The 143,149-nt window shown below is 45.1% G+C and overlaps 26 non-coding genes across 26 annotated transcripts; all 26 read right to left on the bottom strand.

The window, feature by feature from the left end:
• Nucleotides 1-1,362: 1,362 nt before the first annotated feature.
• On the bottom strand, nucleotides 1,363-1,444 carry TRNAS-AGA (transfer RNA serine (anticodon AGA)). Its single transcript has one exon. It is a non-coding gene; the product is annotated as a tRNA-Ser (tRNA).
• A 2,846-nt stretch (nucleotides 1,445-4,290) lies between these two features.
• On the bottom strand, nucleotides 4,291-4,372 carry TRNAS-AGA (transfer RNA serine (anticodon AGA)). The gene has a single exon. It is a non-coding gene; the product is annotated as a tRNA-Ser (tRNA).
• Nucleotides 4,373-14,057: 9,685 nt separating this feature from the next.
• Nucleotides 14,058-14,139, bottom strand: TRNAS-AGA (transfer RNA serine (anticodon AGA)). Its single transcript has one exon. It is a non-coding gene; the product is annotated as a tRNA-Ser (tRNA).
• A 1,432-nt stretch (nucleotides 14,140-15,571) lies between these two features.
• TRNAH-GUG (transfer RNA histidin (anticodon GUG)) lies at nucleotides 15,572-15,643 on the bottom strand. Its single transcript has one exon. It is a non-coding gene; the product is annotated as a tRNA-His (tRNA).
• A 15,124-nt stretch (nucleotides 15,644-30,767) lies between these two features.
• TRNAS-AGA (transfer RNA serine (anticodon AGA)) lies at nucleotides 30,768-30,848 on the bottom strand. The gene has a single exon. It is a non-coding gene; the product is annotated as a tRNA-Ser (tRNA).
• Nucleotides 30,849-32,500: 1,652 nt separating this feature from the next.
• Nucleotides 32,501-32,581, bottom strand: TRNAS-AGA (transfer RNA serine (anticodon AGA)). Its single transcript has one exon. It is a non-coding gene; the product is annotated as a tRNA-Ser (tRNA).
• Nucleotides 32,582-34,233: 1,652 nt separating this feature from the next.
• Nucleotides 34,234-34,315, bottom strand: TRNAS-AGA (transfer RNA serine (anticodon AGA)). Its single transcript has one exon. It is a non-coding gene; the product is annotated as a tRNA-Ser (tRNA).
• A 13,918-nt stretch (nucleotides 34,316-48,233) lies between these two features.
• On the bottom strand, nucleotides 48,234-48,315 carry TRNAS-AGA (transfer RNA serine (anticodon AGA)). The gene has a single exon. It is a non-coding gene; the product is annotated as a tRNA-Ser (tRNA).
• Nucleotides 48,316-49,804: 1,489 nt separating this feature from the next.
• Nucleotides 49,805-49,876, bottom strand: TRNAH-GUG (transfer RNA histidin (anticodon GUG)). Its single transcript has one exon. It is a non-coding gene; the product is annotated as a tRNA-His (tRNA).
• A 3,946-nt stretch (nucleotides 49,877-53,822) lies between these two features.
• Nucleotides 53,823-53,894, bottom strand: TRNAH-GUG (transfer RNA histidin (anticodon GUG)). The gene has a single exon. It is a non-coding gene; the product is annotated as a tRNA-His (tRNA).
• Nucleotides 53,895-64,953: 11,059 nt separating this feature from the next.
• On the bottom strand, nucleotides 64,954-65,035 carry TRNAS-AGA (transfer RNA serine (anticodon AGA)). Its single transcript has one exon. It is a non-coding gene; the product is annotated as a tRNA-Ser (tRNA).
• A 1,653-nt stretch (nucleotides 65,036-66,688) lies between these two features.
• On the bottom strand, nucleotides 66,689-66,770 carry TRNAS-AGA (transfer RNA serine (anticodon AGA)). Its single transcript has one exon. It is a non-coding gene; the product is annotated as a tRNA-Ser (tRNA).
• Nucleotides 66,771-69,628: 2,858 nt separating this feature from the next.
• Nucleotides 69,629-69,710, bottom strand: TRNAS-AGA (transfer RNA serine (anticodon AGA)). Its single transcript has one exon. It is a non-coding gene; the product is annotated as a tRNA-Ser (tRNA).
• Nucleotides 69,711-70,005: 295 nt separating this feature from the next.
• On the bottom strand, nucleotides 70,006-70,077 carry TRNAH-GUG (transfer RNA histidin (anticodon GUG)). Its single transcript has one exon. It is a non-coding gene; the product is annotated as a tRNA-His (tRNA).
• A 1,286-nt stretch (nucleotides 70,078-71,363) lies between these two features.
• TRNAS-AGA (transfer RNA serine (anticodon AGA)) lies at nucleotides 71,364-71,445 on the bottom strand. Its single transcript has one exon. It is a non-coding gene; the product is annotated as a tRNA-Ser (tRNA).
• Nucleotides 71,446-74,300: 2,855 nt separating this feature from the next.
• TRNAS-AGA (transfer RNA serine (anticodon AGA)) lies at nucleotides 74,301-74,382 on the bottom strand. Its single transcript has one exon. It is a non-coding gene; the product is annotated as a tRNA-Ser (tRNA).
• Nucleotides 74,383-77,238: 2,856 nt separating this feature from the next.
• On the bottom strand, nucleotides 77,239-77,320 carry TRNAS-AGA (transfer RNA serine (anticodon AGA)). The gene has a single exon. It is a non-coding gene; the product is annotated as a tRNA-Ser (tRNA).
• Nucleotides 77,321-78,817: 1,497 nt separating this feature from the next.
• On the bottom strand, nucleotides 78,818-78,889 carry TRNAH-GUG (transfer RNA histidin (anticodon GUG)). The gene has a single exon. It is a non-coding gene; the product is annotated as a tRNA-His (tRNA).
• A 1,286-nt stretch (nucleotides 78,890-80,175) lies between these two features.
• TRNAS-AGA (transfer RNA serine (anticodon AGA)) lies at nucleotides 80,176-80,257 on the bottom strand. Its single transcript has one exon. It is a non-coding gene; the product is annotated as a tRNA-Ser (tRNA).
• Nucleotides 80,258-92,835: 12,578 nt separating this feature from the next.
• Nucleotides 92,836-92,917, bottom strand: TRNAS-AGA (transfer RNA serine (anticodon AGA)). Its single transcript has one exon. It is a non-coding gene; the product is annotated as a tRNA-Ser (tRNA).
• A 1,498-nt stretch (nucleotides 92,918-94,415) lies between these two features.
• On the bottom strand, nucleotides 94,416-94,487 carry TRNAH-GUG (transfer RNA histidin (anticodon GUG)). The gene has a single exon. It is a non-coding gene; the product is annotated as a tRNA-His (tRNA).
• A 1,282-nt stretch (nucleotides 94,488-95,769) lies between these two features.
• Nucleotides 95,770-95,851, bottom strand: TRNAS-AGA (transfer RNA serine (anticodon AGA)). The gene has a single exon. It is a non-coding gene; the product is annotated as a tRNA-Ser (tRNA).
• Nucleotides 95,852-97,504: 1,653 nt separating this feature from the next.
• Nucleotides 97,505-97,586, bottom strand: TRNAS-AGA (transfer RNA serine (anticodon AGA)). The gene has a single exon. It is a non-coding gene; the product is annotated as a tRNA-Ser (tRNA).
• Nucleotides 97,587-124,724: 27,138 nt separating this feature from the next.
• Nucleotides 124,725-124,796, bottom strand: TRNAH-GUG (transfer RNA histidin (anticodon GUG)). The gene has a single exon. It is a non-coding gene; the product is annotated as a tRNA-His (tRNA).
• A 4,223-nt stretch (nucleotides 124,797-129,019) lies between these two features.
• On the bottom strand, nucleotides 129,020-129,101 carry TRNAS-AGA (transfer RNA serine (anticodon AGA)). Its single transcript has one exon. It is a non-coding gene; the product is annotated as a tRNA-Ser (tRNA).
• A 13,129-nt stretch (nucleotides 129,102-142,230) lies between these two features.
• On the bottom strand, nucleotides 142,231-142,312 carry TRNAS-AGA (transfer RNA serine (anticodon AGA)). Its single transcript has one exon. It is a non-coding gene; the product is annotated as a tRNA-Ser (tRNA).
• Nucleotides 142,313-143,149: the final 837 nt, after the last annotated feature.

Here is a 143,149-nt window from a genome sequence, read left to right as displayed (position 1 = left end):
ACAATGCCGTGACTCGGATTGGAACCGAGGTTGCTGCGGCCACAACGCAGAGTACTAACCACTATACGATCACGGCGAGCTACTTGGGCTCAATATCATACAGTGACATGGAGAGTTTATAATTCTGAACACTCAGGGAACTCCTGTGATAGGCTGAATGTGTTCATTGCTTCCTCATTCCTTATATAAAGGCTTTGTCTATTCAGTGGTTGATAGGCTGAAACCGTTTCCTGGCCTCCTGCTTGTGAACTGCCAGGAGTCAAAGATCACACATACACTTGTGGGCCTGTGATGGGACACCAATGCAGAGAAACACACCTGGCGCAGATCTTCTATTCTGTCTATTAGACCTGCATCTCCCCTGTACCTCCTCAAGCCATCTGTATGTGAAGCAAGAAAGAGTTAAGGAGCGCTCCATCTACACTTTTATAGGGAGGATGCTGCCGTGAGCTCCTCCCAGCTAATCACACAAACAGCAGTAAAGCAAGATAACTACACAGTTAGGGGGGACTGCATGGTTAGGTTTTTGAGGAATTATTGAAACTGACCTCAGTGACCCATGATCAGAGCTGTGGCTAATGACTGCGTCCCTAATTATGATGAAGCAAGCACCATGCCTCGTTGGGGCCCCACAACACGCTTTTCTTAGCTCATTGAATTAAAGTATAAACCTCTGCCATGTATGAGTGGTAAAGGCTTGTTAATTTGGTTGCTTTTCCAATTCACGTCTGACAACAAGATGAAGGAACATTGGGGCATCAGAGGCTTTGGAAAGTAGCCACCAACCTCAGAGAAAGAGAGAAAGAAGGAAAAGGCAGTATGAGGTGTGGAGAAAACAGCAGCAGGTACAAGGAGCTCAAATGAGATTAATGGCGCCTAAATAGAGCACGTAAAGGAACAGTCACAAATCTAAGAAAAGGGAAAGAAAGACTAGGAAAAAAACACGGAAAGAGCCTGTAGATAAAATTCTCTTCCTGGGACAGCAGGCTAAGAGAAATTACACAGGGAGCAGTTAAGCTTGTAACACGGGGAGAATAGAAAAGAAAATGCAGTTTTATGAAGTGTGTTTGCCTAATCCAGCAAGCACTTTTGTTTTATTTTTCTATTTGCTTCTTTTATTGGTAAAGTAAGTTTCAAGTGCATGAATGGTATGACTGAGAGAGCCAGGGTATAATAATTTGAAGTGTTTGCACCAGCGCTAATGTAGGACGAGAGTTATAGCAAAGATATGAAAGGGGTAGCGATAATAAATATGTGAAAGGGCAATAGTGACACCAAAATAAGCCACCTATTTATAAAACTGACATGGAAGAAATTCTAAAGGTTAACTTCTGAAATTGTAGCCGATGTTAAAAAGTTTCTCATTGTTGGCAGGATTCGAACCTGCGCGGGGAGACCCCGATGGATTTCTAGTCCATCGCCTTAACCACTCGGCCACAACAACTGACTGTAAGTTTGGTGCAAATAATCTGTATGAAAGTTTTCAAGGAGTCCCACAGCAAATTCCTGGTATTCTGAAATGCACTTTTTAAAAATAATGTTTTTTTCAGCAGGCACATTCTCTCCTAAACACAAAAATTGTATGAGTATATCTCTAGTTTGGAAAAGGATAGGCTTTCATGCATACTCTCATGTGGCACTCAAGTTTTTGGGACCCTATTGCACTCTGTTTTCGTGCTGCTTTTAGTCTATGGCCCATATTACAGAAGTCTACCATCTTTGAGTATTTGAGGCTCCTTTGTAAGTGCTTTATCTTTTTTACTTGAAGAGCTATATAATAAAGTGGTCAGGGAAAGATTGCATTTATGGAAGATAAAAGAAGGCGCACTTGTCTCACCAAATGCCGTAGAGAAACCTGATGTTTTACTCATGTTATTCTTAGTTTGTTTTTGTTAGACCTTGCATTCTTAAGGTGGCCTCAACCCTACCTTATTGCTTTTCACCTACGCATTTTGCTGTATCTTTTTGTTGGCCTTAGGTCTCTGATCACTTTATCGCTACTAATCAGTGCTGAAGTGCACGTGCTTCTTCCCTAATCATGTGTGTAATTGGAGTATACCTGACTGACAGATTTAATTGACTTGAAAGCCCCTTGTAAAGTTGTATACCATATACCCAGGGACTGATTGTGCCGCCCAAAGAAGTAGCATTTCAAACCTGTCTCAAGCCTGCTACTGCAGTGCCTGTGCTGCAGTGTACTGCCACTTCGACTTGCCATTTAAAACTACTTGCCAAGCCTTAAACTCCAATTTTATTACATATAATTAACCCCTAAGGTAGGCCCTAGGTAGTCCTAGGGGCATCATGCTATGTAAGTAAAAGGTAAGACATGTACTGTGGTAGTTTGCATGTCCTGGTAGTACCAAACAGTCTATTACATTTTTCACTACAGTGAGGTCTGCCCCTCTCACAGGTTAGCATTGGGTATTCCCTTATACTTTTTGAGGGGTAATTCCATATCAGAGAGGACAAGCTTTATTTATTTATTGATAAATCCTATTTACTGGTGAGGTTGGATTTACCTTTACTGTTTTATAGATGCCATTTTTAGAGAGTGAGCATTTCTCTGCACTTACTGCTCTATTTGCCTGAAAACCTATCTCCAATTGACGTCTGGATTGGGCTGCGAGACAGCTACATTTGTGCATTCCCTCTAGACAGCCACAACACAGGTCACTCAACTGCAACTGCATTCTGATTGGCATGGGGGAGAGCTCCATTCCACCCACCGCAAATAGGTTCAAGAACGATAATTTATGTCAGTAGGTACAATATAGCTACATCTTATAATCATGTGTGTTTAAATAATTTGTCGTTAGATCGTTTAAATATTTTAAAGGATCTGTTTTAATAGACATTTTACAAAAACAACTGGTACATTTGGTAATTCTGTAAAAGAAAAACCCAACTGCCGTGACATTGCCAACCACAATGCCGTGACTCGGATTCGAACCGAGGTTGCTGCGGCCACAACGCAGAGTACCAACCACTATACGATCACGGCGAGCTACTTGGGCTCAATAACATACAGTGACATGGAGAATTTATAATTCGGAACACTCAGGGAACTCCTGTGATAGGCTGAATGTGTTCATTGCTTCCTCATTTCTTATACAAAGGCTTTGTCTCCTCAGTGGCTGATAGGCTGAAACTGTTTCCTGGCCGCCTGCTTGTGAACTGCCAGGAGTCAAAGATCACACATACAATTGTGGGCCTGTGATGGGACACCAATGCAGAGAAACACACCTGGCGCAGATCTTCTATTCTGTCTAGTAGACCTGCATCTCCCCTGTACCTCCTCAAGCCATCTGTATGTGAAGCAAGAAAGAGTTAAGGAGCGGTCCATCTACACTTTTATAGGGAGGATTCTGCCGTGAGCTCCTCCCAGCTAATCACACAAACAGCAGTAAAGCAAGATAACTACACAGTTAGGGGGGACTGCATGGTTAGGTTTTTGAGGAATTATTGAAACTGACCTCAGTGACCCATGATCAGAGCTGTGGCTAATGACTGCGTGCCCAATTATGATGAAGCAAGCACTATGGCTCGTAGGGGCCCCACAACACGCTTTTCTTAGCTCATTGAATTAAAGTATAAACCTCTGCCATGTATGAGTGGTAAAGGCTTGTTAATTTGGTTGCTTTTCCAATTCACGTCTGACAACAAGATGAAGGAACATTGGGGCATCAGAAGCTTTGGAAAGTAGCCACCAACCTCAGAGAAAGAGAGAAAGAGGGAAAAGGCAGTATGAGGTGTGGAGAAAACAGCAGCAGGTACAAGGATCTCAAATGAGATTAATGGCGCCTAAATAGAGCACATAAAGGAACAGTTACAAATCTAAGAAAAGGGAAAGAAAGACTAGGAAAAAAACACGGAAAGAGCCTGTAGATAAAATTCTCTTCCTGGGACAGCAGGCTAAGATAAATTACACAGGGAGCAGTTACGCTTGTAACACGGGGAGAATAGAAAAGAAAATGCAGTTTTATGAAGTGTGTTAGCCTAATCCAGCAAGCACTTTTGTTTTATTTTTCTATTTGCTTCTTTTATTGGTAAAGTAAGTTTCAAGTGCATGAATGGTATGACTGAGAGAGCCAGGGTATAATAATTTGAAGTGTTTGCACCAGCGCTAATGTAGGACGAGAGTTATAGCAAAGATATGAAAGGGGTAGCGATAATAAATATGTGAAAGGGCAATAGTGACACCAAAATAAGCCATCTATTTATAAAACTGACATGGAAGAAATTCTAAAGGTAAACTTCTGAAATTGTAGCCGATGTTAAAAAGTTTCTCGTTGTTGGCAGTATTCGAACATGCGCGGGGAGACCCCGATGGATTTCTAGTCCATCGCCTTAACCACTCGGCCACAACAACTGACTGTACGATTTGTGCAAATAATCTGTATGAAAGTTTTCAAGGTGTCCCACAGCAAATTCCTGGTATTCTGCAATGCACTTTTTAAAAATAATGTTTTTTTCAGCAGGCACATTCTCTCCTAAAAACAAAAATTGCATGAGTATATCTCTAGTTTGGAAAAGGATAGGCTTTCATGCATACTCTCATGTGGCACTCAAGTTTTTGGGACCCTATTGCACTCTGTTTTCGTGCTGCTTTTAGTCTATGGCCCATATTACAGAAGTCTACCATCTTTGAGTATTTGAGGCTCCTTTGTAAGTGCTTTATCTTTTTTACTTGAAGAGCTATATAATAAAGGGGTCAGGGAAAGATTGCATTTATGGAAGATAAAAAGAAGGCACACTTGTCTCACCAAATGCCGTAGAGAAACCTGATGTTTTACTCATGTTATTCTTAGTTTGTTTTTGTTAGACCTTGCATTCTTAAGGTGGCCTCAACCCTACCTTATTGCTTTTCACCTACGCATTTTGCTGTATCTTTTTGTTGGCCTTAGGACTCTGATCACTTTATCGCTACTAATCAGTGCTGAAGTGCACGTGCTTCTTCCCTAATCATGTGTGTAATTGGAGTATACCTGACTGACAGATTTAATTGATTTGAAAGCCCCTTGTAAAGTGGTATACCATATACCCAGGGACTGATTGTGCCGCCCAAAGAAGTAGCATTTCAAACCTGTCTCAAGCCTGCTACTGCAGTGCCTGTGCTGCCGTGTACTGCCACTTCGACTTGCCATTTAAAACTACTTGCCAAGCCTTAAACTCCAAATCTATTACATATAGTTAACCCCTAAGGTAGGCCCTAGGTAGTCCTAGGGGCATCATGCTATGTAAGTAAAAGGTAAGACATTTACTGTGGTAGTTTGCATGTCCTGGTAGTACCAAACAGTCTATTACATGTTTCACTACAGTGAGGTCTACTCCTCTCATAGGTTAGCATTGGGTATTCCCTTATACTTTTTGGGGGGTAATTCCATATCAGAGAGGAGAAGCTTATTTATTGATTGATAAATCCTATTTACTGGTGAGCTTGGATTTAACTTTACTATTTTATACATGCCATTTTTAGAGAGTGAGCATTTCTCTGCACTTACTGCTCTATTTGCCTGAAAACCTGTCTCCAATTGACGTCTGGATTGGGCTGCGAGACAGCTACATTTGTGCATTCCCTCTAGACAGCCACAACACAGGTCACTCAACTGCAACTGCATTCTGATTGGCATGGGGGAGAGCTCCATTCCCCCCACCGCGAATAGGTTCAAGAACGTTAATTTATGTCAGTAGGTACAATATAGCTACATCTTATAATCATGTGTGTTTAAATAATTTGTCGTTAGATCGTTTAAATATTTTAAAGGATCTGTTTTTAATAGACATTTCACAAAAACAACTGGTACATTTGGTAATTCTGTAAAAGAAAAACCCAACTGCCGTGACATTGCCAACCACAATGCCGTGACTCGGATTCGAACCGAGGTTGCTGCGGCCACAACGCAGAGTACTAACCACTATACGATCACTGCGAGCTACTTGGGCTCAATAACATACAGTGACATGGAGAATTTATAATTCGGAACACTCAGGGAACTCCTGTGATAGGCTGAATGTGTTCATTGCTTCCTCATTCCTTATACAAAGGCTTTGTCTCCTCAGTGGTTGATAGGCTGAAACCGTTTCCTGGCCGCCTGCTTGTGAACTGCCAGGAGTCAAAAATCACACATACACTTGTGGGCCTGTGATGGGACACCAATGCAGAGAAACACACCTGGCGCAGATCTTCTATTCTGTCTAGTAGACCTGCATCTCCCCTGTACCTCCTCAAGCCATCTGTATGTGAAGCAAGAAAGAGTTAAGGAGCGGTCCATCTACACTTTTATAGGGAGGATGCTGCCGTGAGCTCCTCCCAGCTAATCACACAAACAGCAGTAAAGCAAGATAACTACACAGTTAGGGGGGACTGCATGGTTAGGTTTTTGAGGAATTATTGAAACTGACCTCAGTGACCCATGATCAGAGCTGTGGCTAATGACTGCGTGCCTAATTATGATGAAGCAAGCACCATGGCTCGTAGGGGCCCCACAACACGCTTTTCTTAGCTCATTGAATTAAAGTATAAACCTCTGCCATGTATGAGTGGTAAAGGCTTGTTAATTTGGTTGCTTTTCCAATTCACGTCTGACAACAAGATGAAGGAACATTGGAGCATCAGAAGCTTTGGAAAGTAGCCACCAACCTCAGAGAAAGAGAGAAAGAGGGAAAAGGCAGTATGAGGTGTGGAGAAAACAGCAGCAGGTACAAGGAGCTCAAATGAGATTAATGGCGCCTAAATAGAGCACATAAAGGAACAGTTACAAATCTAAGAAAAGGAAAAGAAAGACTAGGAAAAAAACACGGAAAGAGCCTGTAGATAAAATTCTCTTCCTGGGACAGCAGGCTAAGAGAAATTACACAGGGAGCAGTTAAGCTTGTAACACAGGGAGAATAGAAAAGAAAATGCAGTTTTATGAAGTGTGTTTGCCTAATCCAGCAAGCACTTTTGTTTTATTTTTCTATTTGCTTCTTTTAGTAATAAATGTTTTTTATTGAAGAAATCAACACAATACAGGTATCAACACACACGGGTGCTTGTCAATCAGGTCAGTAGAGCTAGGGTGCGAGTGCCTCATAGGGTAGGGTATGCAGTATATAGAAATTGTAGTTATACACAGCAAGCAGCCTACAACCCAACCGGGCCGGCCGCGTTTAAAAAAAAAAATGCAACGATAATGAGGGCATCTCCAACTCCTGTCTTCAGCCCGCACCCTCTGATGGTGACCTAAAATATGGCTTATGCCCATCGCACAACTGTGCCATTGGTCAACACACTATAAAACTATCATCCCCCGTCCCTAGACCCCCTCTACCCGTCCCATCCCGTAACCAGTCCCCCCCTGGCCCAGAAACTCCAACCCCAACAAACCCAAACCCCAACCCCACTGCTCCCCCCTCCAACCCCCCCCACCCCCGGTGATCCATGGTCTCGTTCCGGCTAGTCATACTTCATCCCGTTCCCGATTTGAGGGCAGGCATGGCGTTCCCCTCCGTTGGGGCAATCTCAGTCAACCTTAGCAATCGAAGATACCTCGGACAGGTGACTTCCACAAACTCCGAGGACAGAAGAGCTAGAAACGGCTGTCAGAGTTCCGCGTACCTCGCTCCTTCCCCAGCTTTATACAGAGAAAGTCTTTCCATACCCAGGACCAGCCACAGGCGGTGGAGCCACCCTTGATATGTGGGGACGTGTGTTGTGCGCCAGTGGGTTACAATGTTCTGTAGCGCCGAGCCCAGAGCAATGGCTATCAAGCGCCCCCTTCGTGAGTGTAGGGGGTTGGTCAGTGCATTTGGGAGCCCTAGAATGACGTAGGATGGGAAACGCGGGATTTCAGTGTCAAAGTGTTTGTCCACATCATCCAGAACCTGACGCCAGTACTCCTGCAATAGGCTGCAGTCCCAAAGAATGTGCGTGAGGGTGACTAGCTGTCCGCAGCCTCGCCAACACAGGGGGTCTTTGGTACTATCCATTTCATATAGGCGTTCTGGGATGTAGTACCAGTAGGTCACCACCTTCGTTAGAGTGTCCGTGAGCCCCATATGGTATGCCGAATGTCGAGCCCTGTAGTATATACCCTCCCACTCTTTATGAGTAAATGTCCTCCCCATCTCCCTCTCTCACCGTGCTCTACTCGCGCTGTATGTGTGCTGGTGTTTGAGTGTGAGCAGTTTATATAAGTCAGAGATTAGCTGCTTGTCCGACTTGCGGGTGATCAACCAATATTCGAAATTCGTCAGTCTCCGATCTGCGTCTGGTTTTACCGTCTTACCGAGGGCCCAATGCCTAACTTGAAAGTAATGGAGTCGTTCGGTCTCCGGGAGGCCAAAGTCCTGGCGTAGTTGCGGAAATGGAATTATCCCTTCTGGACCGTATATCTGGCAAAGGGAGCGACAGCCGGCCGACTTCCATCGTTCGAAGGCCTTTCCGTCCAGCCCCGGTTGAAAGTCAGGGTTATCAAGAATGGGGGTGAGGGGAGAGGGGGCGGTTGTGAGACCGAGGTCCACTCCCACCCGATCCCAGATCTCCAGCGGGACTCGCGTAATGTGGGAGGCGTACAAGTTGCGGGGCCCATGTATTTTGCGCATAAACGGGATCTCTTGTAATGTGCGCCCCGCTACTGCCTGGTCTTGAAATAACCAGTGTTTCCCGGACTCCCATTGGACCCACTCCGCCAAGAAGCGTAGTTGTGCCGCCTGGAAGTAAGCGGCCAAGTTTGGAATCCCGATCCCCCCTTGTTCTGGCGCAAGCATCGCTATTTGGGCTTTTAGGCGCGGTTTCCTTCTGTTCCAAACAAATTGGGAAAGATCAGACTGCACCAGCTTAATCCATCCTGTTGGGGGGGTGAGAGGTATAGTGCGAAAAACATACAGAATCTGGGGTAGGACCGTCATCTTGATCGCCGCAACCCTGCCCAACCAGGACAACGGGTAGTGTTTCCACTGCCCCAGCTCCTGCCGAACCTTCTGCCGGAGGCGGGTGTAGTTAACGTCCACTGTGGTCTGAAGGGAGGCCGCCAGGTTGATCCCCAGATAGGGAACCATCTCCGTGGCCCATCGCAGAGGGAACCGGGCCTGCAGCGTGGCGCGTGTGTCTGCGGCAAGGGTTAGGTCAAGGGCCACCGATTTCGCCCAGTTGACCTTGAAGCCCGACACGCCTCCGAACCTGTCTAGGGCGGTCATGCAGGCAGGGAGAGAGCCCCGGGGGTCCGCAAGTGACAACAAGACGTCGTCAGCATATAGATTGATGACGTGGACGTCTGCCCCGAATTTGATGCCTCTAATTTCCGGGTCAGTACGGATGAGCTGTGCCAGCGGCTCCATATAGAGGGCGAACAGGAGAGGAGACAGCGGGCACCCCTGCCTGGTGCCTCTCTCAATCTGGAAACGCGGGGAGGACAAGCCATTGACTCTAACGGAGGCCGAGGGAAATTTGTAGCAATTAAGTACTCTGGCCCGGAATTTGGGACCCATTCCCGCTTTTAGAAGGACCTTCTCGAGATATGGCCAATGGACCCTATCAAAGGCCTTCTCTGCGTCGATGGCTAGCATCATATATTCGCCCTGCGTACGGGACGCCTTCTCAATGAGATGGAGGGCCCGCTTGGTGTTGTCAGAAGTCTGGCGCTCGGGGATGAAGCCAGACTGATCCGGCTGAATAAGGCCTCCCATGTAGGGGCCCAACCTAGAAGCGAGGACGCTTGTGTATAATTTGAGATCGACGTTTAAAAGGGAAATGGGCCGGTAAGCCCCACAGTCAGTCGGATCTTTGTCTGGCTTGGGTATGACCGCGATGGCTGCTTCGAGCAAGTCCCGGGAGATCGCCCCGTCCTCTGCGAATGATGTAAAGAGTCTGGCCAAGAACGGTGCGAGTTGAATACAAAAGGTCTTGTAGAAGCACGCCGGGAAGCCATCCGGCCCCGGCGCCTTCCCGAGTTTGAGCCGAGAGATTGCCGAGATAACATCCTCCGGGCGGATGTCTCTCTCCAAATTATCCACCTGTTCCTGGGTCAGGGCTGGCAACGGTACCTCCTAGAGAAAGGCCAATTCTGCCTCTGGGTTAGGCGGATCCGCCTCATAGAGAGTGGCATAGAAGTCACTGAAAGCCTCCGCGATTGCACGGTCACCGGTGACTCTGGTGCCATCGGGCCCCTTCAGTTCCTTAACCTCACGTTTCTGGGCTACCGTACGTAATTTGTGTGCCAGGAGGCGCCCACATCTATCCCCTCCAGTGTAGTAGGCATGTTTCAGCCGTAAAGCTGCGTATTCTGCCCTGTCAATGTCAAGTGCAGCCAGTTGTTGACGGGCAGTCCGTAATTGTCTCCAAATTCTCGGAGCTCCCGTCCTTCTGTGAATTTGCTCAAGCTCTCTGGTCTTTTGGGTGAGTTCGTCCCGTTTGACCTGGCGCTCCTTATTTTCCGCGGAGGAAAGCAAGATAAATTCACCTCTCAGCACAGCCTTGAGAGCAGCCCACTGCGTTGTAAGCGTCGTATCCTCGTTATTGTTGTGGGACAGATAGTCCTTTATGGCGGCCTGGACTCTAGTAACCACGTCTTTCCTATAAAGCAAGGAGTCCCGGAGTCTCCACACCCTGCCTAAACGTGGCTCTCGTGGCCCTGTCAGGGTGACCGTGACCGGCACGTGATCAGATAGCGACGCTGTTCCGATTTCTGCATTGGTGACAAGTGGGCGAGCCGCAGTGGAGACAAGCAGGTAATCTAGACACGCATAGGTCCTACGCGCTGCTGAGAAGTGCGTGTAGTCTGTTTCGCCAGGATGAAGCTCGCGCCATGCATCCACAAGCCCAAGATCCCTCAAGCGAGCCAAACCTGACGGAGACAAGGCGCCCACCTGGCTAACGCGCTGACAGGAGCGATCTAGCAAGTTGTCTAGGACCAAGTTCAAATCACCCCCCAGCAAAATGTGATGGTCTACCGTGTCAGTCGCCTCTGTAAGCGCGGAGTGTATGAACTTTTCTTGGCCTTCATTTGGACCGTAAATCGAACCAATCGTGTAGTTTAGGTTTCCTAACGCAAACCTGTAAACCAGCAACCGGCCTTTAATTTCTGCCATCTTACCCAAAACCATACCCCTGAATGTGCGTGCCACCAGGATTGCTGCTCCGGCCTTTTTCTCTGTGCAGGAGGAGAAAAATTGCAGTGGAAATTTGTTAGAATGGAGGCGGTGGCAGTCCCTAGCTAGGAGGTGTGTCTCTTGCAATAGGCAGATGTCAGCCTTGGAACGCTCTAGAAGCAAGAGTAGCGCCTTACGTTTCACTGGATTGTTCAAACCTCTCACATTGAGAGTGAGTACAACCAAGTCACCCATTGTTGTTCAACGAAGTAGTAACTAGTAGCATATCATCAGTCCGGCGCCCCAAACCCACACTCGCAGACCCACCCACCTCCCAGCATTGCCGCCCTTTCCACCCCTGCTGCCTCATCTCTTCATTCAGCCCGTCGACCATGAACCACGAGTCCCCCCCTCCCCTCCGCCCAACCCCAAAGAACTCACCCAACCCCCAAGGATCCCCCCCCCCTCCCCCCCAACTGCCAACTATCATGGAGTGTCCAAAAGAAAGTCACAGTCTCTCATCCAGGGATGAAAAGTAGTAAAAGGAAATAAAGTAAGGTAGTCTTACTGGATTGTCCGGGAGCCTCTCTCCCGCCAACGGCCAGAAGGCCAGAGCGGACAAGTGAATCAGACGATGTCCTGAGACGGTCATCCCGTGGGGCCCGAACTACCATCTGTGGCCACTGCGTCCACCGCGGCACGCTGACCCGCTGCAATTTCCGTCGCCGGAGGTTTCTTGACTCGTCTCCTGCGTCGCTGTTGGCTCCATTGTGGCCTCCTCCCCTCGGTCTGCGGCATGGGCCCCTGGGCCTCCGTATCCTCTGTCGGTGTCTCGATGCCAAGCAGAGAGCAAGCTTCAGCCACCGATCAGGGTTGTATTGCTTATTGTCCAGTCTGAAGATTAGACGGAAGGGGTGGCCCCAACTGTACAGAATACCCTTCTGCTGTAGGAAGGAGGTAACCGGCTTGAAGAGCCGGCGTTTGTGCAGCGTAAGCGCCGCCAAGTCCTGAAACAGCAATGGCGACGTGCCCTGAAATGCTATCGGATGTGACTGGCGCGCTTTGTGAAGAATTTCCTCCTTAGTGCGGTAATCCTGGACACACACCAGGATGTCGGGCAGTGGGGCCGTTGCGGCGCAGGGCGGGCCAGTCCTGTGGGCCCTGTCAAGCTGCAGGGGTGAGTCTAATGGCCTCCCCAGCCCGTGGTTGAAGAGTTCCTTGGCATAGCGAAATACATCTTGAGTAGCGTCAGATGTGGCCACATTGCGAATGCGTATGTTATGCCGCCTAGAGCGGTTTTCCAGGTCTTCCAGGTGAAGCTGCAGATCCACCTGTTGATCGTGTAGGCGAATGATCTCCTGTTGCTGAGTTGAGAGTTCCGTTTCCCGCTCGTCGCCCTTGGTCTCCAAATCCGCCACCCGTTCGCCTATGCCGTCCATTTCGCGTCGCACCTCTCGAATCTCACTGGAGAACTCAGTCTTAAGGGTTTGGATGTCGTCTCTCAGGGTGGCGAAGAGGGACTCCAGGAAGGCCTTCGTAATGGGTTCCGCACCCTCCTCCAGGGCCTGTTCCGCCTTCTTCGGTGCGAGGGCCGTGGCGTCCTTCAGCTGAGGGGAGTGCGATTTAGCAAACATCTCCTTCACTGTCTTGCCTTGGGGCGGCCTACTCGTGGACATTCCTCCGTTGCGGGAGCCCAGGCGCCCCTTCCCCCACGGCCCCCTGTCTGGTCGGTGTTCACTAGTCGCGGCGAGCTTGCCACCAACCGTTGGGCCCCCCGTGGGCTATTCTCTCTCAAAGACCCCTCCTCAAATCGTGGCGCAGGATCGTGGCACGTCTTTCCCGTCTCCCGCTCGGCTCCCAGCGGCAAGCCAGACGTAGAGCCCAAGCTGTGGGATCAGGACCCTCGAGGAGGAAGAAAGTTCGGGCCGCCTGGGAAGCTGGGTGCCACTTTTATCCGCCGAGGGTCAGGGGCCGCTGGTTCCAGGACATGTGCCCCCCCGGCGGTGCCTAGGGCCAAACAGCTCCAGGTGAGGGCCCCTGACGCGCTCAACAGGCTTCCCCAATGAAGATCCTCGGGAGGCTCCGCTCGGTGCACAGCGAGGGAGGGGATGACCCGGGACTGGGGCCCTCACGGGGGCCCAAACAGTTCAATATAGGCAGGGCCCAGCAGACCCCGGGCCGAAATGCCCGCCGGGTGGCTCGCTGCCCCACACACCCCCACAATGCTCCAGGGCCACCTCGGCGCCCCCCGCCTGTCGTGCGCAGGGGCCGCGCTCACCTCCGTGGTCCTTGTGTGCTGCCGCCGCCGTCCTCCGCTGTCTGCAGGGCTGACGCACTCGTCCTGTCGCCAGGGCAGTTTCTCCCCCTCGTCCGTTCCCCCGGCAGCACCCGCAGGAGGCTCCGCACCTGGAACAGTAGCTTGCGGATGGGCCCCGTCTCAGGCTCGGCTGGGTACCTCCGCTCGGCTGCGCCTTCCGTTGTACTTCGGCCTCGCTTTCAGGACGGAGGGGGGGATGGGCTCTCCACTCCTCCGGGCCGTTGTTCCGTGGCGCTTCCGTCCACGGCGCCCCACGAAGCTGCTTGCTGGTCCGCTCCGGTGCTAGAACGGCTCCGGCAGCCCAGACCAGTGAGTTCGGTCAGAAAAGGTGCCGGAACCGGTGCCTAATTCAGGCCGTTGGCAGGAGCTGTAGCGAGACGCGTCCGCTCACTCCGCCATCTTGGCCACGCCTATTTGCTTCTTTTATTGGTAAAGTAAGTTTCAAGTGCATGAATGGTATGACTGAGAGAGCCAGGGTATAATAATTTGAAGTGTTTGCACCAGCGCTAATGTAGGACGAGAGTTATAGCAAAGATATGAAAGGGGTAGCGATAATAAATATGTGAAAGGGCAATAGTGACACCAAAATAAGCCACCTATTTATAAAACTGACATGGAAGAAATTCTAAAGGTTAACTTCTGAAATTGTAGCCGATGTTAAAATGTTTCTCGTTGTTGGCAGGATTCGAACCTGCGCGGTGAGACCTCAATGGATTTCTAGTCCATCGCCTTAACGACTCGGCCACAACAACTGACTGTAAGTTTTGTGCAAATAATCTGTATGAAAGTTTTCAAGGTGTCCCATAGCAAATTCCTGGTATTCTGCAATGCACTTTTCAAAAATAATGTTTTTTTCAGCAGGCACATTCTCTCCTAAAAACAAAAATTGCATGAGTATATCTCTAGTTTGGAAAAGGATAGGCTTTCATGCATACTCTCATGTGGCACTCGTGCTGCTTTTAGTCTATGGCCCATATTACAGAAGTCTACCATCTTTGAGTATTTGAGGCTCCTTTGTAAGTGCTTTATCTTTTTTACTTGAAGAGCTATATAATAAAGGGGTCAGGGAAAGATTGCATTTATGGAAGATAAAAGAAGGCACACTTGTCTCACCAAATGCCGTGGAGAAACCTGATGTTTTACTCATGTTATCCTTAGTTTGTTTTTGTTAGACCTTGCATTCTTAAGGTGGCCTCAACCCTACCTTATTGCTTTTCACCTACTCATTTTGCTGTATCTTTTTGTTGGCCTTAGGACTCTGATCACTTTATCGCTACTAATTAGTGCTGAAGTGCATGTGCTTCTTCCCTAATCATGTGTGTAATTGGAGTATACCTGACTGACATATTTAATTGACTTGAAAGCCCCTTGTAAAGTGGTATACCATATACCCAGGGACTGATTGTGCCGCCCAAAGAAGTAGCATTTCAAACCTGTCTCAAGCCTGCTACTGCAGTGCCTGTGCTGCAGTGTACTGCCACTTCGACTTGCCATTTAAAACTACTTGCCAAGCCTTAAACTCCGATTTTATTACATATAAGTAACCCCTAAGGTAGGCCCTAGGTAGTCCTAGGGGCATCATGCTATGTAAGTAAAAGGTAAGACATGTACTGTGGTAGTTTGCATGTCCTGGTAGTACCAAACAGTCTATTACATTTTTCACTACAGTGAGGTCTACCCCTCTCATAGGTTAGCATTGGGTATTCCATATCAGAGAGGAGAAGCTTTATTTATTTATTGATAAATCCAATTTACTGGTGAGGTTGGATTTAACTTTACTATTTTATATATGCCATTTTTAGTGAGTGGGCATTTCTCTGCACTTACTGCTCTATTTGCCTGAAAACCTGTCTCCAATTGACGTCTGGATTGGGCTGCGAGACAGCTACATTTGTGCATTCCCTCTAGACAGCCACAACACAGGTCACTCAACTGCAACTGCATTCTGATTGGCATTGGGGAGAGCTCCATTCCCCCCACCGCAAATAGGTTCAAGAACGATAATTTATGTCAGTAGGTACAATATAGCTACATCTTATAATCATGTGTGTTTCAATAATTTGTCGTTAGATCGTTTAAATATTTTAAAGGATCTGTTTTTAATAGACATTTTACAAAAACAACTGGTACATTTGGTAATTCTGTAAAAGAAAAACCCAACTGCCGTGACATTGCCAACCACAATGCCGTGACTCGGATTCGAACCGAGGTTGCTGCGGCCACAACGCAGAGTACTAACCACTATACGATCACAGCGAGCTACTTGGGCTCAATAACATACAGTGACATGGAGAATTTATAATTCGGAACACTCAGGGAACTCCTGTGATAGGCTGAATGTGTTCATTGCTTCCTCATTCCTTATACAAAGGCTTTGTCTCCTCAGTGGTTGATAGGCTGAAACCGTTTTCTGGCCGCCTGCTTGTGAACTGCCAGGAGTCAAAGATCACACATACACTTGTGGGCCTGTGATGGGACACCAATGCAGAGAAACACACCTGGCGCAGATCTTCTATTCTGTCTAGTAGACCTGCATCTCCCCTGTGCCTCCTCAAGCCATCTGTATGTGAAGCAAGAAAGAGTTAAGGAGCGGTCCATCTACACTTTTATAGGGAGGATGCTGCCGTGAGCTCCTCCCAGCTAATCACACAAACAGCAGTAAAGCAAGATAACTACACAGTTAGGGGGGGCTGCATGGTTAGGTTTTTGAGGAATTATTGAAACTGACCTCAGTGACTCATGATCAGAGCTGCGGCTAATGACTGCGTGCCTAATTATGATGAAGCAAGCACCATGGCTCGTAGGGGCCCCACAACACGCTTTTCTTAGCTCATTGAATTAAAGTATAAACCTCTGCCATGTATGAGTGGTAAAGGCTTGTTAATTTGGTTGCTTTTCCAATTCACGTCTGACAACAAGATGAAGGAACATTGGGGCATCAGAAGCTTTGGAAAGTAGCCACCAACCTCAGAGAAAGAGGGAAAAGGCAGTATGAGGTGTGGAGAAAACAGCAGCAGGTACAAGGAACTCAAATGAGATTAATGGCGCCTAAATAGAGCACATAAAGGAACAGTTACAAATCTAAGAAAAGGAAAAGAAAGACTAGGAAAAAAACACGGAAAGAGCCTGTAGATAAAATTCTCTTCCTGGGACAGCAGGCTAAGAGAAATTACACAGGGAGCAGTTAAGCTTGTAACACAGGGAGAATAGAAAAGAAAATGCAGTTTTATGAAGTGTGTTTGCCTAATCCAGCAAGCACTTTTGTTTTCATTTTTCTATTTGCTTCTTTTAGTAATAAATGTTTTTTATTGAAGAAATCAACACGATACAGGTATCAACACACACGGGTGCTTGTCAATCAGGTCAGTAGAGCTAGGGTGCGAGTGCCTCAGAGGGTAGGGTATGCAGTATATAGAAATTGTAGTTATACACAGCAAGCCGCCTACAACCCAACCGGGCCGCCGCGTTTCAAAAAAAAAATGCAACGATAATGAGGGCAGCTCCAACTCCTGTCTTCAGCCCGCACCCTCTGATGGTGACCTAAAATATGGCTTATGCCCATCGCACAACCGTGCCATTGGTCAACACACTATAAAACTATCATCCCCCGTCCCTAGACCCCCCCAACCTGTCCCATCCCGTAACCAGTCCCCCCCTCGCCCAGAAACTCCAACCCCAACAAACCCAAACCCCAACCCCACTGCTCCCCCCTCCAAACCCCCTCCCCCCCGGTGATCCATGGTCTCGTTCCGGCTAGTCATACTTCATCCCGTTCCCGATTTGAGGGCAGGCAAGGCGTTCCCCTCCGTTGGGGCAATCTCAGTCAACCTTAGCAATCGAAGATACCTCGGACAGGTGACTTCCACAAACTCCGAGGACAGAAGAGCTAGAAACGGCTGCCAGAGTTCCGCGTACCTCGCCCCTTCCCCAGCTTTATACAGAGAAAGTCTTTCCATACCCAGGACTAGCCACAGGCGGTGGAGCCACCCTTGATATGTGGGGCCGTGGGTCGTGCGCCAGTGGGTTACAATGTTCTGTAGGGCCGAGCCCAGAGCAATGGCTATCAAGCCCCCCCTTCGTGAGCGTAGGGGGTAGGTCAGTGCATTTGGGAGCCTTAGAATGACGTAGGATGGGAAACGCGGGATTTCAGTGTCAAAGTGTTTGTCCACATCATCCAGAACCTGACGCCAGTACCTCTGCAATAGGCTGCAGTCCCAAAGAATGTGCATGAGGGTGCCTAGCTGTCCGCAGCCTCGCCAACACAGGGGGTCTTTGGTACTATCCATTTCATATAGGCGTTCTGGGGTGTAGTACCAGTAGGTCACCACCTTCGTTAGAGTGTCCGTGAGCCCCATATGGTATGCCGAATGTCGAGCCCTGTAGTATATACCCTCCCACTCTTTATGAGTAAATGTCCTCCCCATCTCCCTCTCCCACCATGCTCTACTCGCGCTGTATGTGTGCTGGTGTTTGAGTGTGAGCATTTTATATAAGTCAGAGATTAGCTGCTTGTCCGACTTGCGGGTGATCAACCAATATTCGAAATTCGTCAGTCTCCGATCTGCGTCTGGTCTTACCGTCTTACCGAGGGCCCAATGCCTAACTTGAAAGTAATGGAGTCGTTCGGTCTCCGGGAGGCCAAAGTCCTGGCGTAGTTGCGGAAATGGAATTATCCCTTCCGGACCGTATATCTGGCAAAGGGAGCGACAGCCGGCCGACTTCCATCGTTCGACGGCCTTTCCGTCCAGCCCTGGTTGAAAGTCAGGGTTATCAAGAATGAGGGTGAGGGGAGAGGGGGCGGTTGTGAGACCGAGGTCCACTCCCACCCGATCCCAGATCTCCAGCGGGACTCGCGTAATGTGGGAGGCGTACAAGTTACGGGGCCTATGTATTTTGCGCATAAACGGGATCTCTTGTAATGTGCGCCCCGCTACTTCCTGGTCTTGAAATAACCAGTGTTTCCCGGACTCCCATTGGACCCACTCCGCCAAGAAGCGTAGTTGTGCCGCCTGGAAGTAAGCGGCAAAGTTCGGAATCCCGATCCCCCCTTGTTCTGGCGCGAGCATCGCTATTTGGGCTTTTAGGCGCGGTTTCCTTCCGTTCCAAACAAATTGGGAAAGATCAGACTGCACCAGCTTAATCCATCCTGTTGGGGGGCGAGAGGTATAGTGCGAAAAACATACAGAATCTGGGGTAGGACCATCATCTTGATCGCCGCAACCCTGCCCAACCAGGACAACGGGTAGTGTTTCCACTGCCCCAGCTCCTGCCGAACCTTCTGCCGGAGGCGGGTGTAGTTAACGTCCACTGTGGTCTGAAGGGAGGCCGCCAGGTTGATCCCCAGATAGGGAACCGTCTCCATGGCCCATCGCAGAGGGAACCGGGCCTGCAGCGTGGCGCGTGTGTCTGCGGCAAGGGTTAGGTCAAGGGCCACCGATTTCGTCCAGTTGACCTTGAAGCCCGACACGCCTCCGAACCTGTCTAGGGCGGTCATGCAGGCAGGGAGAGAGCCCCGGGGGTCCGCAAGTGACAACAAGACGTCGTCAGCGTATAGATTGATGACGTGGACGTCTGCCCCGAATTTGATGCCTTTAATTTCCGGGTCAGTTCGGATGAGCTGTGCCAGCGGCTCCATATAGAGGGCGAACAGGAGAGGAGACAGCGTGCACCCCTGCCTGGTGCCTCTCTCAATCTGGAAACGCGGGGAGGACAAGCCATTGACTCTAACGGAGGCCGAGGGAAATTTGTAGCAATTAAGTACTATGGCCCGGAATTTGGGATCCATTCCCGCTTTTAGAAGGACCTTCTCGAGATATGGCCAATGGACCCTATCAAAGGCCTTCTCTGCGTCGATGGCTAGCATCATATATTCGCCCTGCGTACGGGACGCCTTCTCAATGAGATGGAGGGCCCGCTTGGTGTTGTCAGAAGTCTGGCGCTCGGGGATGAAGCCAGACTGATCCGGCTGAATAAGGCCTCCCATGTAGGGGCACAACCTAGAAGCGAGGACGCTTGTGTATAATTTGAGATCGACGTTTAAAAGGGAAATGGGCCGGTAAGCCCCACAGTCAGTCGGATCTTTGTCTGGCTTGGGTATGACCGCGATGGCTGCTTCGAGCAAGTCCCGGGAGATCGCCCCGTCCTCTGCGAATGATGTAAAGAGTCTGGCCAAGAGGGGTGCGAGTTGAATACAAAAGGTCTTGTAGAAGCACGCCGGGAAGCCATCCGGCCCTGGCGCCTTCCCGAGTTTGAGCCGAGAGATTGCCGAGATAACATCCTCCGGGCGGATGTCTCTCTCCAAATTATCCACCTGTTCCTGGGTCAGGGCTGGCAACGGTACCTCCTCGAGAAAGGCCAATTCTGCCTCTGGGTTAGGCGGATCCGCCTCATAGAGAGTGGCATAGAAGTCACTGAAAGCCTCCGCGATTGCACGGTCACCGGTGACTCTGGTGCCATCGGGCCCCTTCAGTTCCTTAACCTCACATTTCTGGGCTACCGTACGTAATTTGTGTGCCAGGAGACACCCACATCTATCCCCTCCAGTGTAGTAGGCATGTTTCAGCCGTAAAGCTGCGTACTCCGCCCTGTCATTGTCAAGTGCAGCCAGTTGTTGACGGGCAGTCCGTAATTGTCTCCAAATTCTCGAAGCTCCTGTCCTTCTGTGAATTTGCTCAATCTCTCTGGTCTTTTGGGTGAGTTCGTCCCGTTTGACCTGGCGCTCCTTATTTTCCGCCGAGGAAAGCGAGATAAATTCACCTCTCAGCACAGCCTTGAGAGCAGCCCACTGCGTTGTAAGCGTCGTATCCTCGTTATTGTTGTGGGACAGATAGTCCTTTATGGCGGCCTGGATTCTAGTAACTACGTCTTTCCTATAAAGCAAGGAGTCCCGGAGTCTCCACACCCTGCCTAAACGTGGCTCTCGTGGCCCTGTCAGGGTGACCGTGACCGGCGCGTGATCAGATAGCAACGCTGTTCCGATTTCTGCATTAGTGACAAGTGGGCGAGCCGCAGTGGAGACAAGCAGGTAATCTAGACGCGCATAGGTCCTACGCGCTGCTGAGAAGTGCGTGAAGTCTGTTTCGCCAGGATGAAGCTCGCGCCATGCATCCACAAGCCCAAGATCCCTCAAGCGAGCCAAACCTGACGGAGACAAGGCGCCCACCTGGCTAACGCGCTGACAGGAGCGATCTAGCAAGTTGTCTAGGGCCAAGTTCAAATCACCCCCCAGCAAAATGTGACGGTCTACCATGTCAGTCGCCTCTGTAAGCGCGGAGTGTATGAACTTTTCTTGGCCTTCATTTGGACCGTAAATCGAACCAATCGTGTAGTTTAGGTTTCCTAACGCAAACCTGTAAACCACCAACCGGCCTTTAATTTCTGCCATCTTACCCAAAAACGTACCCCTAAATGTGCGTGCCACCAGGATTGCTACTCCGGCCTTTTTCTCTGTGCAGGAGGAGAAAAATTGCAGTGGAAATTTGTTAGAATGGAGGCGGTGGCAGTCCCTAGATAGGAGGTGTGTCTCTTGCAATAGGCAGATGTCAGCCTTGGAACGCTCTAGAAGCAAGAGTACCGCCTTACCTTTCACTGGATTGTTCAAACCTCTCACATTGAGAGTGAGTACAACCAAGTCACCCATTGTTGTTCAACGAAGTAGTGACTAGTAGCATATCATCAGTCCGGCGCCCCAAACCCGCACTCGCAGATCCACCCACCTCCCAGCATTGCCGCCCTTTCCACCCCTGCTGCCTCATCTCTTCATTCAGCCCGTCGACCATGAACCACGAGTCCCCCCCTCCCCTTCGCCCAACCCCAAAGAACTCACCCAACCCCCAAGGATCCACCCCCCTCCCCCCCAACTGCCAACTATCATGGAGTGTCCAAAAGAAAGTCATAGTCTCTCATCCAGGGATGAAAAGTAGTAAAAGGAAATAAAGTAAGGTAGTCTTACTGGATTGTTCGGGAGCCTCTCTCCCGCCAACGGCCAGAAGGCCAGAGCGGACAAGTGAATCAGACGATGTCCTGAGGCGGTCATCCCGTGGGGCCCGAACTACCATCTGTGGCCACTGCGTCCACCGCGGCACGCTGACCCGCTGCAATTTCCGTCGCCGGAGGTTTCTTGACTCGTCTCCTGCGTCGCTGTTGGCTCCATTGTGGCCTCATCCCCATGGTCTCCGGCATGGGCCCCTGGGCCTCCGTATTCTCTGTCCGTGTCTCGATGCCAAGCAGAGAGCAAGCTTCAGCCACCGATCAGAGTTGGTATTGCTTATTGTCCAGTCTGAAGATTAGACGGAAGGGGTGGCCCCAACTGTACAGAATACCCTTCTGCTGTAGGAAGGAGGTAACCGGCTTGAAGAGCCGGCGTTTGTGCAGCGTAAGCGCCGCCAAGTCCTGAAACAGCAATGGCGACGTGCCCTGAAATGCTATCGGATGTGACTGGCGCGCTTTGTGAAGAATTTCCTCCTTAGTGCGGTAATCCTGGACACACACCAGGATGTCGGGCGGTGGGGCCATTGCCGCATGGGGCGGGCCAGTCCTGTGGGACCTGTCAAGCTGCAGGGGTGAGTCTAATGGCCTCCCCAGCACGTGGTTGAAGAGTTCCTTGGCATAGCGAAATACATCTTAATTAGCGTCAGATGTGGCCACATTGCGAATGCGTATGTTATGCCGCCTAGAGCGGTTTTCCAGGTCTTCCAGGTGAAGCTGCAGATCCACCTGTTGATCGTGTAGGCGAATGATCTCCTGTTGCTGAGTTGAGAATTCCGTTTCCCGCTCGTCGCCCTTGGTCTCCAAATCCGCCACCCGTTCGCCTATGCCGTCCATTTCGCGTCGCACCTCTCGAATCTCACTGGAGAACTCAGTCTTAAGGGTTTGGATGTCGTCTCTCAGGGTGGCGAAGAGGGACTCCAGGAAGGCCTTCGTAATGGGTTCCGCACCCTCCTCCAGGGCCTGTTCCGCCTTCTTCGGTGCGAGGGCCGTGGCGTCCTTCAGCTGATGGGAGTGCGATTTAGAAAACATCTCCTTCACTGTCTTGCCTCGGGGCGGCCTACTCGTGGACATTCCTCCGTTGCGGGGGCCCAGGCGCCCCATCCTCCGCGGCCCCCTGTCTGGTCGCTGTTCACTAGTCGCGGCGAGCTTGCCACCAACCGTTGGGCCCCCCGCGGGCTATTCTCTCTCAAAGACCCCTCCTCAAATCGTGGCGCAGGATCGTGGCACGTCTTTCCCGTCTCCCGCTCGGCTCCCAGCGGCAAGCCAGACGTAGATCCTAAGCTGTGGGATCAGGACCCTCGAAGAAGAAGAAAGTTCGGGCCGCCTGGGAAGCTGGGTGCCGCTTTTATCCGCCGAGGGTCAGGGGCCGCTGGTTCAATGACATGTGCCCCCCGGGCGGTGCCTAGGGCCAAACAGCTCCAGGTGAGGGCCCCTGACGTGCTCAACAGGCTTCCCCAATGAAGATCCTCGGGAGGCTCCGCTCGGTGCACAGGGAGGCAGGGGATGCCCCGGGACTGGGGCCCTCACGGGGGCCCAAACAGTTCAATATAGGCAGGGCCCAGCAGACCCCGGGCCGAAATGCCCGCGGGGAGGCTCGCTGCCCCACACACCCCCACACTGCTCCAGGGCCGCCTCGGCACCCCCCGCCTGTCGTGCGCAGGGGCCGCGCTCACCTCCGTGGTCCTTGCGTGCTGCCGCTGCCGTCCTCCGCTGTCTGCAGGGCTGTCGCACTCGTCCTGTCGCCAGGGCAGTTTCTCCCCCTCATCAGTTCCCCCGGCAGCACCCGCAGGAGGCTCCGCACCTGGAACAGTAGCTTGCGGATGGGCCCAGTCTCAGGCCCGGCTGGGTACCTCCGCTCGGCTGCGCCTTCCGTTGTACTTCGGCCTCGCTTTCAGGACGGAGGGGGGGATGGGCTCTCCACTCCTCCGGGCCGTTGTTCCGTGGCGCTTCCGTCCACGGCGCCCCACGAAGCTGCTTGCTGCTCCGCTCCGGTGCTAGAACGGCTCCGGCAGCCCATACCAGTGAGTTCGGTCAGAAAAGGTGCCGGAACCGGTGCCTAATTCAGGCCGTTGGCAGGAGCTGTAGCGAGACGCGTCCGCTCACTCCGCCATCTTGGCCACGCCTATTTGCTTCTTTTATTGGTAAAGTAAGTTTCAAGTGCATGAATGGTATGACTGAGAGAGCCAGGGTATAATAATTTGAAGTGTTTGCACCAGCGCTAACGTAGGACGAGAGTTATAGCAAAGATATGAAAGGGGGAGCGATAATAAATATGTGAAAGGGCAATAGTGACACCAAAATAAGCCACCTATTTATAAAACTGACATGGAAGAAATTCTAAAGGTTAACTTCTGAAATTGTAGCCGATGTTAAAATGCTTCTCGTTTTTGGCAGGATTTGAGCCTGCGCAGGGAAACACCAATGGATTTCTACTCCATCGCCTTAACCACTCAGCCACAACAACTGACTGTAAGTTTTGTGCAAATAATCTGTATGAAAGTTTTTAAGGTGTCCCACAGCAAATTCCTGGTATTCTGCAATGCACTTTTTAAAAATAATGTTTTTTTCAGCAGGCACATTCTCTCCTAAAAACAGAAATTGCATGAGTATATCTCTAGTTTGGAAAAGGATAGGCTTTCATGCATACTCTCATGTGGCACTCAAGTTTTTGGGACCCTATTGCACTCTGTTTTCGTGCTGCTTTTAGTCTATGGCCCATATTACAGAAGTCTACCATCTTTGAGTATTTGAGGCTCCTTTGTAAGTGCTTTATCTTTTTTACTTGAAGAGCTATATAATAAAGGGGTCAGGGAAAGATTGCATTTATGGAAGATAAAAGAAGGCACACTTGTCTCACCAAATGCCGTAGAGAAACCTGATGTTTTACTCATGTTATCCTTAGTTTGTTTTTGTTAGACCTTGCATTCTTAAGGTGGCCTCAACCCTACCTTATTGCTTTTCACCTACGCATTTTGCTGTATCTTTTTGTTGGCCTTAGGACTCTGATCACTTTATCGCTACAAATCAGTGCTGAAGTGCACGTGCTTCTTCCCTAATCATGTGTGTAATTGGAGTATACCTGACTGACAGATTTAATTTACTTGAAAGCCCCTTGTAAAGTGGTATACCATATACCCAGGGACTGATTGTGCCGCCCAAAGAAGTAGCATTTCAAACCTGTCTCAAGCCTGCTACTGCAGTGCCTGTGCTGCAGTGTACTGCCACTTCGACTTGCCATTTAAAACTACTTGCCAAGCCTTAAACTCCAATTTTATTACATATAATTAACCCCTAAGGTAGGCCCTAGGTAGTCCTAGGGGCATCATGCTATGTAAGTAAAAGGTAAGACATGTACTGTAGTAGTTTGCATGTCCTGGTAGTACCAAACAGTCTATTACATTTTTCACTGCAGTGAGGTCTGCCCCTCTCATAGGTTAGCATTGGGTATTCCCTTATACTTTTTGGGGGGTAATTCCATATCAGAGAGGAGAAGCTTTATTTATTTATTGATAAATCCTATTTACTGGTGAGGTTGGATTTAACTTTACTATTTTATAAATGCCATTTTTAGAGAGTGAGCATTTCTCTGCACTTACTGCTCTATTTGCCTGAAAACCTGTCTCCAATTGACGTCTGGATTGGGCTGCGAGACAGCTACATTTGTGCATTCCCTCTAGACAGCCACAACACAGGTCACTCAACTGCAACTGCATTCATCTGCATTCTGATTGGCATGGGGAGAGCTCCATTCCCCCCACCACAAATAGGTTCAAGAACGATAATTTATGTCATTAGGTACAATATAGCTACATCTTATAATCATGTGTGTTTAAATAATTTGTCGTTAGATCGTTTAAATATTTTAAAGGATCTATTTTTAATAGACATTTTACAAAAACAACTGGTACATTTGGTAATTCTGTAAAAGAAAAACCCAACTGTCGTGACATTGCCAACCACAATGCCTTGACTCGGATTCGTACCGAGGTTGCTGCGGCCACAACGCAGAGTACTAACCACTTTACGATCATGGCAAGCTACTTGGGTTCAATAACATACATTGACATGGAGAATTTATCATTCGGAACACTCAGGGAAGGATGTATGACGTTACAACGCATACTTTTACCACGCCTACCTTTACCACGCAATTTTTACAACGCAGGATCCATTACAACGAAGTACCATTACAACGCATGTATTTACAACGCAGATACCTTTACAACGCATACCATTACAACGTAAGTATTAGTAAGTATATAATATTTTTTGAAATGTAAATTAATTAAAATTAATTTAATTTAATTTAATTTAATTAATTTAATTTAATGTAATTTAATTTAATTAATTTAATTTATTGTAATTTAATTTAATTAATGTAATTTAATTTATTTTAATTTAATTAATTTAATTTAATTTAATTTGATTAATTTAATTTAATTTAATTTTATTTAATTTAATGTAATTTAATATAATCAATTTATTTTAATTGCATTTAATTAATTTAATGTAATTTAATTTAATTAATTTAATTTATTGTAATTTAATTTAATTAATGTAATTTACTTTATTTTAATTTAATTAATTTAATTTAATTTAATTTAATTTAATTAATTTAATTTAATTTAATTAATTTTTATTTAATTTAATTTAATTATTTAATTTAATTTAATTAAATTAATTTAATTAATTCATTTTTATTTAATTTAATTTAATTCTTTAATTTAATTTAATTTATCCTGTACCCCTTTACCCCAAAAACCAAAAACTGACCCTGAACCCTAAAAATACCCCTTTACCCAAAAACTGAAAACTGACCCTGAACCCTAAAAATACCCCTTTACCCAAAAACTGAAAACTGACCCTGAACCCTAAAAATACCCCTTTACCCCAAAAACTGTAAACTGACCCTGAACCCTAAAAATACCCCTTTACCCAAAAACCCAAAACTGACCCTGAACCCTAAAAATACCCCTTTACCCAAAAACCCAAAACTGACCCTAAACCCTAAAAATACCCCTTTACCCAAAAACCCAAACTTATAATTTTTTTGATAAAATTATATACTTACCAATACTTACGTTGTACTGGTATGCGTGGTAAAAGTATCTGCGTTGTAAATACATGCGTTGTAATGGTACTTCGTTGTAATGGATCCTGCGTTGTAAAAATTGTGTGGTAAAGGTAGGTCGTGGTAAAAGTTGCGTGGTAAAGGTTGTATACCCTCAGGGAACTCCTGTGATAGGCTGAATGTGTTCATTGCTTCCTCATTCCTTATACAAAGGCTTTGTCTCCTTAGTGGTTAATAGGCTGAAACCATTTCCTGGCCGCCTGCTTGTGAACTGCCAGGAGTCAAAGATCACATATACACTTGTGGGCCTGTGATGGGACACCAATGCAGAGAAACACACCTGGCGCAGATCTTCTATTCTGTCTAGTAGACCTGCATCTCCCCTGTACCTCCTCAAGCCATCTGTATGTGAAGCAAGAAAGAGTTAAGGAGCGGTCCATCTACACTTTTATAGGGAGGATGCTGCCGTGAGCTCCTCCCAGGTAATCACACAAACAGCAGTAAAGCAAGATAACTACACAGTTAGGGGGGACTGCATGGTTAGGTTTTTGAGGAATTATTGAAACTGACCTCAGTGACCCATGATCAGAGCTGTGGCTAATGACTGCGTGCCTAATTATGATGAAGCAAGCACCATGGCTCGTAGGGGCCCCATAACACGCTTTTCTTAGCTCATTGAATTAAAGTATAAACCTCTGCCATGTATGAGTGGTAAAGGCTTGTTAATTTGGTTTCTTTTCCAATTCACGTCTGACAACAAGATGAAGGAACATTGGGGCATCAGAAGCTTTGCAAAGTAGCGACCAACCTCAGAGAAAAAGAGAAAGAGGGAAAAGGCTGTATGAGGTGTGGAGAAAACAGCAGCAGGTACAAGGAGCTCAAATGAGATTAATGGCGCCTAAATAGAGCACATAAAGGAACAGTTACAAATCTAAGAAAAGGGAAAGAAAGACTAGGAAAAAAACACAGAAAGAGCCTGTAGATAAAATTCTCTTCCTGGGACAGCAGGCTAAGAGAAATTACACAGGGAGCAGTTAAGCTTGTAACACGGGGAGAATAGAAAAGAAAATGCAGTTTTATGAAGTGTGTTTGCCTAATCCAGCAAGCACTTTTGTTTTATTTTTCTATTTGCTTCTTTTATTGGTAAAGTAAGTTTCAAGTGCATGAATGGTATGACTTTGAGAGCCAGGGTATAATAATTTGAAGTGTTTGCACCAGCGCTAATGTAGGACGAGAGTTATAGCAAAGATATGAAAGGGGTAGCGATAATAAATATGTGAAAGGGCAATAGTGACACCAAAATAAGCCACCTATTTATAAAACTGACATGGAAGAAATTCTAAAGGTTAACTTCTGAAATTGTAGCCGATGTTAAAAAGTTTCTTGTTGTTGGCAGGATTCGAACCTGCGAGGGGGACCTCAATGGATTTCTAGTCCATCTCCTCAACCACTCGGCCACAACAACTGACTGTAAGTTTTGTGCAAATAATCTGTATGAAAGTTTTCAAGGTGTCCCACAGCAAATTCCTGGTATTCTCCAATGCACTTTTTAAAAATAATGTTTTTTTCAGCAGGCACATTCTCTCCTAAAAACAAAAATTGCATGAGTATATCTCTAGTTTGGAAAAGGATAGGCTTTCATGCATACTCTCATGTGGCACTCAAGTTTTTGGGACCCTATTGCACTCTGTTTTCGTGCTGCTTTTAGTCTATGGCCCATATTACAGAAGTCTACCATCTTTGAGTATTTAAGGCTCCTTTGTAAGTGATTTATCTTTTCTACTTGAAGAGCTATATAATAAAGGGGTCAGGGAAAGATTGCATTTATGGAAGATAAAAGAAGGCACACTTGTCTCACCAAATGCCGTAGAGAAACCTGATGTTTTACTCATGTTATTCTTAGTTTGTTTTTGTTAGACCTTGCATTCTTAAGGTGGCCTCAACCCTACCTTATTGCTTTTCACCTACGCATTTTGCTGTATCTTTTTGTTGGCCTTAGGACTCTGATCACTTTATCGCTACTAATCAGTGCTGAAGTGCACGTGCTTCTTCCCTAATCATGTGTGTAATTGGAGTATACCTGACTGACAGCTTTAATTGACTTGAAAGCCCCTTGTAAAGTGGTATACCATATACCCAGGGACTGATTGTGCCGCCCAAAGAAGTAGCATTTCAAACCTGTCTCAAGCCTGCTACTTCAGTGCCTGTGCTGCCGTGTACTGCCACTTCGACTTGCCATTTAAAACTACTTGCCAAGCCTTAAACTCCAATTTTATTACATATAGATAACCCCTAAGGTCGCCCTAGGTAGTCCTAGGGGCATCATGCTATGTAAGTAAAAGGTAAGACATTTACTGTGGTAGTTTGCATGTCCTGGTAGTACCAAACAGTCTATTACATTTTTCACTACAGTGAGGTCTACCCCTCTCATAGGTTAGCATTGGGTATTCCCTTATACTTTTTGGGGGGTAATTCCATATCAGAGAGGAGAAGCTTTATTTATTTATTGATAAATCCAATTTACTGGTGAGGTTGGATTTAACTTTACTATTTTATATATGCCATTTTTAGTGAGTGAGCATTTCTCTGCACTTACTGCTCTATTTGCCTGAAAACCTGTCTCCAATTGACGTCTGGATTGGGCTGCGAGACAGCTACATTTGTGCATTCCATCTAGACAGCCACAACACAGGTCACTCAACTGCAACTGCATTCATCTGCATTCTGATTGGCATGGGGGAGAGCTCCATTCCCCCCACCGCAAATAGGTTCAAGAACGATAATTTATGTCAGTAGGTACAATATAGCTACATCTTATAATCATGTGTGTTTAAATAATTTGTCGTTAGATCGTTTAAATATTTTAAAGGATCTGTTTTTAATAGACATTTTACAAAAACAACTGGTACATTTGGTAATTCTGTAAAAGAAAAACCCAACTGCCGTGACATTGCCAACCACAATGCCGTGACTCGGATTCTAACCGAGGTTGCTGCGGCCACAACGCAGAGTACTAACCACTATACGATCACGGCAAGCTACTTGGGCTCAATAACATACAGTGACATGGAGAATTTATAATTCGGAACACTCAGGGAACTCCTGTGATAGGCTGAATGTGTTCATTGCTTCCTCATTCCTTATACAAAGGCTTTGTCTCCTCAGTGGTTAATAGGCTGAAACCATTTCCAGGCCGCCTGCTTGTGAACTGCCAGGAGTCAAAGACCACACATACACTTGTGGGCCTGTGATGGGACACCAATGCAGAGAAACACACCTGGTGCAGATCTTCTATTCTGTCTAGTAGACCTGCATCTACCCTGTACCTCCTCAAGCCATCTGTATGTGAAGCAAGAAAGAGTTAAGGAGCGGTCCATCTACACTTTTATAGGGAGGATGCTGCCGTGAGCTCCTCCCAGCTAATCACACAAACAGCAGTAAAGCAAGATAACTACACAGTTAGGGGGGACTGCATGGTTAGGTTTTTGAGGAATTATTGAAACTGACCTCAGTGACCCATGTTCAGAGCTGTGGCTAATGACTGCGTGCCTAATTATGATGAAGCAAGCACCATGGCTCGTAGGGGCCCCACAACTGGCTTTTCTTAGCTCATTGAATTAAAGTATAAACCTCTGCCATGTATGAGTGGTAAAGCCTTGTTAATTTGGTTTCTTTTCCAATTCACGTCTGACAACAAGATGAAGGAACATTGGGGCATCAGAAGCTTTGGAAAGTAGCCACCAACCTCAGAGAAAAAGAGAAAGAGGGAAAAGGCAGTATGAGTGTGGAGAAAACAGCAGCAGGTACAAGGAGCTCAAATGAGATTAATGGCGCCTAAATAGAGCACGTAAAGGAACAGTTACAAATCTAAGAAAAGGGAAAGAAAGACTAGGAAAAAAACACGGAAAGAGCCTGTAGATAAAATTCTCTTCCTGGTACAGCAGGCTAAGAGAAATTACACAGGTAGCAGTTAAGCTTGTAACACGGGGAGAATAGAAAAGAAAATGCAGTTTTATGAAGTGTGTTTGCCTAATCCAGCAAGCACTTTTGTTTTATTTTTCTATTTGCTTCTTTTATTGGTAAAGTAAGTTTCAAGTGCATGAATGGTATGACTTTGAGAGCCAGGGTATAATAATTTGAAGTGTTTGCACCAGCGCTAATGTAGGACGAGAGTTATAGCAAAGATATGAAAGGGGTAGCGATAATAAATATGTGAAAGGGCAATAGTGACACCAAAATAAGCCACCTATTTATAAAACTGACATGGAAGAAATTCTAAAGGTTAACTTCTGAAATTGTAGCCGATGTTAAAAAGTTTCTTGTTGTTGGCAGGATTCGAACCTGCGAGGGGGACCTCAATGGATTTCTAGTCCATCTCCTTAACCACTCGGCCACAACAACTGACTGTAAGTTTTGTGCAAATAATCTGTATGAAAGTTTTCAAGGTGTCCCACAGCAAATTCCTGATATTCTGCAATGCACTTTTTAAAAATAATGTTTTTTTCAGCAGGCACATTCTCTCCTAAAAACAAAAATAAGGCTGCATCTTATAATCATGTGTGTTTAAATAATTTGTTGTTAGATCGTTTAAATATTTTAAAGGATCTGTTTTTAATAGACATTTTACAAAAACAACTGGTACATTTGGTAATTCTGTAAAAGAAAAACCCAACTGCCGTGACATTGCCAACCACAATGCCGTGACTCGGATTCGAACCGAGGTTGCTGCGGCCACAACGCAGAGTACTAACAACTATACGATCACGGCGAGCTACTTGGGCTCAAAAACATAATAGACATGGAGAATTTATAATTCGGAACACTCAGGGAACTCCTGTGATAGGCTGAATGTGTTCATTGCTTCCTCATTCCTTATACAAAGGCTTTGTATCCTCAGTGGTTGATAGGCTGAAACCGTTTCCTGGCCGCCTGCTTGTGAACTGCCAGAAGTCAAAGATCACACATACACTTGTGGGCCTGTGATGGGACACCAATGCAGAGAAACACACCTGGTGCAGATCTTCTATTCTGTCTATTAGACCTGCATCTCCCCTGTACCTCCTCAAGCCATCTGTATGTGCAGCAAGAAAAAGTTAAGGAGCGGTCCATCTACACTTTTATAGGGAGGATGCTGCCGTGAGCTCCTCCCAGCTAATCACACAAACAGCAGTAAAGCAAGATAACTACACAGTTAGGGGGGACTGCATGGTTAGGTTTTTGAGGAATTATTGAAACTGACCTCAGTGACCCATGATCAGAGCTGTGGCTAATGACTGCGTGCCCAATTATGATGAAGCAAGCACCATGGCTCGTAGGGGCCCCACAACACGCTTTTCTTAGCTCATTGAATTAAAGTATAAACCTCTGCCATGTATGAGTGGTAAAGGCTTGTTAATTTGGTTTATTTTCCAATTCACGTCTGACAACAAGATGAAGGAACATTGGGGCATCAGAAGCTTTGGAAATTAGCCACCAACCTCAGAGAAAGAGAGAAAGAGGGAAAAGGCAGTATGAGGTGTGGAGAAAACAGCAGCAGGTACAAGGAGCTCAAATGAGATTAATGGCGCCTAAATAGAGCACATAAAGGAACAGTTACAAATCTAAGAAAAGGGAAAGAAAGACTAGGAAAAAAACACGGAAAGAGCCTGTAGATAAAATTCTCTTCCTGGGACAGCAGGCTAAGAGAAATTACACAGGTAGCAGTTAAGCTTGTAACACGGGGAGAATAGAAAAGAAAATGCAGTTTTATGAAGTGTGTTTGCCTAATCCAGCAAGCACTTTTGTTTTATTTTTCTATTTGCTTCTTTTATTGGTAAAGTAAGTTTCTAGTGCATGCATGGTATGACTTTGAGAGCCAGGGTATAATAATTTGAAGTGTTTGCACCAGCGCTAATGTAGGACGAGAGTTATAGCAAAGATATGAAAGGGGTAGCGATAATAAATATGTGAAAGGGCAATAGTGACACCAAAATAAGCCACCTATTTATAAAACTGACATGGAAGAAATTCTAAAGGTTAACTTCTGAAATTGTAGCCGATGTTAAAAAGTTTCTCGTTGTTGGCAGGATTTGAACCTGCGAGGGGCACCTCAATGGATTTCTAGTCCATCTCCTTTACCACTCGGCCACAACAACTGACTGTAAGTTTTGTGCAAATAATCTGTATGAAAGTTTTCAAGGTGTCCCACAGCAAATTCCTGATATTCTGCAATGCACTTTTTAAAAATAATGTTTTTTTCAGCAGGCACATTCTCTCCTAAAAACAAAAATAAGGCTGCATCTTATAATCATGTGTGTTTAAATAATTTGTTGTTAGATCGTTTAAATATTTTAGAGGATCTGTTTTTAATAGACATTTTACAAAAACAACTGGTACATTTGGTAATTCTGTAAAAGAAAAACCCAACTGCCGTGACATTGCCAACCACAATGCCTTGACTCGGATTCGAACCGAGGTTGCTGCGGCCACAATGCAGAGTACTAACAACTATACAATCACGGCGAGCTACTTGGGCTCAACAACATAATAGACATGGAGAATTTATAATTCGGAACACTCAGGGAACTCCTGTGATAGGCTGAATGTGTTCATTGCTTCCTCATTCCTTATACAAAGGCTTTGTATCCTCAGTGGTTGATAGGCTGAAACCGTTTCCTGGCCGCCTGCTTGTGAACTGCCAGAAGTCAAAGATCACACATACACTTGTGGGCCTGTGATGGGACACCAATGCAGAGAAACACACCTGGTGCAGATCTTCTATTCTGTCTATTAGACCTGCATCTCCCCTGTACCTCCTCAAGCCATCTGTATGTGCAGCAAGAAAAAGTTAAGGAGCGGTCCATCTACACTTTTATAGGGAGGATGCTGCCGTGAGCTCCTCCCAGCTAATCACACAAACAGCAGTAAAGCAAGATAACTACACAGTTAGGGGGGACTGCATGGTTAGGTTTTTGAGGAATTATTGAAACTGACCTCAGTGACCCATGATCAGAGCTGTGGCTAATGACTGCGTGCCCAATTATGATGAAGCAAGCACCATGGCTCGTAGGGGCCCCACAACACGCTTTTCTTAGCTCATTGAATTAAAGTATAAACCTCTGCCATGTATGAGTGGTAAAGGCTTGTTAATTTGGTTTCTTTTCCAATTCACGTCTGACAACAAGATGAAGGAACATTGGGGCATCAGAAGCTTTGGAAATTAGCCACCAACCTCAGAGAAAGAGAGAAAGAGGGAAAAGGCAGTATGAGGTGTGGAGAAAACAGCAGCAGGTACAAGGAGCTCAAATGAGATTAATGGCGCCTAAATAGAGCACATAAAGGAACAGTTACAAATCTAAGAAAAGGGAAAGAAAGACTAGGAAAAAAACACGGAAAGAGCCTGTAGATAAAATTCTCTTCCTGGGACAGCAGGCTAAGAGAAATTACACAGGGAGCAGTTAAGCTTGTAACACGGGGAGAATAGAAAAGAAAATGCAGTTTTATGAAGTGTGTTTGCCTAATCCAGCAAGCACTTTTGTTTTATTTTTCTATTTGCTTCTTTTATTGGTAAAGTAAGTTTCAAGTGCATGAATGGTATGACTGAGAGAGCCAGGGTATAATAATTTGAAGTGTTTGCACCAGCGCTAATGTAGGACGAGAGTTATAGCAAAGATATGAAAGGGGTAGCGATAATAAATATGTGAAAGGGCAATAGTGACACCAAAATAAGCCACCTATTTATAAAACTGACATGGAAGAAATTCTAAAGGTTAACGTCTGAAATTGTAACCGATGTTAAAAAGTTTCTCGTTGTTGGCAGGATTCGAACCTGCGCGGTTAGACCCCAATGGATTTCTAGTCCATCGCCCTAACCACTCGGCCACAACAACTGACTGTAAGGTTTGTGCAAATAATCTGTATGAAAGTTTTCAAGGTGTCCCACAGCAAATTCCTGGTATTCTGCAATGCACTTTTTAAAAATAATGTTTTTTTCAGCAGGCACATTCTCTCCTAAAAACAAAAATTGCATGAGTATATCTCTAGTTTGGAAAAGGATAGGCTTTCATGCATACTCTCATGTGGCACTCAAGTTTTTGGGACCCTATTGCACTCTGTTTTCGTGCTGCTTTTAGTCTATGGCCCATATTACAGAAGTCTACCATCTTTGAGTATTTGAGGCTCCTTTGTAAGTGCTTTATCTTTTTTACTTGAAGAGCTATATATTAAAGGGGTCAGGGAAAGATTGCATTTATGGAAGATAAAAGAAGGCACACTTGTCTCACCAAATGCCGTAGAGAAACCTGATGTTTTACTCATGTTATCCTTAGTTTGTTTTTGTTAGACCTTGCATTCTTAAGGTGGCCTCAACCCTACCTTATTGCTTTTCACCTACGCATTTTGCTGTATCTTTTTGTTGGCCTTAGGACTCTGATCACTTTATCGCTACTAATCAGTGCTGAAGTGCACGTGCTTCTTCCCTAATCATGTGTGTAATTGGAGTATACCTGACTGACAGATTTAATTTACTTGAAAGCCCCTTGTAAAGTGGTATACCATATACCCAGGGACTGATTGTGCCGCCAAAAGAAGTAGCATTTCAAACCTGTCTCAAGCCTGCTACTGCAGTGCCTGTGCTGCAGTGTACTGCCACTTAGACTTGCCATTTAAAACTACTTGCCAAGCCTTAAACTCCAATTTTATTACATATAATTAACCCCTAAGGTAGGCCCTAGGTAGTCCTAGGGGCATCATGCTATGTAAGTAAAAGGTAAGACATGTACTGTAGTAGTTTGCATGTCCTGGTAGTACCAAACAGTCTATTACATTTTTCACTACAGTGAGGTCTGCCCCTCTCATAGGTTAGCATTGGGTATTCCCTTATACTTTTTGGGGGGTAATTCCATATCAGAGAGGAGAAGCTTTATTTATTTATTGATAAATCCTATTTACTGGTGAGGTTGGATTTACCTTTACTATTTTATAAATGCCATTTTTAGAGAGTGTCACAAAAAAGGGGGAGTGTGGCCCATTCGGACATGAGTGGGGTAAGGGCCCATGTAGTTTATGAAAACAAAGAACCCACACTCAAAAAACTTTTCACACCGTTTTAACTCAGGATGAAAAAAGATAAACAAAACTGAATATGTTTATCTCGGCAATTACTTTCGCCGTTTTATTCAAGAATTTTGGAAGTGAAAAAATTATTTATATCAAGAGAAGTCTCAATGTCTTATACTTAATTGCCAAACACGTAAAATTATACAAATTCAAAGAAATACGTGAATGAACAAACATGTGAAAAAATACATATGAGTTAAAGACTCAAATCCAACATAACATAATTGCGCAATAATTTGACAAAAATAAACATTTAAATTATGCAGAGCATAAAACAAATATGCATTACAAAAGTAGGTGCAAAGGGAATACTCATTACATTATCATATGGTATTCAAAAAGTAATTGACCAAAAATGAAGCCTTTTGGTGTGCTTCCATATAACAAAACAACCTCTCGGTAGCAATGTTAACAGGCGTAATGTTCCTAACAGTCCTAATTATTTCTAAACTGGCTAGGATTTAATCCTGCACGCCTACGCGTTTCGAGTTTGGGAGGGGTCTTCACAAACTCTCTTCAGGGCCAAATATATTCCATTCCCCTTTCGATGACCTATTGATAAAAACACAAAAATTGAAGGTACTTATTACTGAAAGCTCCCCTCAACCTGCTCAAGCTGTCTCTTTTGTACAACAATAAAAAAGGGGGGACGTACCTCTAGGGATTTGAGGTAATTCAAATCGTCCAGAACAGTCTTGCAAATCAATACGGTCTGTGCTGTACTCTAAAAAGATTTACACAAAATTTAATGTAACCTTAAAAGTCAAATAGGCCTTTCAGTACTGAATTAAATGTCACCACGGCGTGTGGTTCCTACCTGCTTAATAGGTGCAAGAGAAACCAATTTGTGCTGTAGTTCTCAATTGTGTAAATATCTGTATTAAGCCTGGCGCGCTGAAAACAAATTGAGCGCATTACATATATTAAAAGCGGTTCATATTGAGGCTGTCCAGAGATTCATATATTTTAAAAAAACATGACTTACTGGTAGCGCTTTTGCTGTTTTGGAGTTCAAGCGTCTATTAGTTCACGGTGAACTCAGTAATTAATCCGGGGTCCTTTCATTGTAGGTATCTCTATTTCCGCGGTTCTGTGTAAATAAACGCGGGTGATTGTTAAGAGAGCCTTTTGTGTTGTGCGGGCTGAGAGACGCGTGCTGACTGTCTAATGGCAACCAAGCCGCGGTGCGGTTTCAGAAGATAGTGCTTAGCTAGCATTGCCGAACATGGCATATTTAATAAACAGAACGCGCGGGGCAGCCCAGCAGCAGGCGCTGCTGTTTCCAGTTAATAAAACCTGTCAGCGTTCTGTGTGACCAAGCGCGGGTGATAGTTCGTAAAGCATTTTGTATTATGCAGGCAATTGGACGCGTGCTGTCTATCTAATGACAACAAAGCCGCGAAGGCGTTTCAGAAGATTGTTAACGGCTAGCAATGCCGAAAATGAGAGATTTGATAAAAAGAAGAACGCGCGGGACAGCGCGGCAGTAAGCGCTGCCGTTTCCAGTTACTCATACCTGTCAGCGCCGCAGCCAGCGTTTCTGCCACACAGTGAATGCGCGTCAGTGCTCTCTGAAGCATGAAAGGACCCTCCTGATCAGGCTCGGCCAATCAGAGTGGGATTAATTTTTTGGCGCCGCAATGGGGCATTATGGGACATGTAGTGCACTAAGCTCATTTTCAGTTACATGTCTCCTGAATCTATCACCATTCACGGGCTATAGGTGGAAGACCGCTGTGGTGCGGGGATTAAAGCCTAGACAGCTCACTCATTGAATTGAGGCCAGCATTAATTGTATCGAACCGCATTATTAAGTATGCCTCTTTACGCAGCAAGGCTTGCTCTACGTTAGGCGATTTATGTTGTGGATCCATTCCAGCCAGAACGGTCCATTTGAAGTCAGTTTCTTTGTGGTTTGCATGGGCAAAATGTTCAACCATAGGTGCATTAGGAACCTTTTTCTTAAGCCGTGAGCGATGTTGGGTGATCCGGACATTCACTTGTTGGCATGTTTTGCCTATATACAATTTGTTACAAGTACACAGGATCCCGTAAATTACATTCTTACTCTTACAGTTTGTGTGTAAACTGTGTCTCCATTTCATGCCATTGTGGCAAAATTCATCTCCTTCTACAACACTGGTGCAGGCAACACAAGTACCACATTTATGGTGGCCTGTGATGGGTTTGAGGTTCCATTTGGAAATTAGATCACTTTTGGGTTTTTGAATGAAGCTATCTGCTCTTATGATTTGTTGGCCAACGCTCAAATTTTTCTTCATGGCAAAAATGGGTTTTTCTAAAGGGAAACCCATCCCCTCCAACAAATGCCAATTGCGCAGAATAATCTGGCGAAACTTGTTAGTGTGTATTCCATATGTAGTGACACAAACGAGTTTGTCCATGTCTTTCTTAGTTTTGATTTTTAGGAGTTCTTCTCTCGGGGTGAAGCGTGCTCTTTTTTTTGAGTGTTTTAAAAGCTTTTTGGGGTAACCTCTTTTACTTAGCTCGTCACAAAAGGTGTCAGCATGTGTGTTGAATTCATCAAGGTCAGAGCAATTGCGCCTGATCCTGAGTAGCTGCCCATACGGGAGGTTATCCTTCAAACATTGGGGGTGGGCACTCTTGTAGTGTAGAATAGTGTTTTTGTCTGTGGCCTTTTTGAACAGAGTGGTGGTAAACTTACCCCCTGCTGTCCCCACAGCTACATCAAGAAACGTCATTCTCTGATTGCTACTGTCAATAGAGAATTTGATGTCAGGGTGTCGTAAATTCAGCCATTCATAAAAAGCCATTAGTTCAGTATGGCTCCCCTGCCACAGGAGCCAGACATCATCGATGTAACGTAGCCATTGCTTGATGTTTGCCCCATAGGGGTTGTCATTATAAATGAATTTCTCCTCGTACTGTGACATATACAGCACCGCCATCTCTGGAGCATAGGGACAACCCATGGCTGTCCCCTTGATTTGGACAAAATACTCGTTTTCAAATTTGAAATAATTGTTTTTGAGTGTAATTTGAGCCAAGGCCAAAATGAAGGCCGTTGGAACTCTATGGGGCCTTATGCGTTGCTCTAGATAAATTTCCATGACCTCAAGAGCCTCATCTTGGGGAATTTGAGTGTACAGTGAGGTAACGTCTAGAGTTACCATCAACTGCGTTTCAGAGTCAAACGTCATTTCTTGGAGTCTATTGATGAAGTCAATGGTGTCTCGTAGGTACGATTTGACCCCTTCCAAGAGTGGTTTAAGGAAAAAATCAATATATTTTGAAGCCGGCTCTAATGCTGAATCACAGCCAGAGACAATCGGCCTTCCCGGGGGTGTTGTGCTGTTTTTGTGTATCTTCGGTAGGAAGTAGAGAACGGGTGTTCTCGGTGATTTTTTATTTAGAAATTCATATTCTTTAGGACCCAAAAAGCCATTCTCCAATGCCTCTTTGGTGATACAGGAAATTTTATTTTGAATTTCTCTCAAAGGGTCATCTTTGACCGCTCGGTACCATTCAGGGTTGTCGACATGTGACCTACCTTCCGCAAGATACATTGTGCGTGGCCATACCACGACTGCACCACCCTTGTCAGCCTGCTTGATGATGATAGAAGGGTCTGATTTCAAATCTCTTATAGCTTTAAGCTGACCCTTACTGATATTATGGCTAATGAATGATTTTTCTTTTTCCAGTTTTGTCAATGATGACAAAACCGCTTGCTCGAACGCGTACACTTGTTTGGGAATATTAGTAGTGGGCGTGAATTTGGACTTTACTCGAAGGCCAGTGGTTTCAATGCTTGTTGCAGCTTCACTGCCGGCAAAGTACGTTTTTAATCTGATTTTTCTACAGAAGTCCAATGCCTCAAGCTTAAGTTTTGTAAAATCAGTGCGTTGCTTGGGGACAAATTTGAGACCTAAATTTAAGATCATGTTCTCGTCATCGGTGAGGGTTTTATTGGAAAGGTTCACTATTGTGGATACTTCTAGTTGTTGTAGTATCTGTTTCTTGTCCGCATTTCCCATGGCGGTTGTTTGAAGCGGACGTTTTGTTGTCCGCCCTTTCCTAAAAAAGGTTGGTTGGTGCCCTTTTTATTTTGCTGGCCCTGATTGGAATCAGGGGAAGATCCAGAGGATGAAGTAGATGAGAAAGTGGTAAACCTCGTTCTTGATCTACCCTGGTACGAGTTTAACGCTCTCTTTGAGTCAACGCTAGTATAGTAACCCTCCTTCAGGAAGGGGTATACTTGCTCTATTTTGAATGACTTAGAGTCTTTCTCAAACTGGGCTGTTTTAGTATTGATAGTTATATCTTTGAAGGTCTGGATTTCCTTCTCAATTTTGTCAAGCAGGCTTTTGGCCTCTACCTCTGTTTTATTATCAGCAATTGCTTTTAGTAATTCTGCTATCTCCTTTTCTTCCTCACTGCACAGACGTTGAGCGGTCTCAATTGTATGGACCATTAGGTCGCGGCTGCATTTAGTATTTATGTAACTAAAGCCTTTCTTGTATTCCGGATCTTCCACAAAAATCACTGGTATATTTTTCACCTGCAGGCCCCAAGGTATTGTGCCCGAACTATCACCCGCGCTTGGTCACACAGAACGCTGACAGGTTTTATTAACTGGAAACAGCAGCGCCTGCTGCTGGGCTGCCCCGCGCGTTCTGTTTATTAAATATCCCATGTTCGGCAATGCTAGCTAAGCACTATCTTCTGAAACCGCACCGCGGCTTGGTTGCCATTAGACAGTCAGCACGCGTCTCTCAGCCCGCACAACACAAAAGGCTCTCTTAACAATCACCCGCGTTTATTTACACAGAACCGCGGAAATAGAGATACCTACAATGAAAGGACCCCGGATTAATTACTGAGTTCACCGTGAACTAATAGACGCTTGAACTCCAAAACAGCAAAAGCGCTACCAGTAAGTCATGTTTTTTTAAAATATATGAATCTCTGGACAGCCTCAATATGAACCGCTTTTAATATATGTAATGCGCTCAATTTGTTTTCAGCGCGCCAGGCTTAATACGGATATTTACACAATTGAGAACTACAGCACAAATTGGTTTCTCTTGCACCTATTAAGCAGGTAGGAACCACACGCCGTGGTGACATTTAATTCAGTACTGAAAGGCCTATTTGACTTTTAAGGTTACATTAAATTTTGTGTAAATCTTTTTAGAGTACAGCACAGACCGTATTGATTTGCAAGACTGTTCTGGACGATTTGAATTACCTCAAATCCCTAGAGGTACGTCCCCCCTTTTTTATTGTTGTACAAAAGAGACAGCTTGAGCAGGTTGAGGGGAGCTTTCAGTAATAAGTACCTTCAATTTTTGTGTTTTTATCAATAGGTCATCGAAAGGGGAATGGAATATATTTGGCCCTGAAGAGAGTTTGTGAAGACCCCTCCCAAACTCGAAACGCGTAGGCGTGCAGGATTAAATCCTAGCCAGTTTAGAAATAATTAGGACTGTTAGGAACATTACGCCTGTTAACATTGCTACTGAGAGGTTGTTTTGTTATATGGAAGCACACCAAAAGGCTTCATTTTTGGTCAATTACTTTTTGAATACCATATGATAATGTAATGAGTATTCCCTTTGCACCTATTTTTGTAATGCATATTTGTTTTATGCTCTGCATAATTTAAATGTTTGTTTTTGTCAAATTATTGCGCAATTATGTTATGTTGGATTTGAGTCTTTAACTCATATGTATTTTTTCACATGTTTGTTCATTCACGTATTTCTTTGAATTTGTATAATTTTACGTGTTTGGCAATTAAGTATAAGACATTGAGACTTCTCTTGATATAAATAATTTTTTCACTTCCAAAATTCTTGAATAAAACGGCGAAAGTAATTGCCGAGATAAACATATTCAGTTTTGTTTATCTTTTTTCATCCTGAGTTAAAACGGTGTGAAAAGTTTTTTGAGTGTGGGTTCTTTGTTTTCATAAACTACATGGGCCCTTACCCCACTCATGTCCGAATGGGCCACACTCCCCCTTTTTTGTGAAAGTTTAGAGCGGGTGTTTACCCGAGCGAGTTAGGACTGAGACAATTAAGGTCTCCATTGACATCACGAAATTGATTAATACTATACAAGGAACTCCTTTCCTTGTAAAAGCATGTCAGAGAAGGAAACATTGTCTTTTACTGAAAACCACATACAAAACTTGATTGCTTCTAATCCCTTCTCAGGCATTTCTCTAAGTACCACTGCTAAACATCAAAATGAGGCAGACAGGTTAACTCGTCTCCAAAAAAAGCATATAAGGACAGAACTGCATGGACATTTCCTTCTACAACATTTGCGGGCGGGCACAATACCTTGGGGCCTGCAGGTGAAAAATATACCAGTGATTTTTGTGGAAGATCCGGAATACAAGAAAGGCTTTAGTTACATAAATACTAAATGCAGCCGCGACCTAATGGTCCATACAATTGAGACCGCTCAACGTCTGTGCAGTGAGGAAGAAAAGGAGATAGCAGAATTACTAAAAGCAATTGCTGATAATAAAACAGAGGTAGAGGCCAAAAGCCTGCTTGACAAAATTGAGAAGGAAATCCAGACCTTCAAAGATATAACTATCAATACTAAAACAGCCCAGTTCGAGAAAGACTCTAAGTCATTCAAAATAGAGCAAGTATACCCCTTCCTGAAGGAGGGTTACTATACTAGCGTTGACTCAAAGAGAGCGTTAAACTCGTACCAGGGTAGATCAAGAACGAGGTTTACCACTTTCTCATCTACTTCATCCTCTGGATCTTCCCCTGATTCCAATCAGGGCCAGCAAAATAAAAAGGGCACCAACCAACCTTTTTTAGGAAAGGGCGGACAACAAAACGTCCGCTTCAAACAACCGCCATGGGAAATGCGGACAAGAAACAGATACTACAACAACTAGAAGTATCCACAATAGTGAACCTTTCCAATAAAACCCTCACCGATGACGAGAACATGATCTTAAATTTAGGTCTCAAATTTGTCCCCAAGCAACGCACTGATTTTACAAAACTTAAGCTTGAGGCATTGGACTTCTGTAGAAAAATCAGATTAAAAACGTACTTTGCCGGCAGTGAAGCTGCAACAAGCATTGAAACCACTGGCCTTCGAGTAAAGTCCAAATTCACGCCCACTACTAATATTCCCAAACAAGTGTACGCGTTCGAGCAAGCGGTTTTGTCATCATTGACAAAACTGGAAAAAGAAAAATCATTCATTAGCCATAATATCAGTAAGGGTCAGCTTAAAGCTATAAGAGATTTGAAATCAGACCCTTCTATCATCATCAAGCAGGCTGACAAGGGTGGTGCAGTCGTGGTATGGCCACGCACAATGTATCTTGCGGAAGGTAGGTCACATGTCGACAACCCTGAATGGTACCGAGCGGTCAAAGATGACCCTTTGAGAGAAATTCAAAATAAAATTTCCTGTATCACCAAAGAGGCATTGGAGAATGGCTTTTGGGTCCTAAAGAATATGAATTTCTAAATAAAAAATCACCGAGAACACCCGTTCTCTACTTCCTACCGAAGATACACAAAAACAGCACAACACCCCCGGGAAGGCCGATTGTCTCTGGCTGTGATTCAGCATTAGAGCCGGCTTCAAAATATATTGATTTTTTCCTTAAACCACTCTTGGAAGGGGTCAAATCGTACCTACGAGACACCATTGACTTCATCAATAGACTCCAAGAAATGACGTTTGACTCTGAAACGCAGTTGATGGTAACTCTAGACGTTACCTCACTGTACACTCAAATTCCCCAAGATGAGGCTCTTGAGGTCATGGAAATTTATCTAGAGCAACGCATAAGGCCCCATAGAGTTCCAACGGCCTTCATTTTGGCCTTACCTCAAATTACACTCAAAAACAATTATTTCAAATTTGAAAACGAGTATTTTGTCCAAATCAAGGGGACAGCCATGGGTTGTCCCTATGCTCCAGAGATGGCGGTGCTGTATATGTCACAGTACGAGGATAAATTCATTTATAATGACAACCCCTATGGGGCAAACATCAAGCAATGGCTACGTTACATCGATGATGTCTGGCTCCTGTGGCAGGGGAGCCATACTGAACTAATGGCTTTTTATGAATGGCTGAATTTACGACACCCTGACATCAAATTCTCTATTGACAGTAGCAATCAGAGAATGACGTTTCTTGATGTAGCTGTGGGGACAGCAGGGGGTAAGTTTACCACCACTCTGTTCAAAAAGGCCACAGACAAAAACACTATTCTACACTACAAGAGTGCCCACCCCCAATGTTTGAAGGATAACCTCCCGTATGGGCAGCTACTCAGGATCAGGCGCAATTGCTCTGACCTTGATGAATTCAACACACATGCTGACACCTTTTGTGACGAGCTAAGTAAAAGAGGTTACCCCAAAAAGCTTTTAAAACACTCAAAAAAAAGAGCACGCTTCACCCCGAGAGAAGAACTCCTAAAAATCAAAACTAAGAAAGACATGGACAAACTCGTTTGTGTCACTACATATGGAATACACACTAACAAGTTTCGCCAGATTATTCTGCGCAATTGGCATTTGTTGGAGGGGATGGGTTTCCCTTTAGAAAAACCCATTTTTGCCATGAAGAAAAATTTGAGCGTTGGCCAACAAATCATAAGAGCAGATAGCTTCATTCAAAAACCCAAAAGTGATCTAATTTCCAAATGGAACCTCAAACCCATCACAGGCCACCATAAATGTGGTACTTGTGTTGCCTGCGCCAGTGTTGTAGAAGGAGATGAATTTTGCCACAATGGCATGAAATGGAGACACAGTTTACACACAAACTGTAAGAGTAAGAATGTAATTTACGGGATCCTGTGTACTTGTAACAAATTGTATATAGGCAAAACATGCCAACAAGTGAATGTCCGGATCACCCAACATCGCTCACGGCTTAAGAAAAAGGTTCCTAATGCACCTATGGTTGAACATTTTGCCCATGCAAACCACAAAGAAACTGACTTCAAATGGACCGTTCTGGCTGGAATGGATCCACAACATAAATCGCCTAACGTAGAGCAAGCCTTGCTGCGTAAAGAGGCATACTTAATAATGCGGTTCGATACAATTAATACTGGCCTCAATTCAATGAGTGAGCTGTCTAGGCTTTAATCCCCGCACCACAGCGGTCTTCCACCTATAGCCCGTGAATGGTGATAGATTCAGGAGACATGTAACTGAAAATGAGCTTAGTGCACTACATGTCCCATAATGCCCCATTGCGGCGCCAAAAAATTAATCCCACTCTGATTGGCCGAGCCTGATCAGGAGGGTCCTTTCATGCTTCAGAGAGCACTGACGCGCATTCACTGTGTGAAGGAATGTGGCAGAAACGCTGGCTGCGGCGCTGACAGGTATGAGTAACTGGAAACGGCAGCGCTTACTGCCGCGCTGTCCCGCGCGTTCTTCTTTTTATCAAATCTCTCATTTTCGGCATTGCTAGCCGTTAACAATCTTCTGAAACGCCTTCGCGGCTTTGTTGTCATTAGATAGACAGCACGCGTCCAATTGCCTGCATAATACAAAATGCTTTACGAACTATCACCCGCGCTTGGTCACACAGAACGCTGACAGGTTTTATTAACTGGAAACAGCAGCGCCTGCTGCTGGGCTGCCCCGCGCGTTCTGTTTATTAAATATCCCATGTTCGGCAATGCTAGCTAAGCACTATCTTCTGAAACCGCACCGCGGCTTGGTTGCCATTAGACAGTCAGCACGCGTCTCACAGCCCGCACAACACAAAAGGCTCTCTTAACAATCACCCGCGTTTATTTACACAGAACCGCGGAAATAGAGATACCTACAATGAAAGGACCCCGGATTAATTACTGAGTTCACCGTGAACTAATAGACGCTTGAACTCCAAAACAGCAAAAGCGCTACCAGTAAGTCATGTTTTTTTAAAATATATGAATCTCTGGACAGCCTCAATATGAACCGCTTTTAATATATGTAATGCGCTCAATTTGTTTTCAGCGCGCCAGGCTTAATACGGATATTTACACAATTGAGAACTACAGCACAAATTGGTTTCTCTTGCACCTATTAAGCAGGTAGGAACCACACGCCGTGGTGACATTTAATTCAGTACTGAAAGGCCTATTTGACTTTTAAATTTTGTGTAAATCTTTTTAGAGTACAGCACAGACCGTATTGATTTGCAAGACTGTTCTGGACGATTTGAATTACCTCAAATCCCTAGAGGTACGTCCCCCCTTTTTTATTGTTGTACAAAAGAGACAGCTTGAGCAGGTTGAGGGGAGCTTTCAGTAATAAGTACCTTCAATTTTTGTGTTTTTATCAATAGGTCATCGAAAGGGGAATGGAATATATTTGGCCCTGAAGAGAGTTTGTGAAGACCCCTCCCAAACTCGAAACGCGTAGGCGTGCAGGATTAAATCCTAGCCAGTTTAGAAATAATTAGGACTGTTAGGAACATTACGCCTGTTAACATTGCTACCGAGAGGTTGTTTTGTTATATGGAAGCACACCAAAAGGCTTCATTTTTGGTCAATTACTTTTTGAATACCATATGATAATGTAATGAGTATTCCCTTTGCACCTATTTTTGTATTGCATATTTGTTTTATGCTCTGCATAATTTAAATGTTTGTTTTTGTCAAATTATTGCGCAATTATGTTATGTTGGATTTGAGTCTTTAACTCATATGTATTTTTTCACATGTTTGTTCATTCACGTATTTCTTTGAATTTGTATAATTTTACGTGTTTGGCAATTAAGTATAAGACATTGAGACTTCTCTTGATATAAATAATTTTTTCACTTCCAAAATTCTTGAATAAAACGGCGAAAGTAATTGCCAAGATAAACATATTCAGTTTTGTTTATCTTTTTTCATCCTGAGTTAAAACGGTGTGAAAAGTTTTTTGAGTGTGGGTTCTTTGTTTTCATAAATTTTTAGAGAGTGAGCATTTCTCTGCACTTACTGCTCTATTTGCCTGAAAACCTATCTCCAATTGACGTCTGGATTGGGCTGCGAGACAGCTACATTTGTGCATTCCCTCTACATAGCCACAACACAGGTCACTCAACTGCAACTGCATTCTGATTGGCATGGGGGAGAGCTCCATTCCCCCCACCGCAAATAGGTTCAAGAACGATAATTTATGTCAGTAGGTACAATACAGCTACATCTTATAATCTTGTGTGTTTAAATAATTTGTCGTTAGATCGTTTAAATATTTTAAAGGATCTGTTTTAATAGACATTTTACAAAAACAACTGGTACATTTGGTAATTCTGTAAAAGAAAAACCCAACTGCCGTGACATTGCCAACCACAATGCCGTGACTCGGATTCGAACCGAGGTTGCTGCGGCCACAACGCAGAATACCAACCACTATACGATCACGGCGAGCTACTTGGGCTCAATAACATACAGTGACATGGAGAATGTATAATTCGGAACACTCAGGGAACTCCTGTGATAGGCTGAATGTGTTCATTGCTTCCTCATTTCTTATACAAAGGCTTTGTCTCCTCAGTGGTTGATAGGCTGAAACCGTTTCCTGGCCGCCTGCTTGTGAACTGCCAGGAGTCAAAGATCACACATACACTTGTGGGCCTGTGATGGGACACCAATGCAGAGAAACACACCTGGCGCAGATCTTCTATTCTGTCTCTTAGACCTGCATCTCCCCCGTACCTCCTCAAGCCATCTGTATGTGAAGCAAGAAAGAGGTAAGGAGCGCTCCATCTACACTTTTATAGGGAGGATGCTGCCGTGAGCTCCTCCCAGCTAATCACACAAACAGCAGTAAAGCAAGATAACTACACAGTTAGGGGGGACTGCATGGTTAGGTTTTTGAGGAATTATTGAAACTGACCTCAGTGACCCATGATCAGAGCTGTGGCTAATGACTGCGTGCCCAATTATGATGAAGCAAGCACCATGGCTCGTAGGGGCCCCACAACACGCTTTTCTTAGCTCATTGAATTAAAGTATAAACCTCTGCCATGTATGAGTGGTAAAGGCTTGTTAATTTGGTTGCTTTTCCAATTCACGTCTGACAACAAGATGAAGGAACATTGGGGCATCAGAAGCTTTGGAAAGTAGCCACCAACCTCAGAGAAAGAGAGAAAGAGGGAAAAGGCAGTATGAGGTGTGGAGAAAACAGCAGCAGGTACAAGGATCTCAAATGAGATTAATGGCGCCTAAATAGAGCACATAAAGGAACAGTTACAAATCTAAGAAAAGGGAAAGAAAGACTAGGAAAAAAACATGGAAAGAGCCTGTAGATAAAATTCTCTTCCTGGGACAGCAGGCTAAGAGAAATTACACAGGGAGCAGTTAAGCTTGTAACACGGGGAGAATAGAAAAGAAAATGCAGTTTTATGAAGTGTGTTAGCCTAATACAGCAAGCACTTTTGTTTTATTTTTCTATTTGCTTCTTTTATTGGTAAAGTAAGTTTCAAGTGCATGAATGGTATGACTGAGAGAGCCAGGGTATAATAATTTGAAGTGTTTGCACCAGCGCTAATGTAGGACGAGAGTTATAGCAAAGATATGAAAGGGGTAGCGATAATAAATATGTGAAAGGGCAATAGGGACACCAAAATAGGCCATCTATTTATAAAACTGACATGGAAGAAATTCTAAAGGTTAACTTCTGAAATTGTAACCGATATTAAAAAGTTTCTCGTTGTTGGCAGGATTCGAACCTGCGCGGGGAGACCACGATGGATTTCTAGTCCATCGCCTTAACCACTCGGCCGCAACAACTGACTGTAAGATTTGTGCAAATAATCTGTATGAAAGTTTTCAAGGTGTCCCACAGCAAATTCCTGGTATTCTGCAATGCACTTTTTAAAAATAATGTTTTTTTCAGCAGGCACATTCTCTCCTAAAAACAAAAATTGCATGAGTATATCTCTAGTTTGGAAAAGGATAGGCTTTCATGCATACTCTCATGTGGCACTCAAGTTTTTGGGACCCTATTGCACTCTGTTTTCGTGCTGCTTTTAGTCTATGGCCCATATTACAGAAGTCTACCATCTTTGAGTATTTGAGGCTCCTTTGTAAGTGATTTATCTTTTTTACTTGAAGAGCTATATAATAAAGGGGTCAGGGAAAGATTGCATTTATGGAAGATAAAAGAAGGCACACTTGTCTCACCAAATGCCGTAGAGAAACCTGATGTTTTACTCATGTTATTCTTAGTTTGTTTTTGTTAGACCTTGCATTCTTAAGGTGGCCTCAACCCTACCTTATTGCTTTTCACCTACGCATTTTGCTGTATCTTTTTGTTGGCCTTAGGACTCTGATCACTTTATCGCTACTAATCAGTGCTGAAGTGCACGTGCTTCTTCCCTAATCATGTGTGTAATTGGAGTATACCTGACTGACAGCTTTAATTGACTTGAAAGCCCCTTGTAAAGTGGTATACCATATACCCAGGGACTGATTGTGCCGCCCAAAGAAGTAGCATTTCAAACCTGTCTCAAGCCTGCTACTGCAGTGCCTGTGCTGCCGTGTACTGCCACTTCGACTTGCCATTTAAAACTACTTGCCAAGCCTTAAACTCCAATGTTATTACATATAGTTAACCCCTAAGGTAGGCCCTAGGTAGTCCTAGGGGCATCATGCTATGTAAGTAAAAGGTAAGACATTTACTGTGGTAGTTTGCATGTCCTGGTAGTACCAAACAGTCTATTACATTTTTCACTACAGTGAGGTCTACTCCTCTCATAGGTTAGCATTGGGTATTCCCTTATACTTTTTTGGGGGTAATTCCATATCAGAGAGGAGAAGCTTTATTTATTTATTGATAAATCCTATTTACTGGTGAGGTTGGATTTAACTTTACTATTTTATACATGCCATTTTTAGAGAGTGAGCATTTCTCTGCACTTACTGCTCTATTTGCCTGAAAACCTGTCTCCAATTGACGTCTGGATTGGGCTGCGAGACAGCTACATTTGTGCATTCCCTCTAGACAGCCACAACACAGGTCACTCAACTGCAACTGCATTCTGATTGGCATGGGGAAGAGCTCCATTCCCCCCACCGCGAATTGGTTCAAGAACGTTTATTTATGTCAGTAGGTACAATATAGCTACATCTTATAATCATGTGTGTTTAAATAATTTGTCGTTAGATCGTTTAAATATTTTAAAGGATCTGTTTTTAATAGACATTTCACAAAAACAACTGGTACATTTGGTAATTCTGTAAAAGAAAAACCCAACTGCCGTGACATTGCCAACCACAATGCCGTGACTCGGATTCGAACCGAGGTTGCTGCGGCCACAACGCAGAGTACTAACCACTATACAATCACGGCAAGCTACTTGGGCTCTATAACATACAGTGACATGGAGAATTTATAATTCGGAACACTCAGGGAACTCCTGTGATAGGCTGAATGTGTTCATTGCTTCCTCATTCCTTATACAAAGGCTTTGTCTCCTCAGTGGTTGATAGGCTGAAACCGTTTCCTGGCCGCCTGCTTGTGAACTGCCAGGAGTCAAAAATCACACATACACTTGTGGGCCTGTGATGGGACACCAATGCAGAGAAACACACCTGGCGCAGATCTTCTATTCTGTCTAGTAGACCTGCATCTCCCCTGTACCTCCTCAAGCCATCTTTATGTGAAGCAAGAAAGAGTTAAGGAGCGGTCCATCTACACTTTTATAGGGAGGATGCTGCCGTGAGCTCCTCGCAGCTAATCACACAAACAGCAGTAAAGCAAGATAACTACACAGTTAGGGGGGACTGCATGGTTAGGTTTTTGAGGAATTATTGAAACTGACCTCAGTGACCCATGATCAGAGCTGTGGCTAATGACTGCGTGCCTAATTATGATGAAGCAAGCACCATGGCTCGTAGGGGCCCCACAACACGCTTTTCTTAGCTCATTGAATTAAAGTATAAACCTCTGCCATGTATGAGTGGTAAAGGCTTGTTAATTTGGTTGCTTTTCCAATTCACGTCTGACAACAAGATGAAGGAACATTGGGGCATCAGAAGCTTTGGAAAGTAGCCACCAACCTCAGAGAAAGAGAGAAAGAGGGAAAAGGCAGTATGAGGTGTGGAAAAAACAGCAGCAGGTACAAGGAGCTCAAATGAGATTAATGGCGCCTAAATAGAGCACGTAAAGGAACAGTTACAAATCTCAGAAAAGGGAAAGAAAGACTAGGAAAAAAACACAGAATGAGCCTGTAGATAAAATTCTCTTCCTGGGACAGCAGGCTAAGAGAAATTACACAGGGAGCAGTTAAGCTTGTAACACGGGGAGAATAGAAAAGAAAGTGCAGTTTTATGAAGTGTGTTTGCCTAATCCAGCAAGCACTTTTATTTTATTTTTCTATTTGCTTCTTTTATTGGTAAAGTAAGTTTCAAGTGCATGAATGGTATGACTGAGAGAGCCAGGGTATAATAATTTGAAGTGTTTGCACCAGCGCTAATGTAGGACGAGAGTTATAGCAAAGATATGAAAGGGGTAGCGATAATAAATATGTGAAAGGTCAATAGTGACACCAAAATAAGCCACCTATTTATAAAACTAACATGGAAGAAATTCTAAAGGTTAACTTCTGAAATTGTATCCGATGTAAAAATGTTTCTCGTTGTTGGCAGGATTCGAACCTGTGCGGGGAGACCCCAATGGATTTCTAGTCCATTGCCTTAACCACTCAGCCAAACTGACTGTAAGTTTTGTGCAAATAATCTGTATGAAAGTTTTCAAGGTGTCCCACAGCAAATTCCTGATATTCTGCAATGCACTTTTTAAAAATAATGTTTTTTTCAGCAGGCACATTCTCTCCTAAAAACAAAAATAAGGCTACATCTTATAATCATGTGTGTTTAAATAATTTGTCGTTAGATCGTTTAAATATTTTAAAGGGAGGAGGAGCCAAGCCGGCGTCGAAGATGGCCGCCCAGTCCCCCGGCTCCGTGTACCATCTCCTTCCGAGGGCGCCTTCTGCCTGATATCCGGATTCGAAAGGGCACACACGGGCGCAGGAGCAGCTCCGGTACTCGATGGCGCGTCCCCGAGGTTTGTACCACCTCCACACGGGGAGAAACGGACAGCGGCGTTTGCGGCCCGAGGCAGCTTGAAGACCGGGGACTCGTCTGGACTGCAGGACCGGCCATCAATTGAACAACAACGGCCACCAGCTGCAGTGAGGGGCCGGTCGGCTCCGGATCGAATCGGACCGGCCGATTTTCGGATCGCTCGCTCAGCTGATTGGGGGCATGAGTTAGAGATCGACCCTTCATGGTTCCCCTGAGTCGTTTGTGCTTTTTTGGGAACTTTGCTTGCTTGCCGCCGGGGACCGTGGTGAGACCCGTCCCGCTAATTGCAGGAGAATCCCGAATTTGAGCCCGGCCGCGTTTAATAGCGCGGACTCCCTCGGCGGCTGTGTTTTGGCTACGTCTCCACTGTTTGGGTGCCCTGCTGGTGATACCATGACGCCTGATGCCCTGCTGCGCGTGCCCCGGCCCCGATCTATGATTGTGCTTCCTCGGAACGTAGCGAGGGGAGCAGAGTGCTGCATCCGTGAAACCGAGTCCCGACCTGATTTGCATCCTATGGAGGAAGGGAGCTTGACAAAAAGGGGGCACGGAGCAGAACTACATCTTGGCGATCTCCTTGCTGCCCTAGCTGACCTTCGCGATACCTTGGAGCAGGATGCCCGTTCACTGGGTGATAAGCTGGATGATGTTGTCTTTGTGGCGGAACTAATGAGCCCGGGTGGTTCGTGGGCGCACAGTGGGATGCTTCACTTCTTACCCAGACGCGACAATATGGCGCCGGCTACTGATATCCCAGAATCCGGGACACGGGCTCTCGAGGCATCTCCAGTTGGTGACATTCGTGATCTAGAACTATCCGTGGGCTCCTGCTTGGAACCGAGCGATGGACTTTCTTTCCACGCCATGCTGTTGGTATCTCTGGTTCTGCTCCAACCACGTTTTGACAATGTGACGATCTTTCCCTGCTCTGCTTTGCCGATTGCGATGTGGCAGTCATGTTATTGCGTCAGGTTGGGTCCATCACGCTGGCAGGAAACGGGCTCGGATGAGGTCCGATCGCATCGCAGCACTACAGAATTGCTGCTGTCTGGGTTTGCTCTGATATTCCTATTCCTTACGATTGCGGATTTGGAGTGCGACAATTTGGTGGGCCATCGTGGTATGCGCAGGACAGGACAAGGATAAATGATGTTTCCTCCGTCTCGATACTTCCTGCTTGCGGGTTTATGGGGGATGTGTGGCATATTGTCTTATTTGTTGCCATGCTGGGCTGATCCTGTGCCTAGTGCACTGTTCTATTGTACTGCTTTTAGCGGAGGTGTTTTACGTCCTGTCCGCATACGTTATTTGCAGAGGGAGAGGCCGGGGGACTGCTGGAAGGCTCCCCTCCGTTTTTCATTTCTTTCTTTTCCTTCCCTCGCTTGGGTTCCTCTTTTAGTCTAGGTGGGTGGTAGTTTCTTTTCTCTCTCTTCTAAATCTCGGGTTTCATAAAATGGGCGACAGGCACTCTGCTGAGGGGGAGGCCGTAGCCGGAGGCAGGGGTGCAGGGTGGGGGGTATTCTCTGTTTTTCTTTCCCTTATCAGTCTCTAGGGCCTCTTTTTCTCTCTTGCTCTGCTTGGCTTTTTTTTCCTTTCTTTCTTTTTCTTATCTTTGGGATTCCGAGTAGTAGGGGGCTTGCCGGATGTTCTTATGTCTCAAGCCAGTATGGGGGATGTTATAATAGTTCCTTTTTAGGTACGGCGGGCGTGTGCTGCATTGGGGGGCGTAATGTACTATTTGTTGTCTATCCTGTTTAGTGCGCGTTAGTGCCTGCGCCCCTCCTGCAGTGGTCCCGAATGTGCATATCCTGATTTGTGATGTCCCCTACCTCTGGTGTTACTAGATTGTATGACATCGAATCCTGTTCTATCTCTGAACTTTAAAAAAAAAAAAAAAAACTCTCTTATCCTGGTACCACTATGGTGCGACAGTATCCTGGGTGTTGATGTGGAATTGAGGAGGCGGGATGTATGTGTTTTGACTTATTGATTTGCATTGACCGTCTCTGTGATAATGGCCTGCTGTGCTCTTGCTGGCCTGCAATTGTATTTGCCTTATGTCACAATAAAGGTTTTAAAAAAAAAAACAAAAAAAAACAACAATATTTTAAAGGATCTGTTTTTAATAGACATTTTACAAAAACAACTGGTACATTTGGTAATTCTGTAAAAGAAAAACCCAAATGCCGTGACATTGCCAACCACAATGCCGTGACTCGGATTCGAACCGAGGTTGCTGCGGCCACAACGCAGAGTACTAACCACTATACGATCACGGCGAGCTACTTGGGCTCAATAGCATACAGTGACATGGAGAATTTATAATTCGGAACACTCAGGGAACTCCTGTGATAGGCTGAATGTGTTCATTGCTTCCTCATTCCTTATACAAAGGCTTTGTCTCCTCAGTGGTTGATAGGCTGAAACCGTTTCCTGGCCGCCTGCTTGTGAACTGCCAGAAGTCAAAGATCACACATACACTTGTGGGCCTGTGATGGGACACCAATGCAGAGAAACACACCTGGCGCAGATCTTCTATTCTGTCTATTAGACCTGCATCTCCCCTGTACCTCCTCAAGCCATCTGTATGTGAAGCAAGAAAAAGTTAAGGAGCGGTCCATCTACACTTTTATAGGGAGGATTCTGCCGTGAGCTCCTCCCAGCTAATCACACAAACAGCAGTAAAGCAAGATAACTACACAGTTAGGGGGGACTGCATGGTTAGGTTTTTGAGGAATTATTGAAACTGACCTCAGTGACCCATGATAAGAGCTGTGGCTAATGACTGCGTGCCTAATTATGATGAAGCAAGCACCATGGCTCGTAGGGGCCCCACAACACGCTTTTCTTAGCTCATTGAATTAAAGTATAAACCTCTGCCATGTATGAGTGGTAAAGGCTTGTTAATTTGGTTGCTTTTCCAATTCACGTCTGACAACAAGATGAAGGAACATTGGGGCATCAGAAGCTTTGGAAAGTAGCCACCAACCTCAGAGAAAGAGAGAAAGAGGGAAAAGGCAGTATGAGGTGTGGAGAAAACAGCAGCAGGTACAAGGAACTCAAATGAGATTAATGGCGCCTAAATAGAGCACATAAAGGAACAGTTACAAATCTAAGAAAAGGAAAAGAAAGACTAGGAAAAAAACACGGAAAGAGCCTGTAGATAAAATTCTCTTCCTGGGACAGCAGGCTAAGAGAAATTACACAGGGAGCAGTTAAGCTTGTAACACGGGGAGAATAGAAAAGAAAATGCAGTTTTATGAAGTGTGTTTGCCTAATCCAGCAAGCACTTTTGTTTTATTTTTCTATTTGCTTCTTTTAGTAATAAATGTTTTTTATTGAAGAAATCAACACGATACAGGTATCAACACACACGGGTGCTTGTCAATCAGGTCAGTAGAGCTAGGGTGCGAGTGCCTCAGAGGGTAGGGTATGCAGTATATAGAAATTGTAGTTATACACAGCAAGCCGCCTACAACCCAACCGGGCCGCCGCGTTTCAAAAAAAAAATGCAACGATAATGAGGGCAGCTCCAACTCCTGTCTTCAGCCCGCACCCTCTGATGGTGACCTAAAATATGGCTTATGCCCATCGCACAACCGTGCCATTGGTCAACACACTATAAAACTATCATCCCCCGTCCCTAGACCCCCCCAACCTGTCCCATCCCATAACCAGTCCCCCCCTCGCCCAGAAACTCCAACCCCAACAAACCCAAACCCCAACCCCAATGCTCCCCCCTTGAACCCCCCTCCCCCCCCGGTGATCCATGGTCTCGTTCCGGCTAGTCATACTTCATCCCGTTCCCGATTTGAGGGCAGGCATGGCGTTCCCCTCCGTTGGGGCAATCTCAGTCAACCTTAGCAATCGAAGATACCTCGGACAGGTGACTTCCACAAACTCCGAGGACAGAAGAGCTAGAAACGGCTGCCAGAGTTCCGCGTACCTCGCCCCTTCCCCAGCTTTATACAGAGAAAGTCTTTCCATACCCAGGACTAGCCACAGGCGGTGGAGCCACCCTTGATATGTGGGGCCGTGGGTCGTGCGCCAGTGGGTTACAATGTTCTGTAGGGCCGAGCCCAGAGCAATGGCTATCAAGCCCCCCCTTCGTGAGCGTAGGGGGTAGGTCAGTGCATTTGGGAGCCTTAGGATGACGTAGGATGGGAAACGCGGGATTTCAGTGTCAAAGTGTTTGTCCATATCATCCAGAACCTGACGCCAGTACCTCTGCAATAGGCTGCAGTCCCAAAGAATGTGCGTGAGGGTGCCTAGCTGTCCGCAGCCTCGCCAACACAGGGGGTCTTTGGTACTATCCATTTCATATAGGCGTTCTGGGGTGTAGTACCAGTAGGTCACCACCTTCGTTAGAGTGTCCGTGAGCCCCATATGGTATGCCGAATGTCGAGCCCTGTAGTATATACCCTCCCACTCTTTATGAGTAAATGTCCTCCCCATCTCCCTCTCCCACCATGCTCTACTCGCGCTGTATGTGTGCTGATGTTTGAGTGTGAGCATTTTATATAAGTCAGAGATTAGCTGCTTGTCCGACTTGCGGGTGATCAACCAATATTCGAAATTCGTCAGTCTCCGATCTGCGTCTGGTCTTACCGTCTTACCGAGGGCCCAATGCCTAACTTGTAAGTAATGGAGTCGTTCGGTCTCCGGGAGGCCAAAGTCCTGGCGTAGTTGCGGAAATGGAATTATCCCTTCCAGACCGTATATCTGGCAAAGGGAGCGACAGCCGGCCGACTTCCATCGTTCGACGGCCTTTCCGTCCAGCCCCGGTTGAAAGTCAGGGTTATCAAGAATGAGGGTGAGGGGAGAGGGGGCGGTTGTGAGACCGAGGTCCACTCCCACCCGATCCCAGATCTCCAGCGGGACTCGCGTAATGTGGGAGGCGTACAAGTTACGGGGCCTATGTATTTTGCGCATAAACGGGATCTCTTGTAATGTGCGCCCCGCTACTGCCTGGTCTTGAAATAACCAGTGTTTCCCGGACTCCCATTGGACCCACTCCGCCAAGAAGCGTAGTTGTGCCGCCTGGAAGTAAGCGGCAAAGTTCGGAATCCCGATCCCCCCTTGTTCTGGCGCGAGCATCGCTATTTGGGCTTTTAGGCGCGGTTTCCTTCCGTTCCAAACAAATTGGGAAAGATCAGACTGCACCAGCTTAATCCATCCTGTTGGGGGGGCGAGAGGTATAGTGCGAAAAACATACAGAATCTGGGGTAGGACCGTCATCTTGATCGCCGCAACACTGCCCAACCAGGGCAACGGGTAGTGTTTCCACTGCCCCAGCTCCTGCCGAACCTTCTACCGGAGGCGGGTGTAGTTAACGTCCACTGTGGTCTGAAGGGAGGCCGCCAGGTTGATCCCCAGATAGGGAACCGTCTCCGTGGCCCATCGCAGAGGGAACCGGGCCTGCAGCGTGGCGCGTGTGTCTGCGGCAAGGGTTAGGTCAAGGGCCACCGATTTCGTCCAGTTGACCTTGAAGCCCGACACGCCTCTGAACCTGTCTAGGGCGGTCATGCAGGCAGGGAGAGAGCCCCGGGGGTCCGCAAGTGACAACAAGACGTCGTCAGCGTATAGACTGATGACGTGGACGTCTGCCCCGAATTTGATGCCTCTAATTTCCGGGTCAGTTCGGATGAGCTGTGCCAGCGGCTCCATATAGAGGGCGAACAGGAGAGGAGACAGCGTGCACCCCTGCCTGGTGCCTCTCTCAATCTGGAAACGCGGGGAGGACAAGCCATTGACTCTAACGGAGGCCGAGGGAAATTTGTAGCAATTAAGTACTATGGCCCGGAATTTGGGACCCATTCCCGCTTTTAGAAGGACCTTCTCGAGATATGGCCAATGGACCCTATCAAAGGCCTTCTCTGCGTCGATGGCTAGCATCATATATTCGCCCTGCGTACGGGACGCCTTCTCAATGAGATGGAGGGCCCGCTTGGTGTTGTCAGAAGTCTGGCGCTCGGGGATGAAGCCAGACTGATCCGGCTGAATAAGGCCTCCGATGTAGGGGCACAACCTAGAAGCGAGGACGCTTGTGTATAATTTGAGATCGACGTTTAAAAGGGAAATGGGCCGGTAAGCCCCACAGTCAATCGGATCTTTGTCTGGCTTGGGTATGACCGCGATGGCTGCTTCGAGCAAGTCCCGGGAGATCGCCCCGTCCTCTGCGAATGATGTAAAGAGTCTGGTCAAGAGGGGTGCGAGTTGAATACAAAAGGTCTTGTAGAAGCACGCCGGGAAGCCATCCGGCCCCGGCGCCTTCCCGAGTTTGAGCCGAGAGATTGCCGAGATAACATCCTCCGGGCGGATGTCTCTCTCCAAATTATCCACCTGTTCCTAGGTCAGGGCTGGCAACGGTACCTCCTCGAGAAAGGCCAATTCTGCCTCTGGGTTAGGCGGATCCGCCTCATAGAGAGTGGCATAGAAGTCACTGAAAGCCTCCGCGATTGCACGGTCACCGGTGACTCTGGTGCCATCGGGCCCCTTCAGTTCCTTAACCTCACGTTTCTGGGCTACCGTACGTAATTTGTGTGCCAGGAGACGCCCACATCTATCCCCTCCAGTGTAGTAGGCATGTTTCAGCCGTAAAGCTGCGTACTCCGCCCTGTCAATGTCAAGTGCAGCCAGTTGTTGACGGGCAGTCCATAATTGTCTCCAAATTCTCGGAGCTCCCGTCCTTCTGTGAATTTGCTCAAGCTCTCTGGTATTTTGGGTGAGTTCGTCCCGTTTGACCTGGCGCTCCTTATTTTCCACGGAGGAAAGCGAGATAAATTCACCTCTCAGCACAGCCTTGAGAGCAGCCCACTGCGTTGTAAGCGTCGTATCCTCGTTATTGTTGTGGGACAGATAGTCCTTTATGGCGGCCTGGATTCTAGTAACCACGTCTTTCCTATAAAGCAAGGAGTCCCGGAGTCTCCACACCCTGCCTAAACGTGGCTCTCGTGGCCCTGTCAGGGTGACCGTGACCGGCGCGTGATCAGATAGCGACGCTGTTCCGATTTCTGCATTAGTGACAAGTGGGCGAGCCGCAGTGGAGACAAGCAGGTAATCTAGACGCGCATAGGTCCTACGCGCTGCTGAGAAGTGCGTGTAGTCTGTTTCGCCAGGATGAAGCTCGCGCCATGCATCCACAAGCCCAAGATCCCTCAAGCGAGCCAAACCTGACGGAGACAAGGCGCCCACCTGGCTAACGCGCTGACAGGAGCGATCTAGCAAGTTGTCTAGGACCAAGTTCAAATCACCCCCCAGAAAAATGTGACGGTCTACCATGTCAGTCGCCTCTGTAAGCACGGAGTGTATGAACTTTTCTTGGCCTTCATTTGGACCGTAAATCGAACCAATCGTGTAGTTTAGGTTTCCTAACGCAAACCTGTAAACCACCAACCGGCCTTTAATTTCTGCCATCTTACCCAAAAAACGTACCCCTGAATGTGCGTGCCACCAGGATTGCTACTCCGGCCTTTTTCTCTGTGCAGGAGGAGAAAATTTGCAGTGGAAATTCGTTAGAATGGAGGCGGTGGCAGTCCCTAGCTAGGAGGTGTGTCTCTTGCAATAGGCAGATGTCAGCCTTGGAACGCTCTAGAAGCAAGAGTACCGCCTTACGTTTCACTGGATTGTTCAAACATCTCACATTGAGAGTGAGTACAACCAAGTCACCCATTGTTGTTCAACGAAGTAGTGACTAGTAGCATATCATCAGTCCGGCGCCCCAAACCCGCACTGGCAGACCCACCCACCTCCCAGCATTGCCGCCCTTTCCACCCCTGCTGCCTCATCTCTTCATTCAGCCCGTCGACCATGAACCACGAGTCCCCCCCTCCCCTTCGCCCAACCCCAAAGAACTCACCCAACCCCCAAGGATCCCCCCCCCTCCCCCCCAACTGCCAACTATCATGGAGTGTCCAAAAGAAAGTCATAGTCTCTCATCCAGGGATGAAAAGTAGTAAAAGGAAATAAAGTAAGGTAGTCTTACTGGATTGTCCGGGAGCCTCTCTCCCGCCAACGGCCAGAAGGCCAGAGCGGACAAGTGAATCAGACGATGTCCTGAGGCGGTCATCCCATGGGGCCCGAACTACCATCTGTGGCCACTGCGTCCACCGCGGCACGCTGACCCGCTGCAATTTCCGTCGCCGGAGGTTTCTTGACTCGTCTCCTGCGTCGCTGTTGGCTCCATTGTGGCCTCGTCCCCTTGGTCTCCGGCATGGGCCCCTGGGCCTCCGCATCCTCTGTCGGTGTCTCGATGCCAAGCAGAGAGCAAGCTTCAGCCACCGATCAGAGTTGGTATTGCTTATTGTCCAGTCTGAAGATTAGACGGAAGGGGTGGCCCCAACTGTACAGAATACCCTTCTGCTGTAGGAAGGAGGTAACCGGCTTGAAGAGCCGGCGTTTGTGCAGCGTAAGCGCCGCCAATTCCTGAAACAGCAATGGCGACGTGCCCTGAAATGCTATCGGATGTGACTGGCGCGCTTTGTGAAGAATTTCCTCCTTAGTGCGGTAATCCTGGACACACACCAGGATGTCGGGCGGTGGGGCCATTGCCGCACGGGGCGGGCCAGTCCTGTGGGCCCTGTCAAGCTGCAGGGGTGAGTCTAATGGCCTCCCCAGCACGTGGTTGAAGAGTTCCTTGGCATAGCGAAATACATCTTGAGTAGCGTCAGATGTGGCCACATTGCGAATGCGTATGTTATGCCGCCTAGAGCGGTTTTCCAGGTCTTCCAGGTGAAGCTGCAGATCCACCTGTTGATCGTGTAGGCGAATGATCTCCTGTTGCTGAGTTGAGAGTTCCGTTTCCCGCTCGTCGCCCTTGGTCTCCAAATCCGCCACCCGTTCGCCTATGCCGTCCATTTCGCGTCGCACCTCTCGAATCTCACTGGAGAACTCAGTCTTAAGGGTTTGGATGTCGTCTCTCAGGGTGGCGAAGAGGGACTCCAGGAAGGCCTTCGTAATGGGTTCCGCACCCTCCTCCAGGGCCTGTTCCGCCTTCTTCGGTGCGAGGGCCGTGGCGTCCTTCAGCTGATGGGAGTGCGATTTAGAAAACATCTCCTTCACTGTCTTGCCTCGGGGCGGCCTACTCGTGGACATTCCTCCGTTGCGGGGGCCCAGGCGCCCCTTCCTCCGCGGCCCCCTGTCTGGTCGCTGTTCACTAGTCACGGTGAGCTTGCCACCAACCGTTGGGCCCCCCGCGGGCTATTCTCTCTCAAAGACCCCTCCTCAAATCGTGGCGCAGGATCGTGGCACGTCTTTCCCGTCTCCCGCTCGGCTCCCAGCGGCAAGCCAGACGTAGAGCCCAAGCTGTGGGATCAGGACCCTCGAAGAAGAAGAAAGTTCGGGCCGCCTGGGAAGCTGGGTGCCGCTTTTATCCGCCGAGGGTCAGGGGCCGCTGGTTCAAGGACATGTGCCCCCCGGGCGGTGCATAGGGCCAAACAGCTCCAGGTGAGGGCCCCTGACGCACTCAACAGGCTTCCCCAATGAAGATCCTCGGGAGGCTCCGCTCGGTGCACAGGGAGGCAGGGGATGCCCCGGGACTGGGGCCCTCACGGGGGCCCAAACAGTTCAATATAGGCAGGGCCCAGCAGATCCCGGGCCGAAATGCCCGCGGGGAGGCTCGCTGCCCCACACACCCCCAAACTGCTCCAGGGCCGCCCCGGCACCCCCCGCCTGTCGTGCGCAGGGGCCGCGCTCACCTCCGTGGTCCTTGCGTGCTGCCGCTGCCGTCCTCCGCTGTCTGCAGGGCTGTCGCACTCGTCCTGTCGCCAGGGCAGTTTCTCCCCCTCATCCGTTCCCCCGGCAGCACCCGCAGGAGGCTCCGCACCTGGAACAGTAGCTTGCGGATGGGCCCAGTCTCAGGCCCGGCTGGGTACCTCCGCTCGGCTGCGCCTTCCGTTGTACTTCGGCCTCGCTTTCAGGACGGAGGGGGGGATGGGCTCTCCACTCCTCCGGGCCGTTGTTCCGTGGCGCTTCCGTCCACAGCGCCCCACGAAGCTGCTTGCTGCTCCGCTCCGGTGCTAGAACGGCTCCGGCAGCCCAGACCAGTGAGTTCGGTCAGAAAAGGTGCCGGAACCGGTGCCTAATTCAGGCCGTTGGCAGGAGCTGTAGCGAGACGCGTCCGCTCACTCCGCCATCTTGGCCACGCCTATTTGCTTCTTTTATTGGTAAAGTAAGTTTCAAGTGCATGAAAGGTATGACTGAGAGAGCCAGGGTATAATAATTTGAAGTGTTTGCGCTAACGTAGGACGAGAGTTATAGCAAAGATATGAAAGGGGGAGCGATAATAAATATGTGAAAGGGCAGTGGTGACACCAAAATAAGCCACCTATTTATAAAACTGACATGGAAGAAATTCTAAAGGTTAACTTCTGAAATTGTAGCCGATGTTAAAATGCTTCTCGTTTTTGGCAGGATTCGAACCTGCACGGGGAGACCCCAATGGATTTCTACTCCATCGCCTTAACGACTCGGCCACAACAACTGACTGTAAGTTTTGTGCAAATAATCTGTATGAAAGTTTTCAAGGTGTCCCACAGCAAATTCCTGGTATTCTGCAATGCACTTTTTAAAAATAATGTTTTTTTCAGCAGGCACATTCTCTCCTAAAAACAGAAATTGCATGAGTATATCTCTAGTTTGGAAAAGGATAGTCTTTCATGCATACTCTCATGTGGCACTCAAGTTTTTGGGACCCTATTGCACTCTGTTTTCGTGCTGCTTTTAGTCTATGGCCCATATTACAGAAGTCTACCATCTTTGAGTATTTGAGGCTCCTTTGTAAGTGCTTTATCTTTTTTACTTGAAGAGCTATATAATAAAGGGGTCAGGGAAAGATTGCATTTATGGAAGATAAAAGAAGGCACACTTGTCTCACCAAATGCCGTAGAGAAACCTGATGTTTTACTCATGTTATCCTTAGTTTGTTTTTGTTAGACCTTGCATTCTTAAGGTTGCCTCAACCCTACCTTATTGCTTTTCACCTAGGTATTTTGCTGTATCTTTTTGTTGGCCTTAGGACTCTGATCACTTTATCGCTACTAATCAGTGCTGAAGTGCACGTGCTTCTTCCCTAATCATGTGTGTAATTGGAGTATACCTGACTGACAGATTTAATTTACTTGAAAGCCCCTTGTAAAGTGGTATACCATATACCCAGGGACTGATTGTGCCGCCCAAAGAAGTAGCATTTCAAACCTGTCTCAAGCCTGCTACTGCAGTGCCTGTGCTGCAGTGTACTGCCACTTCGACTTGCCATTTAAAACTACTTGCCAAGCCTTAAACTCCAATTTTATTACATATAATTAACCCCTAAGGTAGGCCCTAGGTAGTCCTAGGGGCATCATGCTATGTAAGTAAAAGGTAAGACATGTACTGTAGTAGTTTGCATGTCCTGGTAGTACCAAACAGTCTATTACATTTTTCACTGCAGTGAGGTCTGCCCCTCTCATAGGTTAGCATTGGGTATTCCCTTATACTTTTTGGGGGGTAATTCCATATCAGAGAGGAGAAGCTTTATTTATTTATTGATAAATCCTATTTACTGGTGAGGTTGGATTTAACTTTACTATTTTATAAATGCCATTTTTAGAGAGTGAGCATTTCTCTGCACTTACTGCTCTATTTGCCTGAAAACCTGTCTCCAATTGACGTCTGGATTGGGCTGCGAGACAGCTACATTTGTGCATTCCCTCTAGACAGCCACAACACAGGTCACTCAACTGCAACTGCATTCATCTGCATTCTGATTGGCATGGGGGAGAGCTCCATTCCCCCCACCGCAAATAGGTTCAAGAACGATAATTTATGTCAGTAGGTACAATATAGCTACATCTTATAATCATGTGTGTTTAAATAATTTATTCGTTAGATCGTTTAAATATTTTAAAGGATCTGTTTTTAATAGACATTTTACAAAAACAACTGGTACATTTGGTAATTCTGTAAAAGAAAAACCCAACTGCTGTGACATTGCCAACCACAATGCCGTGACTCGGATTCGAACCGAGGTTGCTGCGGCCACAACATAGAGTACTAACCACTATACGATCACGGCAAGCTACTTGGGCTCAATAACATACTGTGACATGGAGAATTTAGAATTCGGAACACTCAGGGAACTCCTGTGATAGGCTGAATGTGTTCATTGCTTCCTCATTCCTTATACAAAGGCTTTGTCTCCTCAGTGGTTAATAGGCTGAAACCATTTCCTGGCCGCCTGCTTGTGAACTGCCAGGAGTCAAAGATCACACATACACTTGTGGGCCTGTGATGGGACACCAATGCAGAGAAACACACCTGGCGCAGATCTTCTATTCTGTCTAGTAGACCTGCATCTCCCCTGTACCTCCTCAAGCCATCTGTATGTGAAGCAAGAAAGAGTTAAAGAGCGGTCCATCTACACTTTTATAGGGAGGATGCTGCCGTGAGCTCCTCCCAGCTAATCACACAAACAGCAGTAAAGCAAGATAACTACACAGTTAGGGGGGACTGCATGGTTAGGTTTTTGAGGAATTATTGAAACTGACCTCAGTGACCCATGATCAGAGCTGTGGCTAATGACTGCGTGCCTAATTATGATGAAGCAAGCACCATGGCTCGTAAGGGCCCCACAACGTGCTTTTCTTAGCTCATTGAATTAAAGTATAAACCTCTGCCATGTATGAGTGGTAAAGGCTTGTTAATTTGGTTTCTTTTCCAATTCACGTCTGACAACAAGATGAAGGAACATTGGGGCATCAGAATCTTTGGAAAGTAGCCACCAACCTCAGAGAAAAAGAGAAAGAGGGAAAAGGCAGTATGAGGTGTGGGGAAAACAGCAGCAGGTACAAGGAGCTCAAATGAGATTAATGGCGCCTAAATAGAGCACGTAAAGGAACAGTTACAAATCTAAGAAAAGGGAAAGAAAGACTAGGAAAAAAACACGGAAAGAGCCTGTAGATAAAATTCTCTTCCTGGGACAGCAGGCTAAGAGAAATTACACAGGGAGCAGTTAAGCTTGTAACACAGGGAGAATAGAAAAGAAAATGCAGTTTTATGAAGTGTGTTTGCCTAATCCAGCAAGCACTTTTGTTTTATTTTTCTATTTGCTTCTTTTATTGGTAAAGTAAGTTTCAAGTGCATGAATGGTATGACTTTGAGAGCCAGGGTATAATAATTTGAAGTGTTTTCACCAGCGCTAATGTAGGACGAGAGTTATAGCAAAGATATGAAAGGGGTAGCGATAATAAATATGTGAAAGGGCAATAGTGACACCAAAATAAGCCACCTATTTATAAAACTGACATGGAAGAAATTCTAAAGGTTAACTTCTGAAATTGTAGCCGATGTTAAAAAGTTTCTTGTTGTTGGCAGGATTCGAACCTGCGCGGAAGGACCCCAATGGATTTCTAGTCCATCTCCTTAACCACTCGGCCACAACAACTGACTGTAAGTTTTGTGCAAATAATCTGTGTGAAAGTTTTCAAGGTGTCCCACAGCAAATTCCTGATATTCTGCAATGCAGTTTTTAAAAATATTGTTTTTTTCAGCAGGCACATTCTCTCCTAAAAACAAAAATAAGGCTACATCTTATAATCATGTGTGTTTAAATAATTTGTCGTTAGATCGTTTAAATATTTTAAAGGATCTGTTTTTAATAGACATTTTACAAAAACAACTGGTACATTTGGTAATTCTGTAAAAGAAAAACCCAACTGCCGTGACATTGCCAACCACAATGCCATGACTCGGATTCAAACCGAGGTTGCTGCGGCCACAACACAGAGTACTAACCACTATACGATCACGGCGAGCTACTTGGGCTCAACAACATACAGTGACATGGAGAATTTATAATTCGGAACACTCAGGGAACTCCTGTGATAGGCTGAATGTGTTCATTGCTTCCTCATTCCTTATACAAAGGCTTTGTCTCCTCAGTGGTTGATAGGCTGAAACCGTTTCCTGGCCGCCTGCTTGTGAACTGCCAGAAGACAAAGATCACACATACACTTGTGGGCCTGTGATGGGACACCAATGCAGAGCATCACACCTGGCGCAGATCTTCTATTCTGTCTATTAGACCTGCATCTCCCCTGTACCTCCTCAAGCCATCTGTATGTGTAGCAAGAAAAAGTTAAGGAGCGGTCCATCTGCACTTTTCTAGGGAGGATGCTGCCGTGAGCTCCTCCCAGCTAATCACACAAACAGCAGTAAAGCAAGATAACTAAACAGTTAGGGGGGACTGCATGGTTAGGTTTTTGAGGAATTATTGAAACTGACCTCAGTGACCCATGATCAGAGCTGTGGCTAATATCTGCGTGCCCAATTATGATGAAGCAAGGACAATGGCTCGTAGGGGCCCCACAACACGCTTTTCTTAGCTCATTGAATTAAAGTATAAACCTCTGCCATGTATGAGTGGTAAAGGCTTGTTAATTTGGTTTCTTTTCCAATTCACGTCTGACAACAAGATGAAGGAACATTGGGGCATCAGAAGCTTTGGAAAGTAGCCACCAACCTCAGAGAAAGAGAGAAAGAGGGAAAAGGCAGTATGAGGTGTGGAGAAAACAGCAGCAGGTACAAGGAGCTCAAATGAGATTAATGGCGCCTAAATAGAGCACATAAAGGAACAGTTACAAATCTAAGAAAAGGGAAAGAAAGACTAGGAAAAAAACACGGAAAGAGCCTGTAGATAAAATTCTCTTCCTGGGACAGCAGGCTAAGAGAAATTACACAGGGAGCAGTTAAGCTTGTAACACGGGGAGAATAGAAAAGAAAATGCAGTTTTATGAATTGTGTTTGCCTAATCCAGCAAGCACTTTTGTTTTATTTTTCTATTTGCTTCTTTTATTGGTAAAGTAAGTTTCAAGTGCATGAATGGTATGACTGAGAGAGCCAGGGTATAATAATTTGAAGTGTTTGCACCAGCGCTAATGTAGGACGAGAGTTATAGCAAAGATATGAAAGGGGTAGCGATAATAAATATGTGAAAGGGCAATAGTGACACCAAAATAAGCCACCTATTTATAAAACTGACATGGAAGAAATTCTAAAGGTTAACTACTGAAATTGTAGCCGATGTTAAAAAGTTTCTCGTTGTTGTCAGGATTCGAACCTGCGCGGGGAGACCCCAATGGATTTCTAGTCCATCGCCTTAACCACTCGGCCACAGCAACTGATGGTATGATTTGTGCAAATAATCTGTATGAAAGTTTTCAAGGTGTCCCACAGCAAATTCCTGGTATTCTGTAATGCACTTTTTAAAAATAATGTTTTTTTCAGCAGGCACATTCTCTCCTAAAAACAAAAATTGCATGAGTATATCTCTAGTTTGGAAAAGGATAGGCTTTCATGCATACTCTCATGTGGCACTCAAGTTTTTGGGACCCTATTGCACTCTGTTTTCGTGCTGCTTTTAGTCTATGGCCCATATTACAGAAGTCTACCATCTTTGAGTATTTGAGGCTCCTTTGTAAGTGCTTTATCTTTTTTACTTGAAGAGCTATACAATAAAGGGGTCAGGGAAAGATTGCATTTATGGAAGATAAAAGAAGGCACACTTGTCTCACCAAATGCCGTAGAGAAACCTGATGTTTTACTCATGTTATCCTTAGTTTGTTTTTGTTAGACCTTGCATTCTTAAGGTGGCCTCAACCCTACCTTATTGCTTTTCACCTACGCATTTTGCTGTATCTTTTTGTTGTCCTTAGGACTCTGATCATTTTATCGCTCCTAATCAGTGCTGAAGTGCACGTGCTTCTTCCCTAATCATGTGTGTAATTGGAGTATACCTGACTGACAGATTTAATTTACTTGAAAGCCCCTTGTAAAGTGGTATACCATATACCCAGGGACTGATTGTGCCGCCCAAAGAAGTAGCATTTCAAACCTGTCTCAAGCCTGCTACTGCAGTGCCTGTGCTGCAGTGTACTGCCACTTCGACTTGCCATTTAAAACTACTTGCCAAGCCTTAAACTCCAATTTTATTACATATAATTAACCCCTAAGGTAGGCCCTAGGTAGTCCTAGGGGCATCATGCTATGTAAGTAAAAGGTAAGACATGTACTGTAGTAGTTTGCATGTCCTGGTAGTACCAAACAGTCTATTACATTTTTCACTGCAGTGAGGTCTGCCCCTCTCATAGGTTAGCATGGGGTATTCCCTTATACTTTTTGGGGGGTAATTCCATATCAGAGAGGAGAAGCTTTATTTATTTATTGATAAATCCTATTTACTGGTGAGGTTGGATTTAACTTTACTATTTTATAAATGCCATTTTTAGAGAGTGAGCATTTCTCTGCACTTACTGCTCTATTTGCCTGAAAACCTGTCTCCAATTGACGTCTGGATTGGGCTGCGAGACAGCTACATTTGTGCATTCCCTCTAGACAGCCACAACACAGGTCACTCAACTGCAACTGCATTCATCTGCATTCTGATTGGCATGGGGGAGAGCTCCATTCCCCCCACCGCAAATAGGTTCAAGAACGATAATTTATGTCAGTAGGTACAATATAGCTACATCTTATAATCATGTGTGTTTAAATAATTTATTCGTTAGATCGTTTAAATATTTTAAAGGATCTGTTTTTAATAGACATTTTACAAAAACAACTGGTACATTTGGTAATTCTGTAAAAGAAAAACCCAACTGCTGTGACATTGCCAACCACAATGCCGTGACTCGGATTCGAACCGAGGTTGCTGCGGCCACAACATAGAGTACTAACCACTATACGATCACGGCAAGCTACTTGGGATCAATAACATACTGTGACATGGAGAATTTATAATTCGGAACACTCAGGGAACTCCTGTGATAGGCTGAATGTGTTCATTGCTTCCTCATTCCTTATACAAAGGCTTTGTCTCCTCAGTGGTTAATAGGCTGAAACCATTTCCTGGCCGCCTGCTTGTGAACTGCCAGGAGTCAAAGATCACACATACACTTGTGGGCCTGTGATGGGACACCAATGCAGAGAAACACACCTGGCGCAGATCTTCTATTCTGTCTAGTAGACCTGCATCTCCCCTGTACCTCCTCAAGCCATCTGTATGTGAAGCAAGAAAGAGTTAAAGAGCGGTCCATCTACACTTTTATAGGGAGGATGCTGCCGTGAGCTCCTCCCAGCTAATCACACAAACAGCAGTAAAGCAAGATAACTACACAGTTAGGGGGGACTGCATGGTTAGGTTTTTGAGGAATTATTGAAACTGACCTCAGTGACCCATGATCAGAGCTGTGGCTAATGACTGCGTGCCTAATTATGATGAAGCAAGCACCATGGCTCGTAAGGGCCCCACAACGTGCTTTTCTTAGCTCATTGAATTAAAGTATAAACCTCTGCCATGTATGAGTGGTAAAGGCTTGTTAATTTGGTTTCTTTTCCAATTCACGTCTGACAACAAGATGAAGGAACATTGGGGCATCAGAATCTTTGGAAAGTAGCCACCAACCTCAGAGAAAAAGAGAAAGAGGGAAAAGGCAGTATGAGGTGTGGGGAAAACAGCAGCAGGTACAAGGAGCTCAAATGAGATTAATGGCGCCTAAATAGAGCACGTAAAGGAACAGTTACAAATCTAAGAAAAGGGAAAGAAAGACTAGGAAAAAAACACGGAAAGAGCCTGTAGATAAAATTCTCTTCCTGGGACAGCAGGCTAAGAGAAATTACACAGGGAGCAGTTAAGCTTGTAACACGGGGAGAATAGAAAAGAAAATGCAGTTTTATGAAGTGTGTTTGCCTAATCCAGCAAGCACTTTTGTTTTATTTTTCTATTTGCTTCTTTTATTGGTAATGTAAGTTTCAAGTGCATGAATGGTATGACTTTGAGAGCCAGGGTATAATAATTTGAAATGTTTTCACCAGCGCTAATGTAGGACGAGAGTTATAGCAAAGATATGAAAGGGGTAGTGATAATAAATATGTGAAAGGGCAATAGTGACACCAAAATAAGCCACCTATTTATAAAACTGACATGGAAGAAATTCTAAAGGTTAACTTCTGAAATTGTAGCCGATGTTAAAAAGTTTCTTGTTGTTGGCAGGATTCGAACCTGCGCGGGGAGACCCTAATGGATTTCTAGTCCATCTCCTTAACCACTCGGCCACAACAACTGACTGTAAGTTTTGTGCAAATAATCTGTGTGAAAGTTTTCAAGGTGTCCCACAGCAAATTCCTGATATTCTGCAATGCACTTTTTAAAAATATTGTTTTTTTCAGCAGGCACATTCTCTCCTAAAAACAAAAATAAGGCTACATCTTATAATCATGTGTGTTTAAATAATTTGTCGTTAGATCGTTTAAGTATTTTAAAGGATCTGTTTTTAATAGACATTTTACAAAAACAACTGGTACATTTGGTAATTCTGTAAAAGAAAAACGCAACTGCCGTGACATTGCCAACCACAATGCCGTGACTCGGATTCGAACCGAGGTTGCTGCGGCCACAACGCAGAGTACTAACCACTATACGATCACGGCGAGCTACTTGGGCTCAACAACATACAGTGACATGGAGAATTTATAATTCGGAACACTCAGGGAACTCATGTGATAGGCTGAATGTGTTCATTGCTTCCTCATTCCTTATACAAAGGCTTTGTCTCCTCAGTGGTTGATAGGCTGAAACCGTTTCCTGGCCGCCTGCTTGTGAACTGCCAGAAGACAAAGATCACACATACACTTGTGGGCCTGTGATGGGACACCAATGCAGAGCATCACACCTGGCGCAGATCTTCTATTCTGTCTATTAGACCTGCATCTCCCCTGTACCTCCTCAAGCCATCTGTATGTGTAGCAAGAAAAAGTTAAGGAGCGGTCCATCTACACTTTTCTAGGGAGGATGCTGCCGTGAGCTCCTCCCAGCTAATCACACAAACAGCAGTAAAGCAAGATAACTACACAGTTAGGGGGGACTGCATGGTTAGGTTTTTGAGGAATTATTTAAACTGACCTCAGTGACCCATGATCAGAGCTGTGGCTAATATCTGCGTGCCCAATTATGATGAAGCAAGGACAATGGCTCGTAGGGGCCCCACAACACGCTTTTCTTACCTCATTGAATTAAAGTATAAACCTCTGCCATGTATGAGTGGTAAAGGCTTGTTAATTTGGTTTCTTTTCCAATTCACGTCTGACAACAAGATGAAGGAACATTGGGGCATCAGAAGCTTTGGAAAGTAGCCACCAACCTCCGGGAAAGAGAGAAAGAGGGAAAAGGCAGTATGAGGTGTGGAAAAAACAGCAGCAGGTACAAGGAGCTCAAATGAGATTAATGGCGCCTAAATAGAGCACATAAAGGAACAGTTACAAATCTAAGAAAAGGGAAAGAAAGACTAGGAAAAAAACACGGAAAGAGCCTGTAGATAAAATTCTCTTCCTGGGACAGCAGGCTAAGAGAAATTACACAGGGAGCAGTTAAGCTTGTAACACGGGGAGAATAGAAAAGAAAATGCAGTTTTATGAAGTTTGTTTGCCTAATCCAGCAAGCACTTTTGTTTTATTTTTCTATTTGCTTCTTTTATTGGTAAAGTAAGTTTCAAGTGCATGAATGGTATGACTGAGAGAGCCAGGATATAATAATTTGAAGTGTTTGCACCAGCGCTAATGTAGGACGAGAGTTATAGCAAAGATATGAAAGGGGTAGCGATAATAAATATGTGAAAGGGCAATAGTGACACCAAAATAAGCCACCTATTTATAAAACTGACATGGAAGAAATTCTAAAGGTTAACTTCTGAAATTGTAGCCGATGTTAAAAAGTTTCTCGTTGTTGGCAGGATTCGAACCTGCGCGGGGAGACTCCAATGGATTTCTAGTCCATCGCCTTAAACACTCGGCCACAACAACTGACTGTAAGTTTTGTGCAAATAATCTGTATGAAAGTTTTCAAGGTGTCCCACAGCAAATTCCTGGTATTCTGCAATGCACTTTTTAAAAATAATGTTTATTTCAGCAGGCACATTCTCTCCTAAAAACAAAAATTGCATGAGTATATCTCTAGTTTGGAAAAGGATAGGCTTTCATGCATACTTTCATGTGGCACTCAAGTTTTTGGGACCCTATTGCACTCTGTTTTCGTGCTGCTTTTAGTCTATGGCCCATATTACAGAAGTTTACCATCTTTGAGTATTTGAGGCTCCTTTGTAAGTGCTTTATCTTTTTTACTTGAAGAGCTTATAATAAAGGGGTCAGGGAAAGATTGCATTTATGGAAGATAAAAGAAGGCACACTTGTCTCACCAAATGCCGTAGAGAAACCTGATGTTTTACTCATGTTATCCTTAGTTTGTTTTTGTTAGACCTTGCATTCTTAAGGTGGCCTCAACCCTACCTTATTGCTTTTCACCTACGCATTTTGCTGTATCTTTTTGTTGGCCTTAGGACTCTGATCACTTTATCGCTACTAATCAGTGCTGAAGTGCACGTGCTTCTTCCCTAATCATGTGTGTAATTGGAGTATATCTGACTGACAGATTTAATTGACTTGAAAGCCCCTTGTAAAGTGGTATACCATATACCCAGGAACTGATTGTGCCGCCCAAAAAAGTAGCATTTCAAACCTGTCTCAAGCCTGCTACTGCAGTGCCTGTGCTGCAGTGTACTGCCACTTCGACTTGCCATTTAAAACTACTTGCCAAGCCTTAAACTCCAATTTTATTACATATAATTAACCCCTAAAGTAGGCCCTAGGTAGTCCTAGGGGCATCATGCTATGTAAGTAAAAGGTAAGACATGTACTGTGGTAGTTTGCATGTCCTGGTAGTACCAAACAGTCTATTACATTTTTCACTACAGTGAGGTCTGCCCCTCTCATAGGTTAGCATTGGGTATTCCCTTATACTTTTTGGGGGGTAATTCCATATCAGAGAGGAGAAGCTTTATTTATTTATTGATAAATCCTATTTACTGGTGAGGTTGGATTTAACTTTACTATTTTATAAATTCCATTTTTAGAGAGTGAGCATTTCTCTGCACTTACTGCTCTATTTGCCTGAAAACCTGTCTCCAATTGACGTCTGGATTGGGCTGCGAGACAGCTACATTTGTGCATTCCCTCTAGACAGCCACAACACAGGTCACTCAACTGCAACTGCATTCATCTGCATTCTGATTGGCATGGGGGAGAGCTCCATTTCCCCACCGCAAATAGGTTCAAGAACGATAATTTATGTCAGTAGGTACAATATAGCTACATCTTATAATCATGTGTGTTTAAAGAATTTGTCGTTAGATCGTTTAAATATTTTAAAGGATCTGTTTTTAATATACATTTTACAAAAACAACTGGTACATTTGGTAATTCTGTAAAAGAAAAACCCAACTGCCGTGACATTGCCAACCACAATGCCGTGACTCAGATTCGAACCGAGGTTGCTGCGGCCACAACGCAGAGTACTAACCACTATACGATCACGGTAAGCTACTTGGGCTCAATAACATACAGTGACATAGAGAATTTATAATTTGGAACACTCAGGGAACTCCTGTGATAGGCTGAATGTGTTCATTGCTTCCTCATTCGTTATACAAAGGCTTTGTCTCCTCAGTGGTTGATAGGCTGAAACCGTTTCCTGGCCGCCTGCTTGTGAACTGCCAGGAGTCAAAGATCACACATACACTTGTGGGCCTGTGATGGGACACCAATGCGGAGAAACACACCTGGCGCAGATCTTCTATTCTGTCTTGTAGACCTGCATCTCCCCTGTACCTCCTCAAGCCATCTGTATGTGAAGCAAGAAAGAGTTAAGGAGCGGTCCATCTACACTTTTATAGGGAGGATGCTGCCGTGAGCTCCTCCCAGCTAATCACACAAACAGCAGTAAAGCAAGATAACTACACAGTTAGGGGGGACTGCATGGTTAGGTTGTTGAGGAATTATTGAAAGTGACCTCAGTGACCCATGATCAGAGCTGTGGCTAATGACTGCGTGCCCAATTATGATGAAGCAAGCACCATGGCTCGTAGGGGCCCCACAACACGCTTTTCTTAGCTCATTGAATTAAAGTATAATCCTCTGCCATGTATGAGTGGTAAAGGCTTGTTAATTTGGTTGCTTTTCCAATTCACGTCTGACAACAAGATGAAGGAACACTGGGACATCAGAAGCTTTGGAAAGTAGCCACCAACCTCAGAGAAAGAGAGAAAGAGGGAAAAGGCAGTATGAGGTGTGGAGAAAACAGCAGCAGGTACAAGGAGCTCAAATGAGATTAATGGCGCCTAAATAGAGCACATAAAGGAACAGTTACAAATCTAAGAAAAGGGAAAGAAAGACTAGGAAAAAAACACGGAAAGAGCCTGAAGATAAAATTCTCTTCCTGGAACAGCAGGCTAAGAGAAATTACACAGGGAGCAGTTAAGCTTGTAACACGGAGAGAATAGAAAAGAAAATGCAGTTTTATGAAGTGTGTTTGCCTAATCCAGCAAGCACTTTTGTTTTATTTTTCTATTTGCTTCTTTTATTGGTAAAGTAAGTTTCAAGTGCATGAATGGTATGACTGAGAGAGCCAGGGTATAATAATTTGAAGTGTTTGCACCAGCGCTAATGTCGGACGAGAGTTATAGCAAAGATATGAAAGGGGTAGCGATAATAAATATGTGAAAGGGCAATAGTGACACCAAAATAAGCCACCTATTTATAAAACTGACATGGAAGAAATTCTAAAGGTTAACTTCTGAAATTGTAGCCGATGTTAAAAAGTTTCTTGTTGTTGGCAGGATTCGAACCTGCGCGGGGAGACCCCAATGGATTTCTAGTCCATCGCCTTAAACACTCGGCCACAACAACTGACTGTAAGTTTTGTGCAAATAATCTGTATGAAAGTTTTCAAGGTGTCCCACAGCAAATTCCTGGTATTCTGCAATGCACTTTTTAAAAATAATGTTTATTTCAGCAGGCACATTCTCTCCTAAAAACAAAAATTGCATGAGTATATCTCTAGTTTGGAAAAGGATAGGCTCTCATGCATACTCTCATGTGGCACTCAAGTTTTTGGGACTCTATTGCACTCTGTTTTCGTGCTGCTTTTAGTCTATGGCCCATATTACAGAAGTTTACCATCTTTGAGTATTTGAGGCTCCTTTGTAAGTGCTTTATCTTTTTTACTTGAAGAGCTATATAATAAAGGGGTCAGGGAAAGATTGCATTTATGGAAGATAAAAGAAGGCACACTTGTCTCACCAAATGCCGTAGAGAAACCTGATGTTTTACTCATGTTATCCTTAGTTTGTTTTTGTTAGACCTTGCATTCTTAAGGTGGCCTCAACCCTACCTTATTGCTTTTCACCTACGCATTTTGCTGTATCTTTTTGTTGGCCTTAGGACTCTGATCACTTTATCGCTACTAATCAGTGCTGAAGTGCACGTGCTTCTTCCCTAATCATGTGTGTAATTGGAGTATACCTGACTGACAGATTTAATTGACTTGAAAGCCCCTTGTAAAGTGGTATACCATATACCCAGGAACTGATTGTGCCGCCCAAAAAAGTAGCATTTCAAACCTGTCTCAAGCCTGCTACTGCAGTGCCTGTGCTGCAGTGTACTGCCACTTCGACTTGCCATTTAAAACTACTTGCCAAGCCTTAAACTCCAATTTTATTACATATAATTAACCCCTAAAGTAGGCCCTAGGTAGTCCTAGGGGCATCATGCTATGTAAGTAAAAGGTAAGACATGTACTGTGGTAGTTTGCATGTCTTGGTAGTACCAAACAGTCTATTACATTTTTCACTACAGTGAGGTCTGCCCCTCTCATAGGTTAGCATTGGGTATTCCCTTATACTTTTTGGGGGGTAATTCCATATCAGAGAGGAGAAGCTTTATTTTTTTATTGATAAATCCTATTTACTGGTGAGGTTGGATTTAACTTTACTATTTTATAAATTCCATTTTTAGAGAGTGAGCATTTCTCTGCACTTACTGCTCTATTTGCCTGAAAACCTGTCTCCAATTGACGTCTGGATTGGGCTGCGAGACAGCTACATTTGTGCATTCCCTCTAGACAGCCACAACACAGGTCACTCAACTGCAACTGCATTCATCTGCATTCTGATTGGCATGGGGGAGAGCTCCATTTCCCCACCGCAAATAGGTTTAAGAACGATAATTTATGTCAGTAGGTACAATATAGCTACATCTTATAATCATGTGTGTTTAAAGAATTTGTCGTTAGATCGTTTAAATATTTTAAAGGATCTGTTTTTAATATACATTTTACAAAAACAACTGGTACATTTGGTAATTCTGTAAAAGAAAAACCCAACTGCCGTGACATTGCCAACCACAATGCCGTGACTCGGATTCGAACCGAGGTTGCTGCGGCCACAACGCAGATTACTAACCACTATACGATCACGGCAAGCTACTTGGGCTCAATAACATACAGTGACATAGAGAATTTATAATTTGGAACACTCAGGGAACTCCTGTGATAGGCTGAATGTGTTCATTGCTTCCTCATTCGTTATACAAAGGCTTTGTCTCCTCAGTGGTTGATAGGCTGAAACCGTTTCCTGGCCGCCTGCTTGTGAACTGCCAGGAGTCAAAGATCACACATACACTTGTGGGCCTGTGATGGGACACCAATGCAGAGAAACACACCTGGCGCAGATCTTCTATTCTGTCTAGTAGACCTGCATCTCCCCTGTACCTCCTCAAGCCATGTGTATGTGAAGCAAGAAAGAGTTAAGGAGCGGTCCATCTACACTTTTATAGGGAGGATGCTGCCGTGAGCTCCTCCCAGCTAATCACACAAACAGCAGTAAAGCAAGATAACTACACAGTTAGGGGGGACTGCATGGTTAGGTTTTTGAGGAATTATTGAAAGTGACCTCAGTGACCCATGATCAGAGCTGTGGCTAATGACTGCGTGCCCAATTATGATGAAGCAAGCACCATGGCTCGTAGGGGCCCCACAACATGCTTTTCGTAGCTCATTGAATTAAAGTATAATCCTCTGCCATGTATGAGTGGTAAAGGCTTGTTAATTTGGTTGCTTTTCCAATTCACGTCTGACAACAAGATGAAGGAACACTGGGACATCAGAAGCTTTGGAAAGTAGCCACCAACCTCAGAGAAAGAGAGAAAGAGGGAAAAGGCAGTATGAGGTGTGGAGAAAACAGCAGCAGGTACAAGGAGCTCAAATGAGATTAATGGCGCCTAAATAGAGCACATAAAGGAACAGTTACAAATCTAAGAAAAGGGAAAGAAAGACTAGGAAAAAAACACGGAAAGAGCCTGAAGATAAAATTCTCTTCCTGGGACAGCAGGCTAAGAGAAATTACACAGGGAGCAGTTAAGCTTGTAACACGGGGAGAATAAAAAAGAAAATGCAGTTTTATGAAGTGTGTTTGCCTAATCCAGCAAGCACTTTTGTTTTATTTTACTATTTGCTTCTTTTATTGGTAAAGTAAGTTTCAAGTGCATGAATGGTATGACTGAGAGAGCCAGGGTATAATAATTTGAAGTGTTTGCACCAGCGCTAATGTAGGACGAGAGTTATAGCAAAGATATGAAAGGGGTAGCGATAATAAATATGTGAAAGGGCAATAGTGACACCAAAATAAGCCACCTATTTATAAAACTGACATGGAAGAAATTCTAAAGGTTAACTTCTGAAATTGTAGCCGATGTTAAAAAGTTTCTCGTTGTTGGCAGGATTTGAACCTGCGCGGGGAGACCCCAATGGATTTCTAGTCCATTGCCTTAAACACTCGGCCACAACAACTGACTGTACGTTTTGTGCAAATAATCTGTATGAAAGTTTTCAAGGTGTCCCACAGCAAATTCCTGGTATTCTGCAATGCACTTTTTAAAAATAATGTTTTTTTCAGCAGGCACATTCTCTCCTAAAAACAAAAATTGCATGAGTATATCTCTAGTTTGGAAAAGGATAGGCTTTCATGCATACTTTCAGGTGGCACTCAAGTTTTTGGGACCCTATTGCACTCTGTTTTCGTGCTGCTTTTAGTCTATGGCCCATATTACAGAAGTTTACCATCTTTGAGTATTTGAGGCTCCTTTGTAAGTGCTTTATCTTTTTTACTTGAAGAGCTATATAATAAAGGGGTCAGGGAAAGATTGCATTTATGGAAGATAAAAGAAGGCACACTTGTCTCACCAAATGCCGTAGAGAAACCTGATGTTTTACTCATGTTATCCTTAGTTTGTTTTTGTTAGACCTTGCATTCTTAAGGTGGCCTCAACCCTACCTTATTGCTTTTCACCTACGCATTTTGCTGTATCTTTTTGTTGGCCTTAGGACTCTGATCACTTTATCGCTACTAATCAGTGCTGAAGTGCACGTGCTTCTTCCCTAATCATGTGTGTAATTGGAGTATACCTGACTGACAGATTTAATTGACTTGAAAGCCCCTTGTAAAGTGGTATACCATATACCCAGGAACTGATTGTGCCGCCCAAAAAGTAGCATTTCAAACCTGTCTCAAGCCTGCTACTGCAGTGCCTGTGCTGCAGTGTACTGCCACTTCGACTTGCCATTTAAAACTACTTGCCAAGCCTTAAACTCCAATTTTATTACATATAATAAACCCCTAAAGTAGGCCCTAGGTAGTCCTAGGGGCATCATGCTATGTAAGTAAAAGGTAAGACATGTACTGTGGTAGTTTGCATGTCCTGGTAGTACCAAACAGTCTATTACATTTTTCACTACAGTGAGGTCTGCCCCTCTCATAGGTTAGCATTGGGTATTCCCTTATACTTTTTGGGGGGTAATTCCATATCAGAGAGGAGAAGCTTTATTTATTTATTGATAAATCCTATTTACTGGTGAGGTTGGATTTAACTTTACTATTTTATAAATTCCATTTTTAGAGAGTGAGCATTTCTCTGCACTTACTGCTCTATTTGCCTGAAAACCTGTCTCCAATTGACGTCTGGATTGGGCTGCGAGACAGCTACATTTGTGCATTCCCTCTAGACAGCCACAACACAGGTCACTCAACTGCAACTGCATTCATCTGCATTCTGATTGGCATGGGGGAGAGCTCCATTTCCCCACCGCAAATAGGTTCAAGAACGATAATTTATGTCAGTAGGTACAATATAGCTACATCTTATAATCATGTGTGTTTAAAGAATTTGTCGTTAGATCGTTTAAATATTTTAAAGGATCTGTTTTTAATAGACATTTTACAAAAACAACTGGTACATTTGGTAATTCTGTAAAAGAAAAACCCAACTGCCGTGACATTGCCAACCACAATGCCGTGACTCGGATTCGAACCGAGGTTGCTGCGGCCACAACGCAGAGTACTAACCACTATACGATCACGGCAAGCTACTTGGGCTCAATAACATACAGTGACATAGAGAATTTATAATTTGGAACACTCAGGGAACTCCTGTGATAGGCTGAATGTGTTCATTGCTTCCTCATTTCTTATACAAAGGCTTTGTCTCCTCAGTGGTTGATAGGCTGAAACCGTTTCCTGGCCGCCTGCTTGTGAACTGCCAGGAGTCAAAGATCACACATACACTTGTGGGCCTGTGATGGGACACCAATGCAGAGAAACACACCTGGCGCAGATCTTCTATTCTGTCTAGTAGACCTGCATCTCCCCTGTACCTCCTCAAGCCATCTGTATGTGAAGCAAGAAAGAGTTAAGGAGCGGTCCATCTACACTTTTATAGGGAGGATGCTGCCGTGAGCTCCTCCCAGCTAATCACACAAACAGCAGTAAAGCAAGATAACTACACAGTTAGGGGGGACTGCATGGTTAGGTTTTTGAGGAATTATTGAAAGTGACCTCAGTGACCCATGATCAGAGCTGTGGCTAATGACTGCGTGCCCAATTATGATGAAGCAAGCACCATGGCTCGTAGGGGCCCCACAACATGCTTTTCTTAGCTCATTGAATTAAAGTATAATCCTCTGCCATGTATGAGTGGTAAAGGCTTGTTAATTTGGTTGCTTTTCCAATTCACGTCTGACAACAAGATGAAGGAACACTGGGACATCAGAAGCTTTGGAAAGTAGCCACCAACCTCAGAGAAAGAGAGAAAGAGGGAAAAGGCAGTATGAGGTGTGGAGAAAACAGCAGCAGGTACAAGGAGCTCAAATGAGATTAATGGCGCCTAAATAGAGCACATAAAGGAACAGTTACAAATCTAAGAAAAGGGAAAGAAAGACTAGGAAAAAAACACGGAAAGAGCCTGTAGATAAAATTCTCTTCCTGGGACAGCAGGCTAAGAGAAATTACACAGGGAGCAGTTAAGCTTGTAACACGGGGAGAATAGAAAAGAAAATGCAGTTTTATGAAGTGTGTTTGCCTAATCCAGCAAGCACTTTTGTTTTATTTTTCTATTTGCTTCTTTTATTGGTAAAGTAAGTTTCAAGTGCATGAATGGTATGACTGAGAGAGCCAGGGTATAATAATTTGAAGTGTTTGCACCAGCGCTAATGTAGGACGAGAGTTATAGCAAAGATATGAAAGGGGTAGCGATAATAAATATGTGAAAGGGCAATAGTGACACCAAAATAAGCCACCTATTTATAAAACTGACATGGAAGAAATTCTAAAGGTTAACTCTTGAAATTGTAGCCGATGTTAAAAAGTTTCTCGTTGTTGGCAGGATTCGAACCTGCGCGGGGAGACCCCAATGAATTTCTAGTCCTTCGCCTTAACCACTAGGCCACAACAACTGACTGTAAGTTTTGTGCAAATAATCTGTATGAAAGTTTTCAAGTTGTCCCACAGCAAATTCCTGGTATTCTGCAATGCACTTTTTAAAAATAATGTTTTTTTCAGCAGGCACATTCTCTCCTAAAAACAAAAATTGCATGAGTATATCTCTAGTTTGGAAAAGGATAGGCTTTCATGCATACTCTCATGTGGCACTCAAGTTTTTGGGACCCTATTGCACTCTGTTTTCGTGCTGATTTTAGTCTATGGCCCATATTACAGAAGTCTACCATCTTTGGGTATTTGAGGCTCCTTTGTAAGTGCTTTATCTTTTTTACTTGAAGAGCTATATAATAAAGGGGTCAGGGAAAGATTGCATTTATGGAAGATAAAAGAAGGCACACTTGTCTCACCAAATGCCGTAGAGAAACCTGATGTTTTACTCATGTTATCCTTAGTTTGTTTTTGTTAGACCTTGCATTCTTAAGGTGGCCTCAACCCTACCTTATTGCTTTTCAACTACGCATTTGGCTGTATCTTTTTGTTGGCCTTAGGACTCTGATCACTTTATCGCTACTAATCAGTGCTGAAGTGCACGTGCTCCTTCCCTAATCATGTGTGTTATTGGAGTATATCTGACTGACAGATTTAATTGACTTGAAAGCCCCTTGTAAAGTGGTATACCATATACCCAGGAACTGATTGTGCCACCCAAAAAAGTAGCATTTCAAACCTGTCTCAAGACTGCTACTGCAGTGCCTGTGCTGCAGTGTACTGCCACTTCGACTTGCCATTTAAAACTACTTGCCAAGCCTTAAACTCCAATTTTATTACATATAATTAACCCCTAAGGTATGCCCTAGGTAGTCCTAGGGGCATCATGCTATGTAAGTAAAAGGTAAGACATGTACTGTGGTAGTTTGCATGTCCTGGTAGTACCAAACAGTCTATTACATTTTTCACTACAGTGAGGTCTGCCCCTCTCATAGGTTAGCATTGGGTATTCCCTTATACTTTTTGGGGGGTAATTCCATATCAGAGAGGAGAAGCTTTATTTATTTATTGATAAATCCTATTTACTGGTGAGGTTGGATTTAACTTTACTATTTTATAAATGCCATTTTTAAAGAGTGAGCATTTCTCTGCACTTACTGCTCTATTTGCCTGAAAACCTGTCTTCAATTGACGTCTGGATTGGGCTGCGAGACAGCTACATTTGTGCATTCCCTCTACACAGCCAAAACACAGGTCACTCAACTGCAACTGCATTCATCTGCATTCTGATTGGCATGGGGAGAGCTCCATTCCCCCACCGCAAATAGGTTCAAGAACGATAATTTATGTCAGTAGGTACAATATAGCTACATCTTATAATCATGTGTGTTTAAATAATTTGTTGTTAGATCGTTTAAATATTTTAAAGGATCTGTTTTTAATAGACATTTTACAAAAACAACTGGTACATTTGGTAATTCTGTAAAAGAAAAACCCAACTGCCGTGACATTGCCAACCACAATGCCGTGACTCGGATTCGATCCGAGGTTGCTGCAGCCACAACGCAGAGTACTAACCACTATACGATCACGGCGAGCTACTTGGGATCAATAACATACAGTGACATGGAGAATTTATAATTCGGAACACTCAGGGAACTCCTGTGATAGGCTGAATGTGTTCATTGCTTCCTCATTCCTTATACAAAGGCTTTGTCTCCTCAGTGGTTGATAGGCTGAAACTGTTTTCTGGCCACCTGCTTGTGAACTGCCAGGAGTCAAAGATCACACATACACTTGTGGGCCTGTGATTGGACACCAATGCAGAGAAACACACCTGGCGCAGATCTTCTATTCTGTCTAGTAGACCTGCTTGCCCCAGTATTGGAACTTTCATAGATTCCCATGCTTTGTATCATTCCCCGTTGTCGGAATGGGAGCCTCGGTAGTATAAAAACCATAGAAACAAAAGAGAAACCTAGGCCTAGGCCTCATCTTATTTTGTATCCTATCACCCTCTTTTTGTAAAACGAGACCAAACTTTTGCCAGGACCAATCAGGACAGCCTCACCCTCTAGAACCTTCCTGAGAGAGCTCAGAGCCTCAGATTTTTCTACCGCACGTTGTGCTAGGGAGTCTCCACTGAGCTCTGCTCAGTTTTTCTCTACTTTCTGGTTATTTCTTCAAATTTTTCTTCAAAACATCGATATGTCTGACAAGGAGAAGAAGGCCTTGTTCAGGCCCTGTGCCTCATGTGGGAAAAAACGCCTGTTTGTGGAGGATAAGCATGAGAATTGTATTTACTGCTTATATCCGGACCACAAGGCCACAGAGTGCAAGATCTGCAGGACCTTCTCCAACAAGACCCTTCGTGACAGAGAAGGTCGGCTGTTAACCTGGCTGCAGAAAATGAAGACTCGCAAGGAGGTGATCTCTTCAGATGAGGAGGATTCCACATCGTTTGCTTCCTCTCACAGATCAAGAAAGAGGGGTAGGTCTCCCACTGCTGCTTCTACATCGGAGGCCCCTCTTCATGCCTCTCACAAGATCTCTGATAGGTCTGAGAAGGCTAGTCCCCTTCAATCTCCTCACGGAAGTGAAAAGGAGAGGCAGGGACAGGCTTCTGGAGGTGTTACAGCCTTAAAGGACAAAAAGGAGCCTTCTCCTCCGTCCAAAAAGAGTAAATCCAGTGACAAGCGCTCTAATGTCACTTCAGGATCTGGTCAAGACAAAAAACAGCGTCCGTCGACGACGAAAACACCAGGTACGTCGACGACAGTTGCATCTGTGAAAGTTCCCGCTGTTTCTGTTCCGCCGTCGACGGGATCGTTGGCGGCAGGTTTGTCCACGACGACGACTTCGTCGACGTTCAAGGTCCCGAGTTCGTCGACGCTGACAACTTCCATGACGACGACGATGACAGGCAAACTACTGTCGACGGCAGCGTCGACGACGAAAACTACGTCGACGACGACAACCACTTCAACGCCGACGATGATGGTGATGATGACGAGTTCGTCTACGAGACCGTCGACGATACCGTCGACGATGAAGATTGTGTCGACGCAGAATATAATACCGTCGACGATTCCGCTGACGGCTCCGCCGACGACGGTGGCTCAGGTGACGACGGCACCGTAGACGAGACCGTCGACGGGTCAAAAAGTAGTTTTGACTATTCGGAAGATGAAAATTACGCCGGAGATGACGTCTCCACGACGAGTTCCTGCACATCTACCAAGAATGCTGCTGGATGATGAATCTGAGGAGGATGAGATGGAGGATGATGATAATTATGGCCCGGCATATAGTCCTTCAGACTTGCATGTCAAGATGCAGGAAACAGACACGGAAGAGTATTGTGAGCAGACTGTTGGCCAGCAGTTACATCCGTATGTTCAGGATGCGCAATGCACGCCGTTCTTGGGACAGGGCATGGTGGCCATGCCCTCTTCGCTTATTTCTGATTTGCAGATGATGCTTCAGGATTATCGCCAAAGGTTTCCATCGGAACCGCCTGGACAATCTGCATTTCCTCCACCTCAAATCCAGCCACAAGTGCAGCCGACTATTAGTCTTCCAGTGGTGTCCTCTTCACCACCGCCGGTGACATCTTTGGTGCGGGTCCGTACACCAGACCCCTTACCAGTTCAGACGGTCCTTCAAGATACCTCTTCGGATGAGGAAGTGATACAGGTGGATCCTTTGGTGGATCCGTTACAGGACCCAGACTTGGATCAGGGGACAGTGAACCACAAGATCCAGACGCCTCTGGTCGTGACACGTCCGTCTCCCCTCCGCTGGATATAGGGGGTTTTCATCATCTGATGGAGCGAGCAGCAAAGAGGTTTGGCTTACCTATTTCGAGAGAGGAATCGGAATGTTTCCTTTATGACTTTAAGGAACAATATCGGAGATCTGTCAAGTCTATTCCCATCATTGAGCATGTATGGGAGGAGGGCATAAAGATCATGCAAAGTCCAGCCACGGTGATTCCAGTGCTCCCCAGGCTGGAGAAGAAATATAAGGCTCCGGAAGGCAGTCCAGCTTGCCTTCTTGGTCAGCCGAAGCCTGACTCAGTGATTTCTCAGGTGGCCCAAAGCAAGTCGAAGAATCCATCCACACCGTTGACCACACCCCCGGACAAGGACGGCAGACGTCTGGATAATGTTGGAAAACGGTTTTCCTCTATGGCCAGCTTGCTTGTTAGAGCGGCAAATGCTCTTGCCATCTTAGGCCGTTACGACCGCCAGATGTGGTGCGACATGGAACCCTTCGTGGAACTATTACCAGAGCCCACAAAGGAGGAAGCCAAGAAGGTGCTTACAGAAGGGGAAAAGTCTTCTGCAGAAGTAATTGACTGTGCAATGGACATTGCTTCCACGGCGTTTCGGGCCTTGGCAGGCTCCGCTGTGCTACGGCGCCCGGGTTGGTTAAAGGCCACCTGGTTTCGTCAGGAGGTCCAGAATAGAATCTAGATCTCCCATTTGATGGGGAGATGCTGTTCGGGAAACATGTGGACGATACCCTGCAGAATATAAAGAAGGACACAGACACGGCAAAGTCCTTGGGCTCACTCACCTATCGCAAGGTCCCCTTTAGGGGCGCAAGAGGTAGAGGGTTTGCGTCTTACAGAGGAAACCAGCAGAGATATTCCTCACAGTCTTCCCAGTCCTATAACCCCCAATACTCAAATCAGCGACAGGGGCAATCAGCGTCTTTCTCTCGCAACCCCCCGCGGGGCCGTCAACATCGACAGGGTCGTGACAACACCAAACGACAATAGCGGCCTCCCGGCTCTACCTACTGTTCCTCCCCTCCCAATCACATCAGTGGGGGGCAGGATATCCCTTTGTCTGGACAGTTGGAAGTCAATAACATCGGAACAGTGGGTCCTCAATATCGTAGCGAGTGGCCATACGTTGGAGTTCCACACCTTTCCTCCAACGCGAGCTCCGGGCGCCATCCGCACAGGACATCTAGGATTACTCCATCTAGAAGCCCATCAATTGTTCCTCAAAGGAGCGATAGAACCGGTACCGCTCTCTCAGAGGGGCTGGGGATTCTATTCAAGATTCTTCCTGGTGCGGAAGACTGCAGAAACTTGGCGTCCCATCCTAGATCTTCGGGAGCTCAACACCTATCTCGTAAAGCTCTCATTCAGGATGGTCACTCTCCAGGAAATTCTTCCTCTCTTGATTCCGGGCGACTACTTGGCGTCGCTGGATTTAGAAGACGCATATTTCCATATTCCAATACACCCAGCTCACAGACAATACCTTCGCTTCACAGTGGGAAAGAGCCATTTCCAGTTCAAAGTGCTTCCGTTCGGCCTTCGGTCAGCACCGAGAGTGTTCACCAAGGTGTTGGCACCGGTGGCAGCTTTTCTTCGACGACAATCTCTAGAAGTTTTCCCGTACTTGGACGACTGGCTCGTCAAGGCACCATCTTTCCAGAAAACTTCCCAAGCAGTTTCTACTTGCATCCATTTGTTCCGTTGCCTGGGCCTTCAGTTGAACGAACGCAAGTCAGTCCTTCTGCCCTCCAGAACTGCCAGATTCCTGGGGTCCGTGTTGGACACCAAGCAATGTACAGCTCGTCCCTCGGAGGAACGACAAAAAAAGTTGATGGTTTCAGCTCAACTACTCTGCCACAAACAATTCCTGTCGGTCCGCCAATACAAATCCCTTCTCGGATCGATGTCATCCTGCATACCATTGGTACCACATTGCAGGCTGCGAATGCGTCCTCTGCAGGAGGAGCTGGACAAGCAATGGCGCCAGGCAGAGGGGTCGTTCAACGACAGGGTGGTGGTGACACCAGCGATGAGAAAGGCGAGCGAATGGTGGCTTCTGAAAAGCAATATCTCCCAAGGTCTGACATTCAGGACTTCACCTTCACCCATGGTAGTGACCACAGACGCTTCATTGGAGGGCTGGGGTGCAGTTCTCCGAGAGCTTCAGGTCAGTGGCCACTGGAGTCCAGGACAGCGCCAGTGCCATATCAATTTCCTGGAGCTGACGGGCATTCGATTGGCCTTGCAAGCTTTTCTGCCCAGAGTTCGCAACCATTCAGTGCTGGTCCGGACGGACAATATGACGGCCATGCACTATGTCAACAAACAAGGGGGTACCAAATCGCAGACTTTGTCCGCAGAAGCTCAACGGATTTGGGATTTCGCGATTCTCAACAACATCACTCTGAGAGCCGAGCACCTGGCGGGAACTCTCAATGTCAAGGCGGATGCCTTGAGTCGACAGACAGAAGTGACTCACGAGTGGGAGTTGAATCAATCCATTCTAGACAGAGTGTTCTCGGTTTGGGGGACGCCAGCCATCGACCTCTTTGCTTCGCCGGAGAACGCCAAATGTCGGTTCTACGCAAGCAAAGTTCACCATTAGGGGTCCCTGGGGAACGCTCTTTCGATGGCTTGGTACAGCGCGTTCTTTTACGCTTTTCCTCCGATTCCCCTCATTCCTTGAGTTCTCAATAAATTGAAGGCGGAACCCTGCAAGATGATTCTAATTGCTCCAGCATGGCCCAGACAATTCTGGTACACAGAACTTCTGAGGCTCTCCCAAGCTCCTCCAATTCATTTGAAGCCCATTCCGTCCCTTTTGTCCAGGAGTCAGGGGCAGGTTTACCACCCGGACCTGAGATCCCTCCACTTGACGGCGTGGCTCCTGAACACAGAGAATTCAGTCATCTAACGCTCTCTCAGGAATGTAGAGAGGTCTTGGCTCAAGCCCGAGCACCAAGTACCAATAAGACTTACAAAGCAAAATGGAAGAGATTCTGCTTGTGGTGTCAACAGGAGGGTCTCCATCCTTACACTTCCCAACCTCATCAATTGTTGCCATATTTGCTATCTCTGGCCAAGTCTGGCTTGGCACATTCATCGGTCAAGGTACATCTGGCAGCCATATCAAGGTATCTGCGCAGTTCTTCAGGTCCTTCCTTATGGTCCTCTAGGGTTGTTAAACAATTCTTGAAGGAATTATTCCGGATGTATCCAACGGTCCGCCCTCCTCCAACAGTGTGGCAACTCAACCTTGTCTTGCCGCAACTCATGAAAGCTCCGTTTGAGCCTGTGCACAAGGCGGATTTAAAGTTCCTATCCTGGAAACTGGCCCTCCTTGGGGCTCTAACGTCAGCAAGACGAGTGGGTGAGCTTCAAGCACTCTCCATAGTGCATCCATTCCTGCAATTTAAAAGAGAGGGTCTTGTTCTTCGAACCAATCCCAAATTCATACCAAAGGTGCCATCTGAGTTCCACTTGAATGAACCCGTGATTCTGAAATCTTTCTTTCCGCACCCGTCTACACCTGCGGAACGCACAATCCATTCTTTGGACGTTCAGCGATGCTTAAAGTTTTACTTGGAGCGCAAACGTCCCTTTCGGAAGTCAACTCAGATGTTTGTGTCCTACAGCGCACCTCGTAAGGGGTTGCCTTTGACAAAGAGTGGCATTTCCCGCTGGATCTCCAGTGCAATTCAATTCTGTCATCAGGAAGGAGGCAAGCCACTGGACGGAAGAGTCCATGCACATTCCACGAGGTCAGTGGCATCGTCAGTGGCTCTCTTTTCGGGAGTGGCATTTAAGGACATATGCAGGGCAGCAACGTGGAGCAGTACTCATACCTTCATGAAACACTACTGCCTGGAGTCTGCAGGACGAGACGACGCGGCTGTTGGTCAAGCAGTTCTGCGGAATCTTTTTCATTGAGAGGTGAGCTTTCCCTACGATCCCTCCATCCTGGTGAGCACATTTTGTTTGTTTTACTATGCCATAAGTATTGTTTATATGGTTATGTGATGCCATGTATTTACAAAATGTGTTCTGGGTAATTTACTGCTAGCTACTCTGATACAAAGCATGGGAATCTATGAAAGTTCCAATACTGGGGCAAGAACACAAGTTACTTACCTGTAACTTTGGTTCCCCAGTATTGGTAACTTTCATAGATTCCCATGCGCCCGCCCGCCTCCCCTGGGAAAGCTCAGTCTTTTTACAGAGTTAGTGGCGGTTTGCACAACGGCTATGAAAATCTGAGGCTCTGAGCTCTCTCAGGAAGGTTCTAGAGGGTGAGGCTGTCCTGATTGGTCCTGGCAAAAGTTTGGTCTCTTTTTACAAAAAGAGGGTGATAGGATACAAAATGAGATGAGGCCTAGGCTTCTCTTTTGTTTCTATGGTTTTTATACTACCGAGGCTCCCATTCCGACGACGGGGAATGATACAAAGCATGGGAATCTATGAAAGTTACCAATACTGGGGAACCAAAGTTACAGGTAAGTAACTTGTTTTCATCTCCCCTGTACGTCCTCAAGCCATCTGTATGTGAAGCAAGAAAGAGTTAAGGAGCGGTCCATCTACACTTTCATAGGGAGGATGCTGCCGTGAGCTCCTCCCAGCTAATCACACAAACAGCAGTAAAGCAAGATAACTACACAGTTAGGGGGGACTGCATGGTTAGGTTTTTGAGGAATTTTTGAAACTGACCTCAGTGACCCATGATCAGAGCTCTGGCTAATGACTGCGTGCCTAATTATGATGAAGCAAGCTTCATGGCTCGTAGGGGCCCCACAACACGCTTTTCTTAGCTCAATTAAAGTATAAACCTCTGCCATGTATGAGTGGTAAAGGCTTGTTAATTTGGTTGCTTTTCCAATTCACGTCTGACAACAAGATGAAGGAACATTGGGGCATCAGAAGCTTTGGAAAGTAGCCACCAACCTCAGAGATAGAGAGAAAGAGGGAAAAGGCAGTATGAGGTGTGGAGAAAACAGCAGCAGGTACAAGGAGCTCAAATGAGATTAATGGCACCTAAATAGAGCACGTAAAGGAACAGTTACAAATCTAAGAAAAGGGAAAGAAAGACTAGGAAAAAAACACGGAAAGAGCCTGTAGATAAAATTCTCTTCCTGGGACAGCAGGCTAAGAGAAATTACACAGGGAGCAGTTAAGCTTGTAACACGGGGAGAATAGAAAAGAAAATGCAGTTTTATGAAGTGTGTTTGCCTAATCCAGCAAGCACTTTAGTTTTATTTTTCTATTTGCTTCTTTTATTGGTAAAGTAAGTTTCAAGTGCATGAATGGTATGACTGAGAGAGCCAGGGTATAATAATTTGAAGTGTTTGCACCAGCGCTAATGTAGGACGAGAGTTATTTATTTATTTATTTATTTATATTCTTATAAAGCGCCAGACTAGACCCCCGAAGGGGTATCTCCGCGCTATTGCTGTAACTGGAGAGTGTTCTGATTCTGATTGTGTGTCCAGAAAGGAAATATAGGCTACAAGGCATTATTTACCCGGATATGTTTTTAAAATTTTCCGGAAAGTCAAGTGACTGGAGAGAGATCTTAGTTCTGGGGGCAGAGAATTCCACAGTGCTGGTCCGGCATAGGCTAGTGCACGGCCGCCTTGTCTGGTCTTTTTTATTCTGGGTATATGCAGTAACTGCTGGTGACTAGAGCGCAAAAGGCGCCCTGGGATGTAAGGCTGAAAGATTTCGGTCATGTATTTTGGGCCCTCCCCTATCATACTCTTGTGAATAGTACATAGGGTTTTAAATTGGACTCGTTTCCTCACTGGCAGCCAGTGGAGTCTCATCAGCAGGGGACAGGAGGGAGTCCTTGGTGGAACATTCAGGATAATCCTTGCTGCTGTGTTTTGGATTACCTGTAGTTTACCAAGTTGCTCCTCGTTAGCTCCGAGGAGCAAACCATTGCAGTAATCCACCCTGCTGATGACAAGAGCCTGTACAAGCGTCTTTCTGTGATGGTCCGGTATGTAGGGGAAGACTCGCCTTAACATCCCAATAGCCCGAAAGCAGGTACCAGCAACTTGATTTACGTGGTCTTTGAATGTAAGTTGCTGATCAAAGAGCACTCCCAAATTCCTGACTGTACTCTTGGGGATGGGGACAGGGCCTAGCTCTAAGGGCCACCAATCGGATGCCCAGTGTGTTGCCGCTTGCCCAAAACACATGACCTCCGTTTTCCCCACATTACACTGCAGACAGTTTGATGACATCCATTCTGCAATGGCTCTCATGCCATCTGCAAAAGATCTTTTTATTGCAGGTGTAAGGTTTTTGAAGGGAAAAAGGAGTTGGGTGTCATCGGCATACGACACCGGGGTGAACCCGAAAGATCTTGCTAAGGGGGCCACATACACATTAAAGAGTGTAGGACTTAGGCACGAACCTTGTGGCACTCCCTTATTGAGCTCCCTAAGAGTGGATTTGTGGGAGCCCAGCCTAACTTCTTGGAAACGACCAGTCAGAAAGCTCTCCATCCATGCCAGAGCCTCTCCCTCCACACCCACCTCACCTAGGCGGTTGAGAAGCACCGTGTGAGACACCGTATCAAAAGCGGCGGAAAGGTCCAACAGCACCAGAATCATTGAGCTGCCATCATCCAGTGCCATTTTGATGTTATTGGTCACTGTCTGAAGGGCTGATTCTGTGCTTTGGCCTGAACCCAGATTGTGAATAGTCCAGGCCATCCGTCGCTTCAAGATGGAGAGAGATAGGTGTTCACGTGCCTCTCCGTAACCTTACCCAGGTAGGGTAGGAGGGAGATAGGTCGTAAATTGGAGAGGTCTGTCCATGGGGAAGATGCTTTTTTTCTAATCGGGTTCACAACCGCCCTCTTCCAATCTGCTGGGACCTGACCTTTTGTTAGGGAGATGTTAATCACATCCAATATGGGAGGTCCCAGGAGGGAGATATAGCATATATGAAAGGGGTAGCGATAATAAATATGTGAAAGGGCAATAGTGACACCAAAATAAGCCACCTATTTATAAAACTGACATGGAAGAAATTCAAAAGGTTAACTTCTGAAATTGTAGCCGATGTTAAAAAGTTTCTCGTTGTTGGCAGGATTCGAACCTGCGCGTGGGGACCCCAATGGATATCTAGTCCATCGCCTTAACCACTCGGCCACAACTGACTGTAAGTTTTGTGCAAATAATCTGTATGAAAGTTTTCAAGGTGTCCCACAGCAAATTCCTGATATTCTGCAATGCACTTTTTAAAAATAATGTTTTTTTCAACAGGCACATTCTCTCCTAAAAACAAAAATAAGGCTACATCTTATAATCATGTGTGTTTAAATAATTTGTCGTTAGATCGTTTAAATATTTTAAAGGATCTGTTTTTAATAGACATTTTACAAAAACAACTGGTACATTTGGTAATTCTGTAAAAGAAAAACCCAACTGCTGTGACATTGCCAACCACAATGCCGTGACTCGGACTCGAACCGAAGTTTCTGCGGCCACTACGCAGAGTACTAACCACTATACGATCACAGCTAGCTACTTGGGCTCAATAACATATAGTGACATGGAGAATTTATAATTCGAAACACTCAGGGAACTCCTGTGATAGGCTGAATGTGTTCATTGCTTCCTCATTCCTTATACAAAGGCTTTGTCTCCTCAGTGGTTGATAGGCTGAAACCGTTTCCTGGCCACCTGCTTGTGAACTGCCAGAAGTCAAAGATCACACATACACTTGTGGCCCTGTGATGGGACACCAATGCAGAGAAACACACCAGGCGCAGATCTTCTATTCTGTCTATTAGACCTGCATCTCCCCTGCACCTCCTCAAGCCATCTGTATGTGAAGCAAGAAAAAGTTAAGGAGCGGTCCATTTACACTTTTATAGGGAGGATGCTGCCGCGAGCTCCTCCAGCTAATGACACAAACAGCAGTAAAGCAAGATAACTACACAGTTAGGGGGACTGCATGGTTAGGTTTTTGAGGAATTATTGAAACTGACCTCAGTGACCCATGATCAGAGCTGTGGCTAATGACTGCGTGCCTAATTATGATGAAGCAAGCACCATGGCTCGTAGGGGCCCCACAACACGCTTTTCTTAGCTCATTGAATTAAAGTATAAACCTCTGCCATGTATGAGTGGTAAAGGCTTGTTAATTTGGTTGCTTTTCCAATTCACGTCTGACAACAAGATGAAGGAACATTGGGGCATCAGAAGCTTTGGAAAGTAGCCACCAACCTCAGAGAAAGAGAGAAAGAGGGAAAGGGCAGTATGAGTTGTGGAGAAAACAGCAGCAGGTACAAGGAGCTCAAATGAGATTAATGACGCCTAAATAGAGCACATAAAGGAACATTTACACATCTAAGAAAAGGGAAAGAAAGACTAGGAAAAAAACACGGAAAGAGCCTGTAGATAAAATTCTCTTCCTGGGACAGCAGGCTAAGAGAAATTACACAGGGAGCAGTTAAGCTTGTAACACGGGGAGAATAGAAAAGAAAATGCAGTTTTATGAAGTGTTTGCCTAATCCAGCAAGCACTTTTGTTTTATTTTTCTATTTGCTTCTTTTATTGGTAAAGTAAGTTTCAAGTGCATGAATGGTATGACTGAGAGAGCCAGGGTATAATAATTTGAAGTGTTTGCACCTGCGCTAATGTAGGACGAGAGTTATAGCAAAGATATGAAAGGGGTAGCGATAATAAATATGTGAAAGGGCAATATTGACACCAAAATAAGCCACCTATTTATAAAACTGACATGGAAGAAATTCTAAAGGTTAACTTCTGAAATTGTAGCCAATGTTAAAAAGTTTCTCGTTGTTGGCAGGATTCGAAACTGCGCGGGGAGACCCCAATTGATTTCTAGTCCATCGCCTTAACCACTCGGCCACAACAACTGACTGTAAATTTTGTGCAAATAATCTGTATGAAAGTTTTCAAGGTGTCCCACAGCCAATTCCTGGTATTCTGCAATGCACTTTTTAAAAATAATGTTTTTTTCAGCAGGCACATTCTCTCCTAAAAACAAAAATTGCATGAGTATATCTCTAGTTTGGAAAAGGATAGGCTTTCATGCATACTCTCATGTGGCACTCAAGTTTTTGGGACCCTATTGCACTCTGTTTTCGTGCTGCTTTTAGTCTATGGCCCATATTACAGAAGTCTACCATCTTTGAGTATTTGAGGCTCCTTTGTAAGTGCTTTATCTTTTTTACTTGAAGAGCTATATAATAAAGGGGTCAGGGAAAGATTGCATTTATGGAAGATAAAAGAAGGCACACTTGTCTCACCAAATGCCGTAGAGAAACCTGATGTTTTATTCATGTTATCCTTAGTTTGTTTTTGTTAGACATTGCATTCTTAAGGTGGCCTCAACCCTACCTTATTGCTTTTCACCTACGCATTTTGCTGTATCTTTTTGTTGGCCTTAGGACTCTGATCACTTTATCGCTACTAATCAGTGCTGAAGTGCACGTGCTTCTTCCCTAATCATGTGTGTAATTGGAGTATACCTGACTGACAGATTTAATTGACTTGAAAGCCCCTTGTAAAGTGGTATACCATATACCCAGGAACTGATTGTGCCGCCCAAAAAAGTAGCATTTCAAACCTGTCTCAAGCCTGCTACTGCAGTGCCTGTGCTGCAGTGTACTGCCACTTCGACTTGCCATTTAAAACTACTTGCCAAGCCTTAAACTCCAATTTTATTACATATAATTAACCCCTAAGGTAGGCCCTAGGTAGTCCTAGGGGCATCATGCTATGTAAGTAAAAGGTAAGACATGTACTCTGGTAGTTTGCATGTCCTGGTAGTACCAAACAGTCTATTACATTTTTCACTACAGTGAGGTCTGCCCCTCTCATAGGTTAGCATTGGGTATTCCCTTATACTTTTTGGGGGGTAATTCCATATCAGAGAGGAGAAGCTTTATTTATTTATTGATAAATCCTATTTACTGGTGAGGTTGGATTTAACTTTACTATTTTATAAATGCCATTTTTAGAGAGTGAGCATTTCTCTGCACTTACTGCTCTATTTGCCTGAAAACCTGTCTCCAATTGACGTCTGGATTGGGCTGCGAGACAGCTACATTTGTGCATTCCCTCTAGACATCCACAACACAGGTCACTCAACTGCAACTGCATTCATCTGCATTCTGATTGGCATGGGGGAGAGCTCCATTCCCCCACCGCAAATAGGTTCAAGAACGATAATTTATGTCAGTAGGTACAATATAGCTACATCTTATAATCATGTGTGTTTAAATAATTTGTCGTTAGATCGTTTAAATATTTTAAAGGATCTGTTTTTAATAGACATTTTACAAAAACAACTGGTACATTTGGTAATTCTGTAAAAGCAAAACCTAACTGCCGTGACATTGCCAACCACAATGCCGTGACTCGGATTCGAACCGAGGTTGCTGCGGCCACAACGCAGAGTACTAACCACTATACGATCACGGCGAGCTACTTGGGCTCAATAACATACAGTGACATGGAGAATTTATAATTCGGAACACTCAGGGAACTCCTGTGATAGGCTGAATGTGTTCATTGCTTCCTCATTCCTTATACAAAGGCTTTGTCTCCTCAGTGGTTGATAGGCTGAAACTGTTTCCTGGCCGCCTGCTTGTGAACTGCCAGGAGTCAAAGATCACACATATACTTGTGGGCCTGTGATGGGACCCCAATGCAGAGAAACACACCTGGCGCAGATCTTCTATTCTGTCTAGTAGACCTGCATCTCCCCTGTACCTCCTCAAAACATCTGTATGTGAAGCAAGAAAGAGTTAAGGAGCGGTCCATCTACACTTTTATAGGGAGGATGCTGCCGTGAGCTCCTCCCAGCTAATCACACAAACAGCAGTAAAGCAAGATAACTACACAGTTAGGGGGGACTGCATGGTTAGGTTTTTGAGGAATTATTGAAACTGACCTCAGTGACCCATGATCAGAGCTGTGGCTAATGAATGCGTGCCTAATTATGATGAAGCAAGCACCATGGCTCGTAGGGGCCCCACAACACGCTTTTCTTAGCTCAATTAAAGTATAAACCTCTGCCATGTATGAGTGGTAAAGGCTTGTTAATTTGGTTGCTTTTCCAATTCACATCTGACAACAAGATGAAGGAACATTGGGGCATCAGAAGCTTTGGAAAGTAGCCACCAACCTCAGAGAAAGAGAGAAAGAGGGAAAAGGCAGTATGAGGTGTGGAGAAAACAGCAGCAGGTACAATGAGCTCAAATGAGATTAATGGCGCCTAAATAGAGCACGTAAAGGAACAGTTACAAATCTAAGAAAAGGGAAAGAAAGACTAGGAAAAAAACACGGAAAGAGCCTGTAGATCAAATTCTCTTCCTGGGACAGCAGGCTGAGAGAAATTACACAGGGAGCAGTTAAGCTTGTAACACGGGGAGAATAGAAAAGAAAATGCAGTTTTATGAAGTGTGTTTGCCTAATCCAGCAAGCACTTTTGTTTTATTTTTCTATTTGCTTCTTTTATTGGTAAAGTAAGTTTCAAGTGCATGAATGGTATGACTGAGAGAGCCAGGGTATAATAATTTGAAGTGTTTGCACCAGCGCTAATGTAGGACGAGAGATATAGCAAAGATATGAAAGGGGTAGCGATAATAAATATATGAAAGGGCAATAGTGACACCAAAATAAGCCACCTATTTATAAAACTGACATGGAAGAAATTCAAAAGGTTAACTTCTGAAATTGTAGCCGATGTTAAAAAGTTTCTCGTTGTTGGCAGGATTCGAACCTGCGCCGGGGGACCCCAGTGGATTTCTAGTCCATCGCCTTAACCACTCGGCCACAACAACTGACTATAAGTTTTGTGCAAATAATCTGTATGAAAGTTTTCAAGGTGTCCCACAGCCAATTCCTGATATTCTGCAATGCACTTTTTAAAAATAATGTTTTTTTCAGCAGGCACATTCTCTCCTAAAAACAAAAATAAGGCTACATATTATAATCATGTGTGTTTAAATAATTTGTCGTTAGATCGTTTAAATATTTTAAAGGATCTGTTTTTAATAGACATTTTACAAAAACAACTGGTACATTTGGTAATTCTGTAAAAGAAAAACCCAACTGCCGTGACATTGCCAACCACAATGCCGTGACTCGGATTCGAACCGAGGTTGCTGCGGCCACAATGCAGAGTACTAACCACTATACCTTCACGGCGAGCTACTTGGGCTCAATACCATACAGTGACATGGAGAATTTATAATTCGAAACACTCAGGGAACTCCTATGATAGTCTGAATGTGTTCATTGCTTCCTCATTCCTTATACAAAGGCTTTGTCTCCTCAGTGGTTGATAGGCTGAAACCGTTTCCTGGCCGCCTGCTTGCGAACTGCCAGAAGTCAAAGATCACACATACACTTGTGGGCCTGTGATGGGACACCAATGCAGAGAAACACACCTGGCGCAGATCTTCTATTCTGTCGATTAGACCTGCATCTCCCCTGTACCTCCTCAAGCCATCTGTATGTGAAGCAAGAAAAAGTTAAGGAGCGGTCCATCTACACTTTTATAGGGAGGATGCTGCCGTGAGCTCCTCCCAGCTAATCACACAAACAGCAGTAAAGCAAGATAACTACACAGTTAGGGGGGACTGCATGGTTAGGTTTTTGAGGAATTATTGAAACTGACCTCAGTGACCCATGATCAGAGCTGTGGCTAATGACTGCCTCCCCAATTATGATGAAGCAAGCACCATGGCTCGTAGGGGCCCCACAACACGCTTTTCTTAGCTCATTGAATTAAAGTATAAACCTCTGCCATGTATGAGTGGTAAAGGCTTGTTAATTTGGTTGCTTTTCCAATTCACGTCTGACAACAAGATGAAGGAACATTGGGGCATCAGAAGCTTTGGAAAGTAGCCACCAACCTCAGAGAAAGAGAGAAAGAGGGAAAAGGCAGTATGAGGTGTGGAGAAAACAGCAGCAGGTACAAGGAGCTCAAACGAGATTAATGGTGCCTAAATAGAGCACATAAAGGAACAGTTAGAAATCTAAGAAAAGGGAAAGAAAGACTAAGAAAAAAAAACGGAAAGAGCCTGTAGATAAAATTCTCTTCCTGGGACAGCAGGCTAAGAGAAATTACACAGGGAGCAGTTAAGCTTGTAACACGGGGAGAATAGAAAAGAAAATGCAGTTTTATGAAGTGTGTTTGCCTAATCCAGCAAGCACTTTTGTTTTATTTTTCTATTTGCTTCTTTTATTGGTAAAGTAAGTTTCAAGTGCATGAATGGTATGACTGAGAGAGCCAGGGTATAATAATTTGAAGTGTTTGCACCAGCGCTAATGTAGGACGAGAGTTATAGCAAAGATATGAAATTGGTAGAGAGAATAAATATGTGAAAGGGCAATAGTGACACCAAAATAAGCCACCTATTTATAAAACTGACATGGAAGAAATTCTAAAGGTTAACTTCTGAAATTGTAGCCGATGTTAAAAAGGTTCTCGTTGTTGGCAGGATTCGAACCTGCGCGGGGAGGCCCCAATGGATTTCTAGTCCATCGCCTTAACCACTCGGCCACAACAACTGACTGTAAGTTGTGTGCAAATAATCTGTATGAAAGTTTTCAAGGTGTCCCACAGCAAATTCCTGGTATTCTGCAATGCACTTTTTAAAAATAATGTTTTTTTCAGCAGGCACATTCTCTCCTAAAAACAAAAATTGCATGAGTATATCTCTAGTTTGGAAAAGGATAGGCTTTCATGCATACTCTCATGTGGCACTCAAGTTTTTGGGACCCTATTGCACTCTGTTTTCGTGCTGCTTTTAGTCTATGGCCCATATTACAGAAGTCTACCATCTTTGAGTATTTGAGGCTCCTTTGTAAGTGCTTTATCTTTTTTACTTGAAGAGCTATATAATAAAAGGGTCAGGGAAAGATTGCATTTATGGAAGATAAAAGAAGGCACACTTGTCTCACCAAATGCCGTAGAGAAACCTGATGTTTTACTCATGTTATCCTTAGTTTGTTTTTGTTAGACCTTGCATTCTTAAGGTGGCCTCAACCCTACCTTATTGCTTTTTACCTACGCATTTTGCTGTATCTTTTTGTTGGCCTTAGGACTCTGATCACTTTATCGCTACTAATCAGTGCTGAAGTGCACGTGTTTCTTCCCTAATCATGTGTGTAATTGGAGTATACCTGACTGACAGATTTAATTGACTTGAAAGCCCCTTGTAAAGTGGTATACCATATACCCAGGAACTGATTGTGCCGCCCAAAAAAGTAGCATTTCAAACCTGTCTCAAGCCTGCTACTGCAGTGCCTGTGCTGCAGTGTACTGCCACTTCAACTTGCCATTTAAAACTACTTGCCAAGCCTTAAACTCCAATTTTATTACATATAATTAACCCCTAAGGTAGGCCCTAGGTAGTCCTAGGGGCAACATGCTATGTAAGTAAAAGGTAAGACATGTACTCTGGTAGTTTGCATGTCCTGGTAGTACCAAACAGTCTATTACATTTTTCACTACAGTGAGGTCTGCCCCTCTCATAGGTTAGCATTGGGTATTCCCTTATACTTTTTGGGGGGTAATTCCATATCAGAGAGGAGAAGCTTTATTTATTTATTGATAAATCCTATTTACTGGTGAGGTTGGATTTAACTTTACTATTTTATAAATGCCATTTTTAGAGAGTGAGCATTTCTCTGCACTTACTGCTCTATTTGCCTGAAAACCTGTCTCCAATTGACGTCTGGATTGGGCTGCGAGACAGCTACATTTGTGCATTCCCTCTAGACATCCACAACACAGGTCACTCAACTGCAACTGCATTCTGATTGGCATGGGGGAGAGCTCCGTTCCCCCCACCGCAAATAGGTTCAAGAACGATAATTTATGTCAGTAGGTACAATATAGCTACATCTTATAATCATGTGTGTTTAAATAATTTGTCGTTAGATCGTTTAAATATTTTAAAGGATCTGTTTTTAATAGACATTTTACAAAAACAACTAGTACATTTGGTAATTCTGTAAAAGAAAAACCCAACTGCCGTGACATTGCCAACCACAATGCCGTTACTCGGATTCGAACCTAGGTTGCTGCGGCCACAACGCAGAGTACTAACCACTATACGATCACGGCGAGCTACTTGGGCTCATTAACATACAGTGACATGGAGAATTTATAATTCGGAACACTCAGGGAACTCCTGTGATAGGCTGAATGTGTTCATTGCTTCCTCATTCCTTATACAAAGGCTTTGTCTCCTCAGTGGTTGATAGGCTGAAACCGTTTCCTGGCCGCCTGCTTGTGAACTGCCAGAAGTCAAAGATCACACATACACTTGTGGGCCTGTGATGGGACACCAATGCAGAGAAACACACCTGGCACAGATCTTCTATTCTGTCTATTAGATCTGCATCTCCCCTGTACCTCCTCAAGCCATCTGTATGTGAAGCAAGAAAAAGTTATGGAGCGGTCCATCTACACTTTTATAGGGAGGATGCTGCAGTGAGCACCTCCCAGCTAATCACACAAACAGCAGTAAAGCAAGATAACTACACAGTTAGGGGGGACTGCATGGTTAGGTTTTTGAGGAATTATTGAAACTGACCTCAGTGACCCATGATCAGAGCTGTGGCTAATGACTGCGTGCCTAATTATGATGAAGCAAGCACCACGGCTCGTAGGGGCCCCACAACACGCTTTTCTTACCTCATTGAATTAAAGTATAAACCTCTGCCATGTATGAGTGGTAAAGGCTTGTTAATTTGGTTGCTTTTCCAATTCACGTCTGACAACAAGATGAAGGAACATTGGGGCATCAGAAGCTTTGGAAAGTAGCCACCAACCTCAGAGAAAGAGAGAAAGAGGGAAAAGGCAGTATGAGGTGTGGAGAAAACAGCAGCAGGTACAAGGAGCTCAAATTAGATTAATGGCGCCTAAATAGAGCACGTAAAGGAACAGTTACAAATCTAAGAAAAGGGAAAGAAAGACTAGGAAAAAAACACGGAAAGAGCCTGTAGATAAAATTCTCTTCCTGGGACAGCAGGCTAAGAGAAATTACACAGGGAGCAGTTAAGCTTGTAACACGGGGAGAATAGAAAAGAAAATGCAGTTTTATGAAGTGTGTTTGCCTAATCCAGCAAGCACTTTTGTTTTATTTTTCTATTTGCTTCTTTTATTGGTAAAGTAAATTTCAAGTGCATGAATGGTATGACTGAGAGAGCCAGGGTATAATAATTTGAAGTGTTTGCACCAGCGCTAATGTAGGACGAGAGTTATAGCAACGATATGAAAGGGGTAGCGATAATAAATATGTGAAAGGGCAATAGTGACACCAAAATAAGCCACCTATTTATAAAACTGACATGCAAGAAATTCTAAAGGTTAACTTCTGAAATTGTAGCCGATGTTAAAAAGTTTCTCGTTGTTGGCAGGATTCGAACATGCGCGGGTAGACCCCAATGTATTTCTAGTCCATCGCCTTAAACACTCGGCCACAACAACTGACTGTAAGTATTGTGCAAATAATCTGTATGAAAGTTTTCAAGGTATCCCACAGCAAGTTCCTGATATTCTGCAATGCACTTTTTAAAAATAATGTTTTTTTCAGCAGGCACATTCTCTCCTAATAACAAAAATTGCATGAGTATATCTCTAGTTTGGAAAATGATAGGCTTTCATGCATACTCTCATGTGGCACTCAAGTTTTTGGGACCCTATTGCACTCTGTTTTTGTGCTGCTTTTAGTCTATGGCCCATATTACAGAAGTCTACCATCTTTGAGTATTTGAGGCTCCTTTGTAAGTGCTTTATCTTTTTTACTTGAAGAGCTATATAATAAAGGGGTCCGGGAAAGATTGCATTTATGGAAGATAAAAGAAGGCACACTTGTCTCACCAAATGCCGTAGAGAAACCTGATGTTTTACTCATGTTATCCTTAGTTCGTTTTTGTTAGACCTTGCATTCTTAAGGTGGTCTCAACCCTACCTTATTGCTTTTCACCTCCGCATTTTGCTGTATCTTTTTGTTGGCCTTAGGACTCTGATCACTTTATCGCTACTAATCAGTGCTGAAGTGCACGTGCTTCTTCCCTAATCATGTGTGTAATTGGAGTATACCTGACTGACAGATTTAATTTACTTGAAAGCCCCTTGTAAAGTGGTATACCATATACCCAGGGACTGATAGTGCCGCCCAAAGAAGTAGCATTTCAAACCTGTCTCAAGCCTGCTACTGCAGTGCCTGTGCTGCAGTGTACTGCCACTTCGACTTGCCATTTAAAACTACTTGCCAAGCCTTAAACTCCAATTTTATTACATATAATTAACCCCTAAGGTAGGCCCTAGGTAGTCCTAGGGGCATCATGCTATATAAGTAAAAGGTAAGACATGTACTGTGGTAGTTTGCATGTCCTGGTAGTACAAAACAGTCTATTACATTTTTTACTACTGTGAGGTCTGCCCCTCTCATAGGTTAGCATTGGGTATTCCCTTATACTTTTTGGGGGGTAATTCCATATCAGAGAGGAGAAGCTTTATTTATTTATTGATAAATCCTATTTACTGGTGAGGTTGGATTTAACTTTACTATTTTATAAATGCCATTTTTAGAGAGTGAGCATTTCTCTGCACTTACTGCTCTATTTGCCTGAAAACCTGTCTCCAATTGACGTCTGGATTAGGCTGCGAGACAGCTACATTTGTGCATTCCCTCTAGACAGCCACAACACAGGTCACTCAACTGCAACTGCATTCATCTGCATTCTGATTGGCATGGGGGAGAGCTCCATTCCCCCCACCGCAAATAGGTTCAAGAACGATAATTTATGTCAGTAGGTACAATATAGCTACATCTTATAATCATGTGTGTTTAAATAATTTGTCGTTAGATCGTTTAAATATTTTAAAGGATCTGTTTTTAATAGACATTTTACAAAAACAACTGGTACATTTGGTAATTCTGTAACAGAAAAACCCAACTGCCGTGACATTGCCAACCACAATGCCGTGACTCGGATACGAACCGAGGTTGCTGCGGCCACAACGCAGAGTACTAACCACTATACGATCACGGCGAGCTACTTGGGCTCAATAACATACAGTGACATGGAGAATTTATAATTCGGAACACTCAGGGAACTCCTGTGATAGGCTGAATGTGTTCATTGCTTCCTCATTCCTTATACAAAGGCTTTGTCTCCTCAGTGGTTAATAGGCTGAAACCGTTTCCTGGCCGCCTGCTTGTGAACTGCCAGGAGTCAAAGATCACACATACACTTGTGGGCCTGTGATGGGACACCAATTCAGAGAAACACACCTGGCGCAGATCTTCTATTCTGTCTAGTAGAACTGCATCTCCCCTGTACCTCCTCAAGCCATCTGTATGTGAAGCAAGAAAGAGTTAAGGAGCGGTCCATCTACACTTTTATAGGGAGGATGCTGCCGTGAGCTCCTCCCAGCTAATCACCCTCACCAAAATGGAAGCTCTTCATTTAGTGTGATTTCAGTGTTTACAGTGGTATTCATTTACCATTAAAACATAGTATTCATTTAGTATGCATGAAGACTAAGTAGTATGCCCACAAGCCGAAATATGCTAATGAGGGAATACTAGTTCTACTCAACTACCCTTCAAATACATGATGAACACTTCAATTGATTGCTAAAAGAAGACTAGTAGTATTCTAGAAGAATAGTATTTGAAGCTTAGTAGTATTCTGTTAGTGTTTATTTGCAGCTCTTGTGCTATTTCAAGAGCAAAATGAAGGCTAGTCTCATTGATTGTGACCACTATTTGAAGACTAGTGGTATTCTTTGTGAGCAATATCTGAATACTAACGGACCACTATTTGAAGACTAGTGGTATTCTTTGTGAGCAATATATGAATACTAACGGACCACTATTTGAAGACTAGTGGTATTCTTTGTGAGCAATATCTGAATACTAACAGACCACTATTTGAAGACTAGTGGTATTCTTTGCGAGCAATATCTGAATACTAACGGCAATGATTGTGAAGCCTCAAGTAAGACTAGCAGAATTTAATGTGAATGTTAATTGAACACTATTGTGCTATTTCAAGGGCAAAATTAAGGCTAGTCTCATTTATTGTGACCGCTAATTGAAGATTAGTGGTAGATTTGTGAGCAATATCTGAAGACTAATTGCAATGACCGTCAAGTACCTTTCTAACAATCATTCTTACCTTGAAAAGTTCTAATTTTTCAGACCAGTAGCAGGGCAATCTGACAAATAGCTGTAATAATTGACTAGGAGATATAAGTGATTTACTAATGTTAAAAAGTATTTTGTAAATAGGCACATAACATTGTGTATTCAACTTCTTAAGCATTAACAGACAGGCGTGTGTGGTTGAGTTTCACTAACCATACACCATATTATGGCATATTGAGTGGTGAATATCATAACTTTATTACACAGATACCACAGTTTAGTTCTAGTTTGACCAGAGTTTTCATAGGAAAAACATGTATTTCCTTTCTTTAATAGCCTTGGTACTATTTCATTAAAAAGATTGAAGAAAAAAAAACAATCACTTTGGCTTCATCACAGAAAGTTATTCAGAAATTATACCAAAATTGATCTGGAAAATGTTAGAACTTTATAGAGAAAACCTGTTTTTGGTTATTTGGTGTAAATCTCTTAAGCCATTTTTTAGAAATTAGCATCCAAATGGAGATCATGATGAGCTGCTCTCCTGTCTTCGTGGACTAATGCATCCACTGTAGGAGTCTATACATGACCTCACTGCAACGGGTTCAAATCCCAATCCACTCAGCCTTTTATCCTGAGGTTGATAAAATAAGTACCATGGAGTTGGGTAAAAACATCTATTAATCAGCAACAAGATACATTTTCACTGAATGTGTGCATTAGAAATGTACATGTTAAGGTAAACACCAGTTAAAACTTAAAAATAACTGAGCCATTGGTGCCAAATAATCTGCTATTGGCCAATTCAAAGTGGAAGGGTGGACCCCGATTGGCTGGCCATGAAAATGTTGGGTCAGCCATCTCAATCCTCTAGTCCTGAAGGAGGGAAAAAATCACAATGGCCACATAGGGGTCAGGATAGGCATGCCTTTGCGACACCCCACTTTAATTGAAAACAGGTAAAAACTGAAAAATAAGAAGATTGGGTCGCAGGTACCCCGGTATCAGTGCCTGGTACTAGGGTACCAAGCACAGTAGCCACTGTGGTACCAATAAAACATGAAAAAATTAAATACAAAACCCTACGGACAATCACCACTTTGCACATGCGAAAGACAGCCACCATCATATGGTATTTACAACAAGGGGTGGTGATGGACAGAGTCTCTGAATTAAGCAGAGTACTCTCACCCACTCTCACCCAAGAGATCAGGGCTAGATCCAACACCGTTTTTTAGCTCATTGCACCATCCCAGTTTCAGAACCTGGCTGTATGCAAATTAGTCTGTCCCTGGCCCAGTGCATCATGGGAACAGGGCAGACCAGACTACAAAAGCCAATTCTTACACTGGGAAGGAAACAAGCTTCCGGGGACCGGTTTCTGGCATTACAGCCGTCTTCGGCCCGGCTTGCTTGAATCCTGATGGTGCAATGAGCAAGGGACTCACATCTGAGTATACCCTTCCACGGTTAAGGTGGACAAAATTATTTACAACAAGGGGTGGTGATGGACAGAGTCTCTGAATTAAGCAGAGTACTCTCACCCAGTCAAGAGATCAGGGCTAGATCCAACACCGTTTTTTAGCTCATTGCACCATCCCAGTTTCAGAACCTGGCTGTATGCAAATTAGTCTGTCCCTGGCCCAGTGCATCATGGGAACAGGGCAGACCAGACTACAAAAGCCAATTCTTACACTGGGAAGGAAACAAGCTTCCGGGGACCGGTTTCTGGCATTACAGCCGTCTTCGGCCCGGCTTGCTTGAATCCTGATGGTGCAATGAGCAAGGGACTCACATCTGAGTATACCCTTCCACGCTTAAGGTGGACAAAATTATTTACAACAAGGGGTGGTGATGGACAGAGTCTCTGAATTAAGCAGAGTACTCTCACCCAGTCAAGAGATCAGGGCTAGATCCAACACCGTTTTTTAGCTCATTGCACCATCCCAGTTTCAGAACCTGGCTGTATGCAAATTAGTCTGTCCCTGGCCCAGTGCATCATGGGAACAGGGCAGACCAGACTACAAAAGCCAATTCTTACACTGGGAAGGAAACAAGCTTCCGGGGACCGGTTTCTGGCATTACAGCCGTCTTCGGCCCGGCTTGCTTGAATCCTGATGGTGCAATGAGCAAGGGACTCACATCTGAGTATACCCTTCCACGCTTAAGGTGGACAAAATTATTTACAACAAGGGGTGGTGATGGACAGAGTCTCTGAATTAAGCAGAGTACTCTCACCCAGTCAAGAGATCAGGGCTAGATCCAACACCGTTTTTTAGCTCATTGCACCATCCCAGTTTCAGAACCTGGCTGTATGCAAATTAGTCAAATTAGTCTGTCCCTGGCCCAGTGCATCATGGGAACAGGGCAGACCAGACTACAAAAGCCAATTCTTACACTGGGAAGGAAACAAGCTTCCGGGGACCGGTTTCTGGCATTACAGCCGTCTTCGGCCCGGCTTGCTTGAATCCTGATGGTGCAATGAGCAAGGGACTCACATCTGAGTATACCCTTCCACGCTTAAGGTGGACAAAATTATTTACAACAAGGGGTGGTGATGGACAGAGTCTCTGAATTAAGCAGAGTACTCTCACCCAGTCAAGAGATCAGGGCTAGATCCAACACCGTTTTTTAGCTCATTGCACCATCCCAGTTTCAGAACCTGGCTGTATGCAAATTAGTCTGTCCCTGGCCCAGTGCATCATGGGAACAGGGCAGACCAGACTACAAAAGCCAATTCTTACACTGGGAAGGAAACAAGCTTCCGGGGACCGGTTTCTGGCATTACAGCCGTCTTCGGCCCGGCTTGCTTGAATCCTGATGGTGCAATGAGCAAGGGACTCACATCTGAGTATACCCTTCCACGCTTAAGGTGGACACAATTATTTACAACAAGGGGTGGTGATGGACAGAGTCTCTGAATTAAGCAGAGTACTCTCACCCAGTCAAGAGATCAGGGCTAGATCCAACACCGTTTTTTAGCTCATTGCACCATCCCAGTTTCAGAACCTGGCTGTATGCAAATTAGTCTGTCCCTGGCCCAGTGCATCATGGGAACAGGGCAGACCAGACTACAAAAGCCAATTCTTACACTGGGAAGGAAACAAGCTTCCGGGGACCGGTTTCTGGCATTACAGCCGTCTTCGGCCCGGCTTGCTTGAATCCTGATGGTGCAATGAGCAAGGGACTCACATCTGAGTATACCCTTCCACGCTTAAGGTGGACAAAATTATTTACAACAAGGGGTGGTGATGGACTGGGTAAGAGTGGTCTGCTTAATTCAGACACTCTGTTCATCACCACCCCCTTTTCTGAATCGTTTTTGGCCACTATAGGTGTGGCAGGGTATACTCAGACATGAGTCCCTTTCTCACTGCTCCATCAGGATTCAAGCAAGCCGGGCCGAAGAGGCTGAAATGCCAGAAACCGGTCCCCGGTAGCTTGTCTCCTTTCTGGTGAAGAATTGGCTTGGTAGTTTGGTCTGCCCTGTTCCCATGATGCACTGGGCCAGGGACAGACTAATTTGCATATAGCCAGGTTCTGAGCTGGGATGGGGCAGTGAGATAAATAACGGTGATGGATCAAGCCCTGATCTTTGGACTGGGTAAGAGTGGTCTGCTTAATTCAGACACTCTGTTCATCACCACCCCCTTTTCTGAATCGTTTTTGGCCACTATAGGTGTGGCAGGGTATACTCAGACATGAGTCCCTTTCTCACTGCTCCATCAGGATTAAAGCAAGCCGGGCCGAAGAGGCTGAAATGCCAGAAACCGGTCCCCGGTAGCTTGTCTCCTTTCTGGTGAAGAATTGGCTTGGTAGTTTGGTCTGCCCTGTTCCCATGATGCACTGGGCCAGGGACAGACTAATTTGCATATAGCCAGGTTCTGAGCTGGGATGGGGCAGTGAGATAAATAACGGTGATGGATCAAGCCCTGATCTTTGGACTGGGTAAGAGTGGTCTGCTTAATTCAGACACTCTGTTCATCACCACCCCCTTTTCTGAATCGTTTTTGGCCACTATAGGTGTGGCAGGGTATACTCAGACATGAGTCCCTTTCTCACTGCTCCATCAGGATTCAAGCAAGCCGGGCCGAAGAGGCTGAAATGCCAGAAACCGGTCCCCGGTAGCTTGTCTCCTTTCTGGTGAAGAATTGGCTTGGTAGTTTGGTCTGCCCTGTTCCCATGATGCACTGGGCCAGGGACAGACTAATTTGCATATAGCCAGGTTCTGAGCTGGGATGGGGCAGTGAGATAAATAACGGTGATGGATCAAGCCCTGATCTTTGGACTGGGTAAGAGTGGTCTGCTTAATTCAGACACTCTGTTCATCACCACCCCCTTTTCTGAACCATTATATGGTAGCCAACAACAGGACAGGAATTCCTACCATTATACCCAACCCAGAATTTTATCAGAGGTAGCCAACATATCATGCATGCTCACATACGGCTAAGAATGACCTTTTTGTGACTGGACCAATGTTTTACAAAGGTTGGGTATCATGCAATGGTTACCTAGTTGCCAAGGAAAACCATTACGCGAGGGTCAGCATATCACCAGTGTTGGCAATGGGAGCAACACTAATCCCTCAGGCACTCACAGAGACTTAAATGTTTTTCTAGATTACCTTTTACTGCTGTCACGACGCCAAATGGTGCTCCAGGCTGCCTTGCTTTTACTGCTGTCACGACGCCAAATGGTGCTCCAGGCTGCCTTGCTTTTACCCTCACGTGGACAGCAGCAGTTCTCCAATTAGTAGTTCTGGGAGAAGTGGACGGGAGTCCTTTGGGTAGACTGCAGGAGACAACTGGGAGAGAATGACACCCCCTGGGAGAGGGTTTGAAACAGGAGAGCATGAGAGCAGCAAGCAGGAGTGGGAGTGCATGGATAACTGGACACTGCAGTGGTGAGAGACCTTGTTATGTGAAAACTGTAGGTGTAAATGAAAGCATGAGTGACTCCACACCCATGTAAACATTTCCAATCTTTCTGATAGGACCATCAGGAATAATTAAGTAAATGAGAATGCTAGCAGCTGAGGGACAGTATGAGTTAGCATACACACGTCTTTTATTGGTTCATCTATTTAAACTCAATAATATTTGGTGTTAGAACTTTCTATGTAGAAGCCTCTACTTGAGTAGTGGCTGCTTTCAATAGAAAGTGGTAGGGCAGCGGATATTTAAAAAAAGAAAAAAGGACTTACCTGCCGCTGTCCAGCTTCTTCCGCGAGCATAGTCCAGCTCCCAGACTGCACACCCAGTCCAGATGTTGCTCTCATGCTATTACCCAGGATGACAGCATTACCTGGATTGGTCTGCACGGACTAGTTTAACGCTCACTAAGGCATATGAGTCTGTGGCTCTTCTCTACCTGGGAATACAACACAGCTGGGTTAGAGAACTGTAAGTGTGCATGTTGGTTTGAGCGTCCTAGGTTGGCCGGCCAAACCAACAAGCAAACTAACAGTGCCCACCACTCCTCCTCCCTGCTATTGTCCCTAGAGGATGGCCCTGTATATCAACAATGATTCACTGCCTAGAACCATCTTTATAACCTTGATAACAGGGAGTATGCACAGCACCTGCCCAATTGTATGGATCTTGAACACTGCCGGAATCCAGCGTGGTCTGATGACACAGTACTTGGTTGTGCGATTGCTGTTTACTGGAGTCCTGTTGGATTAAGGGTAACAAGATGGAATGGATTCAACTGGGTAGGAGCCTGCTGGAGTTTCCCATGGATCTTTCTTAGGAGTAGGATACGTTTGCTCAGTCGCCCTGCATGTGTGTTTCTGCTAGGCTGCAGCTGCTCTACTTTAGGTGGGTGTTGCTTTCCTGGGCACCACCTCCCAAATCCACAACTAATAACTTCACAACTGCAAACAACCCCTGGAAAGTATTCAGCAATGTTTACCACCTTGTCACCGCAAGCATCCCAACCTTGCATCTACCAGCAGGCTCATCAGCATCTGTAATGACGGCTCTCAAATGCTACACCAAGCCATTCAAAGATAGTAATCCCACACACCAGTCTGGCAAGCACATGTCCGCCTTCCAACCGACTCCTGCCTAATGTACCTCGCATCATAACTTTGGTTTACAAGTGCTAAACTGGCCACCAACAGTCGCAAAAACTCACCTGCTGCCTGTAGACAACCCCCCATCCAGGCTTAATTGAGTGTCACCCCTGCATCAATCATACCCTAAGCTGCAAGCTTGCACTAGCCACTGTGCAGATCTGCACCCACGCCATCATGCAATGCTCCAGCACTGCAAACTCCTACTTGTCAGTCTGCAGTGACTGACCCCGCCACCTCTAAAGCCATGTCCAACAGTCCAGGACAAGCCAGTATGACAGCCATATCCACCCAGTGTCCTCCAGCTGTGTCCACACCAACATGTAAAACCATTAATATACCCAGTCCACACCTCACTTCCTGTTGCTAATGCAGCTCTACCACAAGTACCTGTTGCTAATGCAGCTCTACCACAAGTACCTGTCAGTCTGTGGACTAGATCATGAAAATACCCGTCGGTATCAGTGAAGCCACTACCTACCCTAAACTTGCAGCAATCCACCTCCTCCCAGGCATACGCGACCACCCACTACAGTTTTCTGCAACCCGTCGAGGCCACACACTGACAGTGAATAATGCTGCAGTTAAAGCTACAGTCCGACATCGATCACCCTCTGTGTCCCTGGTATGGGTGGGGCCGGTAGCGCGCAGACAAGCTGACGACACACCCCACAGCTGACTGCAAAACAAATACACCTTAGGCAAAGGCCTGCCAGCAACAAAGATAGCCTCAGCCCGGTGTCAGCAGCCACCACCACACAAAACAATCTGCCCTGTAAAACAACAACCCGACGAACAACCAACGCGATGGGCGAAACACCACAACAGATATCGGAGAAGAAAACAAGCTCTAAGACAGGCTACGTAGTGTCAAGAACTATACCTGTGAATAAATTTCACACAATCAGCAGTTAGGAAAGCAAAAATGAAGCACTTTTTTGGTAATTCTGAAATGTGATGAAAACAAAGATTTAAATAGGAAGACACTTTCCTTGGTGATGCACAAGTAATAAATATTAACGGAATCCCAATTTCCACACATTATCATTTGTATGCAATATATTTTTATCAGTAAAACTGTACGTCTGTGCAAATTAAGTGGCTATTTCAATGAAAAATGTGCTGTTTGTAAATGGCCGTGCACTACCACAGGATGCTTTTGTCAATCAAAAATTGTGCGCCTCATGTACATTAAAGCTAGGTGGATCACAAAGGTTTGTGGTTCTAAAAATTGGGTTGTGGTTCTTAAAAGTTTGTTAAGCACTACTCTGAGACGTACAGGCACAATGCACCTTCCTCTGGTACGAATGGGTGACTGTCAGGCGAAAAGGAAAAAGTAATGCGACAGGAGAAGATTCTGCCCAAGAACCGCTTCGCTTACTATTGTTATGAAGGATAGGGATTCTCTTTGCGTAACATACATCTGTTTATACAATTGGTCAACTTCTGTAAGGTTTTAAGCAAAAGAAAAATATTGTAGTTGGGATTCCCGTCTGGTCCTGTTTCATGGTCTTTAGCCAGAACAGCGAGCCAAATGAAAAGCGATGAAGAAACGATGGAGTCAAACAAACTGTATATCTGACAGAGAGATTTCTGGGAGTTTGGAAAACATGGACTTCTTTGTCACCACTTGATATATCCGGTCTGTGCAGGACAGTACAGGGGATTTGATGCCTATGCGAACGAATGCAAGGTCACCCACAACCCGAGAGGGGTTGGATCAGCCGGGAATGTTCCCGGGAGCAAGGAATGTACGTACGTACCCCTCCTAGTACCTCAACTTCAAGGAGCGAAGGAGGTATGAAAGGGAAGGTAGTGTGTCCCTACACTTATTGTGCATGTCTGCGTGAACCCTACTTGCATAACAGCAGACAGGTTTGATTGTGTTTTGTGGGGGCGGAGTGCATTCTGCAATACAGTGTGGACACATTCACCCCCTACAGAAGACCAGCGTTCGGTCGGCATTAACCCGGCGAGTTACCTCACTGGGTTTTAACTTTTGCTCGGTAGGTTGCACAAATATCCCCGAGGCAGACGAAGCGATCACCCAAAGAATCCTCTTCAGGACAAAGCCCTGTGACCCGCCGATGATACTTGAGCCGATCACTTAAAATACTTCCGGAAGGATGCAGACTGGAGTCTGTCTAAAATTTCTAGTTCCTAGTTACTTAAGGGCGGAACTAAACTGATGCGAAGGCACGGCCATCCAAATTTAGGAAGGAGATGGGGGAATCGCATGAGGTGAATACATATCACGCTTCTCACCTGCCTCCGCTCCTCCCCACCAACCACGCGGTTAGACAGTGCGACAAAGCGTTGTTTTAGTGGGGATAAGTCAACATCGCTTTATTCACGGACCTGTGAGGATCTCCGTGCCACTCCCACAAGCCCGGGTGTCAGTCCTGCCAAGTATCACGGATCAGACATGACACTACCGCATTTCAGTGTGGTGTGCCGCAAACCGCACTTAAATGCATTGTCATGCATTTTAATCATGCCACTGATTCTCTGCTGTAACCAGCTCTGAAAGTAACTGGCAATGCCAGGCTGCTAGTGCTAGCGTGCACCTGTAGCCTGCGCCGGTTCTGCTGCCCCCCGCAGATTTGCCGGCCGGGGCGCTGCCACCAGCACATTCATGTGCACTGCTGCTACAATGTATCTTTGTAGCCTGCTGCATTGTAATTCCCGCCCGGCGCGGCTAAGTCACTCACTGACTACAGCCAGGCCAGGCCTGACGTCACCTGGACAAGGTAGTGCTGTGCCCAATTATACCCAGGCACCCGGGCTGGGCCTGCCCCCGTCGGCCAGTGGATGTGATAACTGGATGTTGCACCGCGGAGCGGTGTGACCTCACCTCCTGGAAGGAAGCGAGGATTCAAGAAGCAAAACTGGGGAGGCGTGCGTGACCGGCGGCGAACTGGACCACTGCTGACTGCCTTACCGCGTGGTTTCCAGCTTCCTTGAACATAGCTACCAAGGTTTTAGATTGCTATGTGTGACATTTTCATAGTTTCAGTGCAATTAAGAGTGACATTTCAAGAACTATGAGTGACACTTTCTCGCAAGTAAAACCAAGCAATGAAGACGAAGGAAACATACAAATACTAGCAATTACTTCCCACTGAGCAACTAAAAACTCTAAAGACTATCTTAAAACTGCTGCAAAGCACCAGAAATTGAAGGACACTAATGGGAGACAGAATGTGTGACTGCAGTCCTCGGTAATGGAGGGCAGGCAGGCACTACAACTGCTAAGAAGATTATCTTAGCTGCACCATGCAGATTTTGCAATATTGACATAGAGTATACCACTGGAGGAAGCAACAGGATGTTGTTTAGCAGTGACAGAAAAAGCCCTGTGTTAAATCTGCTGGGCCTTTCTCTGCCTGGATCTCACCAGCCAGTTAACTCCTTTTCTGTAGTAGTTTTAGTTAGGGGGTGGGTGCTCTGCTTTGTGGCTGGCATAGGCATAGCTGCCAGGTTTTCAATATGCTCCTGTGTGAGATTTAAAGGCTTTCAGGGTATTTATGAGTAACGTTTTGCTGCCTCATATGTAACACTTAGTAACGAACTAAAGACAGCTCCTAATATCTTTTTCATGCAAGCTTCATTTTTTCATAAATTATTGTTGTATTCAGCCTCTCTCATAACCCATAGACTGCAGTGCAATGTGAGATCGCTTTTGACAATAGCTTTCACCAATATTCCTTTTCGTTTACAGACCCAAAATATGTCAACATTCTTGATGGCTAGTAGTCACTAATTTAAATCAGTGTGGCTCACTAAGACTAAGAAAATAACTCAATTCGGATATTAATACAATTAGAGGTAAATATTTGGTCAAAGAGCGAAAACTATCCCCCAAAACAAATGCACAGTGCTGCTGTTAATGGGACATGATTATTTTTTACGGACCTTTTCATTATTGCGGTGTCAGGATGGCAGATGCTCCAAGCTGCAGCAAGGGCTCTCTTTTGCTGCTGACGACGTAGTATAGAGGGCTGGCAAAGTTTAACCATTTAACCAAAGTTTTAGCCATGAAATTTATCTGTAAGCAGTATGTATGGGGAAATGTATGCTCCTTGGATGTGAACAACAAGAAGAACGGCAAGCACCATCAGAGACAGTCATTACGTTGAGTCTGGGGGGCGGGGGAGGCCAGGAGCACGAGAGCTATGTTAAAGATATGCTCTCGCCTGACTTCCCCGTGGTTCATGCCACAGCAAAAACGAAATCATCTACATACTTCACCATAATGCCCACACGAGTTGGCAAGCTGGGAAACTGACTACGGGCAGGCACACTTGCACGTGACCCCATAAAAAACAAGATGCCAGTTAAGACTGCCTGATAATTCCGACCGACGACCGCACTTGGTGAAAACACTGGATACACGAGGCCGGGAGGAGGGAGGGGGCCTGATCTCAGGAATTTTCCCACCACTTGTGACTGGTCGCGCTAAATAAAACGAACTTGAGCTGAATACATTAATAAAAAAAGGCCTGCATGCGTGTCTAATCTGCTTGCCTTTGTGACAGGCATCAGGCTGGGCACTGACTTACTGTTTCTCTGTGTCGGGAGGGTCGGCAAGAGTCAGTTAGTTAGTGGTGTCCACAGTCCTGCCAAGCGTCACGCAACAGGCGTGACGCTCACGCATGTCAGTGCGGTGATCCGCATCACCGCACTGAAATGCATTGTCACGCATTTTCCAGGCTGTGCCAGGGCGCTCCTGTGCCCCGGCTCTCAACCTCTCTCTGCTGTTCTGAGAGAGGTTCTGCTCAGCCCGAGTGCCTAGAAAGTTAATCCGACTGCAGCTCTCAGCTCTGTAGTGGCTGAGAGCGGCGCGCTACAATGTATCAGTCTCTGCCAGGAGCTGCCAGGCTGCTGTCCGACTCTGCCCTGGAAAGTAGAATGCGCAAATGGTGCAGCAGCGCCGGCCCGCGGCTACTAGTCTCACTCCTCAACACAGTCTGCAGGGGGGCGGGCTGCCCTCTCAGTGAGTGGATTACTGCAGCTCAGAGCTGTCAATCACCGCTGCGGCCTCTGTCTGACAGCAATGCTGCTGCTTGCACCAGTCAGACCTCCTGTGCTGTGTTGGCTAAATACTATAACGCTGGCCGCCGGCGAATTGTTATTTTCCGATCCACTGCCTGGCCGAAGGAGAGCTATGCTTAGGGTGCCGCTGGCAGGCTCATCATTTAGTGCTACAACAAAATGTATCTTATTTATGAGATGATTCCCCGCCCGGCGCTGTGCGGCCGTCAGACACCATGACTCCAGGGCTGGGACCAGTCAGGTTTTTTGATTCAAGTGGCCGGATATAGATGTGTCTGGGACGTCACGTCCTACTGCCAGAGTGCAGTGGGAAGTTTGAGAGGAAGGCCAACGCGCCGTGGGGCCTCACTGGTTTGCGGGTGGTGCTCGGCTATCTCGGAGCTGCTGTCTGCTTGCAGGGGCCCCCATGCTGTGGCCTTCTGATGGCTGCCGCCGCCGCATGCTGTGAATGGGATTTTGCCGAGCCCGAAAGAGGAAGAGTGCAGTGGAGTGAACGACGTGGGACTCAGTGTCTCCTACCCCGCCCCGCATGCCCCCTATCTCCTTGCTGTGCTAATATTTTTCACTCTCTTCAAAATGTGCCCTGGGTATAAGTAGTGATGAAAAAATCAAAGCTGTGTATTAATTATTTACCGTACGAGCCAAGTTAATCTGAAAACTAACGAAAAGGTATAAGAGGAGTTGACCTCCTGGCCCCAAGGGAAGGGTTCCAGTTCTAGGAATAGGATTAATCATTTTTTTCTCAATATTCTTTCGGCTGGGGAAATGGAATATTATGCGCCAGGTCTGAAGTGTTCATTTTTCGTAGTATGCCGTTTTACAATTTGTTTGAGTTAATGTCAGTCACAGCCTGAGTAGGAGTGATCTGTCACAATAACTGAACAGTAAGGTTCGTGCATTAACGCGCGGCCAGGCTCATCAGAACTCACAACAGGGACAGTCAGCCAGCACTAAGGCTGGCGGAATTTTGAAAGGAAATGATTACAGTGGGGGAGGGAATGGGGGGAGTTGGAATCATCACGGCCTGAGCTGGCACTAGTGCTGCTGTGTCCGATGTCAGGCTGCATCCCATTTTTTCCTCTCACTCTCTCCTACTCACCACGGTTTGCCCCACACAGATTTTCTTGTGCCTTGAGAAGACTCACTCCTCTCCGGCCCTGTGTGCTGGCAATCATTGTTTCCTGTCAGCACACAATATGCTGGTCCCTCAGGTAAAACGGTAAGGCCCCCACTCGGGCTCTTCTCCTGCCACGCCTGGGGATCTTCAGTGGACTCTTTCTAAGTCCTTGCCGCTGTGTCCTCACGTTACCCCACGCTCAAACCATCACCAAGAACGCACAGAAATTCAGCTCTGCATTTACCCGGTGCCCCTCACTGTACCTGTACCTGTACATTCTGATCCTAATCTTTCTGGCTGCAGTCTTAGTTACATTCAATTTTTTAGGAGTCACGTTGTGGAGCGATCCCTCATTTGGTGACATAAGTTGAAGTCACACAGCGTTTACTAAATGGTTTTAATTGGCCCGCACCAGTTCAGGCAAATACTGAATTCACAAACCTGAACTGAAATCCATGGACCACAACAGTCAAAGGTGCATATCCAATTCCGTCAGTTGCAGTTCAGTTGATACTAAGCTAAGGGAGCAGTGTGAGCATGTTTTAATGAAATGGAGGTAGTGCACCAGTGTAAAGGTTGGCGTGACTTGCAGTGCTTCTGGTCAGTGGTGACGGACCCGACCAGTCGTCCCACAATAACATATTACTTTCAGCAGGGTCATCAGCACAGCTTTGTCTAGATTTCTGTGAGAGCCCTGCTGTGGTGTGATCTGTGCAGAGGATATGTTGTAATTATTTTTGGTGTCACTGAGTCGAGGGGTCGTTGTTATAAAAAATAATGCTGCCTGCTGTGAGTGACCTGTGTACCTCAGCTTATTAGTGCTACTAACTTGTTGCCCAATCACTGTCCGTGCCTGTCTGCAGCGGCGTTCACAAGTCAGCTGTGTTGACTCTTAATTTTAAATTTAGGCAGCTCATCTGTCACTCCCTCTCTGTGCCTGCAGCCTGGGTGTCCCCCTTATGAGCATGGGAGGCATGGTAGGGCGGAGAGAGTGCTTCAGAACTCAAGGAGGGCTGGAGGTGCCGGGGATCATTGGTGTTAGGTGCTTAGAAGCAGAGCACCTCACACATTTACACCTGTAGTACGAGGCAGCACCTGCTTTCTGTGCCTACAACCCGGGTGTCCCCTTAGGATTGTGAGGCATAGTACGGCGAACTCAGGGAGGCAGAAGGTCCTGTGGGGTCGGTGAAGGGAAGTGCTTAGAAGCAAAACACCTCGCACATTCACACCTAAGTGCCGTTCTATTTCTGGTGCTTTACAGCAGTTTTAAGATCTTAGAGTTTTCATTCCTCAAATGAGTGCAATATCTGATATATGTATGTATGTTTTCCTCGTCTTCATGGCTTCCTTTTGCTCGCGAGAAGTGTCACTCATAGTCGTTGAAATGTCACTCATAATTTTACTGAAATTATACAAATGTCACACATAGCAATCTGAAACCTTGGCAGCTATGTGTCCAGCAGACGTAAACCGACTCGGACCTCGCCCACAGCAATGCCGGCCACTGAACATGATACAGGCTGCCTCAGACAGGCGGGTGTGTGTGTTCACCGGCATCTCTCCTGAAACCGTTGGAGGCTGTTAAAGGTTCGCTCTGTCCCGGACGTGGGCCTCTCGATTGCTCCTCTTCCTCCATCTTGTTCTTTTTTTTTTTTAGAGGCAAACTTGCATCCAGATAAATTTGGATCTCCCGCTGAAATAAGAGGCCGCTGATTGGCTGCGAAGCCTAAAGAGAAAAGTGGGCAGGCCCCGCCCAGGGGCGAAGGGAAACAAAACAGCCAATTTCGTTTGCCCTTAAAGGCATAGTACACAGTAAAAGGGATAGGATGGTGTTGGGGGAGGGCTGGAGTGCGAGCTAAGGAAACAGGGGTAGGTTATAACTTAATGCACAGGGGATGATTAAAAATCGGTGGCGAATTAATGGGCTAGTGGTAGTGGATGCTAGTCCGTTTTATAATGTGGACGTTTGTTATATTTTTAGACAACACTAATGTAAGAAATGTTTAATTAGTTAATAGTCTCCGCAATGTTTATTTGGATTCGAACTTGAAATGGAGGTAATTCGAAAAATGCTCACGGATGGCAAATACGTGTGACATATTTCTGTTCAAGCAATCACCCCTATAACTCAAATGTGCTTTGATGGTTAAGGATCTGTTGATGGAAAAACAAAACCAATGACAAACGCATTCTGGGTTGAAAACAGGGGCAGTTGGTACCCTTTGGAACTGGTAGTATGAGTGAAGTGCTCCAACACCTCCCAAAACAAGCATTTGCAATGCAATAGGTCTCGCATTAGGAAAGTTTGAGCTAATGGTATTGTAAATGACAATTTTTTTATTTATGTGTTGGTTTTGAAAATAGCTAAATTAATAGCTTTGTCATTTACAATGCCAATAGTTATAACTTTCGCAAATGTGAGACCTATAGCATATGTAATGCAATATGTATTGTATTTACGTGACTTGGATGTATTGACATTACAAATAACAATGGCTTTTATTTATTTTTTATTAATTAATACTTAAATAAAAGTTACTGTAATTTATAATGGCAATAGCTTAAAGTTTTGTTAATAACTTTTGTGAAGATTATGTTCAGTGTATTTTATTGTGACTAAAATCCAAGAACAGAAGTGAAATATTAACATCTTTTTGTGACATTTGTAATAAAGCTTGAAACATTGAGAGAACATATTTGAACCAGTTGTTGTTGAATGGTTGCACAGATGGATGCTGTGGTTGCGCTGAGTGATGTTGTGGTGGCGACGAGTGATGCTGTGGCGTTCAGTGATGCTGTGGTAGCGCATAGTGATGTTGTGGTGCCCCTGAGTGATGCTGTGGTGGTGCTGAGTGATGCTGTGGTGATGCGATAGATAGAGTGAGTTCGATGGATAGATAGAGTGAGGGCGATAGATAGACAGAGTGAGGGCGATAGATAGATAGATAAAGTGAGGGCGATAGATAGACAGATAGATAGAGTGAGGGCGATCGATAGATAGATAGATAGATAGATAGATAGATAGATAGATAGATAGATAGATAGATAGATAGATAGATAGATAGATAGAGTGAGGGCAATCGATAGATAGATAGATAGATAGATAGATAGATAGATAGATAGATAGATAGATAGATAGATAGATAGATAGATAGATAGATAGATAGATAGAGGGATGGTGATAGATAGAGTGAATGCGATAAATAGACAGATAGAGTTAGGGCGATATATAGATAGATAGATAGATAGATAGATAGATAGATAGATAGATAGATAGATAGATAGATAGATAGATAGATAGATAGATAGGTAGAGTGAGGCGATAGATAGATAGAGTGAGGGTGATAGATAGATGGAGGGCATCAGATAGATAGAGTGAGGGCGATAGATAGATTGATAGAGTGAGGGGTGATAGATAGATAGATTGATAGTGAGGGTATAGATAGAGTGAGGGCGATAGATAGAATGAGGGCGATAGATAGATAGAGTGAGGGCAATAGATAGACAGAGTGAGGGCGATAGATAGATAGATTGCTAGAGTGAGGGACGATAGATAGATTAATAGAGTGAGGGTATAGATAGAGTGAGGGTGATAGAGTGAGGGTGATAGAGTGAGGGCGATAGATAGAGTGAGGGCGATAGATGGACAGAGTGAGGGCGATAGATAGCTCCTGCTCATGATTTGGCTGGACTGCTGCCTTACAATATTTCCATTGTTTACAGCATTAGCACACATCAAATAGTGGCTTCTGATTGCGTCACCCAACATAAAGAGCAGTACCGATGAAGAAGGACAACTGGACAAAGTGACGGGACTAAGGGCTATAGAAATTGAAGACATTCTGTGAGCTTAAAAAAACACTTGTGAGTGTATGATTAGTTATTTAAGGAAGTACATCCAATTTTGTAATGCATGCAAACATGAAAAGCACAGCTCCCTTGGTATACAGAGCATTGCTGCATCTGCAACATAAGAAACTTAAAGTAGCATCGCCAGAAGCTCTGTCTGACGCAGCCATTATGAGGGCAGCACAGCACCCCCGCCCCTTCACACACATTGCACTCGCAGCATGGTAGTTTTCAGCAGTGATTGTGTTGAAAGAAGCCTGCCCGTCGGCTAGGGAAAACGATTTCCAACAAACATTTAAAGTCTCTGTTCAAATCTTAACAGTCGACCCAGCAGCTCTGTCTCAGGAATGGATCACGTGAGCAGAGAGATGCCGGAGGGGGAGGAAGGGTGGGCAACCTCACACAACCTTTACATTTTTTTTTAATCTACGCTGGGAGGAAACATAAATTGTAAACAGTAGTGCTTGAGAAAAACACTGTTGGCCACAGAAGTGCTGATGACCAGCTGTGGGATCACCGAGCAGCAGAGCACCCCGCCCCCTCACACACATCGCACTGGCATGTTGATTCTGAACCAAAACAAAAATAAAAGGAGTGCGAGAGATGCTCCAGCAACTCTGCATGACGAGAATGGATCACGTGAGCCAATTGATGGGGGGGCAGCGAGGATAGGGAACTTCATGTGAGCTTTGCGGGGGGTTTTGTAAGCAAATTTGTGCACGGACTCGGAGGAAATGTGAAATGTAAACATTAGTTAGTGGTTGTGAAAAGCACTGTAGGCCATAGAATTGTGGCTGACCAGCTGTGGGGTAATGAGAGAGTGCGCCTGCAAATGCCACGAGCCGCCCCCTCTCTGCTCTGACGGGCTGGGAGACCTGCGGAAATCCCCGATTCTAGTGCCGTTCCCACCACCCACGGCCCGGCCTTAGCAACAGGAGGAGCTGTTTCCGGAAGGCAGGAGTGTGAAGGGGTGGTAGGGAGACTGAACCAGCACGGAAGGCAGCTACGTAAAAATCACAGTATAGTACAGTCCGATGCAGTGCAGCCGGAAGGAGTCTTGAGAAAGGAGGGCCATAAGGCACTGGGCACGAAAGGTAGCAGAGAGGTGGCATGAAGAGGAGGTGGGGCATCGTCGCAACAAGGATATCAAAGAGGGAACATGAGCGAAACGCGGTTTGTAAAGAATAACAAAGTGGGTAAAAGGGGAAGCCAGTGCCATGAATGGTGGTATGGAGGGAAGATGAGAGAGGGAGGGGGTGGCTATGAGAGACAAGCTCTCAGCATTGCTGTGGTGGGGGGTGGGCGGGGGAGCGGCACCCTTTGAAGTCTGATGCCGAGGCTCAGACAAATGGTGGTGTGCGAACGGCTTCCTTTCAAGTTTGATGGGGGGTGCGGGGGAGAAAATGGCGAGCGCGTGCCCGGTGCACATGCACTGGCCTATAATCCGCATTCCAAAGCCCTCTTGGTAGGATTTTCTGGTGCCCCTCTATATCTCTCGCCAGCAATGCGCAAGCGCATTGGCAGGCGAGACCTAAAAACAAAATAAAATTCCCTCCATCCAAAATCCAAAGTGAACCACACATCCCATCAAAAACCCAAAATAAAATACCCCCTTCCTCCAAAAGCCCAAATGGAAACATAACACTGACTACAAAATAAACAAGCATTGACATAGCCAATAGGTCTCACCTTTGGGCCATTATAAGTGTTTAGCCATGCGATAGTTGATGTTGCACCAAGGATATTGTGCTGCATGATTAAATACTTATAAGGTCCCAAAGGCGAGACCTATTGGCTATGCAATGCTTGTTATTCAGGTTCCAGTACCCCCTGGAACATTCGCTCTGCCTGTACCTTACATTTGTATTTTAAATTTACTGCCATAGTGTGCGACATTTCATCAAAATGAATATAAAGTAGGGTTGCCAGCACAACCCTCCCCGACCCCCAGTCCGCTTCCCACACTCAAACACTACCCTGCAGGACCCCCAGCACTACCCTAAACACTAAAACACTACCCTACACTACACAAACACCACAACACAATCCTAAACCCTAAAACACTACCCCCAGCACGACCCTCCACCGACCCCCAGTCCAGTCCCCACACTCAAACACTACCCTGCACGACCCCCCCAGCACTACCCTAAACCCTAAAACACTACCCTACACTACACAAACACAACAACACTACCCTAAAACACTAACCCCAGCACAACCCACCCCGACCCCCAGTCCGGTCCCCACACTCAAACACTACCCTCACGACCCCCTCAGCACTACCCTAAACCCTAAAAGTCTACCCTATACTAAACAAACACCCCAACACTACCCTAAACCCCATAAACACTACCCCCAGCACAACCTTCCCCTGACCCCCAGTCCGGTCCCCACACTCTAAAACTACCCTGCACGAACCCCCCAGCACTAACCTAAACCCAAAAACACTACCTACACTACACAAACACCATAATGCTACCCTAAACCCTAAAGCACTAACCCCAGCACAACCCTCCTCCGACCTCCTGTCGGGTCCCCACACTCAATCACTACCCTGCACGATCCCTCAGCACTACCCTATAACACTACCGTACACAACACAAACACCACAATAGTATAATAAATAAGGCATACAAATAGTATAATAAATAAGGCACCGATCTACCATTCAGCAAGCAGCTTGAATAGAATGTTAATAGTAGTCTGGGTATTCCAGTAGTATTCAAATTGTTTGTATTCACTAAATATTCTGCATTGTAAATGAAGACTATGCGATTACAAATAAGTATGTGCTTAGTATTCTGTTAGTATTCAAGAAGTACCACTCACATATCAGTAGTCTTCATGCACTAGCCTTCCCAAAAAGAACACTATTGAATACTAAAATTGGCACAAAATAGTCTTCGAATGCTATCAAAAGACAGGTTAACCACTAAATGTAGTATTCCACTTCGGTAAGGGCACACAAACAGCAGTAAAGCAAGATAACTACACAGTTAGGGGGGACTGCATGGTTAGGTTTTTGAGGAATTATTGAAACTGACCTCAGTGACCCATGATCAGAGCTGTGGCTAATGACTGCGTGCCTAATTATTATGAAGCAAGCACCATGGCTCATAGGGGCCCCACAACACGCTTTTCTTAGCTCATTGAATTAAAGTATAAACTTCTGCCATGTATGAGTGGTAAAGGCTTGTTAATTTGGTTGCTTTTCCAATTCACGTCTGACAACAAGATGAAGGAACATTGGGGCATCAGAAGCTTTGGAAAGTAGCCACCAACCTCAGAGAAAGAGAGAAAGAGGGAAAAGGCAGTATGAGGTGTGGAGAAAACAGCAGCAGGTACAAGGAGCTCAAATGAGATTAATGGCGCCTAAATAGAGCACATAAAGGAACAGTTACAAATCTAAGAAAAGGGAAAGAAAGACTAGGAAAAAAGACACGGAAAGAGCCTGTAGATAAAATTCTCTTCCTGGGACAGCAGGCTAAGAGAAATTACACAGGGAGCAGTTAAGCTTGTAACACGGGGAGAATAGAAAAGAAAATGCAGTTTTATGAAGTGTGTTTGCCTAATCCAGCAAGCCCTTTTGTTTTATTTTTCTATTTGCTTCTTTTATTGGTAAAGTAAGTTTCAAGTGCATGAATGGTATGACTGAGAGAGCCAGGGTATAATAATTTGAAGTGTTTGCACCAGCGCTAATGTAGGACGAGAGTTAAAGCAAAGATATGAAAGGGGTAGCGATAATAAATATGTGAAAGGGCAATAGTGACACCAAAATAAGCCACCTATTTATAAAACTGACATGGAAGAAATTCTAAAGGTTAACTTCTGAAATTGTAGCCGGTGTTAAAATGTTTCTTGTTGTTGGCAGGATTCGAACCTGCGCGGGGAGACCCCCAATGGACTTCTTGTCCATCACCTTAACCACTCGGCCACAACTGACTGTAAGGTTTGTGCAAATAATCTGTATGAAAGTTTTCAAGGTGTCCCACAGCAAATTCCTGGTATTCTGCAATGCACTTTTTAAAAATAATGTTTTTTTCAGCAGGCACATTCTCTCATAAAAACAAAAATTGCATGAGTATATCTCTAGTTTGGAAAAGGATAGGCTTTCATGCGTACTCTCATGTGGCACTCAAGTTTTTGGGACCCTATTGCACTCTGTTTTCGTGCTGCTTTTAGTCTATGGCCCATATTACAGAAGTCTACCATCTTTGAGTATTTGAGGCTCCTTTGTAAGTGCTTTATCTTTTTTACTTGAAGAGCTATATAATAAAGGGGTCAGGGAAAGATTGCATTTATGGAAGATAAAAGAAGGCACACTTGTCTCACCAAATGCCGTAGAGAAACCTGATGTTTTACTCATGTTATCCTTAGTTTGTTTTTGTTAGACCTTGCATTCTTAAGGTGGCCTCAACCCTACCTTATTGCTTTTCACCTACGCATTTTGCTGTATCTTTTTGTCGGCTTTAGGACTCTGATCACTTTATCGCTACTAATCAGTGCTGAAGTGCACGTGCTTCTTCCCTAATCATGTGTGTAATTGGAGTATACCTGACAGACAGATTTAATTTACTTGAAAGCCCCTTGTAAAGTGGTATACCATATACCATGGGACTGATTGTGCCGACCAAAGAAGTAGCATTTCAAACCTGTCTCAAGCCTGCTACTGCAGTGCCTGTGCTGCAGTGTACTGCCACTTCGACTTGCCATTTAAAACTACTTGCCAAGCCTTAAACTCCAATTTTATTACATATAATTAACCCCTAAGGTAGGCCCTAGGTAGTCCTAGGGGCATCATGCTATGTAAGTAAAAGGTAAGACATGAACTGTGGTAGTTTGCATGTCCTGGTAGTACCAAACAGTCTATTACATTTTTCACTACTGTGAGGTCTGCCCCTCTCATAGGTTAGCATTGGGTATTCCCTTATACTTTTTGGGGGGTAATTCCATATCAGAGAGGAGAAGCTTTATTTATTTATTGATAAATCCTATTTACTGGTGAGGTTGGATTTAACTTTACTATTTTATAAATGCCATTTTTAGAGAGTGAGCATTTCTCTGCACTTACTGCTCTATTTGCCTGAAAACCTGTCTCCAATTGACGTCTGGATTGGGCTGCGAGACAGCTACATTTGTGCATTCCCTCTAGACAGCCACAACACAGGTCACTCAACTGCAACTGCATTCACCTGCATTCTGATTGGCATGGGGGAGAGCTCCATTCCCCCCACCGCAAATAGGTTCAAGAACGATAATTTATGTCAGTAGGTACAATATAGCTACATCTTATAATCATGTGTGTTTAAATAATTTGTCGTTAGATCGTTTAAATATTTTAAAGGATCTGTTTTTAATAGACATTTTACAAAAACAACTAGTACATTTGGTAATTCTGTAAAAGAAAAACCCAACTGACGTGACATTGCAAACCACAATGCCATGACTCGGATTCGAACCGAGGTTCCTGCGGCCACAACACAGAGTACTAACCACTATACGATCACGGCGAGCAACTTGGGCTCAAAAAACATACAGTGACATGGAGAATTTATAATTCGGAATACTCAGGAAACTCCTGTGATAGGCTGAATGTGTTCATTGCTTCCTCATTCCTTATACTAAGGCTTTGTCTCCTCAGTGGTTGATAGGCTGAAACTGTTTCCTGGCCGCATGCTTGTGAACTGCCAGGAGTCAAAGATCACACATACACTTGTGGGCCTGTGATGGGACACCAATGCAGAGAAACACACCTGGCGCAGATCTTCTTTTCTGTCTATTAGACCTGCATCTCCCCTGTACCTCCCCAGCCATCTGTATGTGAAGCAAGAAAGAGTTAAGGAGCGGTCCATCTACACTTTTATAGGGAGGATGCTGCCGTGAGCTCCTCCCAGCTAATCACACAAACAGCAGTAAAGCAAGATAACTACACAGTTAGGGGGGACTGCATGGTTAGGTTTTTGAGGAATTATTGAAACTGACCTCAGTGACCCATGATCAGAGCAGTGGCTAATGACTGCGTGCCTAATTATGATGAAGCAAGCACCATGGCTCGTAGGGGCCCCACAACACGCTTTTCTTAGCTCATTGAATTAAAGTATAAATCTCTGCCATGTATGAGTGGTAAAGGCTTGTTAATTTGGTTGCTTTTCCAAATCACGTCTGACAACAAGATGAAGGAGCATTGGGGCATCAGAAGCTTTGGAAAGTAGCCACCAATCTCAGAGAAAGAGAGAAAGAGGGAAAAGGCAGTATGAGGTGTGGAGAAAACAGCAGCAGGTACAAGGAGCTCAAATGAGATTAATGGCGCCTAAATAGAGCACGTAAAGGAACAGTTACAAATCTAAGAAAAGGGAAAGAAAGACTAGGAATAAAACACGGAAGGAGCCAGTAGATAAAATTCTCTTCCTGGGACAGCAGGTTAAGAGAAATTACACAGGGAGCAGTTAAGCTTGTAACACGGGGAGAATAGAAAAGAAAATGCAGTTTTATGAAGTGTGTTTGCCTAATCCAGCAAGCATTTTTGTTTTATTTTTCTATTTGCTTCTTTTATTGGTAAAGTAAGTTTCAAGTGCATGAATGGTATGACTGAGAGAGCCAGGGTATAATAATTTGAAATTTTTGCACCAGCGCTAATGTAGGAGGAGAGTTATAGCAAAGATATGAAAGGGGTAGCGATAATAAATATGTGAAAGTGCAATAGTGACACCAAAATAAGCCACCTATTTATAAAACTGACATGGAAGAAATTCTAAAGGTTAACTTCTGAAATTGAAGCCGATGTTAAAAAGTTTCTCGTTGTTGGCAGGATTTGAACATGCGCGGGTAGATCCCAATGGATTTCTAGTCCATCGCCTTAAACACTCGGCCACAACAACTGACTGTAAGTTTTATGCAAATAATCTGTATGAAAGTTTTCAAGGTGTCCCACAGCAAGTTCCTGGTATTCTGCAATGCACTTTTTAAAAATAATGTTTTTTTCATCAGGGACATTCTCTCCTAATAACAAAAATTGCATGAGTATATCTCTAGTTTGGAAAATGAGAGGCTTTCAGGCATACTCTCATGTGGCACTCACGTTTTTGGGACCCTATTGCACTCTGTTTTCGTGCTGCTTTTAGTCTATGGCCCATATTACAGAAGTCTACCATCTTTGAGTATTTGAGGCTCCTTTGTAAGTGCTTTATCTTTTTTACTTGAAGAGCTATATAATAAAGGGGTCAGGGAAAGATTGCATTTATGGAAGATAAAAGAAGGCACACTTGTCTCACCAAATGCCGTAGAGAAACCTGATGTTTTACTCATGTTATCCGTAGTTTTTTTTGTTAGACCTTGCATTCTTAAGGTGGCCTCCACCCTACCTTATTGCTTTTCACCTACGCATTTTGCTGTATCTTTTTGTTGGCCTTAGGACTCTGATCACTTTATCGCTACTAATCAGTGCTGAAGTGCACGTGCTTCTTCCCTAATCATGTGTGTAATTGGAGTATACCTGACTGACATATTTAATTTACTTGAAAGCCCCTTGTAAAGTGGTATACCATATACCCAGGGACTGATTGTGCCGCCCAAAGAAGTAGCATTTCAAACCTGTCTCAAGCCTGCTACTGCAGTGCCTGTGCTGCAGTGTACTGCCACTTCGACTTGCCATTTAAAACTACTTGCCAGCCCTTAAACTCCAATTTTATTACATATAATTAACCCCTAAGGTAGGCCCTAGGTAGTCCTAGGGGCATCATGCTATGTACGTAAAAGGTAAGACATGTACTGTGGTAGTTTGCATGTCCTGGTAGTACCAAACAGTCTATTACATTTTTCACTACTGTGAGGTCTGCCCCTCTCATAGGTTAGCATTGGGTATTCCCTTATACTTTTTGGGGGGTAATTCCATATCAGAGAGGAGAAGCTTTATTTATTTATTGATAAATCCTATTTACTGGTGAGGTTGGATTTAACTTTACTATTTTATAAATGCCATTCTTAGAGAGTGAGCATTTCTCTGCACTTACTGCTCTATTTGCCTGAAAACCTGTCTCCAATTGACGTCTGGATTGGGCTGCGAGACAGCTACATTTGTGCATTCCCTCTAGACAGCCACAACACAGGTCACTCAACTGCAACTGCATTCATCTGCATTCTGATTGGCATGGGGGAGAGCTCCATTCCCCCCACCGCAAATAGTTTCAAGAACGATAATTTATGTCAGTAGGTACAATATAGCTACATCTTATAATCATGTGTGTTTAAATAATTTGTTGTTAGATCGTTTAAATATTTTAAAGGATCTGTTTTTAATAGACATTTTACAAAAACAACTGGTACATTTGGTAATTCTGTAAAAGAAAAACCCAACTGCCGCGACATTGCCAACCACAATGCCGTGACTGGGATTTGAACCGAGGTTGCTGCGGCCACAACGCAGAGTACTAACAACGATACGATCACGGCGAGCTACTTGGGCTCAATAACATACAGTGACATGGAGAATTTATAATTCGGAACACTCAGGTAACTCCTGTGATAGGCTGAATGTGTTCATTGCTTCCTCATTCCTTATACAAAGGCTTTGTCTCCTCAGTGGTTGATAGGCTGAAACCGTTTCCTGGCCGCCTGCTTGTGAACTGCCAGGAGTCAAAGATCACACATACACTTGTGGGCCTGTGATGGGACACCAATGCAGAGAAACACACCTGGCGCAGATCTTCTATTCTGTCTAGTAGACCTGCATCTCCCCTGTACCTCCTCAAGCCATCTGTATGTGAAGCAAGAAAGAGTTAAGGAGCGGTCCATCTACACTTTTATAGGGAGGATGCTGCCGTGAGCTCCTCCCAGCTAATCACACAAACAGCAGTAAAGCAAGATAACTACACAGTTAGGGGGGGACTGCATGGTTAGGTTTTTGAGGAATTATTGAGACTGACCTCAGTGACCCATGATCAGAGCTGTGGCTACTAACTGCGTGCCTAATTATGATGAAGCAAGCACCATGGCTCGTAGGGGCCCCACAACACGCTTTTCTTAGCTCATTGAATTAAAGTATAAACCTCTGCCATGTATGAGTGGTAAAGGCTTGTTAATTTGGTTGCTTTTCCAATTCACGTCTGACAACAAGATGAAGAAACATTGGGGCATCAGAAGGTTTGGAAAGTAGCCACCAACCTCAGAGAAAGAGAGAAAGAGGGAAAAGGCAGTATGAGGTGTGGAGAAAACAGCAGCAGGTACAAGGAGCTCAAATGAGATTAATGGCGCCTAAATAGAGCACGTAAAGGAACAGTTACAAATCTAAGAAAAGGGAAAGAAAGGCTAGGAAAAAACACGGAAAGAGCCTGTAGATAAAATTCTCTTCCTGGGACAGCAGGCTAAGAGAAATTACACAGGGAGCAGTTAAGCTTGTAACACGGGGAGAATAGAAAAGAAAATGCCGTTTTATGAAGTGTGTTTGCCTAATCCAGCAAGCACTTTTGTTTTATTTTCTATTTGCTTCTTTTATTGGTAAATTAAGTTTCAAGTGCATGAATGGTATGACTGCGAGAGCCAGGGTATAATAATTTGAAGTGTTTGCACCAGCGCTAATGTAGGACCAGAGTTATAGCAAAGATATGAAAGGGGTAGCGATAATAAATATGTGAAAGGGCAATAGTGACACCAAAATAAGCCACCTATTTATAAAACTGACATGGAAGAAATTCTAAAGGTTTACTTCTGAAATTGTAGCCGATGTTAAAAAGTTTCTCGTTGTTGGCAGGATTCGAACCTGCGCGGGGGGACCCCAATGGATTTCTAGTCCATTGCCTTAACCACTCTGCCACAACAACTGACTGTAAGTGTTGTGCAAATAATCTGTATGAAAGTTTTCAAGGTGTTCCACAGCAAATTCCTGATATTCTGCAATGCACTTTTTAAAAATAATGTTTTTTTCAGCAGGCACATTCTCTCCTAAAAACAAAAATAAGGCTACATCTTATAATCATGTGTGTTTAAATAATTTGTCGTTAGATCGTTTAAATATTTTAAAGGATCTGTTTTTAATAGACATTTTACAAAAACAACTGGTACATTTGGTAATTCTGTAAAAGAAAAAGCCAACTGCCGTGACATTGCCAACCACAATGCCGTGACTCGGATTTGAACCGAGGTTGCTGCGGCCACAACGCAGAGTACAAACCACTATACGATCACGGCGAGCTACTTTGGCTCAATAACATACAGTGACATGGAGAATTTATAATTCGGAACACTCAGGGAACTCCTGTGATAGGCTGAATTTGTTCATTGCTTCCTCATTCCTTATACAAAGGCTTTGTCTCCTCAGTGGTTGATAGGCTGAAACCGTTTCCTGGCCGCCTGCTTGTGAACTGCCAGGAGTCAAAGATCACACATACACTTGTGGGCCTGTGATGGGTCACCAATGCAGAGAACACACCTGGCGCAGATCTTCTATTCTGTCTAGTAGACCTGCATCACCCCTGTACCTCCTCAAGCCATCTGTATGTGAAGCAAGAAAGAGTTAAGGAGCGGTCCATCTACACTTTTATAGGGAGGATGCTGCCGTGAGCTCCTCCCAGCTAATCACACAAACAGCAGTAAAGCAAGTTAACTACACAGTTAGGGGGGGACTGCATGGTTAGGTTTTTGAGGAATTATTGAGACTGACCTCAGTGACCCATGATCAGAGCTGTGGCTAATAACTGCGTGCCTAATTATGATGAAGCAAGCACCATGGCTCGTAGGGGCCCCACAACACACATTTCTTAGCTCATTGAATTAAAGTATAAACCTTTGCCATGTATGAGTGCCACTCACAAACTCACCACTGCCTGCGAGGGAGCGTCTACAGCACCAGAAGCGAGGAGCGCTTTTCGTGTAAACTCTTTTTGCCTGTATCCTGTTTCCATCGAGGTCGCGCTGCTGGTGGGAGCTCTCCTGTGCTCGACGGAGGCTGTCAGCTCCCAGCAAGCGCTTGACCCCATCTCCATTGGCTGCCTGCACCGGGGGACTGCGAGGCCCAGAAGCCTTTGCTTCCAACACCTGGTGCCTCTTCCCCCGGCGGTAACGCCCCCTACCTGCGGCCTTTAACTTTTCGTGACACCCGCTTCGCGGGTGCCACTCACAAACCCACCACTGCCTGCGAGGGAGCGTCTACAGCACCAGAAGCGAGGAGCGCTTTTCGTGTAAACTCTTTTTGCCTGTATCCTGTTTCCATCGAGGTCGCGCTGCTGGTGGGAGCTCTCCTGTGCTCGACGGAGGCTGTCAGCTCCCAGCAAGCGCTTGACCCCATCTCCATTGGCTGCCTGCACCGGGGGACTGCGAGGCCCAGAAGCCTTTGCTTCCAACACCTGGTGCCTCTTCCCCCGGCGGTAACGCCCCCTACCTGCGGCTTTTAACTTTTCGTGACACCCGCTTCGCGGGTGCCACTCACAAACTCACCACTGTCTGCGAGGGAGCGTCTACAGCACCAGAAGCGAGGAGCGCTTTTCGTGTAAACTCTTTTTGCCTGTATCCTGTTTCCATCGAGGTCGCGCTGCTGGTGGGAGCTCTCCTGTGCTCGACGGAGGCTGTCAGCTCCCAGCAAGCGCTTGACCCCATCTCCATTGGCTGCCTGCACCGGGGGACTGCGAGGCCCAGAAGCCTTTGCTTCCAACACCTGGTGCCTCTTCCCCCGGCGGTAACGCCCCCTACCTGCGGCCTTTAACTTTTCGTGACACCCGCTTCGCGGGTGCCACTCACAAACTCACCACTGCCTGCGAGGGAGCGTCTACAGCACCAGAAGCGAGGAGCGCTTTTCGTGTAAACTCTTTTTGCCTGTATCCTGTTTCCATCAAGGTCGCGCTGCTGGTGGGAGCTCTCCTGTGCTCGACGGAGGCTGTCAGCTCCCAGCAAGCGCTTGACCCCATCTCCATTGGCTGCCTGCACCGGGGGACTGCGAGGCCCAGAAGCCTTTGCTTCCAACACCTGGTGCCTCTTCCCCCGGCGGTAACGCCCCCTACCTGCGGCCTTTAACTTTTCGTGACACCCGCTTCGCGGGTGCCACTCACAAACCCACCACTGCCTGCGAGGGAGCGTCTACAGCACCAGAAGCGAGGAGCGCTTTTCGTGTAAACTCTTTTTGCCTGTATCCTGTTTCCATCGAGGTCGCGCTGCTGGTGGGAGCTCTCCTGTGCTCGACGGAGGCTGTCAGCTCCCAGCAAGCGCTTGACCCCATCTCCATTGGCTGCCTGCACCGGGGGACTGCGAGGCCCAGAAGCCTTTGCTTCCAACACCTGGTGCCTCTTCCCCCGGCGGTAACGCCCCCTACCTGCGGCTTTTAACTTTTCGTGACACCCGCTTCGCGGGTGCCACTCACAAACTCACCACTGCCTGCGAGGGAGCGTCTACAGCACCAGAAGCGAGGAGCGCTTTTCGTGTAAACTCTTTTTGCCTGTATCCTGTTTCCATCGAGGTCGCGCTGCTGGTGGGAGCTCTCCTGTGCTCGACGGAGGCTGTCAGCTCCCAGCAAGCGCTTGACCCCATCTCCATTGGCTGCCTGCACCGGGGGACTGCGAGGCCCAGAAGCCTTTGCTTCCAACACCTGGTGCCTCTTCCCCCGGCGGTAACGCCCCCTACCTGCGGCCTTTAACTTTTCGTGACACCCGCTTCGCGGGTGCCACTCACAAACCCACCACTGCCTGCGAGGGAGCGTCTACAGCACCAGAAGCGAGGAGCGCTTTTCGTGTAAACTCTTTTTGCCTGTATCCTGTTTCCATCGAGGTCGCGCTGCTGGTGGGAGCTCTCCTGTGCTCGACGGAGGCTGTCAGCTCCCAGCAAGCGCTTTACCCCATCTCCATTGGCTGCCTGCACCGGGGGACTGCGAGGCCCAGAAGCCTTTGCTTCCAACACCTGGTGCCTCTTCCCCCGGCGGTAACACCCCCTACCTGCGGCTTTTAACTTTTCGTGACACCCGCTTCGCGGGTGCCACTCACAAACTCACCACTGCCTGCGAGGGAGCGTCTACAGCACCAGAAGCGAGGAGCGCTTTTCGTGTAAACTCTTTTTGCCTGTATCCTGTTTCCATCGAGGTCGCGCTGCTGGTGGGAGCTCTCCTGTGCTCGACGGAGGCTGTCAGCTCCCAGCAAGCGCTTGACCCCATCTCCATTGGCTGCCTGCACCGGGGGACTGCGAGGCCCAGAAGCCTTTGCTTCCAACACCTGGTGCCTCTTCCCCCGGCGGTAACGCCCCCTTGTACCAACCTCCCCATAAATTGGAGCGCATTACACGCAACGCGGGACGCGCGCGAGGAGAAGCGCGAGGCGAAGCCCGGGCCAAGGGCGGGCCCGTTTCAGCCCGTTCCAGACTGTGAGAGACTGGACTGGGCCACGGTATTTGCATTTTCTCCCCGAGTCATCTGTAGACTGTTTCTGTTAAAAATTGTGGGGTTTTATTATTATCACAGTTAAAAGCCTACAGTGAGACCTGTCTGTTCGTGCCTTATCTTCTTGCCCCTCAAGAATGAGAAGTTTAGCGTACGATCATGACTAGAGTCACCAGAAGTAAAAAGGTAGATAAAATTAATGATATAACTGGACCCATTGACCTATTCCTAAATAAGGCCAATGCCGTCATTGATAATACCATTCAAATAATAGATCGACGGGTGTCTCATGAACTGGAGATGGCCAGGAAAAGATCATCAATGGGCCCGTTGGCCTCAGCACAAACCCCAATGCAAAAGGGCCCGATGATACCCCTGTTGAATCAAGCAAGTGCATTAGTTCACACAGTTCCAAACACTGTGGACCTGTCAGCAACACAGTTATCACTGGGTTCAGATTCTGATTCTGTGGAGGATCTGGAAAAAACACCAGATTTACAACTCCTACACAATCACGAAATGGTTTTAGAACCCAACTCCATGGGGGATAGGGAGGGTGCCATACCTAAGAAGTTAAACAAGGGGTTGAATCCACATGAGCTTCCATCAGCTCCACCAAATGGTGTGAACCCCTGTAACCTGAATAAGTATAGTAACAACATCGTAATGCTGCAAACCCCACCACAAACCAATAGTGTGATTATTAACACGCCCCCACAGAATAGCATGCTAATGGGGAACCTAGATACACTAGGTGCAGTAGGTGGTATACAAAAACCATGCACCACATGTGTGACATTACATGACTTTCTTACAAATAGCATGGGGGAATTGTTAAAATACCATCTGAAACCCCTGGAGAAAAGTATAAGGATAATTGAAAAACAACTTGCTAAACTAAATACTCCTGTATTCACCCAGAAGTCACTGAGTACCCAAGATATGGGGGAGGGGAAAAATAAACAGCCAAGTAAACCGGCTGAACCGGCTAAACCAACTCAACCACCCACCTTACCAGCTGTGTGCCCAAAGCCCTGTGGGCAAGGCAAAGAAGGAAACACCCAGACTACTAAAAGCGTCAAACAAAACCCACAAAACACCCCCAAACCCCAAACTGTAGAGGGGAAGGGCCAACCCGTTACCACCAGTGATAACGTACAACCCACCCCAGCCCTAGTGGCCTTAAATACTCAGTTAGCCAATCTAAAGGAGACCTTACATAAATCACAAAAAACCCAGCCTCTTCAAACTCAGGGGAAACAGAGGTCGGGTTTTAGATTCAGGCGGCCGTACCACCTTCCACCTGAGGCTACCCCGTTCACTGTTGTCTTAACAGGGGTCTCAGAACTGCCAGAGGGCTCGGATGAGCCCCCGTGGTCACTGAGAAATAAAGTTCTGCAATGGCTTAGCCAAAATAGACCTATACAGCCATCGCACCTTAGCAGAATTAACTCAGTTAAAAGAGTGTTTTGGATTGCGGACACGAAAAAAAGCCTACAGGGTGATTGTGTTATAGTCAATTGTGACGACCCTGCCATGGTTGACTATATTTCTTCTTGGCCAGCGCTTGAAAAAAGGGGGGGGGTGGACGTACAGCGTCTTTCCTTCTTCTACCCACCGTTAAATACTCCCAACTACGAGAATACAACTGGTTGGGATGACGTCCAAGACTGGCCTTGGACACAGGTGGGGTACACCAATAGAAGCAGAAATAGGAACACCAATAAATGCTGGAACAGAGGCTGGGATTCCCGCCCCTGGCACCATAGTAGAGGCAACCCAAATTTTGACTATTGGGGGGGGTTTCCCACAAGGAACAGATACGACTGCTTAGACATGGTCGATTGACCAATAAAGGTCATCACAGGGGTATTAGAAGCCAATGTCGCCCAATTAAAGACTTATGATGTCCCTCCCCAGGTAAAAAATACAAATCCCGCGACAACAGAGATTACATCAGTGGAAGACACGGGGGGTGGAAACTGGTCAGGACAGCAGTTAATAGAAAAACCCAGTATCCCACGGAGGGAGAGAGGTCTAGGGCCCACAACTGAAATTAGCAGCACAATCCCATACTTGAGCAAAGTAGACAGGACCAAGACCCAAATTGATAACGAGATTGAAGCCCCGTCCGTGGGCATTGTCTCACTAATTAGGCAGGAAGAACCCCGTCCACCCGATGAGGGGAAATGTTCGCTAAAAATAACATCATGGAACATTGCGGGGCTCGCGAAAAAAGCGCGGGACCAGTCATTCCTAACTTTTATGGAGAGGCAGGACATAATCTGCCTACAGGAGTGCTGGGACCCAGTTGAGACCCATATTGAGGGTTTTAGCACTTTCTACGTTCCTTCGATCCAGGGTAACCGAGGCAGAGGCTCTGGGGGACTGTGCATCTTTACTTCTAACCTCTGTAATTTAGAACAGAATATATATGAGGCAAGTGGGCCAAAAACAGGAGTAGGGAGCTCACTACAAGGCCTGTTCATTAAATCAAATGGGCGATCCTTTTTTCTGATAAACCTCTATAATAACGTGCCAAAAGTTGAGGTTAAAATTTTAATAGCGGAACTGGATTCACTGCTAAAGAGAGGCGGCCAGGCGGCAGACTGCTTACTCATAGCAGGGGATTTTAACTGCCACCTATGTCCCTATAGTCAGACAAAAAACTGGCATTTTTGATTTAAAAGGGGACCCCACTACGCATTTTGACCATTCCTTAGGGGGAAATTTGTTGAACCAATTCATGCATGAATGGGATTTGGCCTTTATAAATGAACTCTGTCAGCCACCCGTAGCGTTTCAAACAACTTTTTTTGGTCATGGGGCAGGCACTATAATCGACTTTATCCTAGTCTCAAACAGGAATCAAGGCTGGGTGGGGGGTTTTGACACTGAGGGCTTAGCAATAAGCGACCATTTTCCCATCAGTACTTCCCTCAAATTAGGGAAACCTGATACCCAAAAAATAAGTACCACGAATACACTGCATGGTCGTTCAGTGGCGTTGGCCAGGAAAAATGGCTATGCCATTAAATGGGCAAAAATTGAACCCACAAATTTTTTAAAAGATTTACTACAGAAAGATTCTAGACAATTTACTACCTGTTTGGAACTAAGTACCAACCCCGAGCAAATTGTACAGGCATATGATGAGATTAAAGCTACAATAAATACGAAGCTAATTAAAAAAATAAAGGCAGGGGATGAAACGAGAATACATGGCTGGTTTAATCAAGCCTGTACTAATGCACACAAAGCACTCTTACAGGCCCTAAAAACAGTACCTAGGGATAGCGGACAAGTCAAGGAGGCCAGAAAAGCTTATAAGCTGATCCTCCTAACTAGGAAGAAAGAACTTAAAAACGCAGCTTGGGAAGCTTTGATAAAGGCAAGCGCATTAAGGGACAACACGTCTTTCTGGAAAGAAATTAATGCCCCCTTCTTTCAGGATAGGAAGGTAGACTCTATGGAAATAGGCATATCGGAAGACGTTTGGGTCAATCATTTTACCTCCCTCTATAAGAAAGAATCACTTGATTTGATCCCACAAGAGGAGATGGACGCGGGGAGAGAGCTTCCCTCACAGTCACAGGGACATTTTCCACTAAATGTAATGTTCACCCCTACAGACCTGGAACAAGCGATTGCCCAGAGCGCAAGTTTAAAGGCCCCGGGGCCTGATGGAGTCCCCATCGATCTGTTTAAAGGGAACGTAGACCTCTGGGCCCCCTTACTAGCAAATGTCCTCAATGCTTACACCAAACTAGGCTTTCCCAACACATGGAAAGAAGCGATAGTCATCCCAATATTTAAAAAAGGGGATAGACAAGACCCAAAATGTTATCGCCCTATTTCCCTGTTAGATAATTTAATGAAGGTAGCAGGCAGGGTGTTGTTAACCAAACTACAAACCTGGTCCAAGAGCAATGGGATACTATCAAAATTCCAATACGGTTTTAAGTCGGGCGTGGGAACTATAGAGCAGGGCTTAAACCTGTCCCTCATAATAAATAAATACATTGGATCAAAAAAAGGGAACCTGTTCCTAACATTCGTCGACTTAACCTCGGCATTCGATTGTTTGGACCATGGAATCTTGTGGAAAACCCTGACCAAAATGGGGATAGATAAAAACATTTTAAGTTTCATCCAGGAATTGTACAGAGACGCAGGTGCTACGGTGAGATTTGGCAAAAATGGCGAGCAAACCAGAAAATTTCCAATAGCAAAGGGTGTCCGCCAGGGTTGCATTCTCGCACCGTTTTTATTTAATTTGTACATAAACGAGGTAGCAGTTTCTATGAACAATCTGGAGGTTGATTACCCAAAGATAAATGGACTCGTAGTCCCACTACTGTTATACGCTGATGATGCGGTGATTATGGCCCGCACTCAGCGGGGTCTCCAAAAGGCACTAACGGGATTCGCAACCTTTATGAGCTCTAGAGGCCTAATAATAAACGTGGGGAAAACTTTTACGATACACTATCCTCTGGGCTGAGCACTCATTGACAAAGAAAAACTAGTTTCTACTCCAATTTCTTCAAGTTCATCAAATTTATTTGCGTGATTCAAATTTGTGACGATGATTATATATTCATAAATCAAAATCCAAAGTGAACATAATCCAATGTTTATATCATCATTATCAGATTTTCATGGAAACTTCCATTCACCCAATGCATTTCGGGTCCATAACACAAATGACCCTTCGTCAGGGGTCTGAAAATTAAGCGCAAACAGGACCAAATTAGTCACTCGCAAAATACATGGCATTATATCAGAGTGTCATTTCAAACATTACGCATTAAGCTTTAAACGCGACTTCTGAGAAATCATCTCGCTGCTCTGTTGCGCATTAACCTCAAACGCTACCAGAAGCCTGGTTCTCTCACTTACGAGCAACAGGACACGATGGCGTCTTCCCGCCTGAGATTCAAAATCCGTCTGTGTAAACGGAAGTCTGAGTCGCTAGGTATCAAATCACGTGATCGGGCCCGCAGCCAATGACGGCACAGTGCCACCGATCACGTGAGGAACCTACTCCGTTTTTTCAAAAATAATGCAGTTTGAAAATACATAAGGATCCCGTCAAACCACCATTCAGACCCATTGTCTCGGCCTGCGGGTCAATCTCGGAACCCTTAGGGAAGTTTGTGGATACTTTTCTACAGCCTCGAGTGCAACAAGGAGAAACATACATTAAAGATACAACATCATTTTTAAATATGCTCAATCAAGTTGAATTAGATCCTGAGGCGACTTATCTGTTGTGCACCATAGACGTGGTGGCGTTGTACACTTCTATCCCACATAAAGATGGTATTGAGGCTCTAGAGTGGAGTTTGCTAAACAGTGATTTAGAGGAACATCAACAAATCTTGATTTTACAATTGATGCAATTTGCACTATACCATAGTTATTTTGAGTGGAATGGTCAATTTTTCAGCCAATCGAATGGAACCTCGATGGGTTTTGGGGGAGCACCCTCCTATGCAAATATTTTCATGCAAAAATTTGAGAAGGATTACATTCTGAGCAAACAAACGTGGACAGAGGGTTTGATTTTATTCAAGCGTTTCATTGACGATATCTTTTTGATATGGCATGGGACCAAAGAATCTCTTGAGTCTAACATTTTGGAACTTAACACCTGTAATGAGAGGATCAAGTTTACTCACACCATCTCCAATGAAACCATCTCATTTTTGGATGTCCAAATCATTTTGAAAAGCAATATCATCAGCACTCAAGTTTTTCACAAACCTACAGATAAAAATGCAAGCCTATTATTCACGCGTTTTCATCCAGATTTCCTAAAAAAACATTTACCGACTTCCCAGTACATTACACTGAAAAGAATCAATTCTGATGAACAAGCATCAAAGATTGAAATACAGAAACAGACAGAGAAGTACAAGTTGAGAGGATACCCCACAGAAATTCTAGAAAAAGCATCAACCAAAGTGGAGAAAATGAAGAGAAGTGATTTATTGGTCACCAAGAGCAAACAACAACAACGGAAAACTATTTGTGTGTTAAAATTCTCTTCGGACTCTCGCAAAATTCAAAAAATATTGAATAAACACTGGCATTTGATACAAACTGAACCTGATCTAAACATGCTATTTGACAAGAAAATTACGTTTGCTTTCCAAAGGTCTAGAAACCTGAAAGAAGTGTTGAACAGTCCGACGAAACCTAAAATGATTTGGAAGGGCATGTTGAAATGTTTGAACTGCATTCATTGCAATAATGTTATGACAGGGAGTACCATTAATCATCCTACAAAAGGTCACTCGATAAACTTGTATCACTCGAGCACATGTGACACAGCCAATTGTATATATCTCATTAAATGTCCATGTGGTAAAATTTACATTGGACAAACAGAACGAAAGATCAAGGTTCGCATTACAGAGCACAAAAGTAATATCAGATTGAGTAATGTAAAGTCTGTGTTGGCGAGACACTGGAAAGAAATGGGTCACCAAATCTCCCAATTAAAATTCATGGTGATCGAGAGAATCCTGCAACACCCTGACATGGATCCCATGAAGCAGAGATTAAGGGCAGAATTCTACTGGATTAAAAAGTTGAACTCAACCCAGCCCACCGGGCTTAATGATCGAATTGAACACGCATGTTTTCTATGAACTATAGCATTGACTTTTGACATTTTCTGATTCCCTGAATTTATGATTTTGCAATCGTTTTGTTTCATTTAAGAGCAATCTGTTTAGTAGTTGTTTCATAACAACACACAAGGTGTTAAAGCTATGACATTCAAACTGCATTATTTTTGAAAAAACGGAGTAGGTTCCTCACGTGATCGGTGGCACTGTGCCGTCATTGGCTGCGGGCCCGATCACGTGATTTGATACCTAGCGACTCAGACTTCCGTTTACACAGACGGATTTTGAATCTCAGGCGGGAAGACGCCATCGCGTCCTGTTGCTCGTAAGTGAGAGAACCAGGCTTCTGGTAGCGTTTGAGGTTAATGCGCAACAGAGCAGCGAGATGATTTCTCAGAAGTCGCGTTTAAAGCTTAATGCGTAATGTTTGAAATGACACTGTGATATAATGCCATGTATTTTGCGAGTGACTAATTTGGTCCTGTTTGCGCTTAATTTTCAGACCCCTGACGAAGGGTCATTTGTGTTATGGACCCGAAATGCATTGGGTGAATGGAAGTTTCCATGAAAATCTGATAATGATGATATAAACATTGGATTATGTTCACTTTGGATTTTGATTTATGAATATATAATCATCGTCACAAATTTGAATCACGCAAATAAATTTGATGAACTTGAAGAAATTGGAGTAGAAACTAGTTTTTCTTTGTCAATGAGTGCTCAGCCCAGAGGATAGTGTGTTCTACCCTCAATATTCTTTGATATTCGAAGGCACGTGTAGACTACGTGCGACGACTTTGAGCACCACCCTAAAAACAAATCTGATACCACTCAGAAACGTGAGTGCACCGGGATAACATTGTGTTTTGAAAACTTTTACGATGTCATGCACCACCAGAAAAAAAGTACCTGACTGCAAAACCTATGTTAACGATTCAAAGATAGCAATGACCAAAACTTTTTCTTATTTGGGGATTATTTTCAGCAATAGAGGGACATGGTCTGCAGCGATTACCTCCCGAAATCTGGCTTTTGCCCGCGCAATAGGGGCGCTTAAGCAATTTGCCAAAAAACTTGGCGGGAAACCGGTAGACACACTACTTAAGATTTTCGCAGCAAAATGTGTATCTACAGCTGTCTATGGGGCGGGGATCTGGGGACTTGCAGATAGCTCTGAAATCCAAAGGGTGGAGAATGCTTTCCTGAGGTATCTCCTAGGAGTCCCGCGTTCCACATCTATTACAATCTGCCACAACGAACTGGACAGATCACATATTAGCGATCTGATAAAGATAGCCCCAGTCATGCTGTGGCACAAGATCTGGACATGCGAGGACACGACCTTCAATAGGGAAATAATTCAAGATTGTCTGCAGCAAGTGAATGGCGTTAAACAGCCATGGCTGGCATATGTCCAAAAATTTCTGACCTCCATCGGCCAACCAGAATTCTTTTTAGACCCAACCTCATGTGCCCAAATCTCAAAAAAAGCATTAAAAGAGACATGTCTTGGTCTACTGGAGGAGAGGAGATATTATCTGGATGGGAATAAGTCCACTATTATAGCCCATCGTCAGATACTCCATGATCATGGTCTTCATCCTTACTTGGACCCAAATTTCTCCTGTTATCACAGAATGCTTTTAGCACGTTTGAGGACAGATTCTTTCTTCAGATTAATAACGTTCCCTGTCCCAAATGACTGGTCTATGAAATTGATAAAATGCCCGTGTGATGGAGTAGCTACCCAGACTAATATACATTGCATCCTATTCTGCAAGTATTATCACTGGGGGAGAAAAAAACACCTGTTGCCACTACTAAAGCTGTGGGGTGTGAGAAGTTGCAAAGCAGCCCTCCATAGATTGTACTTGCTCCAAGATGAGCTTACTATTATAGTGATGATAAAATTCTTGTCGTTCATTATAAGATGCAGAGGGTCTATGAGAAGTGAGTAGAAGGCTGAGGGTTTGTAGGAGTATTATTCTGTGCCTAATAACACCACATAATACATAAATATGTCATATTTACCTCAACCTCCTATCAAGTTAATGAATTAATTTTTGTACCAAATGTTTTTAGAAAACTTTTTATAACTTTTAATACTAGACTAAATTGAATGACCAGTGCAATGAATAGGAATTTTTGTACTTAAATGTTTAATGTTGGTGTTTTAATTGTATTTTGTAATGCTTGCTTATATGGTGTTTGTTAAATACCGAATAAAGCTATCTTTGAATTTGAATTTGAATTAAAGTATAAACCTCTGCCATGTATGAGTGGTAAAGGCTTGTTAATTTGGTTGCTTTTCCAATTCACGTCTGACAACAAGATGAAGGAACATTGGGGCATCAGAAGCTTTGGAAAGTAGCCACCAACCTCAGAGAAAGAGAGAAAGAGGCAAAAGGCAGTATGAGGTGTGGAGAAAACAGCAGCAGGTACAAGGAGCTCAAATGAGATTAATGGCGCCTAAATAGAGCACGTAAAGGAACAGTTACAAATCTAAGAAAAGGGAAAGAAAGACTAGAAAAAAAACACGGAAAGAGCCTGTAGATAAAATTCTCTTCCTGGGACAGCAGGCTAAGAGAAATTACACAGGGAGCAGTTAAGCTTGTAACATGGGGAGAATAGAAAGGAAAATGCAGTTTTATGAAGTGTGTTTGCCTAATCCAGCAAGCACTTTTGTTTTATTTTTCTATTTGCTTCTTTTATTTGTAAAGTAAGTTTCAAGTGCATGAATGGCATGACTGCGAGAGCCAGGGTATAATAATTTGAAGTGTTTGCACCAGTGCTAATGTAGGACGAGAGTTATAGCAAAGATATGAAAGGGGTAGCGATAATAAATATGTGAAAGGGCAATAGTGACACCAAAATAAGCCACCTATTTATAAAACTGACATGGAAGAAATTCTAAAGGTTAACTTCTGAAATTGTAGCCGATGTTAAAAAGTTTCTTGTTGTTGGCAGGATTCGAACCTGCGCGGGGGGACCCCAATGGATTTCTAGTCCATCACCTTAACCACTCGGCCACAACAACTGACTGTAAGTTTTGTGCAAATAATCTGTATGAAAGTTTTCAAGGTGTTCCACAGCAAATTCCTGATATTCTGCAATGCACTTTTTAAAAATAATGTTTTTTTCAGCAGGCACATTCTCTCCTAAAAACAGAAATAAGGCTACATCTTATAGGGCCGGATGTATCAAACAATCTGTAAATACCGAAACGCAATTTGAAAATTCCAAAACTATTCTTTCCTTAGGTTGGAGCGCCATCTAGCGCAAGTTGGGCAGGGAATGTGTTGGAATATTACTTATGTTGGAGCGCCATCTAGCGCAAGTCGGGCAGGGAAGGTGTTGGAACATTCCTTATGTTGGAGCGCCATCTAGCGCAAGTTGGGCAGGGAAGGTGTTGGAATATTCCTTATGTTGGAGAGCCATCTAGCGCAAGTCGGGCAGGGAAGGTGGTTTTCCCGGTATTCCTCCCCTGGGTGTCCAGGGCTCCAGGCCGACGGCATGGGCGAGTGCCCGGGACGGGCTCCATGGTTTTCCCGGTATTCCTCCCCTGGGTGTCCAGGGCTCCAGGCCGACGACATGGCCCATTGCCCGGGACGGGCTCCATGGTTTTCACGGCAGTCCTCCCCTGGGTGTCCAGGGCTCCAGGCCGACGGCATGGCGGAGTGCCCAGGACGGGCTCCATGCATCCCGGGCAGTTGTCCCCCGGGCGTCCGGGGCTCCAGGCCGATGGCATGGCTGATTGCCCGGTACGGGCTCCATGGTTTTCCCGGTATTCCTCCCCTGGGTGTCCAGGGCTCCAGGCCGACGGCATGGGCGAGTGCCCGGGACGGGCTTCATGCGTCCCGGGCAGTCGTCCCCC

The sequence above is a fragment of the Lissotriton helveticus genome, chromosome 12 (genome assembly GCF_964261635.1).
Source record: "Lissotriton helveticus chromosome 12, aLisHel1.1, whole genome shotgun sequence".
In the NCBI taxonomy this organism is placed as follows: domain Eukaryota; kingdom Metazoa; phylum Chordata; class Amphibia; order Caudata; family Salamandridae; genus Lissotriton; species Lissotriton helveticus.
Note: the sequence above shows the minus strand (reverse complement) of the source record. Positions and strands in the feature narration are given on the sequence as shown.